The 135,848-nt window shown below is 36.9% G+C and overlaps 4 protein-coding genes and 3 long non-coding RNA genes across 9 annotated transcripts; 2 read left to right on the top strand and 5 right to left on the bottom strand.

The window, feature by feature from the left end:
• Positions 1–27,074: 27,074 nt before the first annotated feature.
• Positions 27,075–44,068, bottom strand: LOC137027949 (carcinoembryonic antigen-related cell adhesion molecule 6-like). Its single transcript, XM_067396586.1, has 5 exons — positions 43,915–44,068; positions 34,576–34,902; positions 30,402–30,743; positions 29,936–30,069; positions 27,075–29,405 (listed from the first exon to the last, which is right to left on the bottom strand). Exons 1-5 carry the CDS (start codon positions 43,964–43,966, stop codon positions 29,388–29,390), a joined length of 873 nt encoding a protein of 290 aa, XP_067252687.1. The 5' UTR covers positions 43,967–44,068; the 3' UTR covers positions 27,075–29,387.
• A 6,085-nt stretch (positions 44,069–50,153) lies between these two features.
• On the bottom strand, positions 50,154–53,290 carry LOC137027951 (uncharacterized). The gene is made up of 4 exons (XR_010896114.1): positions 53,166–53,290; positions 52,474–52,520; positions 50,700–52,311; positions 50,154–50,409 (listed from the first exon to the last, which is right to left on the bottom strand). It is a non-coding gene; the product is annotated as an uncharacterized lncRNA (long non-coding RNA).
• Positions 53,291–57,341: 4,051 nt separating this feature from the next.
• Positions 57,342–73,989, bottom strand: LOC137027950 (uncharacterized). Of its 3 annotated transcripts, none has more exons than XR_010896112.1 (5): positions 73,899–73,989; positions 63,472–63,596; positions 63,250–63,346; positions 60,331–60,448; positions 57,342–57,491 (listed from the first exon to the last, which is right to left on the bottom strand). It is a non-coding gene; the product is annotated as an uncharacterized lncRNA (long non-coding RNA). The 3 variants fall into 3 exon arrangements; XR_010896111.1 differs by lacking the exon at positions 73,899–73,989 and adding an exon at positions 64,009–64,487; XR_010896113.1 differs by lacking the exon at positions 73,899–73,989 and adding an exon at positions 64,026–64,080.
• Positions 60,348–63,077, top strand: LOC137027952 (uncharacterized). Its single transcript, XR_010896115.1, has 3 exons — positions 60,348–60,480; positions 61,118–61,185; positions 62,190–63,077. It is a non-coding gene; the product is annotated as an uncharacterized lncRNA (long non-coding RNA).
• Positions 73,990–74,922: 933 nt separating the features above from the next.
• Positions 74,923–101,670, bottom strand: LOC137028189 (uncharacterized). The gene is made up of 9 exons (XM_067396960.1): positions 101,654–101,670; positions 98,756–99,039; positions 98,463–98,557; positions 98,143–98,206; positions 81,647–81,706; positions 77,221–77,550; positions 76,424–76,759; positions 75,948–76,087; positions 74,923–74,955 (listed from the first exon to the last, which is right to left on the bottom strand). Exons 1-9 carry the CDS (start codon positions 101,668–101,670, stop codon positions 74,923–74,925), a joined length of 1,359 nt encoding a protein of 452 aa, XP_067253061.1.
• A 2,901-nt stretch (positions 101,671–104,571) lies between these two features.
• Positions 104,572–106,481, top strand: LOC137029261 (CD48 antigen-like). Its single transcript, XM_067398834.1, has 4 exons — positions 104,572–105,138; positions 105,258–105,765; positions 105,921–106,012; positions 106,232–106,481. Exons 1-2 carry the CDS (start codon positions 104,850–104,852, stop codon positions 105,578–105,580), a joined length of 612 nt encoding a protein of 203 aa, XP_067254935.1. The 5' UTR covers positions 104,572–104,849; the 3' UTR covers positions 105,581–105,765; positions 105,921–106,012; positions 106,232–106,481.
• Positions 106,482–107,623: 1,142 nt separating this feature from the next.
• On the bottom strand, positions 107,624–113,780 carry LOC137027948 (uncharacterized). The gene is made up of 5 exons (XM_067396585.1): positions 113,624–113,780; positions 112,492–112,815; positions 111,145–111,477; positions 110,719–110,778; positions 107,624–108,204 (listed from the first exon to the last, which is right to left on the bottom strand). Exons 1-5 carry the CDS (start codon positions 113,664–113,666, stop codon positions 108,149–108,151), a joined length of 816 nt encoding a protein of 271 aa, XP_067252686.1. The 5' UTR covers positions 113,667–113,780; the 3' UTR covers positions 107,624–108,148.
• Between the last annotated feature and the right edge of the window lie 22,068 nt (positions 113,781–135,848).

The raw sequence follows: 135,848 nt of genomic DNA, 5'->3' as shown, positions 1-135,848 counted from the left end.
ATAATACGTCTATTTGCATATAATGACACTGAACGTTGCTGTTTACTCAACTCACACACAAAAAAAATCAGACTGCATTCTTAAACTGCATCAATGCTGAAAATGCAAAAACATAAATGTTTATTTTTAATTCAGTAATAAAAACGATTTCTCCATTTTATGAACATAATCTTACATGCAGCTGCTGCTCAAATCAAAATCTATATAAATGATGACATTTGTTAAACCTGAATGCTCATTAAATAAAAAGAATGTAAAATACTTTTTTAAACATCCCATTTCTGTTTGATTTATGTGTAAATATATGTGTGATTTATGTGCCTCTCTAAATGTAATGCTAAACACTCTTTTAGGAACTTTTTGCATGTGGAAAAAGTAACAGTCCTAATGGCAAATTATATTTGTTGATGTGTTTTTAAAAACTTTGAGTGTTTCTTTGGTGTTAAATTTGAAAGCTCTAATAGTAACACACAGTTAAGATTGAGTTTTGTGGTTTTAATGCATCTATTGCTGTTGAAACAGTTGAGACTCGTGAAGACGAGATCACTTACGCCGAGACAACATTCTACAAGAGAAACACACAGAAAACGGTAAGAAAATTTACTGTTTATTTGTATAATTTCAGCAGAGAGTCATATGTAGATCAAAGTGCACTTCTGATTTTGTCTGTAATATTTAAGTCCATTTCCAGCACTTAAGGAAAAAAATATGCTCTGGTAAATCATAATTATAACAAAAAGTCAAAATTATGACATGCTAAACTGAAATTATAAGGATAAAAACTTATAATTTTAACTGCATACAAAGTTTAAAAAAATGTATTAAAAAAATTCTAATTATAACTTAAAATGTTAAAATTAAGACATTAATTTTGACTTGCGTATATAATAATCTGATTTAAGTACAGTATGTCATAATTTGGAAATTTTAATAACATAATCTGGACTTTGTATGTCACTTTTTTTATGATTTACCATGATTAGATTTTTCTTATGTGATGGTCAGACCTGTCATGATAACTACTTTTGTTGTCCGATATACTGTCCTAGAGAAAATTGCGATAAATTATATTATTGTGATTTTAAGATTTTAAGTTTTTATGCCATTGACTTGTATATTATGATATTTAATGTTAATATAACAGCATAATAATGCATGCACAAGATGCTGCAAAAGACGGTCAAACATCCATCTAAAACCCCAACACAAATGGAATGTAAAAAAATGCATTCTCTCTCTTGTGAAACTCGCTTAAGCACCATTATGTGTTGTTGTTACATTTAAATATGAACCGGTGAATTGCGTCTTTGATTCTATTTAGATTTATTCTTCCAGACTGGAGTTATCAGGAAAACACTATAAGGCCTCAAATGATGCCTTCTTTTCACCTGTCGATGTATGATCTTGATAAGTCAATATATCAATTATTTCAACAGGCAGTAATGAGCTTTCACAGTAAAATGATCTATCACATAAATCTCACACACAACCACACCATGTGTTTATAAAAGAATTGTTACTTGATTATTATTGTATCTTGTGTTATGCATTTTCACAGAAAGTTGAAGAGGAGAGTCATGTGGAATATGCACCAATCGCATTCAGAAGATGACCAAAACTTCAAGGTTTTTCTGAGTACAAAACCCTTATTTGATCATTTTCATTGGGAACCTCCTGCAACGACCTCCGACTCTGAGTCTATGTTTGAGATTTGGGATTGTGAGAATCACCATGTTACATCAGGAGACAGATAAGACATACAGCAGGGATCAGATCATGTAAATCATGTGGCCCGTTAGAGCATTTTCATGTTTGCAGAACATAGTTGCTAAACTAATCATCAAAAGGTGACAAAGTGAACCGTGCCGTGGGCTCATTTATGTATATCTGTACACAACTGTGGTTTGATCCGTTGGGTAGATAAACAGCTTGTGCATGAGAATGAGTCTGCTGCTGGATGTTTGCATTTGATGTCAGAAGGTGTCAATAAAGTAAGCGTGTGTCTGAGGCGTCAATAACCCGTCTGTTCGTGTGTGTGACTGAGGTGTCAACAGTGCATCAGTGCGAGTGTGTCTGAGGTGTCAGTCTGTGTGGACAGAGAGTCGTTGCAAGGATTTTTGCATTTTTACTCACATGAAACTGTTGATTTCTGCTCTACAGGGAAGCCATTTTACTACATAATACTGAACTCATTAGTTTGATGTTTGACAAAAAGGTCTCTCAAGTCAAACAGTGATATTACTTTGAAAGATGTAAATATTATATATGGCATGCTGATCTTATGCAGTGATTCAGCAGTGCTACACTCTCAGGCACACCATTGTACATTATTTACCCCTTATTAGTACCTGAATGTTTGAGAAAGTCCCTTCAGTGACACCTGAGAGTGTAGTTTCAGTAGTTATTTCCAGCTCTAGTGTTCTTTCTAAGCAGAACTATTCTTGATACATGTTTTTTTTTTCTTTCTAATAAAGGTTATATCATGCACTGGCACACTGGGTTATTTTAAGAATAAATTAAATTATTAACAATTTATGATCTGTGTTTGATGGTTGTCAGTAAGTTATTTTGTCCATAGGTAAATCAATGGTTGAAATTTAGTGTAAGATCAAAAACATAATCAGACATAATCAGTAATCTCACCTTAAGTTTCCACTGATAATGGTGAAGATCAGACACTGTCACGACAATGTCTCGAGTCCCTCCTTCAGTGTGGGTCTGAGGGACTTTTCACATAGAAAGTCTGTAACAACAGCATGAGGAATCATTAATGTCTGAAACACGGGACTCAAACCTTATTAGTAAAGTTTACAAGCTGAAGTTCAACAGCTCGTGCGCTAGTTTATGAAAACATTCTTTCAGTCAAATAAAGAGCATTAAATGAGTCTAGTTTCTCAAGCTACATGATAATAAAACATTAATACACGGTGCAGTGACAGTAAATGACCCTCTGTTGTTTATACACACGCAGGACGAATACTAGCACTAGCTAGCGATATATTTGTGTGTGTTGATCTGTTTTCTTTTACGTAAATTACATCCCGCATCAAATGTATGTCTCCACCTAATGCTTCTGTATTGTACACCTAAAAACAGGGCTATTTGTATAGGAACTCACAGAAAATAAACACCCTCAAAAGTGAAACTAATACAGCGTTTGGCCACTAGAGGACAGGAGTCATATTTCCGCTTCTTCTTTTTCTAGGGTTTATTGGCGGTTGGCAAACAATGAGCTGGTGCATTACTAATATAATGTAAATGACATAAAAAAACAAACAAATGGAAAATAAATATTATAAAATATATAATGAAGGTAGTGGTCCCCTGGTGTTGTGTCACTGGTGTTACCTTACAAAAATCTCTTATTTTGAAATAAATTAAAAAAAAAAAAAAAAAATCACACTGATGACATCACTTGACTTTAGGAGGAATCAATTTTCTCCTTAGATGCGATTATGACCTTAAAAGACTCCCTGTTAAATTGTCATTGTTTCATCAACAGGTTTTACTTTATTGGAAATTGATCTACAAGCATAACTTTAGTCCCCATAGTATCCCTTTGTGGAATAATAAATATTGGATTTTTAGAAATAAGTCTTTATTTTACAAAAATTGGTGGGAGAAAGGAATATGGTCTGTGATACATATATTAGATAAAACTGGAATTATTTCTTTTGAGATATTTTGTTCAAGATTTAATTTAACTGCAGGAAACAATATGATTCTATCATCAAAGCAATTCCACAATCCATAATTCAGTTGTCTCTCAATTTATCTCAAAGTAATGTAACCCCTTCTCTTCCTAAGCTTTTGGAGAATGGAGTTTCTCTCACTAATATAAATTTACCTAATACCACAATTAGAAAAGCATTCATTAAGGAATTATATCCCTTTCCTTCAACTAAACTTTCAATTTCTCAAAACTTTTCTAAAGCTGAAGTTAAGGTCTTAAGAACAAAATACCTTAAATACAGTTAGATCAAAAGCAAAGGAAGTCCACTTTAAAATTATTAATGGTATATATCCTTCCAGAGAGTTGTTAACATCCAAGACCAAATGGACATCTTAACAACTCTCTGGAAGGATATATACCATTAATAATTTTAAAGTGGACTTCCTTTGCTTTTGATCTAACTGTATTTAAGGTATTTTGTTCTTAAGACCTTAACTTCTCGATCTTGCAGAGGACCCTTAGTGTGTTCTGTTATGTTTTTTTTAATTTATTTATTTATTTATTTTTTAATATAATCACTTGTTCTTTGTCGGATGCTTGTCTGTTGTCTAAGAAATTTTGTACTTTGCACCAGGCCATTTGTGGTTGTTAAATTCTTTTTGTTCAAAAAAAAAAAAAAAAAAAAAAAATTGACACACTTGACTTCCTTCTTCCTATTTCTTGAAGATCATTAATGAAAGGCCAATGGAAAGTCCACTATCTCTTTTCAGTTATCAGAAATTTTAATTTCATAATTTCATATGAAGCTTTTAGTTGAAGTCACTGGTGTGACCTACTTTATTGCTAGGGGATTATAAAAAAACTAGAATACAAATGGATTAAATTACTTAATTTAGTAAATATATCATGATTGACAACATTGATACCTTGCAGCCGCCATTGTGTAAAATGCATTTTTCATGAAAATTGTCTCTGCTGTCACACGTTTAGATAAACTTTATTCAAAGCTATTCATTCATTTTTTATTTTGCATAAAATAGCACTATTTTCTTTCTTATTGTCAATCCTCCTTCGGGCAGATATGGCTAAATTTAGAGCAGCTGTGAAGCAGCAACTTTAGGCTAGCACCTGCTGGTAGATTTTGTAACTACACATCCTGACTGCAATAAAGTTTTTTTTTTTTTTTTTCTCTTGACAGTGCCATGGTAAAATCATTTTTAAATAAATATAAATGTTACATGTCCTGGTAAATGACAGAGAAGTCAAGATTTTGTTGTTGGTCTGTAGGTTCTGTAGTCAAAGATAAATCATGTAACCCATGAGAGGACTTCAATGACAAACAACTGCTTTATCCCTTGAACTTGTTTCCATAGATAGATTATATTTACTGGGAATGGAGTGCTCAAACAAGAAGTCATCTCGAAGAAGAACAACAGAAATATTATTAAATTATTTAATTCCATTGGATTCTTTTGTATTCTTCAGTTCTCCTCTGGCCAACAAACGAACACTGCATGATGATTCAGGCAGCATCACAAGTCAAAATTCAGACTGTGGATTGATATCATTCAGAATGTTTCATCCGGTTCCTTCTGCTTGAGGATCGGATTCATTACGCCATTATGGAGACTAAAGCTGGTCAGGAGTCTGGTCAGAGGACCTGTCTGGTTCTGATGGTCTTCGCTGAGGATCTGTTCTAATGGCTGATGTGTCGATGAGGTCTTTACATGGGATTGTCTAGTTGAAACCATCTCTGCTGACATTCAGGGCTGTGATGAGGTTGTGTCTAGGTGCAGGTCCACCATCTGATCTGGATACAGGCCGGATCTGATCTGCATACAGTAACTTCGGGGATAAGGAGGAGACAGATATACTAATATTAGCGTATGAAATTCTTCCCATGATGTTACAAGTACATTGGATGTTGTGGGACGTGTTCCTGATTCCAACAGCTGTCATTTTGTCATTTGAACCAGTGTTTGTGAGTTGTTGGAGGTGTGATGCACAAAAGGGGCACTTGCAAGATTGTTTAAAAATATCCTGTAATTATGCTAGATGTGTACAATACCTACTTCATCTTTAAAGGGCACCTATTATGCAAATTACACATTTTTATGGTGTTTGGACAAATGTGTGTTGGTAGTGTGTGTTGTGAACACAATCATCCTACAACCCACTCCTTTTTAAAATCCCCATTAAACCAAAGCAGTCTCATTAGTCATCATAAGTCATAAATGTATATTTTTGTCTTGATATCAGTAAACATTTTACACAGATGTTAAATATTAAGGTGAACTTTTTATGATGTAATTGACTTTGTAGCTTCATACATTGTGCTCTGGATAGAAGACAAAAACTCTTAGAAGCGTTAGTCTGTCAAATGTGTCTGTTCTCCAGGTGTGTTTGGTGAATCAGTGTCAGTGATGGAGGGAGATTCACTCACTTTATACACTGATCGTACTGAAATATGTAAAGGTGATGACATGCTGTGGACATTTGGAGCTGAAAAGTCTCAAATAGCTAAAATGAAGAAAAAGAACCAAATTTTCTTCAGATATAACAGTACTGATATGAGATTCAGAGACAGACTGGAGCTGGATGATCAAACTGGATCTCTGACCATCACAAACATCACAACTGAACATGCTGAAGTTTTTCAACTACTAATAAGTGGAGCGACACTGTCATAAAAAAAATCAATGTTTATGTCTATGATGAGTAGAGATCATCTGTCTTGTGCTTCAAATGTGCTTGTTTTTATTAAATGAATATTCAGTAGCTCAATCAACAGCATTTGTGGCATAATGCTGATTACCAAAAGTAGTTTAGTTTTTTTATGGTGAAGGACTAAAGGCAAATAAGGTGAAAAATATCAAAAATTAGTTAGTTAAAGCTGCAATATGTAAGATTTCTGTCTTCTAGAGGTCGCAAGTTTGACCGGGGAATCGTGGGACATGTTGTCGACATCTCAATGGCCAGTGGAAAATAATCAGGATAAGACTCAGGAAGAAATCATGTTCATGGATGTGATTATTAACATTACGGTAGTATGAAGCAGAGCAGGAGCGAGTGTTATGGAGCTGAACGAGTAGCTGGAGCGATTGAACAAAACACGCCTGACGAGCAGCGGGACTTTTATTATGACACAGTCGCCGGCGCCGCTTCCGCTTTTCCGGTCATGAGTATGAGGAAACACAGCTCTGTTTATCATATTAGATACATTTGAGGGTGTTGAAAATGATGTTATAACGTTACTCTGTGCGTTCACTCGGCGGCGGCTGTGAGACACTGTTACACACTGCAGTAAGATAGATCGATTTTAGAATATCATATTAAATGCTGGATGACTTGTGTTGATAAATGGCATGAAATTCATTTTAAAACGTGTTGTATGATGAAGAAAATTCTGCATTACTGTTACTAAAAATAAAGCTGCATCTGATTATGTTAGCTATTTGACAAAATAGTGTTTTTCTCTGAGGCATGGTAAAGCATGGTACTCGCAAAAAAAATAAAAAATTTAAAAAATCAAGAAAATTTGATTTAAACAATAAGACTAAACATGGTGAGATATATAACAATAATTAGTTTTCTATAATTAGTTGTGTATAATATATCAAAACAGTTGTTCCCTTGTCTTTTAAAACATGTAATATATTAAAGCTTTTTTGGTGTTTCCACGGTTTCTACAAAATAAAGCTGGTAACCGATCGTAATGCGGTGAAGGGGTGGATTCTGGAATCCACTGCCGCTTCTTCAATATATATATTTTAAGTTATTAATCAACATTTATATTTCTGTTAAAATATTTGAATGACTTCTTCAATATGTTAAAGCATCTATTTTCCTCTGTACATCTCACTGAGAGAAAAGAACATGTTATCAGTATGTTTTGGGAAAGTTTCCTGCTCAGAGCAGAGCTCAGATCAACTTCAACCTTGAAGAAGCTGTGAATCATGTGTATCTGTGTATGTGTGCTAAGTGTTTTGTGCAGGTCCCTTTGTACTGGACAACTGGCATTCTGCTCGAGACCAGCAGACGCCACATCATGACCCCAAAAGGACATCCGGTACCTAAATCCAGGGTCCCCCTCATCATCACCGTGATGAAGGGAGATATGCTTCTTACTATCTGTCCACGTGTGGAAAATTTCTAATCTTGTCTATTTTTCTTAGCCAATCAGAATCATTTATCCTGAAGTAATGATCTAGTTAGTTGACTCTGTTAGAGTATAATTGTTCGGGAAATGTGAATGTACACAGAGCGGCTTACAAACTCCTTGTGAGACCTGAAGCTGGCTTCTGCTGATGAAACTGCAAACTATTCTTCATTCAATTTTTCTTTAATTTGTTATTATTATTTTTTTAAACTCTGACTCCGGGTCTTTATTCAACATATCTGGTTTCAAGGGTCCTAAACTGTTTATCCCCAACAGCGGGTATGACGCAACTGACATGCGACTCCTCACACGTCCCGAAGCCTTGGATAAAATAGCAATTTTCTCACGATTTACAAATAGTTGCAAACATTTGGGATGTTGTAAGTACTCAAGTGAACAAAATAAATAACACTGGCCTAGTGGTTTTTGGATATTTTACTGCAAAATTCTTACATATTGCACCTTTAAGCCATCATCAAGCGATGCCAAAGCTCCAAATAGTAATTAAACATCTAAAATGTTCTTTATTTGTACCTTTTCTGAGAGGTATACCTTTTTCACAGCTGACTGTGGATGACTGCACACACAAGTTGTAGGCCTATCATTGCAAAGTGCAGCATTCCAGCTTTGTGAATATTTATTCATAGCAAATTCTCAATGGCATGGGTCTGAACCAGTGAATGTGATTTTAAAACCCATGCTAATGAAAACAAAATGATCACATTTCCGAAGCTCGCGCATTAGAGATCTCTCTCAGAGAGTGTGCAATCCCAATGTACACATACACACAGAATTAGAGTGTTGCAAAATATGTGTCTTGGTGAGTATTCAGTATTCAGTTATCAATGTAAAGCTGCTTTGACACAATCTGCATTGTAAAAAGCGCTTTATAAATAAAGGTGACTTGACTTGACTTGATTTGACAAACATAATCTGTTATGTCTTAAATGTTATGTGTAACATTATATTAGATCCGTGGGGTACAGTAAGTCTTAATATAGGTCTGTCTCAATGTTAATCAATAAATGAAAAGACAGAATAACTCGCTGCTCTTGATTGAACTACATTAGCTTTAATAATCAGTATTCTGTCCCTGCTGCAAGTAGGTTGCACCTCGACAGATAGTTAAACAGGATGAGGGATGAAGAAAAAGTCGAAACCAAAAGAGTTCTCTTTCAGTGTTTTACTTGAAATCTTCAGTTGCCAACATCGTATTTTGTGAAACTAAAATACAAACATAAAGCATATATTAAGTATCAAGTAAGAATAAATCTAACTTTTTAAGAGAGAAACAGAATTTAGCGCTAATATATGAAAGTGAGATATTAACAATCTTCTTTGATGAATGTTCAACAAATTATTTTAAATGCCATGAAATACTTCTTTTTTAACATAAATAAAAATCAATGAACAATTAAACTTACAGACGATGGCCTCTTTGGCATGAAATGACAAGAATATAGCCTTTATCAGAGAGACATCTGCTGCTGCATCACTGCTATAGTGAAGTGAAATCTAAGATGGCTGCCGTGACCTCTAACCTAAGTCACATGATATATCTTAGCCAATGAAATAAATCCAAAATTAAATGACTACTTAAATGGTCAGAACACTCCCCGTCTGGTTTTTTTTTCAAAAGCCACTATTACCAATACAACAGTTCTACAAAATTTTACTCCTTCTGTGCTTCTGGTGACAGAAGAAAGATCACTTGGGACACAGGTCTCAGATAAGTTCTACAGTTTCCATCCTTGGTGACCTTAATTTCAATTTTCCTGACCTTATCATCACTGCTTGGGAATACTTTAGTGACAAGAGCTATTGGCCAGTCATTCCTCTTTACTTGAGTTTCCTTCATTAGGACTACATCTCCTTCCTTGATGTTAGCTCGGTTTGTATGCCATTTGCGACGACTCTGAAGACTGACCAAGTACTCACGTCGCCATCTTTCCCAGAAGGTGTCAGCAAGTTGTTGAACTTGCTTCCATTTTTGGCGGCAAAGATCCTTTTCAAAGTCTCCTGGAGGAGGAGAGAGTACACCAACTTTCTGAGTCAAAAGAGTAGCTGGAGTCAACAGAGCAGGTGAGTCTGGGTCACTTGAGATAGGTGCAAGGGGTCTTGCATTCATAATTGCAGAAACTTCTGCCAAGAATGTCGCCAGCATGTCATGAGTGAGATGAGAGTGACTCTTTTGAAGCAGCATGGAGTCTAATATGCGACGTGCAACTCCGATAAGTCGCTCCCAAGCTCCTCCCATATGGGATGCATGAGGGGGATTGAAGATCCAGCGACATCCTTCCTCATCCAAGTAGTTTTTAAAGCTAAGATCCTCTGCAAGCATTCCCAGCTCCTTACACGCACCCTTGAAATTTGTGCCACAGTCCGATCGGATTTGTTTCACCGGACCCCTTATGGCAAAGAAGCGTCGAAGGGCGTTGATAAAGGTGGAGGCATCAAGAGAATCGATTAACTCAAAGTGCACTGCTCGAATGGTCAAACAGGTAAAAATGAGTACCCATCTTTTGCTGTTTGCCAGACCACCTCGTGTGCGGCGAGAAGCAACCATCCAGGGCCCAAAGACGTCAAGGCCAACATAAGTGAAGGGTGGATCAGTGGCAAGTCGATCTGGAGGAAGATCTGCCATCTTCTGTTCAACAGGTCTTCCTCTAAGTTTCTTACAGATGATGCATTTATGAATCACACTATGAATGCGTTTCTTTGCCCCAATGATCCAGAATCCTGCATTCCTTATAGCGCCTTCTGTAAACAGGCGGCCTTGGTGTCTTACCCGTTCATGAAAATGTCTCGTGATCAGAAGGGCTATGTGACTTTTCCCAGGAATGATAATGGGATGTTTTTCTTTCTGTTCAATTGGAGCATGCTTGAGTCTACCACCTACTCTCAGAAGCCCATCCTGGTCAATGAAAGGGTTCAGAATTTTGAGTCCGCTCTTTTTTGGGATATCCTTCCCTACAGAAAGACAAGCAAACTCAACAGGGTAGCTCTCCCGTTGAACACATTGTACTATCACAACTTCTGCCTGTGAAAGTTCCTCTGTGAGTGTTTTGTCACAAATATGCCATTTTTTACAGGCACTAGCTACCTCAATTTTGGATCTGAATGAATGTATGATGTGGATTAAGTTGGAAATAGCTCGTAAGAGACTTTTCCAAGTTGAAAAGCACTCAAAGCGATGCGATCCAAGTGTAACAGAAAAGTCATGAGGTGTCAGATCTGTACAGTTAGAGCGCACTTCCACATCTGAATCAGGATCAATTAGATTGAATGTCTGATTGTCTTCATTATACTCTGACTCAGGATGAGAAAGAAAGGCAGGTCCAGAAATCCATGTGGAGTCTTTCAAATCTGAGGCAGGCACTGACCGTGTTGCATGATCAGCAGGGTTTTGACTTGTGGAAATGTAATGCCACTGCTCTGGCCTTGTAGATTTCCTAATCCGCTGAACTCTATTACTCACATATACGTAAAACCGCCTGGTTTGGTTATTAATGTACCCCAACACTACTTTACTGTCAGAATAGAATTCTACAGCAGTAGGGGTGATATCCAATTCATTTTGAATGAGTTCTGCCACTTCTACTGCCAGGACTGCTGCTCCTAGCTCCAGACGTGGTATGGTGTGAGCAGACAGCGGAGCCAGCTTAGCCTTACCAAGGACAAACCCTACATCACATGACCCATTGTCATCCATCACCCTTAGGTAGGCAGCTGCAGCAATTGCCTTTGTGGAAGCATCTGAGAAAACATGAATTTCTGTCCTTTGTGCCAAAGACAAAGTAATCTTTGAGTACACTCTGGACATCTCAAACTGAGCCAAATCCTGCAAAGAGTGTTTCCAAGCCTCCCATTCAGCTTCCCTGTCTGTTGGTAGAGGAGCATCCCAATCTTTTGTGTCAACTGTCAAATCACGAAGAAGAAACTTCCCTGGATTGTAACAGGTGCTGCCAGCCCAAGAGGGTCAAAAATACTGTTGACAGTTGCTAAGACACCTCTACGTGTGAAAGGCTTCTCTTCTGTGTCAACACAGAAAGTGAAAGTGTCGGACTTAAGATTCCAGCTCAGACCAAGGCTCCTCTGAATAGGTGGTGTATCCTTTTCTAAATCCAGGTCCTTAAGGTCTTTCACATGATCCTCCACAGGAAAAGCATTCATTAGAGCAGGACTGTTAGATGCTATTTTATGAAGCCTCAGGTTGGAACTTGCTAACATCTCCTGAGTTCTTTTCAACAGATCAACTGCTTCCTCAACCGTGGGCACTGATTTCAGGCCATCATCCACATAAAAGTCACGCTCTACGAAGGCTCTTGCATCCTTCCCAAACTCAAGTTCTCCATGTTGAGCTGCACGATGAAGTCCATAGATTGCTACCGCGGGAGAGGGACTATTCCCAAAAACATGGACCTTCATTCTAAATTCTGTGACATCTTTGGAGGGGTCATTGTCCTCAAACCATAAGAAGCGGAGAAAGTTGCGATGATCTGCTCTCACCACAAAGCTATGGAACATCTGCTCAATGTCAGCAGTAAATGCTACTGCCTCTTTTCGAAAACGCAGTAAAACGCCCAGCAAGGAGTTATTCAGATCAGGTCCAGAGAGAAGCACTTGATTCAGCGAAAGACCTTTGTACTGGGCACTAGAGTCAAAAACGACTCTGATCTGTCCTGGTTTGCGAGGATGATAGACGCCGAATATAGGCAGGTACCACACTTCCTCATATTCCTTCACAGGTGGAGCTGGTTCTGCATGACCTGCATCAAAAATTCTTTGCATGAACGTGACAAAATGTTCCTGCATTTGAGGCTTCCTCTTCAATGTCTGATGGAGTGACAGGAGACGTTTCATACTCTGGTCCCTATTGTTGGGCAGCCGTTGGCGTGGAATACGAAAAGGAAGAGGTGCCACCCAGCTGTTAGAGCTATCAATGAACATTTCCTTGTCCATGAGTTTAATGAATGCTCGATCTTCAATGGAAGGGGCTACCTTTTCATCATCTTGTGTCCGTTTGAAGATATTGTTACCCAACAAATACTCAGGACAAGTGGTTGGGTACAAATGACAGCCTTGTAAAGAGATGGCATGATCTTTGCTGCTAAGCTTCTCTTTCACCTGGATCTGATTAGGACATGGCTCACAAAGGCTTGGGCGTCCATTATGTAGTACGTTTGTGCGAAACACATCAACTGTGCTAGGCTTGTGTGCTGACCCCAAGCAGACATTTCCAACAATCACCCAACCAAAGTCGAGTTTTTGTGCATATGGTGCCTTGTTTGGACCATTGAGTTGTTTCCTTACTTTATGGACTTGGATGATGTCTCTCCCTAAGAGTAGCAATATTTGAGCACATGGATCGATCTCAGGTATTTCATGAGCGATAGACTTCAGGTGGGGCAACCGGTATGCAATGGTGGGAGATGGAATCTCAGAGTGGTCATCAGGCATGTAATTACACTCAATAAGTGTTGGAAGTGAGACATGTACCTTTCCATCCATAGATACGGCTTGAAACCCAGTGGCTCTCCTTCCTGAAGTTTCTGTCACCCCAGCACAAGTTCGAAGAGTGTAAGGATGCTCTGTTCCTTTTACTTTAAATATGTCAAAAAACTCAGATCTTGCTAGAGATCTGTTACTTTGCTCATCGAGCACTGCGTACATCTTCACCATAGCCTCTGGAGAGCCTTCAGGATATACTCTTATCAGACATATTTTAGAGCATGATTTGGGTATTGGATTGTCTCCACAAATCTCTGTGCATTGTGAAGTGACATTAGCAGCAGGGCTTCTATCCTTCTCCCCGCCATTATCTGATGAGGGGTCTTTATTGGCCCATGGAGGAGGACCAGGATGAAGTGCAGACACATGCTTATCACTCTCACATTCATTGCATTTGATTACTGCTTTGCAGTTCTTTGCCAAGTGAACCGTGGAAGCACAGCACCTATAGCACACGCCATTTTCTCTAAGCAGTGTTTGCCTTTCTTCTAGAGTCTTTGCTCTGAACCCACGGCAACGTCTCAGAGGATGAGGTTTGTTTTTATGTATAGGACACTGCTTTTCTACGTCAATAGGTTCATTATTGGAACTTCTTGAGGGAGAAAATCCAGCTGACGATGCCACACCTGTCTTATGGGTAGACACAGCGATCCTTCTTTGTATTTGCTTTGGCTCTGCTTTAATCTGGTTTATACTGGATGCGCCAATACTAAAGCTTGGATCAGTTCGAGCACGTGCTTCCTGACAGACGAAGTCAGTAAAAAAGGAAAATGGAGGGAAAGTAACTTTGTACTTCCTTTTGTACTCAGAACCTTGATAAATCCATTTTTCTTGCAGGTGATAAGGCAACTTCTCCACAATTGGGTTGACTCCTCTGGAGGTGTCAAGGTAAGAAAGTCCTGACAAGTAACCTTCAGCTTTAGCTGACTGAATTTCACATAGTAGATCTCCAAGCTCTTGTAATTTCAGAGGATCTTGTTTACTGATTTTTGGGAAATTCTCAATTTTGTCAAAAAGTGCTTTCTCAACCACCTCAGGGGATCCATACATCTCCTCTAGACGATCCCAAGCCATTTTAAGCCCAACATCAGGATGCTTTATATTCACTGTTCTAATGCGTCTCACAAATTCTGATGACTTACTGCCCAGCCACTTAATCAATAGATCCAACTGTTCGCTGGAATTGAGTTTGAGCCCGCTGGTAGAGTTTAAGAAAGAAGACTTCCAAGCCCAGTAGTTTTCTGGGTGGTCATCGTATTTTGTGAGCCCGGAACTAATAAGCTCACGACGAGCAAGAAATCTTGCTAGATCACTCATTTCAACTTCTCCTTGAAGAGGTGACTGGACAGGAGTGCTGGCATTGTAAGTCTGTGCAAGGGGCCAGTAATAAGTTGGGCTGCATGTGGTAGACTGAGGTCTTTCGATCTTGACAGCGTTAGGTTTCGGGACTGAATCACTGACCATATTAATACAGTCAGGCGGAGCACACCTTGGATAACTTTCTGATAGCTGTCTGTTTTCACATTCGTAGCGGTTTACGAATTTAGCATGTGGTGTAGCGAAACTTGTTTCCTCAGGAGGATCTACAATAGAGTGACTTGAATGTTGCTCCACATAATCACTGGTGCGTTGCACAGGGTCTATTTGAGGAGCGATCTGGGTGTCTGAACGGCAACTGCCTCCTTCCAAGCTCTCTACAGCCTCCTCCAATACTCTCGCTTCAGCCATAGCAGCAGCAGCCTCCTTTTCATGTTCTAATGCTGTAAGACTGCCTTCCATACGAACTTTCTCAACTTTAATTTCAGTTTCTTTCTTGACGTAATATGCACGAGTACGCTCCGCCTCAGCTCTAGCTCGTGCTTTAGCCGCAGCCATGCTAGCTGATGTCCTACTAGACCTTTTAGATGATGTTGTTGAACGTGTAACAACAGATCTTGTTTCCAATATATTCTCAGTCTCCAATTTTCTCTCACTCTCCATGTTGTGTGATGAATAAACAGTACCTTTATGATGTGGACTGGAACAATGCGGAAGAATGAGATATGAGAAGAAACTTTTCGTGAGAGCAGACTCTGTAGCCTTACTGAAAGGATTCCTTCTTTCCACTGAATTGAAGAGGTTACGTCTTTTCACTATTCTGTCCCTGCTGCAAGTAGGTTGCACCTCGACAGATAGTTAAACAGGATGAGGGATGAAGAAAAAGTCGAAACCAAAAGAGTTCTCTTTCAGTGTTTTACTTGAAATCTTCAGTTGCCAACATCGTATTTTGTGAAACTAAAATACAAACATAAAGCATATATTAAGTATCAAGTAAGAATAAATCTAACTTTTTAAGAGAGAAACAGAATTTAGCGCTAATATATGAAAGTGAGATATTAACAATCTTCTTTGATGAATGTTCAACAAATTATTTTAAATGCCATGAAATACTTCTTTTTTAACATAAATAAAAATCAATGAACAATTAAACTTACAGACGATGGCCTCTTTGGCATGAAATGACAAGAATATAGCCTTTATCAGAGAGACATCTGCTGCTGCATCACTGCTATAGTGAAGTGAAATCTAAGATGGCTGCCGTGACCTCTAACCTAAGTCACATAATATATATTAGCCAATGAAATAAATCCAAAATTAAATGACTACTTAAATGGTCAGAACAATCAGTTTATTTGTAATAAACACATTAAAATTTTATTTTTATGTGATGCACTTGAAGTTATAAGCACTATTTATTTAATTTGATTCTTACATTTTCTACTGTTTATTTGTGTCTTTGGTCTTATTTTACTTATACGGTTAATATAAAATACCTATAATGTGATTATTAATATAGTAATTATTGGAGGAATTGGAGGAAAATATGCAATGTTGCTTGATGATTTTGCTTTGGAACCATCAGAAAACTTGATTTTTCTCAAAATTGACGTTGCTGACTCTATCGACTTTAAACGGGTGTATCTCAGTCACTCTTTGTCCGATTCCACTAAATCATCATGTTGAAGATTTTGTACGACTCATTTTGACAGCACATGTATAAAACTTTAATGTTTTTAATCATGATTAATCACAGAAAAATGCTTAGTTTGTTTTTTAAATGACTGACATTTAAAAGCACAATATGTAAGCTTTTTAGATTAAAATATCCAAAAATCACTAGCACAGTGTTATATATTTTGTTGACTTATGTTCATACATTATCCCAAATGTTTCTAAGAATGTTTAAATCCAGAGAAATTGAAGCAGCAGTCACTGCATCATCCCAGTGACAGTTCTTCCAGCATCCCTCCTCCTCCTCCCCATCTCCTCCTCTATTTCTCTTATTCTCCCTCTATGAAGTACTGTTATAGGGGGGTTCAAGCCAAGGCTTGGGTTTGAGCCTCCTTCGAGGACAGCAAGCCAACTTTGTTTTACCATTAACCATTCAGACTGAAGGGGGAGGCAAACTTGTGAAACATTTTAATTTTCAATTGTAAGTCTGTCTCTGTGACACAGTCTCAGAACAAAAAAGGTACAAAAGCTGTCAGTGGGTTGGTGCCTTTTTAAAAGTTTTATCCCTGAAGAGTGCATATTATTACATATTGGTACTAAAAGTGTACTGACTAACTGATACAAATTAGAACCTGTTTAAAAGCATATTGTCCAAGAATAATTCTATAACTATTGCTCACCAACCATCAACACACTCAACACATTTAACTGAAAACAAGAGTGCTGCTTAGATTTATCCATATTCCTTTTTATTCTCTGTTTTTCAGCTCACTACCACTGGTATTAACATGCATTTCAAATGTGATTTCACATAACCCATAGAGAGATCGCAGTGTCATCGAGTTATTCACACATAATTTATACACATAAAATCATGGTATTAGAGTTTTAAAATCAAACATTTTAAAAGAGATCAATACATCACGGTTGTTTAAACCAATAAGCTTTAAGCTGTGTCGTCAGCAAGCAAGTATAGGTCTCTGCGGAACAAAAGAGGGGCGTCTCCCAATTTTGGGGTGTTTTCTAACTGAGAGAGGTGTTTATAACGATCCAACCAAAAAAGTACGGAAGCCGGGATATGCGTTTTTTTTAAAGTACGGAAGCTTGAAAGGCCATTCATTATTATTTTATTTAATTTTTTCTTGTTTTCTTATGAACACAACTACTTTTTTAATGTTTAGATCCCGAGAAACAATTATGTCGAGATAATGAAAAATAAATAAAATATTGCTGCATGCTTGACTTCCGTAACAGGGAAACTATGCGTTTTTCCCGAGTGCCTGCCTAGATATATGGAAACATTTTACATTCATTTATTTTGAAGAGTATGAACTATTTTACAGGACCTGTAGCTTATAGCTCGAGAGGGCGAAATGTATGATTTATGCAAGTTTTATTAGCCTACTCCGTTTTTTTAGTGCTAGTTATTTATTTATTTTATTATTATTATTTTGCATAAACTAGCCTACGAATTATAATGACACGGGATGTAATTTTGTCACAATGGCTATATATTTTACATAGACAAGTAGTGTCATTTGGTTGGACATGCATGGGGTGTAAAAATACTATAGTAATTGATAGTATATAGTGTTTTTGAAACAGTAAATTGTAGTATAGCCTACTGTATATTATAGTATTTACAACACTTTATTGTTAATGAATGCTACAGCAGCATAGGCTGTAGTACTTTAGTTTTTACTACAGTAAACTGCGTGTATTGTAATATATAGTTTAAAGAAAACTTAGCACAGTATTGGGTAACGTAATTTGTTTATATTACTATAGTTGTTATATTACCACAGCAATAGCCTATATAATTACCACAACAAATTAATTCAAGTATGGTTCAAAACACTATAGTATTTACTATAAATTACTACGGTATTTTTTCACCTCAAATAGTTTCTTAAGGCTAGATCGCCTTCTTGTGCTACTAGTCTTGTTTAATGATTGATGCTCTTCAATATGAATATAACGCAGAAGAACACAAACAGTTGCACGCGATCAACAGCCTATTTTATTTAATCTCTCGCATGCCAAATTTCACGTGCATAGTGTAAACCTTCGTCATAAAAGCTATAGTATTATATATTTAATATTATAATGATATAACCACTGCACTAACAGACAAGCAGAGAGAATACATAGGCTAGACAGTGCTTGTGATATAATTAACTTTAATTTTAAGTGTAGCCTAATTGTTTCTTATAGGCTATCAACCACACAGAAACACATGACTGTCTCAGCGTATATTGTATGAGTATAAGCTTTATATGCATTCATAAGACTACTTACTGACCTTGTGTAAACTTAAAAAAAAAAAAAAAAATGTGTTAACCTGAAATGATGACTCTGAAGACTTTAAACTTTATAATCATTTTATTGACCACAGACACTGTAGCCACAACCTCGCAAAACTAAAACAAATCAAGTGACTAACAGATACATCAAATAGAATAGCGAATGTTAGCTAATAATAGTTATCGCTAGAAGTGAGTGGAAGATTGCTTGGAGCTTTTTACAACGAGCTAGCAAACATATTCACACAAAAGAAACGTTAAACAACTTAAATAATACACTTACATTCATATACAATACATATCTCTTAGGCCGCATTTACACTGCAAGTCTTTAATGCACAGATCCGATCTTTTGACCATATCCGATTTTTTTGGACGACGTGCTTACATTTCTTTTAAAAGTGACCTGTATCGGATATCTCCTTTTTACACTGCACTTGGCGAAACGTACCAAAAATAGCCTATATGACATCACAAATCAATTTCAGTGGTACATTGAGTTTAATTTATTGACATGAATTCATACAGAAACCCTTTTAATGCAATAGTTCCCTATATAAAAATAATACAAATTCTTCACGACATATGCAGCTCCGCTGGAAGCGTGCGAATTGAATAATACGGGTAGCCTATATTCACAGCTTCATGGGCTCGAATCCGCCATCCTATACTAGTTTTTTTTTTTTTTTTTTTGTCATTAAAACCAATGCGTTCATCAGTGATTTTATATCAAGGGCAGTTGCAAGTTTGTGTGCTTTTTATTTTGTGGTTTCAATGGAACGAATAGAGTCTCCACAACGGGACTGAAGCGCGCGTCCGTGCACGAGCCGTCGTCACTGACAACAGCGGCAACGAGCGCTCAGTGCGTTTTCAAGAGCAACACATTTCAACGTCAGATCACCTTTTATTTAACACAAACAAATGAAATTAATAATCTACCAGTCAACTAGAGATGCTCCCCCTGCAAACACGTCCAGTTGGGGCCCACATGGGCCTCGCTTGGGCTAGTTGGGCTTCGGCTGGGCATGGGCTCAGGGTGGGCTGTTGTTGTTGGGCCCCACATGGGCAGTAGATAGGCTAAAGGGCTCCATTCAAAATTGACTGTCAGACATGGATGCTATTTTTAACAATATAGACTCTGGGCTAGGTCCACTTTTTATACAAATTTTATTAGATTAGCTGCTGTCTGTAACATTTTTGTGTGTTTTAAGATTTACAAAAATTTTATAATGAAAATGTACAACATTCATTTTCAATCCATCCATCTAACAATCAATTTTCCTAACCGTGTTTTTGTCTTACCCCGAATCATTATACATTTATAATAAGTGTTTATATTAGGACTATTTCAGGCCGGTCAAGTAGGAATCGCTGCGGAGGAGCAAAGTCCCTGCGTGACTCGTCATAGACGTATCTCCGGCTGCAGTGTTCTTCCGCAAGAATAATTCTGTTTATTAATCGCTAGAGCGCCAAATTGGAGACTGCAGCTAAACAGTTGTCTTAAGACCGTTGTACGAGTTTCAAAAGACAAGTTTGTACGGTTTCCCCACAAAATGTTCAAACCGTAAGCAGTGCGCACTCTGTGCAGCGCACATCTGGAAAGCTCCACCCCCATCGCCGAGCGAAAGAATCTGCCCAGCAACAACTTTGCCGCCTTTCAGTAGTCTGCTGTCCGTTAAGGATCCTCGAGTTCACCGGTGTCGTCGTGTGGACAAAAGGCAGGTAAGAGTATAATAAACTTGGGGATGATTTTACCACATGATGTTAACCTAAAGCTTTTTTGTAAAGTATTAGTTTCGAGGAAAGCTTTTAGCAAATGTTTGTGCATTAGCAGATGTAGCTTAAACTTGGTTAAAGCGTTGAACAGACGACTTTAAGTTGTCAGTAACGTTGTGTTTTGAGTGGTTGACTTAAATATATTGTTTAGAACTATTTGGTTACAGTAAACTTCTTAGCAAGGCAGTCGAACAAGTATTGGCAAGCTGTTAAAAAGTCTGTAAATTTCAGCCGCTTTTACCAGCTCGTGGAATTTTAATATTTGTACTTGTTGCATTTACAGTTAAAGCAAAAACACTGATGAAAGTCCATGTGAATGTCAGCAAAGTTTTATCGGCCAGGGTGTCGTGCCAATTAAGGCACATATCCCCGCCAGGATTTGCATCCCCTGGCCGCGGGAGCGCGGGAGCGCGCGAGCACTCTGCTGCACTTCGAGACACGGCAGGTGAAAACATCGGTTTTTTCATGCAGTGATCAATTTTTAGATTTTGGGCCAGTTTGCTCCCTTAACATTTAAGCTTTAATGTCAAAAATAAAAAAAAATGTCAACATTACATATTAAGGTGGTTATTTCATTATATTTTGTCAACTTGTGCCTTTAGATTTCTACCGTAAATCACCAAACAGGGTTTTCCTGCGTTTATTTTTTTAGCGGCCGACAAAACAAATTTTTGTCCCGCCAAAGCCTGGTTTTGATCAGTTATTGTGATCTATGACTGATGTAGATGACTGCTGCGCTTGTGATAGAGCGCATGTTAACTGAGTGTCAGAGAACGAGCAGAGAGCCCCTCCCCCGCCCCTCTCCCTGTCTTCAAAATAAGCACTGTCTTAACTCTCTCATATTTCACATATTAATCAAAATCAAAAGGTCAGAAGACCCAATCCATTTTGCACATGGCGCATTCGGACACTTTTGTGGGTGTGCACTCAAAAAATGTTGACTCTTCTCTAACAAGAGAAGTAGTTATCTTCTATTGCTATTAAAATTTTATTCATTTATTTCAATGTGTTTTAAATATTATACACTTACTGATAATAATTAATTTAATATATTTTGTTTGTAGGTTGTGGGTGTCATTAGAAATGTAAAATTTGCTCTGAATGAAACTAATTGCCACTATGTCTCCCACAGCAACGTATGAAATTGCCTGCACAAAATTAGTCGAATATGAACACAGATGTACGAACCGAGTCCGATTCTACAGAGAATATGGGAAGGGGGAAGCGCAGAAAGAGGTGAGGCTATTTGAATTACTACTACTAAATGGATGGTGAAAAATTTCCCAATGATACAGGAAGGACATGTTTTGTGGGAGTTTTGTTAAGTGTATTTGGCTCAAAGCTGTCAAAACGAGGGAGGTAGACAACAGATATATGATTAAGAAATAAATAATATTAAATGTAATGTAATGTCAGTTAATAAAAATAACGATCACATGTTTTGGGGGGATAAGAGATGTATACAAATGGATGTGTGCATGCCTGAAGGGAGCATAGGGTGTTGGAACAGATGTTAAGGATCAATGTGAGGGTCTCTCTGGTATCTAGAGTGTAGATACCAGAGATGTATATATTTTTTAACCAACTGTTTTTAAAACACTTAAACTCATTGATTGTGCTTGTATATTATAGATTTCTAGGCGAGTGACTTTGTCCAGTGAGGATGAGCCCCATCAGGCCTACACCTCCATCCACCCTCAGGTCATCACCTCCACTATAAAAAAAAGAAAATGTAAGTCAACTTGACATTATTTGTTTTCTGGAGAAAACTATTCTGTACCAAATCTTTTGTAGTTGAGCCAATTCAACATTTAATGTCTATTGGATACAGAAGTACTTAAGAATTTAAATTATATATATATATATAAGATTTTTTTGTTGTACAAGATTTTTACAGTGTGGATTTTTGCTGAACCAACACAACAAAATTATTCTTTTTTTTTTTTTTTTTATACAGCGCACCGGCTGCATCCACCCTCTGATCTGTGCCGGCTCCATCCACCAGCTCCATCCACCCTCAGATCTCTGCTGACACCTCCACGGCCTCCATCCAACTGGCAGTACAACTTTGTGGGCCGAAACAGGAAGAGAGAGTTCAAGGCCTTAAAACTGTATGAAGTAATGGTAGGTGTGCATGTAGATAATGTTTTAAGTTGTACTGATACTAGAAAGCTGTCACAAGACAACAAAGTTATAAACATTATTTACTGCCTATGTTTACTTGCACCCAAATAATACATTTGTAATCGGATTGACGGCTCAATCAAATTGAAAGACGTTCATGTAAACACCTTAATCGATCCGACTGAGCTTGATCCGAATGAAATTTAGATCAGATTGAAAGGGGTGGTTTATTCCTTTTCTAATCCAATCCAACAGCAAAAAATGACCATGTAAACGCTTGAATCCGACTACTATCTCATTCGTTCTCAGAAGATCTGGGGCACATGCGCAGTGCAATGTTGACACACATTACGCAGTGCACAAAGTCACGTTCACGTTTTGAGTTGAAAAGATGCCAACAGGCAGTGACGTAGTTGTATCCCTTCATCATAATATTGGAAATATTTCCGTTTAAAAACAAGAAGGGGAGCCAATGGATATCATAAAAGAAGCAAGGTGCAAACTTTGCGCAAGAGTTATTGCTGGTGAAAAAGTCACAGAAAGTGAAAGTAAAAAGTGACGGAGCTGTCTGACGCTGCATTAACGGAGCATATTCTCTCAGAGATGAATTTCAATATAATATGCTGGTAACGGTATATAAAAAAATAATTTATTCCATTATTTATCTGGTGGCTGTACATATAGGCAAGTGGAACAAGTGAGAATAATAGAGAATACGAATCTGACGTCACGCCACATTGAGTTCTGGGTAACTTCTTTGTTTATTCGCCAGTTTATTTGTCTATTATTATTTTGTGTTAAACAGTTTTTTTTTAGTTTTTTTTTTAGTCGGTGCTTGAAGTAACGCTGCACTTAATTTTCATTGATGACTGCAGTGTTAGGAAATAGTATTATAGCCTACACTCTAAATAATTTTAATTATAGGCTATAATTCATTGTAATAATAGACCTAAAAAAAAAATTAAATCATTTTTAAAGATAGCTAAAAGCCTAATCTTTTATTATCCTCACAGCACATATAATATTAATTTAATAATAAAAGAAGCTGAACCTAATAGTTCTAATAAGACTAGAAGAATGTAACACGCCTACATTAATTGGAAATACTAAATCCTCTTAATATTGCCAAGATTTGAAGCTGTTGACAATATCTCCCGCTATCGTCGATACATGATAATCGTCTGTTGACGCAACCTGGGTTACCGCATGTGTGACTGATATGACGTCACGCACGCACAGTGCGTGCGCAAACGTTTTAATCATAATGTATATAAAACACATATAAATGGATAGTTGAATCAGATTACAATGTTTAGAGTACATGTAAACAGATCTGCAATCAGATTCAATTCATTCGGATTGGTGAAAATTGGTGCATGTAAACGTAGCCACTGTGTATGGAGTTGCAAGTAAGTTGCCTAACTTGTGTGTTTAAGAGTATGTGTGTAGTTCTAATAATAATCTTATTGATTTATATAGCACTTTTCTTTACATAGGCTACGTTCACACTGCAGGCTGAAACGACCCAATTCCGATTTTTTTGCCCCTATGCGACCTGTATCTGATCTTTTCATGACAGTCTGAACGACACAGATCCGATCTTTTCAAATGTGACCCAGGCCACTTGGGTATGTGGTCCTGAATCCGATACGTATCCAATCTTTTGAAATGCGACCTCCGTCTGAACGGCCAGACCACATGTATCCGACCCGTACGTCATTGATATGCTACAAATGTCATAATTGTGCGTTGAAGTAGGCGGGAACGAGAAGATAAACAACAACCATGGCGGACGATGCTGCTGAGACCAGTCAATGGAAGGGAAGCGAGGTCACAGATTTAATTAATATTTGGGGTGACAGCTCTATTCAGGCCAAACTCGAGGGCTCTTATCGGAACCGGGCGGTTTACGAAAACATTTCCAGCAAAATGGCCGAGCGTGGTTACAGACGATCCTGGCTCCAATGCCAGCGAAAAATAAAAAGCCTCCGAGCCAAATACAAGGAGGTTAAAGCCTGGAACAAACGAGGTGGCCGTCTACTTCCGCAAACAACGAGTGACGTCGTTGACCGTTGCGTACTCTTCTGCGCATGCGGGTCACTTTTGGGTCATTTCACGTTCACACAGGAGATCACAAAAAGTCGCATTTAATTGAAAATGTGAACGGCCTTGCAAAAAAATCGAATTTTTTCAAAAAATCGGAATTGAGCATTAAGCCCTTCAGTGTGAACGTAGCCATAGTTGTCTTTACAGTCCTGGCTGAGAGTTGTGGTGGCACATATAAAGTAAGTGACTGTTATATTTGTTTCTTGCAGGAGGCTTAAAGAAAAGCACCATGACCAGCCAAATCATCTGTAAAGATGTAGAGAAGGCAGTCTCCAAGTGGCTCATTGGTGCTAGGGACTGGGGGGGGGTAATAGACAGGCCCGACAGGCAACCCCTCAAGGACTTCAGGCTTCGGGTTCATTTGAGGTGGAAAGTAGCTAATCCTGTCTCGAACAGTGAGGGAACACTGAGCAAAAGTTTTCTTAATGAGAGTTTTCTTAATGTTTTTGTTAATTTTACTTAAATAAAAAGGTAATTAATTGTATTACTGGTCTTGTTATTATTGTAGCTCATTTAACCCAAGATGTTTGGGTCTTAAGGACCCGTTTTAAAGGTTGCTAAAAGAAAAAATATGCTATTTATTATTTTTTTCTAACACAAACTCATTGGCCGTCTGTGTGCAGGAGTGTTGTCTTTCTGCACCTGCTATTCCCACACAAAGTTACAAAATTGTTACATTTCAAGCATTTTCACCTATTCTGATTAAGTTCTAAGAAATAATCTCTAATAATGATATAATCTTTTCTATGTTTTTTTTATTTTTTTATTGAATTTCCTTGGTTTCTCACAAAAAACAAACAATCATAAATGCGATCTCACAGGGGTAAATGGCTAAAGTAAACATCTGTCAAGTATTTTTTACATGAGTTGTTATGGCTGTATTGATTTAAAAGCCTAATAATATGGTGGGTCCACCAGACCCAGTAAAATTAGCTGTGTAAAAAAAAATATGAACATGGGTTACAGAACTGTATGGGCTGACTGTAAAATAAGATGAATTTGTTAGCCCATAATAATGGTTATTACCCTTATGGGTAGAATAGCAGGGGCCCATGTGCAGCCCACATGGGGCCCAGGTAAGTGTGGGCCCCAGATGGGAGAAACCTGGGTTGCCCGTGTGGGTTTTAGCTAGGGCCCATGTGAAGCCCAACTTCAGCCCATCTGGGCTTGCCCACATGGGGCCACCATGGAACCCCCGGACAAAACTAACTGGGCCCCATCTGGGCAGCCCAGATGGGGCCCACTCACCAGCCCATATCCAACCCTTATGGGCCCCACATGGGTGTGTTGGCAGGGCCGTTTGTTATACCGCGAAATGTTAAAAAAAACCTCACTTTTCAATGACGCAGGAGTCGCATTTACAGGGGAATATCCGATCTGTCCGCTTACACTGCAGGCGCAAACGCCCGTATCCGATACATATCTGATTTATAACCACATATGAATGAGGCCTGAAACCGATCTGTGAAAATCGGAATCCATGCGCTTTTTTCCTGCTTACACGGTCGTGACTCATATCCGATCTGTGCCACATGGGAGGAAAAAATCGGAATTGGGTCACTTGAACCGTGTAGTGTAAATGGGGCCTTATTGTTTTTCCGGAAATATCCCACTCGATTTGAGCAAATCAGGTAAAGAGGTTGAAAAACACCTATTCCCGTGTGACAACACCCCAAAGTTGGGAACCGCCCCTTTCTGTTCCGCAGAGACCTCCTTCTCTCAGCAAGTCGTTTCCCATCAAGCTTTTGGTCAGCGCAGTCGGTGGAGAGGAACTGCGCTCGACTGCAGAATCCGATGAGGCCGCCTCGCCCTCGCGAGAGGTTTTTGACACACGTCAGCATGACATCAGAGCAAGGCGGACCACCCTCGGACACATTTCTAACCGGCATGCATCTCGCGGTGATCACCGGTGATCGGTTCTGCACAGAATTTGCTCATCTCAAACAAGCCTAATGTTTGCTACACTACTCTGAGCTGCCACAAGATGGCACATTGATTGGCACCATCTTGTTTTGAATAACAGCAGCTAAAACAACATAATAGCACAATACAACAGGTGATTGTAAGGGTCATGTGACAATATGTCATGTGAAAATTGTGAAAGACAGATCATATTCATTATATTTTAATCCTGAGTCAAAGCTCACTTTTAGATTTACTGGATTCATTTATAATATTCAACTGTATTTTCATTTTTTTTTTTTTTTACATTACTGAAAGGAAAATGCAGTGAATGACTGAAATAATCTCACCAATGACAGAAACACTGAAGCTCATAAAGCAGATGGTGCTTGAAATTAACAGCCAAAAACCATCTTTTGTAATAGTGGAAAAAATACACTGCTCAAAAAAAAATGAAGATTCACACATTAAATCTCAATGAATGAAATATAACACATGAAAATCTTTATTTATATTCATTCTACAATTTGTTAAGAACAAAATTATGTGACAGCAGTCAATGAAAACCAGAATTATCAACACATTGAAGGCTGGATTCACTGTTCAGAGCCCCTGAGAATTTAATCATTGGCAAAACATTGGCCCCTTAGCCCTGCGCGGTCAGCCCTCACTTAGCCTCCAGGAAGCCTTAGCACCGTTTTATTGAAAATAATAATGTTTAAAGTCACTGTTATGGAGGTAAGCGCTTACTTTAGGAGGCTCTTGACTTCTGAACGTTAATGTTTCTCTGGTTGCTGTAACTGTGTTTCTGAAGCACATTTGTTACAGCAAAAGTTGCGAGAAGAAAACTGATCAGATTTAGTCAACATGTAGTGTCCTGATTCACTGATCTCTGAGGATTAATAATTTTACATCATATGAGCTCTAGAATACCACTCCATGAAATGTTGTCCTGCTTTAATATTTTGAATGTTTTTAAGTCATTAAGCAGAAATTATTTGGACAGAATCATGTAGACTCACACAGACATCAAGAGTCAGCGTATGAACCTCGACAATGGTGACAATCAATCAACAAAAAGCTTTTTTTTGTGACTTTAGTTGCTGAATCAGGACACTACATGACTGAATCATCAGATCAGTTTTTCTTCAACCCCGACCCCGATTACTTCAGCTTGTTTCTCAAATTATGAGGTTTATATTTTTATATATTTTCAGATGGCTGTCTAGTTGCGTTTCCTCTTATTCAACACACACTAACTTTGGCCCCAGTGTCACATCACATTAATAAAGATCTTTGAAGTTCCTTGTTTTAGAAAAGAAAATAGAGTTGTGGGTTTTACTTCAAGACACGAAGTTAACAGCACCAGATGAAAGAAGAACTCAAAAATGGGAACAAAGAAACAAGAATGCTGAGCAGTTTTGGTTAAGGCAATCATCGCCATCAAACAGCAAAAAATATACTACAAGACAAACATATTAGCAAAATACAAAAATAAAAAAATTATTAATTTATCTTTATGTTTTGTTCAGTGTTCATGTTTGAATCTCCCAAATGTATAAAGATTTAAAACATTCTCTCTGTTAAAGCAAGTACACTCTATATAAGTACATTCTATAACACATTTTAATAGCCCTTTTAAAGTGTTTATTACAAATAAATTACTATATGCTGAAAATGAATAAATGTAAATGAACAAAAATTTACAATATTCTGGAAACAGTGGGTGCTGCTGCAGCACCCCCAGCACACCCACTTCCCACGCCCCTGTCTGGCCCACATCTGGCCCGCGTGGAAGATGTAGGCAGGAACTAGGCCTACACTATATTGCTGTCTGGGCCAGCATGTTTGACTGTGTACACATATGTAGCAATTCTGCTGTAACATTCCTCCAGACTAACAACACGTTTTTCTCAGGTTTAATGCCAGAGTAACATTATTTAACACAGCCTGTATCATGTACCCATTTAAAGGCATATTAAAGACCCTCAGCAAAGTGGTTCAATAAATTAAATATAAATCAATGAATTTCCAAGCTTCTACCCTTGTGTAACCTTAAAGTCTTTTGCACCTTGTTTTTGACTAGTCTGTTAACTGTGACTGCATACATTTTTTATTGGAATTTCACCCTCATTTCCTTTAATTTATGTATTTATAGTGTAAAATAGATTTATTAATTACAAATAAGGGCCTAAGAACAAGAATATTTCCATTGAAAATCATTAAAACTGCGTTTTTAATCCCAGGGCCAGGTCCTCGGACTGAGAATTATGCATATGGCACCAATGCCTAGATGAATCTGCAGTGGTCAGGTGTTACAGCGCCCACGTGGTACAAAATTAAATGAGTTTATGTTTAAAACAACACAAAATGTCTGCCAAAATTTATTTTATTTTATTCTATTCTATTTATTTTTTTATGTAAAGAAAAACAAAACAAATACTGGAAAAAAATGTTTTTCTTAGTGTAATGCCCATCTTAGTGAAGTTTGACATTTCCACAAATACCTATCTTATCAGTGAGGATATAATCAGGCTGGACATAATAACTGATATGTCAAACCAGATCAGCGCATTAATAAAACACATAATGTCTCACTGTTTGGACCCTATTATACACCAGGCACCAAGGTGTGTTCTGGCACATTGTTGGCGCAATGCTATTTCGAAGCAGCTTAAAACGACTGTGCCACTGACCAACAAAAACCTGGTTTGAGTGAAGAGAGTTTCAGCTGATGCTCTTCTCAACATCATGTGCTAATTCTCATCAGTGTCCATTTCAGTGACTGGCAGCCTCAGCCTGAGTCTGATTTCCTCCCAAAAAATGTTCAGGTGGCGAGTTATCACAACTTATCATTCTCCTGTAAGAAAATACAGATTCACAAAAGGTAAAAGTAATGAGGATTGATATTTGTTAAACAAACACAAATAAATAAATAAATACAAATAAATAAATTAAATAAAAATTAAATAAAAGCCACAAAAAAAAGTCCCTTTTTCAGGATACTGCATTTTAAAGACAATTTTGTAAAATCCAAATCAGTTTTACAGATCTTGTATAAAAAAAAAAAAAAAAAAAAATATATATATATATATATATATATATATATTTAAAAAAAATTAACAATGTTTTTCATGCTTGTTCAATTTGCCATAAACATTTTAACTAATGCGCCTGCAGGAACTGGTACTTAAAGCAGCTGTTGGACCCACAAGATACTGACTGCTACTTCTAATATTTATTTATGATTATTTTATATAATTAGAATAATATATTAATTAGAATAATAAATTAATCATAATAAAATAATGTATCCATATAACTTTTCTTTTAAAAGTTTTTATGCACAGTAAATCTCATATATCTTGTTAAATGATCTGTAACACTTACATTCTGTGGAACTGCTGTATGGACCCCGCGGCGACAGTAAATCACACCAACAGCAACAGCAACAGCAAAGACCAGCAGAACAGCAACAACACCAATCGCTATTCCTGTTGCAACACCTGAAGACAGACCTGAATCTGGAACAGATAAAGGCAGAAAGGCATTATTAGACAATGAAATGATAATACATCCAATATTTACTAATATTTCTGACTGATATTTACATCTTACAGTTTTGATCATCAGTTGTATGATATTGATGGAACTGATAACAGCTAAAACATCAGTGCTGTGAGCTCAGCAAGAGACATCAGGAAAACAAACATTATTCATTCTTCATATTAATTACATCAGTCAAACTTCAGTTCACTTCTTTAACATTCCACAACCAAACACTCATTGAGTTTATTTTTAACTGCTTTTAAAAATGAAAAGGAAAATGCATTGAATGGCTGAATTATATACTCACCAGTGACAGTAACACTGAAGCTCTTGATCCTCCTAAAACTGAAGCTGCTGCTTTTGCTGTTGATCTGCAGTGTATATTCTCCAGAGTCTGTGTTTCTGGTGTTTGTGATGGTCAGAGATCCAGTCTGATGATCCAGCTTCAGTCTGTCTCTGAATTTCTCATCACACTGAACATCTGTACAGATCTTACTCTGATCTCCAGTGATTTCAGAGATGAGAATGTCATTAAAATACCATGTCATCACATCATTTGGGTTGTTTATTACACCGGGATCTAAATTAACAGATTCTCCCTCCTTCACTGATTTTCTCTTCACTTCATTGCGATCAGCAGCAGAAACACCTGAAACACAAACCAACAGCTGCTGGAGGAACTTTTTCTGGTAACAGTAACACAGACACACACACAAACACACACAAACAACTATACAACATGAAAGAACTGTGATCATGACTGTGATTGCAAAAGCCCTTTCTTGATTTCTGATATGAAAAGAAACATTTAATGCATAGTTTGTGCACAACTGTTGAAACAGTCTGCCAATATAAAGGATTTAGTTTTAAATCAAAATTAACTGTTTAACCCCTTAAGACCTGAAGGCTTTTTAGAGTTTTTTTCTGAGCGACACACACAAAAGTAAAGACTCATAACTCCAAAACTCTAGCAAAAAAAGTCAAAAGGTAGGTATCATTTGATAGAAAACATTTTAAATTTTAAGAAAATATAAATTACATTAGGACATTTTCTTGCTGAGAAACAGCTGATAAAAGACAAAAAAAACAAATTATATATATATTATATATATATTATATATATATTATATATATATATATATATATATATTATATATATATTATATATATATTATATATATATATATATATATATATATATATATATATATATATATATATATATATATATATATAAAAAATTTTTTTTTTTTTTTTGACATGGAATAACTCCGGAACACCATAAGATCACTAAAAAATTCTTTTTTGGTGATGCTCTCCTATATGTGAACTGCATCTGCTTCAAATTTCGTGGTGATAGCATAAAGAATAGTTTGAAATTTTTTTCATTTTTTCCGCAGCCAAGTGGCGCCAACGGGCGGTAAACTCCGGTTTAGAGGTGCTTCTCAGCACTTGTTAGGAGTTTTTCAAAATGGTTAGATTCATTAAAAAGATGAGATTCTAAGCTTTAAAATGAACATTGGATACACACTGCATCCCGGAGAGATGAGACATGTTTTTAGCTAAGTATGTTCCGTGAGTAATATCTTGTGGTCAACGCAATATATTATATTGATTTTGGATTCATTTTAATCTTGAGAATCTGCTTTAAATATTGATGTGCAATTTTCTATGATCTGTGCATTTTTCATGAAGTTATGAGCACGTGAAATAGGGCTGGGCGATGTATCGAATGCTTTTGTCACGCGCATTTCTTCAGTAAAGCCGGTTCCCTGATTACCGCTAAATCGCCATCACCTGCTTTCAAATGGAGCGGCATTTAATAGACAGAACCGTAGACCACTGATAAGACATGCAATATCGCGTTCAATATCGATATGTATCGCCGTCGATATTGAATGCGATATTGCGTGTCTTACTTGTATTCAGTTAGCGGCTGTGCTATTTTTGTTGTAAACACATATTACTCAGACTCATTAGAGGGTGAAAACAACGCAACAGAAGCATGATGGAGGCTTGATATGAAAGTTTAAAGTCTCTGGTTTTGTATGCAAAAAGAATTTTTGTGCTACCTATATGGATTAAATTTTTATTGGCTTTTAAAGAGAGACACGCAAATGGGAGCGCCGACGCTCCGTCCGGTCTTAAGGGGTTAATGAGGTAAAGTAACACGATTCTACAAACTACACAGTAAAGAGGCCATCTTTACTATAAGAAAATTACAGGTGGTCTTCACCTCAACAGCTGCAGAGCAGGAGTGAGTGTCGTGGAGCTGAACGAGGAGCTGGAGCCAGTGCCGCGTTAAGCCTTCGCGGGGCCCTGGGCTAACGAACGCAAATGGGGCCCCCCCTCCCCCTCGACATCCATAATCGAGCGTCTTATTCGAATGAAGATTTTAATATGAATAAGATATCAATTTAAAACATGCGGACAAAAATGGTAAAAACATTTCTAGGATGGATTGACAAAAACAACAGGCTCATATGCGCTCCTCCATCATTATGACTTTGCATTGCTGATCTAAAAATGTAAAAAATAAAATTTAAATTTAAAAACGGCTTTTTACCAAGTCCAAGTTTAAATTCGACCGATTCGACTCTGGCTTTGGAATTTCAGAATGGTCATAGCATCATTTCAGATGCGATGTGTCCGAAGATTATTCTAGTTAATTATTCTGTCACAGACTTTTTTAATGCACGTTTTATACCTAATAAATGTACTATTAGTTTTTTCTCTAAATATGTTTTCATCACGTTTTATGTGCATTTTATTTCGTTGAATAAAAAGTATCCACCCCAACGAGTGTACGAGTTACATTTATTCACTTGTGCAATATCTTAAAATGTGCAGATGTGGCCGTTTTTTTGTTTTTGTTTTTTTCAGAAAACCAATACGACTCGTTTAAAATTCTGTACCAACATTACTGCATGCATAAGTTTCAGAAACCCACCTTAAAAATGACGGTCAAATGCAATAGATCATCGTTAAGACATTGTATGGACCCTTTTTTTGTCCATTTACTAATGATTTTAGTAGTAACAACATAGATAAGCTTTAGCAAGTTATTGACAACATTATTTCTATTATGCTTCATTTTTATGAACATGCACACGGCTTCTGTCTCGCGCACAGACGCGCGTGCTAAAAGTATTTGGCTGCGGAAAGATGCGTTCGGCGTGTGCACTGCGCACTATCTAGTGGACTTTTGTTTTCAAGCACTCAATTCACTTTCGCATGGGCTGTTGTACAGTACACACACGGTCCGTGCCATCACAAAAATTGGGCTGCACGCGGACGGGGAGCGCGGACGTCTGCGAACCCTCCTGCTGACGAAAATTACGCGATGCGAACGCCCGAAGTATACCTTGGTGTTAAGCATGTAATAGCGGGCCACCAATCCACCCATATGCACGTGCATACCCAGACGCTATGCACACTGTCCTGGTTGTATTCCTGCGTGCGTGTCCGCTGCGCGCCTGTGACTCTTGATTCGGGTGTGACAACGATGCGTTTTAAAACGCAAAAGAGGATTGTCTCGCGGGCCCCCCCAAGTGTTCGGGGCCCTGGGCTGCAGCCCATGTTGCCCATTAGGATAACGCGGCCCTGGCTGGAGCGATTGCGCAACACACGCCTCACAAGCAGAGGAACCTTTATTATGACACAGTCGCCGGCGCCGCTTCCGCTTTTCCGGTCATGAGTATGAGGAAACGCAGCTCTGTTTATCATATTAGATACATTTGAGTGTGTTGAAAATGATGTTATAACGTTACTCTGTGCGTTCGCTCGGCGGCGGCTGTGAGACACTGTTACACACTGCAGTAAGATTGATGCATTTTACAATATCATATTAAATGCTGGATGACTTGTGTTGATAAATGGCATGCAATTCATTTTAAAACGTGTTGTATGATGAAGAAAATTCTGCATTACTGTTACTAAAATAAAAAAAATAAAAATAAAGCTGCATCTGATTATGCTATGTTAACTACTTCACAAAATAGTGTTTTTCTCTGAAGCATGGTAAAGCATGTTACTCTCAAAAAAAAAATAAAAAAAAAATAAAGAAAATTAGATTTAAACAAACAAACAAATGAAAGGTGTTGAGCTATATAACAATTAGTTTTCTGTCTATAAATATATCAAAACAGCTGTTCCCGTGTCTATTAAAACATGTAAATATTAAAGTGTCTTTGGTGTTTCTATTGTTTCTACAAAATAAAACCGGAAACCGAGGGTAACGTGGGTATGACGCAATTGACAGGCGACTCCTCACACGTCCTGAAGCCTTGGTTAAAATTGCAGTTTTCTCACGATGTACAAATGGTTGGACACATTTGGGATATTGCTAGTACTCAAGAGAACAAAATATATAACACTGGCCTAGTGGTTTTGGATATTTTACTGCAAAAAATTTAATATACAGGTAAAGAGGTAACTGAATATCATTGTAAAAAATCTAAAACATTTTTTACATGACTTACTTTGGACAGTAACATTAAAGATCTTTTCACTGTCTCTGCTGCTGAAGATCTGTAGTTCATAAAGTCCAGCATCTGTGGTTCTGGTGTTCATGATGGTCAGAGATCCAGTCTGATGATCCAGCTTCAATCTGTCTCTGAATCTCTCAGTGCCATTATTACACTGAACATCTGTACAGATCTTACTCTTATCTCCACTTATGTGAGCGAGGAGAAAGCCACCGAAATACCATTTAATATCTTCTTGTTGGTTTGTTTGAACACCAGTGTTTAGAGTGACTGAATCTCCCTCATTCACAGACACTTCATCTGAATCAACATCAGACACACCTGAAGAAGAAATAAATAAATCAAACAAAAATAAACATTAGCACTGTGAAAATAGTCTTTTGAGTAAATGATTTTGAGTAAAGAAACATGTCTGTAGTCATGACTCAATTGGGTACTTTATCCCCAATTACATATTTCGTAGATAAGGCAGTCTAGATTTTATTTTAAAATGCAATTTCACCACTTCTAAATTACTGATTCTCTTTTCATCAACAATCTTTACTTGCTTGGAAACTATGTGCACAATTTTTCTACCCACAAATACATTTTTTGGAATAATTCAAATATTTTAATCCATGGATAATCCCTTTTTATTGACAAGTGGTATGATAGAAGTATTGTTTTTGTTTTGAATTTTAAAATAATGGTACTATTCTAGTGCATGGAATATTTATGACTTTTCAATTATATCATCATAAGCTTTGTCTTCAAGTTATGTGCACTTATTTAAAAGTTTGCTTTAATGAGAGAAAAACAATTATGCCCAAACTTTTATTGGATGGAGTTTGTTTTCTTGATTAAAATGTAACAGTAAACACACAAGTAAGACTTAACATTATGCAGTATACATCCCCTATATTATTATTTTTTTTATTATTATTATTTTGTGTGTGTGTGTGTGTGTGGTTACTCCTTGAAAAAATGTGTATTTCTAACAAAATAAGAGAGGTACACTTTAAGATTCTACATAATGTCTATTCAACTAACTCATGTTTTCTGAAAAGTTGAGGAAGAAACTTTGCTTCATTTATTCTACCATTGCAATCAGGTTAAATATTTTTGGGAGGACTTAATTTGTTATTTATCTTCTTTGTAAAATATTTAACATTTTCTTTGACAGATAAGCGTTTTATTTTTCTGGCAGTGACCATGCTACTGATCTTGTCAATTTCTTTGTGTTGCACTGTAAAAAAAAAAAAAAAAAAAAAAAAAAAAAAAACTATTTGGCAATTTTGCCTATTTGATGTTTTTCTGCTAATTTCGTTTACTGTTAAATCTCTTAAACTCATTGATAAGAATAATAAGAATAATTAGAATTACGATGATATTTTCATACTGAGTGTGGTGGTGTTGTTGACTCTTTCCTTTTATGATTATTTTTCAATGCAATGCTGTTTCTTTTCTTGCAATAAAAAATATGTATTGTTTTGTTATAAAATGTTATGGGTAAAAATGATGTGTGAATGTTTATAAACTCTCAGACAGTGCAATCTCTCTGAGTTAAGGGATTGTTTTCATAATTCTAAAAAGTAAAACAAGTCTGTATTAAAGTAAAAATGATTTTTAATCACGTCTTTTGAATGGAATTAAATAAGTACTTTGAGTGTCTTAGTCATTAAAATAGTTTTCAATAAAAAAGCAACAGAACTTTAATTTTATTATGCTGCCTTCACATGCTATCGGAAATTTGATACTTCCCACTTCTGAAGTCGTGATTGTGAGCTGATCACATTCACATATACAGTTTACTCACCCTCATGTCGTTTTAAATATGACTTTCTTCTGTTGAACATAAAAGAAGATATTTTAAGAAATTAGGATTGTTTGTTGTTTGTTTCATCCATACAATGGAAGTCAATGGGCAACGATGTTCAAAAAAAACTTATACAAGTTTTGAACAACATGAGGGTGTGTATATGATAAAAGAGTTTTAACTTTAACCCTTTAATATTTTCAGGATTATTAAAGTATTTTTTTTCTGAGTCATGTATCACCCTAATTTAAAATTCATACAGAGTTCAATCTCAACTTCATGTCTTGTTACATGGACCTAAAACAACATTTACATTTATATATTTATGTAATTTGTAATTCAGGGTAAATGTTACTGTATTAAATTCAAGCCTGTTAATAAATTCATTTAAAATGTTTTCCATCTAAATTCCAAAGGGTGTGTGTTGTCGCTGGCTCAAAAAAAGGGTGAAAAAAAGTTTAAGAACTATAGCAGAAAACACTTTAACAAAAAAAAAACAATGTTATTATCCAATTAAATGATCACCTATGGTTGCCCATACAATTTTTTTCAGCATAAAAAAATCATGGCTATCATAAACTGCGCCAAGACCCAGAATCTGCAAAGACCAAATCTAAATCTAAATTTACAGCCAGGAGCCGCTACTGCTTTAGCCTGGGTGCCAGCCCGAACCCCGCCCACAACATTTTTTGGACGGGAAGTTCGGTCTGGACTCGATCCATTGTGGAGTAATTATGCTCGGCTCCCAGAAGGCCGAGCCAATCAAATTGCTAGGGCGGGCTTTAATCGATGATGGACAGGCTATCTGCTGTTACGTAACCACTCTAAGAGCGCTTGGGTTGAATTTTTTTTTTTTTTTTTTTTTGCGCTTGGGTTGAATTGGTTTTCACCAACGATGACTGCAGCTGGAGAAGTAAGATGTTTAGATTCCGCTATCACGTCTGTAATAAAAGAAATCGACAGCGCATTCATTTTAAAAGAAGAACAAAGAACCGCAATCAAGGCATTTGTCGATGGGAAAGATGTGTTTGCCGTCCTTCCAACGGGATTCGGCAAAAGTTTAAGTACAAGTTCAACATACGTCACTTACTGCGTTGCTCTGATTGGTTGTAGGTCTATCCAATTGAGTGCAGAGTTTTTTTTTTACTGGTTCGGTTAAGACACGCCCCATAATTCAAGTGCAATGGAGGAAGAAAGGGAAGTTCGTCCTCTGAGGCGTCCCGGGATCAGAGACGTTTTCGGCCCGGAACGATCGCGGACAGAGGCTGGATGGCGGAAGGGAGAATGTCGTGGGGAGATGAGTCGGATGGCAACAATGAGCAAGATATGGAGTATCAGGAAGTAAGATTTAAAAAAAGGAAAAAAAAAGGAAGCATGGGTGATGGATCTGATTCGGAGCAAATAATGAACAAATTAAGCGGTTCGAGAAATGAAGCTGATAAGGAGGCGGAAGAAAGAGAAATCAAAGTGATAATTACGTTTGCTAAACAGTCAGAACAACAAATGCATCCAGTTAAACTATCAAAAGCAATTGAGAAAGAGATAGGAATAGTGAAAGCCGTATCCTTTCTTAGTAATGGCAGAATAATGATTAAATGTAAGGACGGGAAACAGAAACAAAAGATTCTGAAAATGAAAACACTAGTTGGAGGAAAGATAACATGTTCAGAAATAGGCGATAAAACTAGAGGGGTCATTTCAGGAGTACCCCTCAATGTAAGCATGGAAGACATTAAAGGAAGTCTGCAGATGTGGAAAGATGATAAAAGATGTGATAGCACAAGTGTGATGATCCAGTTCGAAGGGAGCACTTTACCGATAAGGGTAAAGCTCGGATTTATAAGCTTTTCGGTTCGAGAGTACATGCCTCCACCTTTGAGATGTTTTAAATGTCAGAGAATGGGACATACGGCAAATCTGTGCAAAGGAAAAATGCGATGTGCGAAGTGTGGAGGAGAACATGAATATGGCAAGTGTGAGGAGGGAGCAGAGATCAAATGCTGTAACTGTGGTGGAGGACATAGTGCAGCATACGCAGGGTGCCCTGTACAACAAGAAGCTCGGGAAATACAAAAAGTTAAAACAATGCAAAAGCTAACGTATGCAGAAGCTACTCGTAAGATAAAAGGCATAGATGGGACAAAGAGAAATAATGAGCAAGGAAACAGGGTGGATTCTAATGTCCAAAAAAATGTAAATCATGATCCAAGGAATGAATCAGATCTGCACTTCATGGTAAATAAAATTGATTTTGTGGCATTCATTTGTGCTGTAATAAATGGTACAACACAAGTAGAGAGGAAGTCGGATAAACTAAAGATTATTGTAGAATGTGCTAATAAATTCCTAAAGGTAACAGGAGTTTCAGCTGAGGAAGTCCATGGGATTTTAAAAACAAAAGAAGGAAATGCTGCTTTGGATATGACTCAGAGTAATGAAAATTAGTTGTATAATGTCCTTCCTACTACTACATTGGAATGCTAGGAGCTTAATAGCAAATGGGCAAGAATTTAAAAAATATATAACAGAGATGGGAAAAACACCTGACATCATGTGTATTCAAGAGACATGGTTAAATAGCTCCTTGGATTTTAAGATCAATGGATATGTAATAGAGAGGAAGGATAGAGGAAATGGAAGAGGTGGAGGGTGTGCAACATTTATTAAAGAAGGAATAGCATATAAAAGAATATATGGAAATAGTAATGCAGAGTATGTAAATATAACAATAATGGGAATACAAGAGGTAATCAGAATTACAAATTTTTATAATCCATGTAAAGAATTAAGTAATAATACATTAGAAGAAGTAATGGGGGATACACAGGGTAAGATTATTATATGTGGGGATTTTAATGCTCACAATGGATTATGGGGAAGCAAAAAGACAGATAATAATGGGGAAATAGTAGATAGTTTTATAGAAGAACATTCACTGGTGTGTTTGAATGATGGTAAACCAACAAGGGTGGATATAATGACAGGTGGCACATCTTGTTTAGATCTAACTATAGTGTCAGCAGCTTTAGCTGGAAAGTGCACTTGGACAGTATGTAAAGATAATATGGGTAGTGATCATTGGCCAGTAGTATGTGAAATTCAAAAATCAGTACAAAAGCAAAATATTAGTCAATGTGTATGGGGATTTAAACAGGCAAGATGGAAAGAATTCCATACGAAGTGTGAAGAAAACTTCAAAAAAATAAAATTAGAAGGAACTGTTGAGGAGAAATATAGTAAGATAGTAGGAGAAATTATTTATGCAGCAAAACAATATATACCTTTAATAAGAAGCAATGGAAAGAAAAAGAAAAATGTACCGTGGTGGACTGAAGAGTGCACAGTGGCAATAAGAGAGAGGAATAAGGCATTTCGATGTTTAAAAAGGTTAATAACTCAAGATACAATTGTAGATTATCAGAAGAAAAGGGCAGTTGCAAGAAGGGTAATTAAAAATGCAAAAAGAAAGGCCTGGCAGGAGTTTTGCAATACAATTGGGAGAGAGACTGGTATGCAGGTGGTGTGGAGAATGATTAGGAAAATGAATGGTATTAATAGTTATAAGGAGATCCCAGTAATTGAAGAAGAAGGGGAAATGAATGTTACAAATAAGGAAAAGACAGAAGTCTTAGCTAAAACCTTTGCTAAAATTCACAGTATTGAAAATTTGGATGAGAAGTTTTTAAAAAGAAGACAAGAAATAAGTAAAGTATATAAGAATGTTCATACAAAAAAACAAGGAGTTGATAACATTATGGATGAATTTTTTTAATAGTTTTGAGTTAAAAATAGCCATTAATAATTCAAAGAATACAACACCAGGGAGAGACATGATCAGTTATAGTATGTTAAAAAATTTACCAGAAGTGGCCTTTAAAGCAATATTGGATCTTTATAACCATATATGGAGTGAAGGCATATTACCCAAAGATTGGAAAAGTGCAATAGTGATACCAATAGTGAAACCAGGGAAAGATGCAACAAAAGCTAATAGTTATAGACCAATTGCCCTTACGTCGACATTGTGTAAAGTAATGGAGAAAATGATAGTAAGAAGGTTGAGTTATTTTTTAGAGAAAAAAGAGATATTAACATCAGATCAGAGTGGTTTTAGGAAAAAGAGGTCTACAATGGATGCTCTAATTTTATTTGAAAATGATGTTAAAAAAGCTCTTTTAATGAAAGAATATTTGATTGCTGTTTTCTTTGACATTGAAAAAGCATATGATACTCTATGGAGGGAAGGATTGTTAATTAAGCTAAATAAAATTGGAGTAGGGGGGAGAATGTATAATTGGATACTAGATTTCCTGTTTGAACGCACTTTTCAAGTAAGAATAGGGGAAGAAATGTCTACATCTTATGATATTTTGAATGGGACCCCACAAGGAAGTGTAATCAGTCCAATTTTGTTTAATTTAATGATTAATGATATATTTGGAAAAATAAATCCTAACATTGGAAAGGCATTGTATGCAGATGATGGAGCAGTATGGAAAAGAGGTAGGAATCTAAGGAGTATAGTAAAAGGAATACAGGAAGCAATACATGAAGTTGAAAGATGGTCAGTAGATTGGGGATTAAAGTTTTCAGTATCAAAGACTCAATATATGATTTTTACAAAGAAGAAGAAGATAGAACAAATTACACTGAAATTATATGATCAACCATTAGAAAGAGTTTCAGAATTCAAATATCTTGGACTAATCTTTGATGAAAAATTAACATGGAAGAGACATATTAAGAAAATTGAAAATAAATGTAAAGGTATAATAAATTGCATGGTAGCAATATCCAAGTATGAATGGGGAGCAAGCAAGAGATCATTATTGCATGTATATCAAGCATTAATTCGCTCTAGTATAGATTATGGATGTATAGTGTATGGGGCTGGATCTAAATTAGAGATGAAGAAATTGGAAAATATTCAATCTAAAGCACTTAGAATCTGTTGTGGGGCAATAAGATCAACCCCTTTAGATGCCATCAGGGTCGAAATGGGGGAGATGCCATTAGATTTGAGAAGAGAGAAAATTTCTTTGATGTATTGGGTTAATCTACAGGGAAGTGAAAGAAATCACCATACACGAACAGTTTTAAAAGATTGCTGGGAATATAAAAAAAATGGAGGAAATAGTTTTGGATGGAAATATGAGCAATGGGTCAAGGAGTGTGACCTGAAGGATGAAGTTATCTGTCCTAATATACCACTACATGGTGTATCAGTATGGAATATTACTGAACCTGTTGTTGAAATGAGATTATTAGATGCCCGGGAAAAAGAAGAAGGGTATAGTAATAGTTTTGAAATCAGTGGTTTTATGAGAGAAACATTTTATTCTTTTATACAGATTTATACAGATGGATCTAAGGACCCAGTGAGTCAGAAAGTGGTTATAGGAGTGTATATTCCCAGATTTAAGTCACAAATAATCTTAAGATTAAGTGATAAATTATCTGTATATTCCACAGAATTAAGTGCTATAATAGTAGGATTGCAGTGGGTTGAACAGGTTAAGCCAAATAGGGTTGTAATTTGCTCAGACTCTTCATCAGCTCTCAAAAGTATAATGTCAACAAGAACTGATAGAGAAGACCTGTTGGTGGAAATTTATACATTATTATACAGACTGAAAGCAGAGGGTATAGTAGTATATTTCTGTTGGGTACCAGCACACATAGGGATAGTAGGGAATGAAAAGGCTTATCAATTAGCAAAAGAAGCATTAAAGAAAAACTTGGTGGATATTAAGGTACCCCTGGGAAGAAGTGAGGTAAAATCAGTGATAAATAAGGAAATAATAAAACTGTGGCAACAAAGGTGGGAAAATAGTAGTACAGGCAGATGGTATTATAATATTGAAAAATCAGTAAGGAAAAATGGACAGTTTTATGGAAGACATAGAAAGGAAGAAGTTATGATATCAAGATTAAGGTTTGGACATACAGGATTAAAGTCAACACTTGCAATAATGGGGAAGCATGAAAATGGTATGTGTGATGCGTGTGATGTATTAGAAACAATAGAGCATGTGTTTTTTAAGTGTAATAAATATCATGATGAGCGTAATAGTCTTTTCAGCAACATAAAGAATAAACCAGTGAGTGTAGCTGACCTATTGGGAAAGGGTTTGAGAGATAATCAGGTATATATGGCGGTTGTAATATTTTTAAAGTGTACAGGATTAGAGCATAGGATATAGATGTAGTAATGCTCTCATCCATCTCAGAGAGTGAGGAGCATACTGTGGAAGCTGGAGGAGCTGAACACGCAGCGCCAGTTAAAGCATGGGATCTGATCCTTTGGGGGTAGGTGGGGCAATTAAATAAAAATTATACAGATACATCACCCATGCAAGTAAATAAGTTATACAGTAGGTGGCGGTAATACTCCAAAGGAGTGAATGGCCATATAACAAGAAGAAGAAGAAGAAGAAGAAGTGCAATGGAGCAGTATCAGACTCACATTCTGCCTAGAATATGAGTATGACGAAGTCAGGCTACTACTGCTTAGGAGGCTTTGCGAAATTTTTGATTTCAGTAGGTCTAACACGTATTGTGCTATTGTTTCCTGAATTAAACCAAATTTAAATAGTTCTTCTAGGAACCAGTAAGGACACGGCATTTAAAGTTAGATTAGAACACTTATTTATTTTCAATGAGATTATGTATTTCTTTGAATATCAATAGCATGCCTTGTGCTACAGTTCTGTGAATAAAACCAACCTTAAAATGTTTATTCTATGAGCCAGCAACAACACACAGCCTCTATATTCGAGAAATAAGTCTATATGCATTTTATAGCCATTTATCACATCTGAAACTCAATAGCATTGTTTTTGCATCAAAACAAATGAAAGCAGTTCTTTTAGGACATAGTAACAGAGCACACTATTTGAATTTGGGATTGAATATTATGGTTTTTACTCAAAATGTAAAACTTTTTCTTTATAACATTACTATTACCACTATATTTATTCTTTTCAATATGTAAAATTCATGGTGTTTGTATGTTTCAAGGCTTTATGTGCACAGTTTGAAGGCCTTTTTTTTTTCCAAGAGTAGGCTAAAGCAACTTCGGTAAAGTTGGTTTTATATTCGCACATTCGGACATCCGTATTCAATAGTCTTGTTAATCACACTACATTGGACATTCAGTGGACATTCACAAGTAAATATGCCATTAAAACAATACTTGCCTATTTTGATCGACTGTGAAAAATGTTGTAAGTTGACAATCGTTGGTTGTCAATATCATGTCGCTGCTTAAAATTCGCAAACATTAATTTATTGCACATTTATTGGAAAGTCTGAATTTATAAGAAGTCCGAATGTGCGAATATAAAACCAACTTTACCCAAGTGGTTACTTGTGGAGTAACCACCTGTTTAATCGATCTTGTAGGTGTGTGATTCATCACTAACCGCAAGTGTAGGCCTACACATTTTTTCTCCCTCACCGCAGCCTATGCTTAAACCGTGGCTACTCGGTCAACAATGCAGGAAAGAGGCTGTAGCAAATAACGTTAAATGTCTTACCGTGGTCCCATAAAAAACAAATCGTGAGTAAATTAAAGTAGTGGCGCTTCATTTTCACCACACCAGCCCGTGTGGAAGATTGCAAGCGATTGTTTTCGCTTTCAAGACCGGGCAAACTGAATTGTAGCTTCAACTTTTTGTAACACGTTCACGTTGGGTTCCGTTTTTTCCCCCCCGCCTATTGCGGAAGTTAAAGTTACAAACCAGGCCCCAGTCCCTAAGGAATTGAGATGATGACGATGATAGGCGTGTAGGCCTATTCTACAAATCATCTTTTTGTCATTTTGTAAAATACTGTATAAATATTCTTTTATGGCATTAATAGACTATGAAACATCACTTATTTCTAACCCAAGTGTGGAATTTATTGTTTTAAAGAATTTTAATATGTATAGGCCTATATATATATATATATAACAAGGTAAAAATAAGAAAGAAAGAAAAAAATATTTAGGCTATCATGTTACACTAGTAGTGAGCAGTCTTGTGGAAATAAATATTTAAAGTAAGACTTAAAGTTAGCTTTCACTAACACAGACATGTCACAGAATAAGGTAGACTGCTGTAACTTTTCAGATGAGCTCAATCAGTAATGCTGCCTGTCAAACAAATTCATTCACTTTACTCTAAAGTGTAATTCAGCCTATTGACCGCATTAAAAATCTTTTCTTATGCTATTAGCATTTACCAATAGAAAGTAGCTATACATTCTGACTGCAATAAAGCATCTTTCTTTTTTGCCAGTGCTAATATCTCCTTAAATAAATAAATATAAATGTCATGGTAAATGACAAGAGTTTTTGTTGTTGGTCCTGTTAGTCAGAGATAAAAGTCGAAAAAAAACATGTGACCCATGAGACGGCTCCAATGAGAAGCATTACACCTACTTTACCCCTTGAATTTAATTCTATAGACAAATTTTCACAGGGAGAAGAGTAATCCCTACTGGCTGTAGTTGACCACTTTACCAGTATTTTCAAACATATGCAACCAAGAACTGCCGCAGAAACAATAATCAATGATTTAATTTCATAAGGGACCATGACTGGCACCTTACATATGAGAAAAATCATCCAGCTTTGGGACCAGAAGTGTGTTCTGTGTGCAGTCTCTTTGGAAGCTGTATTTTGATTTGTATAAGTTTGTGTGTGACACCTTGTGGTGAAAGCACGTAAGACAGTAGAAGAAAAGACTCGTTTTTTAGTGATAGCGTTTTGGATGCACGTCATTGTTTGCTGTCTAATCCTTAGAGTAGATACAACCAGTGGCGTAGCGTCTGGGCATGCAAGATATGCACGTGCATATGGGCCCGGGCGGATTAGGGGCCCGCTATTGCGGGCTTAACCCCAAAGTATACTTAGGGCGTCTGCGCACCGTTCGCATCGCAAAATTTTCGTCATCAGGAGGGTTTGCGGTCGTCCGCACTCCCCGTCCGCGTGCAGACCAATTTTTGTGATGTCACGGACAGTGTGTGTACTGAAAACAGCCCATGCAAGAGTGAATTGAGTGCTTGAAAACAAAAGTCCACTAGATCGCCGAATGCGTCTTTCTGCAGCCAAATACTATCTGTGAGCGAGACAGAACCCGTGTACATACAGTATGTTCAGAAAAATGAAGTAGGCTATAGTATAAATAATTTTGTCAATAACTTGCTATAGGCTATCTATGGTAAATGTACTGAAAAGCATTAAGAATCTGAATAAATGGACCATAAAAATGGGCCATGCCATGTCGATGATCTATTGTATTTGACCGGTATTCGCATTTCTGTCATTTTTTAAGTGGGTTTCTGAAACTTACGCATGCAGTAATGTCAGTAGTACAGAATTTTAAATGAGTCTCATTGGTTTTCTGAAAAAAAAAAAACGACTATGTCTGCACATTTTAAGATACTGCACAAGTTGTGAATAAATGTAACTCGTAGCTACTCTTGCTGGGGTGGATAGGCCTACTTTATATTCAACGAAATAAAATGCACATAAAACGTGATGGAAACAAATTTAAAGAAGCAACTTCTAAATTTATTAGGAATAAAACATTCATTAAAAAAGTCTGTGACAAAATAATTCATTCATAACTGGAATAATCTTCGGACTCATTGCATCTGAAATGATGCTATGATCATTCTGAAATTCCAAAGTCGAATCGGTCGATTTCAAGCGTAGACTGTTGAAAAGCCGTTTTTTTTTTTACATTTTTGAAATAGATCCGCAAAGTCAAAATGATGGAGGAGCGCATAGTAGGCCTACTGTAGCTACTGTTGTTTTATATTTTTTTTTTTTTTTTTTTTTTTTTACATTTTTGTCTGCATGTTAGAGTCCGCGAAGCCAAGGGGGGCCCGTAAATGTTTTTTTTTTTTTTTTTGCATATGGGCACAGGGCTGACTTGCTACGCCACTGGATACAACCGTATAAATTTCATGAAAATAATGAAAAATATTGTGTTAGTTTAATTAAAAGCTGGTCGTTATTAAGATGTTTATAATTCGATGTTTGATTCTGAAATATAGCGCGATCTGCATTCTGTTGGTTAACGCTTCTCATTCACTTTGAAGTTCTTGCAAAAAAAAAAAAAAAAACTTTGAATGGGTGACGTCCTGTCATGCGTTGCAAGCGGCAGAAGTTTAAGATTTAAAAAAAAAAGAAAAAAAAAAAAAGAACAAGTTCAACTTTTCAAGCGCCAATGCAGGCGTCAGTCAATCAGATCGCTTTATGCAAACACCCAAGGCTGCGTTCCACTCCAGTTTTAAGGTGCGTAGCCTATCATTCGACCGTAAGTGGACTGCGAAGTGGACTTTACAGGGTATTTCGCCATCTTAAGTGAGATTCCATTCCGAAGGGAGCGAACATGTTTAGTTCGAAGGGCACTGCGAACGGCATAGGGAAAAAGGGAACATCGATACATCACTTCACAGGAAGTAGAGAGGTAAAATCACCCAACTGTCATTGCGCACCGCGTCACCAGTCAGAGCTACGATGGAGCAGAGCCATTGAAAGTTTTTTAACGGCTCTCCGATGGAAGAATTTACATTTGAATTTTGAGTATTCATAAATTTTGTTATTATTATACGAACGAAAGTATGAGGTTATGGCGATGAGTGTATTTGCATATTTTATTGTATGAATAGGCATGACAAAGTAAAAGTGTTGAAAACAGCTGAGGCTCTGTCATTTTTTATTTTACTTTATTTACCTCAGAAGTGTTTACTATGTGGCTGCACGTGGAAAAGAAAGCGCACAAGATGAGACCCAGACGGTGGATTAAGAATACATACAGTTAACCAAAATGAGAATTTATTTTCATATGGCATGAGAGGCTACAGCTTCAAATCTGTTAAGAGTCCATTTTAAATTTGAAAGTAAATTATAATATCTATTTATTTGTTATATCATAATCTGCGCGACACCGTCGTTGACTTTCTTTGATGACGTTTGTAGTGTGTTCCAAATGAGTGATTATATTGTCAGCGAAGTACACTTCAACGGATATACCGTGCTCAGGAAGTAGGGAGCAGTGAACACTGCGTAGGGACCCTGTCGAATGGAACGCAGCTTTAGACACGCACACGCACTTCCCTAAACACTTCCCCTCGGGGGAATCCCTGCCGCCATTTTGAAGTGTGTTCCACTTCATGAAGTGGACGAGGGAATTCACATGGACAGACCCTCGCTGCCTCGATTTTGACCGAGGGAGCGAGTCTACTTCATATGTACACTTCAGGCAGCTCCCACAATGCAACACAATTATGACGTCACCGCATATCGCGTTTAATTTACCCCACCACAAACAACTATATGCTATATTAATTATTTTTTAAACATTTAAAACACACATATATATGTATAGAACGCTGTATTAAACAATTTTGTAAGAGGGAAAATAAACACTAAATCAACTCCATAGCGGATTCCAGGTGATCAAGGGCTTAGGACCAGGACGTTTCAGTTCAGCCCATTGCAAAGGTTCCGCCAGTGCCGCTCGTGCAATGTAAGCAATGACGTACATCCGAGTCAACGAGACTGAGGGAAGTTAGCGAGGGAAGGGCATTTAAACAGACATTTTCAGTGGAAAAAACGCAATTCATCTGTTTTTCTAAGAAAAGGGTAAAACCCACAATAGATCTTAAGATATATGGACAATCTCTCAAACAGGCCAATGACTTTAGATATATTGGTGTGTGGTTTGATAGTAAACTTACTTTTAAAAATCATGTTCAGAGAATGGTGGACAAGTGTCTTACAGGGTACAGTTGGGGGGCGTCAGGCTCTTCTTTGAAAATAATTTACATTGCAATAATCCGATCAGTGTTTGACTATGGATGTATAGTATACAAAACAGCAGCAAAAACTACATTAGCAGAACTAGACAGGGTGCAGGCCAAAGCCCTCCGGCTGTGTAGCGGAGCCTTCCGAACATCACCTATCTCAGCGATGCAAGTAGATAGAGGAGATGCCTCTAAATCTTAGAAGGTTAAAACTTTCTCTAGCATATTGGGTAAATCCAATATTTAATCCAATAAAAGGGCATGAAAATACACATCCTACAAAATTGGTGTTAGAAGAATGCTGGGAATATGGTCGCAATGTGAATAGTTTTGGATGGAATAGCAATAAAGAGGCAGATCACATGGGAATAAATAATATATCTTGTAGCAAAACTGTTAACTTGAGCACAATTCCTCCCTGGTTTTTCTGCTACCCTGTAGTTAATCTAGAAGCAAAAAATATAATCAATACAGGAATGTATCAAAGTGTACAGCAGTATCTAGAAGTAACGTGTGATGACACAGTACAAATATTTACAGATGCATCCAAAGAATCAACTAAAACAGGGGTGGCTGTGTACATTCCTAAATATAATGTCAAAATACAAAAAAGAACTTGTAGCGTTACAGTAGAAGAAGTGAAGCCATATAAATTGGTTATTTGTTCATCCTCCTTAACTAGTTTCCAGAATGGGAAATCTGCATGCAGACAGGATCTTTTAGTTGAAGTTCATCAGATGATTTTCAGGATAATTCAACAGAAGATAATATTACAGTTCACTTGGGTCCCAGCACACACAGGTATTGAGGGCAATGAGAAAGCAGATGAATTGGCAAAAGAAGCAATTAAAGCAGAACAAGTTGAAGTACAGATTCCTCTCAGCAAATCAGAATTTAAAACAATAATTAAAGATGGTATTCATAAACTCTGGCAAGATAAATGGGATAAGGAGGGAAAAGATAGGCATTTATATAGTATTCAGCAGAATGTAACAGTTAAAAAGATCAGTTCACTCTCAAGACAGGAGGAAATCTGGTTAACATGGCTAAGGTTGGGACATACAGGACTGAATAGCAGCCTACGTATAATAGGGAAACATGAGACAGGAATGTGCCCATATTGTACAGAAACAGAAACCGTGAAGCATGTACTTCTGACCTGTAGACAGTATTCTGAAGAGAGAGAAATATTTAAGAGGGTAACGAGGAATTCCGTTACTTTAAGCAAACTGTTGAGTCTACCTGAAACACAGGCAGTTACCAAAGCAGTGATAGAGTTCCTAAAAGAAACACATTTAGCAAGAAGAATTTAGCCTATTATATTTATTTATTTATCGAGTTATATTTTATTATTGATTTATTTATTAGTCTTCTTCTGGAGGCTTTTTTTTTTCCCTCACGACCCAATGTGACCTCAGTCCAGTAGATGGCGTTAATGCTCAAAGATTGCAAACTGCCAATAAAATTCACTGAAGAAGAAGAAGAAGAAGAAGAAGTTTCAAGGGCTGCGTTCCAGTAAGTTTTTTAAATGCCCTTCCCTCGCTAACTTCACTCGGTCTCCTTGACTCGGATGTACGTCATTGCTTACGTTGCACGAGTGCCCACTTCTGGCGGAACCTTTGTCTGGGCTGAACTGGAACGTCCTAAGCCCTTGATCACTTGGAATCTGCAATCCGATTTATTATTTATTTTTTCCCCTTACAAAATTGTTTAATACAGTATTCTATATGTTTAAATGTCTAAATGTTTAAAAAATAATTAATGTATCATAGAGTTGTTTGTGGTGGGGGAAATTAAACGCGATATGCGGTGACGTCACAATCGTGTTGCATTGTGGGTTATGGAGCTGCCTGAAGTGTACATATGAAGTAGACTCGCTCCCTCGGTCAAAATCGAGGGAGCGAGGGTCTGTCCATATAAACTTCCCTCGTCCACTTCACGAAGTGGAACGCACTTCAAAATGGCGGCAGGGATTCCCCCGAAGAGAAGTGTTTAGGAAAGTTCGCGAGTGCGTAGGCGTTTCTCAATGTCAAGGATACTTCCTTGGCAGGACTGGTCCTTCCAAGTCACTTCCTTCAGAGTCTAGGAGAGGCTCCTTTATCTTTAGCATTCAGAGAACACGTAAATGGAACAGACTAGCAAGTGCACGTCATTGCGTCATTACCCCCCGGTAAACAGCTGCTTGTTTTCTACACGGACACGTATGAACGCCTCCGTTTGTTCCTTGGTCCCTGTTAAAAAATACGAGAAAGCTATGAATAACGCTGTGAATGGTATAATGGTATAATATTAACGTTAAATTCCTTTAGACAACGTAACTAGTTATTTATAAAGGATGCCGTGATGGCAAACAAGCTAACAACGGTCCGGTTCAGTTAGCCATCAGTAACGTAATTTGTATTTGTATAATTTATAATATCAGTACGGTAGTAATTTGTACTGGCATTTAAACGTTAAACCTTATTTATCTGACATATTTACTACTGTTATAACAAATGTTTGGTAACGTAAATATACTTACATTTGAAAGCATATTGCCCGATAACGTCCATCATGTTTTAAAAACATTTTTGAACAAGATTGCAAAGCTGCACGCATAGGATTGTGGGTGATTTGAGAGCGCGAAGGATACACATATGCATCCTTTCCTGTGTATGGGATATTTTTCGAAAGAAGGACTCAGTCCTTGTTTGAAATTCCGAGGATCCTCGACATTGGAACAGTCCTTTGACGAATGTCGATGACGTAGCATTCTTGAAATTCTGGCTTCCGAGGATCCTTCCTTGACATTGAGAAACGCCTCGTGTCTAAAACCGAACTGGAACGCAGCCTCAGACACGCCCTACGTCAAACGTTGACGCTGGAGCCCAGTGTGAATGCAGCGTGATCGCGGCTAATATGCTAATGATGCTTTACTGTCTATGTTCGCAGTTCCTTTTTTTTTTTCAAACAAATGCTGTTTACATAAATCGGTTGTTTATTTAGTTGTTTGATTCTGTAAATTGGTGTTTGTGAATGTGAAAATATCCATGATATTTTGTAAATAACTTTGTAATTTGTATATTTTGTGTTTGCTTTCAGTTTTACAGTAAAGTGTGCATCACATAAGCACAATGAAGAACGTATGATGGAGCTTTATTTCTGTTGGCTATCTGTCAACGCTTGGTTCAGAACACCATTGCCAGCCCAGGACAACATAAGTGCAAGACAAAATTCACTACATTTAGACCTTCGGAGATTATGTGTTATGCACCCAACTGTGAGGCTTACCTTGATGATGCGGTCTGTTATTCGGATTCTTGGGATGAGCATTAGAGGGTAGGCCTACTTAAATTAGTATTTTTTTATTTTGGCCTGGTCCACTCCTGAATTTAATCCCTTTGTTTATGGTTTCCACTATATTTTGTTAATAAATTTACCTTTGTTGAAAAATTTCTATCTTTGTGAGTGAGCACACATTCATTTATGTTGTGGCTGGCCCTAGATGGTTGTAACAACATGTCAAAGCAAATCTCTTACAAATTGTACAATCTACAATACAGTCTCTCCAAATTGTTTAATTGCTCAAACAATAGTTGGTTGGGTTATCTTTAATTTTTTCTTCCCACTTTTAGAGCAGAGGAAATTAACAGATGCTTAATCTTTCTTGCATGAACACTCCTACACTTACATTTCTCGACATCAAAAGCATCTCCTCATCAGTTTTGCATTCAGTACCCAGAGCTACGGAGGGGAGACAAACAGTGCACTCTGAAGCCTTTTCTGAGGCCTTCTGTTTTTTACATTGTCTGAGAAATGAAACATTTCCTATATGTTTAATAAATACACTTTAATAAATATACTTAACAGTCAGTTCAGTGTTGATTCAGTTCTGTTGTAAAGACCATCAAATATTACTTCAGAGCATTTAATCAACGAAGCTGCTTTGGACAAAACAGTGTTGTCATCTTCCAAGCTTCAGTTCTTATACACTCATGTCAATGCAATCAGATCAAAAATATTGTTAGATATGAAGTGTCCCCAACTAAGCAAGCAAGAGGCAATGATGGCAAGGACTCCAAACTCCATCAGGTGACGAAATGGAGAAAAAAACCTTGGCAGAAACCAGGCTCAGTCGGGTGACCAGTCCTCCTCTAGACAACAAATGAACACTGTAAGATTAAGATGCAGGAAGCATCACAAGTGTCAAGTCATGTGGCACAGCCACTAGTGTTGCAGAAACTACAATACTTCATCTTTAAAATCAAATCATTCTTGCTGCATGAATTGATTGCTACACCTTGTAATTGACTTACTGTCAATATGCCTGCAGCAGGAATGACGAAGACCACAAAGATAGGATCTAAAACAGAGAGAGTACTTCAGTGAACAACAGAAGAAATGACAGCCAAGAAAAGCCAAGAGACAGAGCCTAACATCAGATCAAACCACATCTCTTAAGAAAAACAACCACAGCAGGGTTTCAGTTATGAGTAACAATGTGAGTGTATCAACAGTTTACTGATTGACTGCAGAAGGAGGCAGCGGTGTATGCAAACACCCCCCCCCCCCCCCCAAATGAATCACATCTCTCTATGAATAATGCTACATTTACACGATATATGCACCATGATGCTGCTGTTCTTACAGAGGAAGAGCTAAAAAACAATATAATAAACTAAATAAGACATGGACCCAACTAAACACTGCCTGTTTATAATAAAAAAATATAACAACAAAAACTCAATGAAACAGATTACTTGGTTTATTAGAATAAAATGTCTTTATTCTGTTATTGCTTTTTTAGTGGCGCCATCTGGTGGATTTTGAATAAAAGCAGCCAAAACAACATTACAGCACTATTGTTACATCTGTCAGCTGCGGTACCCTTACATACCAGCAGATGGCAGCATCGTCCTTCATTGTTTCCATAGACTATTCCCGGACTTCATTTTCCAGTATCCACTGCTCATTATTAATTAACCTGTTTCATCTGTGACTTGTTTACCTGTGGCATTTTGAGCAGTTCTGGTGTTCTTTTTGTTATTCCTGAATCGTGGATTCCTTGTTCCTTCTGCCCTTCAGGCGGCAGATCCTTTTCCTATTTAGCACCTAAACTCTGGAACAATCTTCCTAGCATTGTTCGGGAAGCAGACACACTCTGTTAGTTTAAATCTAGACTAAAAACACATCTCTTTGCTCTTGCATACACATAACACATTATCAATACATTAACATTTTTCAAATCCGTTAAAGGATTGTTACTCTGCAATATTTAGGTCGGCCGGAACCGAGAACATTTCCTATAACACTAGATATACCTGTACATCAGAATAAGAATGGCATCTACGCTAATATCTGTCTCTCTGCTTATCCTGAGGTTTGCCGGGTGCTGGATTCAGGCCGTATCCAGATCAGATGGAGAACCTGTGTCTGGACCTGACTACAACGTAGCCCAGGAGACAATGGGCCTACAGATCCAGTTCTGGCTGCATCTATAATTCAGATTTTTAATCCCCGTATCCGCTTACATATATTTATATATAATCTATTTTTAATCTCTATAATAAAAATGTATAATTTAGATTTTGATCTCCATATCCATTTGCATATATTATATATATCTTCCAAGGGGTTTTTTCCCTCCTAGGACTTTTTTCCCAGTGCTAGCACGCTGGGTTTTTCTCCTAGGGGTTTTTTTCCACCCCTGGAAGTCAGCCGACATTGGCTTAATGTAGCACCATCTTGTATATGTTACATATTACCACGCTTGCTTGTACAGCTTATTTTTAACCACTTCCCTTTTTCTGTGCTTCTAATATGTAAAGCTGCTTTGAACAATTACAAATTGTAAAAGCGCTATATAAATAAATTTGACTTGACTTGACTTCATGGAATGTATGTACGGACTGATTATATGTGCTTGACTCTCTGCCTGGTATGGACTAAGACCTTGGATTATAACTAATATTAAACTACATTTGGATTCTCACTCTTTCTGTTGTATGCCTTCATTCCACCTCCACCAAAACATTACAACTATGCAACAGACATCTGTAAAAGTCACGTGACATATATGTAATGTGAAAATTGTGTTAACCTGATGTGCATGTGAAGGTGATAGAGATGATTTTCATTATCTTTTAATACTGAGTCAAAGCTCACATCTTCATTGATAGGTTTATAAATATTCAGCTATTTTTTACGTTCCTCAAAGGAAAATGCAGTGAATGATTAAATTATATCAAGTCATCTTCTGCTGGTGTCCAGGACAGAGACTTGTGCTTGTTCTTGAGCAGACTGGTGAATGGATGAGATATCCAGCTACAGGCCCCGCAACAGATTATATTTAACAAAAGAAAATTGCATGCAACTATGACTGATTAAGCCCCACCCCTCATTTCCAGTTCTGTGGCTGCTGCAAATCCCAAAAAGCATTGGAGTTCTTTGATAGTGGTAGATATGGGCCAGTTCTTTAAAGCTTCAATCTTCAATCACATTTGCTGATAGAAAAACCAAGGAACTGCACTGAGGACTGTTTGAAGGAGCATTTTTCAGCTTTCTGAAACATATGAAACTCTCTGAGGCATTTCAGGATCTCTGCAATGTGATGGTGATGTTTGGCCATGCTCTGGGAGAAGACAAGGATGTCATCAATACAGATGAGCACAAACCAATGGCAGAACTTCCAGAGCACCTCATTCAAGAAATCCTGGAATATGGACAGTGTGCTGACCAAGCTATAAGGCATGATGGGATATACATAGTGGCCAGAAGGGGTCACAAAAACTGTCTTACACTTGTCCCCCTCATGTATCCAGATGAGGTTATAGGCACCATGAAGGTCCAACTTGCTGATGACGGTGGCCCGCAGAGGTGTTCTAATGCAGCTGGGATGAAGAGAAGTTGATATCTAAACTTCACATTTATTTTGTTGGGGACATGGTAATCGATAAAAGGCTGCAAGCCTCTGTCCTTTTTTGTCACAAAGACAAATCTCAAGACAAAGCAGCAGGGGACGTTGAAGGGGGGATGTAGCCTTGTTGTAAAGCCTCTTCTATGTACTCCTCTATGGTCTTCTGTTCAGGAAGTGTAAGGGGGTAAATCTTCTACCAGGGGGCACTGCCTCAACCAGTATCAGATTGATGGCACAGTCCCATGGCAGATGTGAAGGCAACTGTGAAGCCTTCTTTGGGCAAAATCTGGAGCGGATGAGAGATGGGAAATCATCCATGGAAGCAATTATTAACTCCAGAACTTCACCAGTTTTCCAGGAGATTACATGGTTGTGTTACACTAACCACAGGCACCCTAAAATCACATCAGTGGTGGAATAATCCAAAACCAGGAAATGGATGGGTTTGGTGTGCAGTAGGCCAATGCGTAGATGGACAGTTCCTAAACAGAAATATGCACGGCTTTTGCTGTCACAGACTGGACTCTGTATAATATATGGTGCTAAACTGACTGTAGGACTGTGAACAAAAACTCTCACCATGGGTCGTGGAGGACAAAGGGATTACATGCCCACCAGTCCCGCAGTACAAACAAAGCCCCTGGGTCAGCTTCCTCTGCCATTCATCTGGTTTTAACTGAGTGTTATCTATATGCATTAGATCATACCCTGGTTCTGGAGCACTGGTGAACTCTGGTTGACAGTGGTATAGGGAGGATTGCTGGGCCTGGTAATCGTCCAAACATGACTGCATACAATTGGCGACACTGATGGAGAGCTAAATGAACCATTTGAGACCGCTGGAATCATTGTATGCACTGAGATGCAGCCACAACCTAGATTCAAGTCTCTGGCGGAAGGCGGTTTGGAGCCAGAGCGCTTTTACTACCCACTGAGAGCAGCAAGAGCTCTGAACTTGAACATAATCATTAATAGATATTCTTCCTTGGCAAGATTGCTCTCCAACAGAAGTGTCTCTTATGGGCTTGCAAAAGACATGACAAAATTAAATGATTGTCAAAATTATCCAGAGACAAAATTATTCAGATGGTTCCCCCCCATTGGAGTGCTCAACCCGTCAGCAGGGAGATGATGAACGCTATCTTGGCTTGCTCGGTGGTGAAGTGATGCAGCTGCATTGCCAGGGCCAAGAACTGGAGAAAGAATCCATTGCAATCCTCTGCCAAGCCAGGGTGCCAGACAAACCATGTGACTGGCGACAACTATTGGTGAAGGAGTTGTGGTGGTAATGATGGACGTGGAAGTGGAAGATGAGGACATGATGATTCACTGAACAGAATCCATGGTATCCTGGAAGCAATCAGGTATGTTCATAATGCTGTCTGTTTGGGTTTTGGCTTCTGTTACGGAATGCAGACTAAGACAGAGAAATTACGTTAATTACATTTATTTACAGCAATGAGCAGAATGCCAAAAATTGGTGAGTATTTAGTTTAAAGGGATAGTTCACCCAAAAATGAAAATTTGATGTTTATCTGCTTACCCCCAGGGCATCCAAGATGTAGAGGACTTTTTTTCTTCAGTCGAACGCAAATTATGATTTTTAACTGCAACCGCTGCCGTCTGTCAGTCAAATAATAGCAGTGATTGGGAACTTGAACAATAAGAGTCGAAAAAACTTCCATAGACAAATCCAAATTAAACCCTGCGGCTCGTGACGACACATTAATGTCCTAAGACACGAAACGATCGGTTTGTGCGAGAAACCAAACAGTATTTATATAATTTTTTACCTCTAATACACCACTATGTCCAACTTCGTTCAACTTCCGGCTAGTGAGGTCTGATCGCGCTCTGACAACGGCAGTGATGTCTCGCGCTCATTGAAGTATATGGGCGAGACATCACTTCCGTCATCAGAATGCATTTTTTGACCTCACTAACAGGAAGCTGAACGAAGTTGGACATAGTGGTGTATTAGAGGTAAAAATTATATAAATAATGTTCGTTTTCTCGCACAAACCGATCGTTTCGTGTCTTAGGACATTAATGTGTCGTCACGAGCCACAGGTTTTAATTTTGATTTGTCTAAGCAAGTTTTATTTACTGTTATAGTAGAAGTTCCCATCTACTGCTATTATTTGACTGACAGACGGCAGCGGTTGCAGTTAAAAATCATAATTTGCGTTCGACTGAAGAAAAAAAGTCACCTACATCTTGGATGCACTGGGGGTAAGCAGATAAACATCAAATTTTCATTTTTGGGTGAACTATCCCTTTAAATAGGCAGTTAAATGATTATGGCTTTGTAACAGAACTTTCCTTTTGCAAGTGCAGGGGACTCTGGATGGCAAAGTGGATGGATGGATGGAAGGATGCACCTCATCCTTCCGTGGTGAGCTTGAAGGTAATCCTTTCCTATAGGTTTGCAGAAAAACGTGCCATTTTAGTGTGTGTCCCTTTAAATGCAAATGAGCTGATGCTCCCGGCCTAAGAGGGTGGAGCTTCAAGAGCTCTTTCTCCATCAGGATGCAGTAGTAATGTCAGAAACTGTCAGTAACAGTTATAATGCCTACAGAGCCAGAGAATATATGCTGCATGTAGATAGAACAGGTATAGTTTAGTTGAATTAGTTATAAATTATGTTGTCATCTTGCTTTTATCCACTATTAGTACAAGCCTGTTGTACCAGACCCTGTCTGAATGATGGCCAAAACTTTACTAATTAGTTTTATTGTACTTAACACAAAAGATGAAGCATCCATTTTCACTCTAGAAAATTACTGTAAGAGCTTAATGAAAGAAGTGTGCATTAAAATATTATCCATAAACTTTCTCTCCATTGCATTATCATCATCATACAGAGCGAAGTACACAAAAAACACTTGTAACAATTGACAGTAAACAAATATAGACAGACCGTATGCCTTTTCAGTGGTGGTGCTTAATAAACTGGTAAGCTTTATATCCGTAAATCAACTCCGATGAATTGTAATAAAGTGCTCTCCCCTTCATTACTGCCGCGACCAGTATCACTCTAGAGACTGTAAGCTGCATCACGAACAGTTGGTAGTACACACATTGCCAATGCACATTTATGTTCAAACACCATCTAAAAGTAATTTTGAATAGGTGCCCTTTAAGGCACTAATATGAACTCTTAACATTTTGATAGAAATATTTTTCATCCATTAAGAACAGTTAAAATCTTAAGGCCTAGATGAACTATAACATTATATAATATGCAAATGCAATATGTGAACTAGGAGGATCAAACTCTGTTGTGGGAGGATTCACACAACACTTTAACGGTTCTGCTGTTTGATCAGATGCTAAACCGCTGAAGAAAATGCTTCACATGTTTCTTTTGCTCTGTTTGTGCTACTGGAGTCTGACTGGTATGTTATAAAAGCATTTTTATCTATTTTTTTTTTCTCAGAGTAAATCAGAATTAGATTATTTTCTGCTATTATTTACCAAACTAATTATGAATACTGTATGAATATAATACAAGATCTACTAACTAACTGAATTCATGTCTTTGTTGGGATTAGGGTTAGAAAGTTTACATTGACTTTTCCAGGTCTGGAAAAGGTGGTGAAGAATAAATCCCTATAGTGAACGTAAATGTTCGGAAAGTGTGAACTTTCCATTGAGCTGCTTTCAAAAATCAGGCCATGTTTGTCCTTTTAAAAATGTAATGCATTTCACGTATTCATTGTCAATAAATTATGAAACATTTGCCCTCTATATTTTAAAACTAATTAAAGATTAAGGATACAGCACCAAAAAGAATTAAGCTTAACTCTTAACTTTGTTCCTTTAAATTAAACTCCATAAGGATGTCGCATGAATGGAAAAGCTGTTGCCGTTTTTTGGAAACCTGTTTGCTTTGAGTTTATATTCGGGGTTAATGTATTTATATATTTAATCCATTAAATAGCCTAGAATATTTAGTGTGAACTTCCAGTGTATTATTGTGTGTTGGGTTTAAAATTGCTATTTTTGAAATCGATAATAATAATAATAATTCCTGTGATAGAAAACACAGTGGTATTAAGCTCCTATGAAGCATTGTTACAATTTGTTATGTATGGTTTTCAGTCCTTTTTTTTCATAAAATATGCTGCCATATTACTCCACTCATTGTCATCTTAAATATATCTCCACGCAATCCATAAGCACTGCTTCTGTGATTTTTCCATCTGCTTGATCCTAACAGTTGCTCTGTAACAGTAGATGGTAGCAGCTTACAGTAGCATTTTAAAAAGACATTTTACATTTATATTTTACATTTTGTTTTTGCTGCTGTTCTCAACTTCACATGTAAATGAAGCTTATTTCAGTCTTTGTAAACAATCAGAAGCTTTAATCTGTCTGTTCTCCAGGTGTGTTTGGTGATTCAGTGTCAGTGATGGAGGGAGATTCTGTCACTTTATACACTGATCTTACTGAAATATATGAAAATGACTACATACAGTGGACATTTGAAGCTGAAAAGTCTCAAATAGCTAAAATGAAGAAAAAGAACCAAACGTTACACACATATAATGTTACTGATGGGAGATTCAGAGACAGACTGAAGCTGGACGATCAAACTGGATCTCTGACCATCACAAACATCACAACTGAACATGCTGGAGTTTATCAACTAGAGATAAAGGGAGTAAAAAAATCATCAAAAATATTCAGTGTTTTTGTCCATGGTGAGTAGAGACATAATTTGTCCAAAAGTTTAAATATGCTATTTATTTATTCAAATGTTTATTAACTTTATAGTTTGAGATGACGGACACATTCAGTAACCATCAACACACTAATCACAACTATTTATTATACACATTCACTACAATTCACGTCATAGAAAACAAGCATATTGTTTTTTTTTAAATTTCTCTCTATTCTCTGATGTTTTTCAGCTCATCTGCCTGTTCCTGTCATCAGCAGTAACTCTTCACAATGTTCTTCATCATCATCATCATCAAATTGTTCATTGGTGTGTTCAGCTGTGAATGTGAGTCATGTGACTCTCTCCTGGTACAAAGGAAACAGTTTATTGTCCAGCATCAGTGTGTCTGATCTCAGCATCAGTCTCTCTCTACCTCTGGAGGTGGAATATCAGGATAAAAACACCTACAGCTGTGTGCTGAACAATCCCATCAGCAACCAGACTCAACATCTGGACATCACTCACCTCTGTCACACATGTGCAGGTACGACAGAGCTGATATATGTGATTATTTACACATTCACTTACATTAATGACTGTCTCTCTTTCATTCTCCTTCAGTTCCTCCAGTCTCTCTGATAGTGTTGATCTCTACTGCTACTGTTGGATCTCTGCTGATTGTTGTTGCGGTCGGGATCTTCTTCATCTGCAGGAAATGTAGAAAAATTGATAATGAAGGCAAGTGTTATCTAATACTTTTAAAAATAATAAAATAAAGAATAATAATAAAAAAAGCTGATAGCCCTATTTTACATTTAATTTAAATGATTCTCATAATTTAGTAGTTAACATTACACTCATCATAATACATCTATTTGCATATAATTACACTGAACGTTGCTGTTCACTCGTCTCACTCGCAAAAATCAGACTGCATTTCTCAAACTACATCAACACTGAAAATGCAAAAAAACGTAAATGTTTATTTTTAATTCAGAAATAAAAAGTATTTCTCCATTTTATGAACATAATCTTACATGCAGCTGCTGCTCAAATCAAAATGATGACATTTGTTAAACCTGAATGCTCATTAAATAAAAAGAATGTAAAATACTTTTTTAAACATCCCATTTCTGTTTGATTTATGTGTAAATATATGTGTGATTTATGTGTCTCTCTAAATTTAAGGCTAAACACTCTTTTAGGAACTTTTTGCGTGTAGAAAAAGTAACAGGCCTAATGGCAAATTAAATTTGGTAATGTGTTTTTTAAAAGCTTTGAGTGTTTCTTTGGTGTTAAATTTGAAAGCCCTAAAAGTAACACACAGTTAAGATTGAGTTTTGTGGTTTTAATGCATCTATTGCTGTTGAAACAGTTGAGACTCGTGAAGACGAGATCACTTACGCTGAGACGACATTCTACAAGAGAAACACACAGAAAACGGTGAGACAATTTACTGTTTATTTGTATAATTTCAGCAGAGAGTCATATGTAGATCAGTGTGCACTTCAGATTTTGTTTATATTATTAATTCTAATTAATTAATTTTATTAATATATATTAATTATATTATTAATATTATGTCCATTTCCAGCACTTAAGGAAAAAAATGCTCTGGTAAATCAAAATTATGACATAATAAACTGAAATTATAAGGTTAAAAACTTATAATTTTAACTTAAAACGTTTAAAATATTGCATACAAAGTTTAAAAAATGAGATTAAAAAAATAAAATTATAACTTAAAATGTTGAAATTAAGACATTTGTAATTTTGACTTGTGTATATCATAGTCTGATTTAAGTACAGTCATAATTTGCCATTTTTAATCTCATAATCTGGACTTTGTATGTCACTTTTTTATAATTTACCATGATTAGCTGTATTTTCTTATGTGGTGGTCAGACCTGTCATGATAGCTACTTTTAATGGCCGATAAATTCCCCCCCCAAAAAATGTGATAAACGATATTTATTTACTGAGGATTTTAAGACCACTTAATTATATATTATGATATTTAATATTAATATAACAGCATAATAATGCATGCACAAGATGCTGCTAAAGACAGTCAAACATCCATCTAATGCACTTTACATTGAAAGTAAAATGCTTAACTCTAGCTGTGAGAGAGCACCATTTTGCGTTGTTACATTTATATATGCATCAGTGAATTGCGGCTTTGAGTCTATTTGGATTTATTCTTCCATACTGGAGTTATCAGGAAAACACTATAAGGCCTCAAACGATGCCTTCTTTTCACCTGACGATGTCCGATCTTTCCTTATATTGTGTGATAAGTCAATATATTGATTATTGCAACAGGCAGTAATGAGCTTTCACAGTAAAATGATCTATCACATAAATCTCACACACAACCACACCATGTGTTTATAAAAGACTTGTTTCTTTATTATTATTATATATTGTGTTATGCATTTTCACAGAAAGTTAAAGAGGAGAGTCATGTGGAATATGCACCAATCGCATTCAGAAGATGACCAAAACTTCAAGGTTTTTCTGAGTACAAAACCCTTATTTGATCATTTTCATTGGGAACCTCCTGCAACGACCTCCGACTCTGAGTCTATGTTTGAGATTTGGGATTGTGAGAATCACCATGTTACATCAGGAGATAGATAAGACATACAGCAGGGATCCTAAAGGGATAAATCATGTAAATGATGTGGTCTGCTGCAGCATTTTCATGTTTGCAAAACATAGTTGCTAAACTAATCATCAAAAGGTGACAAAGTGAACCGTGCCGTGGGCTCATTTATATCTGTTCACAACTGTGGTTTGATCCGTTGGGTAGATAAACAGCTTGTGCATGAGAATGAGTCTGCTGCTGGATGTTTGCATTTGATGTCAGAAGGTGTCAATAAAGTAAGCGTGTGTCTGAGGCGTCAATAACCCGTCTGTTCGAGTATGTGTCTGAGGTGTCAAAGGTGCGTCAGTGCGAGTGTGTCTGAGGTGTCAGTCTGTGTGGACAGAGAGTCGTTGCAAGGATTTTTGCATTTTTACTCACATGAAAGTGATTGAAAGTGAAAGTGCCATTTTACTACATAATACTGAACTCATTAGTTTGATGTTTGACAAAAAGGTCTCTCAAGTCAAACATGAATGCTGATCTTATGCAGTGATCCAGCAGTGCTACACTCTCAGGCACACCAGTGTACCTTATTTACCCCCTTATTAGTACCTGAATGTTTGAGAAAGTCCCTTCAGTGACACCTGAGAGTGTAGTTTCAGTAGATATTTCCAGCTCAAGTGTTATTTCTGCAGAACTATTCTTGATACCTGTTTTTTCTTTGTAATAAAGGTTATATCATGCACTGGCACACTGGGTTATTTTAAGAATAAATGCAATTATTTACAATTTATGATTTGTGTTTGATGGTTGTCAATAAGTTATTTTGTTTTATAATAACAGGCTCCTGTCCATAGGTAAAACAATGGTTGAAATTTAGTGTAAGATCAATAACATAATCAGACAGAAAATCTCACCTTAAGTTTCCACTGATAATGGTGAAGATCAGACACAAATACATGAGGACTGATCAAGATATCCGTTCCTGCTCCATTTCCACTTCTGTAAAGCCACCTGAGGATCAGGGAACAAAACATGAGGAACGGGGTCAAAGAGTGTCATTCAACAAACTTGTTTTTTAAGAAGAAAAAGCATTATCAAATAAGTGGTTAATGAAGTGTTTACGTAGATTGTAGTACCTATGCTAGTGTGCTCAGAGTGGGTGTTTACTGGTCAGAAGAGCCTCATCTCTGACATATGTGATGATAAAGTCTCGAGTCCCTCCTTCAGTGTGGGTCTGAGGGACTTTTCACATAGGTCTGATCTGTAATAACAGCACACATCCTCAGTAACACAGAATGAGGAATCAGTCATGTCTGAAACACAGGACTCAAACATTATTGGTAAAGTTTACACGCTGATAGATTAATTCAACAGCTTAATCAGCTCGTGGTCTAGTTTATGAAAACATTCTTTCAATCAAATAAAGTGCATCAAATGAGAATCTCAAGATACATGATAATAAAACTTTAATACATTTGTGCAGTGACAGTAAATGACCCTCTGTTGTTTATAATACACCCGCAGCAGGAATACTAGCACTAGCTAGCGATATATTTGTGTGTTTTTTTATCTGTTTTCTTTCAGGTAAATTACATCCTGCATCAAATGTATGTCTCCACTTAATACTTCTGTATTGTACACCTAAAAACAGGACTACATGTATAGGAACTCACAGAAAGTAGATACACACCCTCAAAAGTGAAACTACGTTTGACCGCTAGAGTACACTTCTTCTAGGATTTATTGGCGGTTGGCAAACAACGACCTGGTGCATTACCGCCACCAACTGGTATGGAGTGAGAACAAGCCTACTTAAAGCTGCTGTCCGTGATTTTTGGCCCTCTGGCGGTTAATAAACAGAACTGCACGCGTCTTGCGGAGGAACATTCTAGCCGGAGCTACTTTTCTCCATGTATGTTTCTTTTTTTACAGTCTATGGTATGTCTATGGCGAGTCACACAGTTACTGTGATACTCTGCGGCGAGTCCTACCAGTCCGGTCTGAAATAGTCCGAATATAAACACTTATTATAAGTGCACCATAATGATTCAGGGTAAGACAAAAACACGGTTTGGAAAATGGATTCATGTTGTATATTGTCATTATATCATTTTTGTAAATCTTTAACACAAAAAAAGTTGCGGACTGCAGCTTTAAATTAGTCTCTGTAAGGTATTGCAACAATAAATTATAACATCTATCTTTTGACTTCTTTCATAAAAATATTTTAAATCACAGCGTTTTCAGCTTTCATAGGTTTGTAAATATGTTGCATCATTTTAACTATTCTGCATTAAAATACTAGATACTGTCATTCATCTAATTATGGCTGTTTTTTTTTTACTGTTATTAAGAAGACTGCTGTTCATATTGCTGTCAGAGCTTTGGTGAATACATAAATTATTGCAGTTTGTGTTGATTTAGCCTATCCTTTAATAAAGGATCATGTACGTCAATCTTTCATGTGTACATGCATCACTTCACTGGATCAATATGTATTGTACTGGACATTTATGAAAAATGGTAGGAGACCACAATGCTTTTTTTGCTGTCATCACTTGAAAAGTAACAATGATTAATACATTGTGTTACAGTCATGGTTCAGTATGAATAAGGGCTTTTTAAAATGCTAAAATCAGTACAGACAATAAAATATATCAGCAGACAATATTCACCTAATTTGTACATTTTTTTTCACCAACCAAGCCACTTACCAGCCTGCAAAATGTTCTTGACATGTCTGTTCTTTAAGAAGGATAGATAGACAAGAGAGATAAAATAGATCTTTATGATACATTTCCGGAGTAACAAGCATGTCCACTGGTCACATTGAAGGCAAAGTGTACAACTGTTAATTAGTGGAAATGACAAGTAACTTGTTGAATTGTAATGATGATGGTTTCAGTGGAGCTCTGGTTATTTGGAGCATGTTATTATCTGGTAGGCCTACCTATAATTGTTATTCAGTTAGGTACTGAATTGACTTTTTTTTTTTTTTTTTTTTTTTTGAAAAACAGAAAAGGTACTGGAAATTTTCTGCCAGGACATTACCTGCAATGCATAATTTAAAACACAGGTTAAAAACCTGTGAAAAATTAATATGAATAATTCCTTCATATTGTGCCCTATTTTTACAGAGTATTTTTTTACAGAGTATTTTTAGAGTATAGCACAGGACTAACCAATACACTGCTTAAAACTAGAATTGCTCAATCTGTAGTTTAGTAAAATTAATAAGTTAATAAGAAAACACATAAAATGTAATTGTTAAAAAATGTGTAACTGTTCAATAATTCAACTGAATTTCAAATAAAAATATCTGATCATAAACATGTTTGTTACTTTTGCAAATAATTTTTTTGTGAACAAATCTAAATGAACTATTATTTTTTTATGTGTATACTACGCAGAAACAGTTTTGCGTCATGGATACACGATGACGTCTCACGCAATTACATCACAACGTCATTTAGTAACTTTTAGCAACAAATCGACCCGCCTTTAGCAACTTCCTCTGAAAATTAGTTAGCAACACTGATTATATATTTCCATTAGAACATGCACTTATCCCAACTATCTAAACCTGGCTTGACATAGCTGCACGTACTCAACCTGGCTCAGCAAACATGCAATGCAACCCATCAAACTGATGCAAATACATCAAACTAAAGTGTGCGCGCCATCTAGTGTCATAAGTCAACATTCAAAGAATCCAGTTACTATGAATCAGATTTTTTTAATGCTATTAATGATTTATCACATGAACATACACACATTTAAGTTATTTTAGCTTGTTTCAGAAAGAAAATTATGTGTATAAAGGCTGATGCAAAGTTACAGGTGAAAAACAGATGTGTTACTGCATACACAACTGTTTTTTAATGCTGTGTAACAGCTGAATCAAAAAGGTACAGATTGATTCAATAAAACTTTCAAAAATTATGGCTCAATCCAGACAGACTCCATACAATTGGGAGAATCCCCCCAACAACAAGAGCACAACAGTTCCTGACAAAGGTGACACGATCCATTACATAATTTTTCTGTAATATGATTGGTTCTCCAAGTGTGTAATTCAGCAAACACTCTGTTACTAAGTAAAAGCAAATCTGGAATTCTTGATTACTTCAGCTTTTTACTCAAATCATGAGGTTTATATATTTATATGTTTTCAGAAGTCCGTCTAGTTTTCTTTCCTCTTATTCAACACATTTTCACTTTTACCCCAGTGTCACATAAATACATAGGGCCCTATTTTAACAATCTAAACGCAAAGTGTAAAGCGCACGGCGCACTCAGGGTGTGTCCAAATCCACTTTTGCGATTTTAACGATGGAAAAACGGTCCGTGCGCCGGGGCGCATTTTTTAAATGGGTTATCCCTATTATCTTAATGAGTAATGGGCGTAACGTTCAATAAACCTATCAGAGTGTCATCTCCCATGGCAGGCCCGTCGCCAAGGGGGGGCATTAGGGGGCAGTGCCCCCCCAGATGACACAACGTGCCCCCCTAATAGTCATCCAGCAAACTTCCGATTGAGAGCAAAAACCTTATTTGTGGATCTGGCTATTTACATATTCCAGAACGAAATGTCTTCAGCAGCATTTAGCTCAGAGGAAAACTCTCTCTACAACGATGACTTTAAATAACACATTGTCTTCAGAAATATGAAATAGAAATTAGGCGGAGTGTGTGTGGTTCGGCGATGGACTTGAGACTATTTTCTCACTCAAACCACTGCCTACCTGCTGCTGCTTCTGATTGCTTGTAGAGGGAAAAACTGCACATAACTACTGGTCTAGGATCAGTTAATATTAGCATATTGGCGAAACATATTTGGCAAATGATCCAGTGCGCCTCTGTGTTTGCGTTCTGAAGAACGACAATACTTTAGAACGTTGGAGTGTTCAGCACTGTAGCTAATCACGAACAAATCTGTTGATTTCTAGAACGAATTATAATGAGGGAATATTTGCCAGCGTCTACAACTCAAAATCCACTCGCCGCTCAAAACGAGTTTTTGTTCAGTGCTAACTTAAACACCTCTGACTTGTCATTGCGTTCCAGAAATCTACAGATTTTGGTTAACAAAAAATTATGTAAATTGTTATGTAATTATGCAGTCAGTTTAATTCATTGTTACAGAACTTCTTGAGATCGCAATAAACTAGGATGAGCGAGATTTTTTACTGATTATAAAGACAGCGCCTTTTGCGCACTCTCTGCCAAATTCCGTGTGCGTAATCTGTTAAAATTAACAGTGGTTTGTGAACGTAAACACTTTATTAACAAATAATAATTTATCAGCAGTGTTTATGTTGGGATATGTAGGTTGTGCTGTGACAAGTAAGTTAAAGCTATTTCGAGGAAATCTGTTTAAATATGTTTTTAAATGGAAATCGCATCTCCTTACCCTGGAGTTGGTTCACCCTCCGCCTGAGCATAAAATTCATATTTAACGCATTATTACACAAAACGGAACTCGAAAAATAATTAGGCCGTATTTATTAATGACTATCACTCGGAGACCTGCCGCCTTCAACTATTTTAATTGTGAGTGCACTCAAAAGTCTTAGTTACACTTAAATATGCTATAGATGTAGGCTAGCCTATTTATTGCTGTTTTGGTATGTATCATTTTTATTATTGTGCTGTTCGAGGAATTGAAAAGCTTTTGTGTCTCGTGTTTGCAAATTATATTGCCATAATGCAAAGGGGTTTCGTTTTTGGTGTAGTTTAATTAGGATCGAGTATCTTGTGTTTTTGTGGTAATATAGAAATTTATTTCATTATAGAAGTCTATTTCATTAATAATAAATACGGGACATTATTATTTTGGCGAACGTCTGTTTATCAGATTATAAAAATGTGTGCCCCCCTATGGAAACCGAATGCCCCCCCATTCTATATGTTCTGCCGACGGCCCTGTTTTAAGAGCGAGATGCGCTCGCGCCATGGTGGATTGCTATTTACATGGCGATTCAACAACCGATTCAACTGAGGAGTTCAACGAGTGATGTTTTGCTGAAATTACCTGTTAAGTGGCCAGTCAATCTTTCAGTCGTCTGCGTTGGATGCAGGCTTTCAAATAGCTCAGCGCGATGAGTCAGTTAATATATATGTGTGTGTATTGGCACGATTGTTCAATTAATTAGCCAATTTCGTTCATCATTATAAGTAGTAATAAGCTGAACTGAAAATAGGTAGCCTAATTCTAATACACGCAATGACTATTCATCATTACATTTTTATATTTATATAGCCTACACAATAATATTCTTTTACACTGTAATCCTTTTGTTTTTAATATTTGGCATGTTTGTGTGATGCGCATCCCTGTGTGTAATAAGCAAAGTCAACGCGCACCGTGGACGCGCCCAGAGGCGCAGTTTCTACCAACGCGCTCTAACAAAAAAATATTGCGCCATTGACTTTAGACTTTAGACCAGGTTTGAGTTGGTCTATGGCGCAGTCTATTTTCAGCTCCTTAAAATAGCAATGCTCCGGCAATGCGCCTGAACACACCTCTTTTTTAGACCAGCACGCCCATGGGCGCACTAACTGGCGCAAATGCATTTACTAATTTAAGGACGTGGTGCTGAACGGGAAAACGCGAACGGCGCCGGACGCAAACTAGCAAACACACTTGCGCTGCGCCTTGCGTCGCATTGCGCCGGGTGTATTATAGGGCCCATAAAGTTTCTTGTTTCAGAAAAGAAAATAGTGTTTCGGGCTTTACTTCTAGACACTTGAAGCTAACAGAAAATAAAAGAAAATGAGCACCAGATGAAAGAAAAATATAAAAATGGGAACAACAAAACAATAATGCTGTCAAAAGCAGAGTTCCTTAGTAAAGGCAATCGCCATCAAACAGTGATGATATTCAAACACAATCAAGAAAATACAATAATTAAAAACAATACACAACAATCACAGCTGAATACAACAGAGAAAGAGACGTGAGATGAAGACAGGTGACACAACAGTCTTCATCTCCTCACATACCAACAAATAATATGAAAAAAAACTAATCAGCACATCATAAAATGTCACAGATGTTTTGTTCAATGAAGATGAATATCTAATGTATGAAGACTTAAAACAGTCTCACTATTATAGTAAATACACTCAAAAAATGCTGGGTTGTTTCAACCGAGATTTGGGTCAAACATGGACAGACCCAAGAGTTGGGTTAAAAATGTAACCCAACTGTTGAAACAACCCAGTATTTTTGAGAGTTTATACATGTGTAAAAATACTGCTGTAACATTCCTGCAGACACACAATACATTAACTATTTCTCAGGTTTAATGACAAAGTTGTGCATCCTTAAAGTCTTTTGCACTTTTTTGACCATTCTGCCTGTGTTAACACTCTAGAAAAATGCTGGGTTAAAAACAACCCAAGTTGGGTTGAAAATGGACAAATCCAGTGGTTGGGTTAAATGTTTGCCCAACATGCTGGGCAGTTTTTGTTTAAAAATATATGACTGGCTTTAAATGAACCCAAATTAGGTTGGAAATTAGGAATCAGTCACATAATTACTAGAGGCAACAATACTGATCAAAATGTGAACATTTATTAATAAACAATTTAATAAATGTTTAATTATTATTCATTAAACTTAATGTTCATTTATTAAACATTAATATGTTCGTTTTCCAACATGGGTTCATTTTAACCAATCAATACAGCGATTTTTAAACAACAGCTGATTTAAATAAAACTACCCAGCAGGTTGGGCAAACATGTCCATTTTCAACCCAACGTGAGTTGTTTTTAACCCAGCATTTTTAAAGTGAACTGTGACTACATACATTTTGGCAGTGTGTATTTTTATTGAAATTTGACCATTTCACCACTTTTTCCTTTAATAACTATTTAAACTATATACACAAAAATAGTTACACATAGAGCATTAAAAACAAAAATGTCCCTATTGAAACCCAATAAAACACTTTTAATCTCAGGGCCATTTAACTACAAAATGATGCAGTCTTTGTTAACAGACTTTCATTCTGTTGGTAAGGCTTCAAAATAGAAATTATTTCCCACAAAATTCTCAAATTTATTTATTGAGATATCTACCTATTATCATTTGGAACACAACTTTAGAAATTAATTTCATAAACTAAAACTGAGTTCACTCCAATCCCAATCAAACAGCAAGTTGGAGCTGAATTCAGCAGGAAAATGGCCCTCCAGGAGAAGTTTTGACATCCTGGCTCTATAACTTTTCTGTTGCATTTTAAAAACTTTTTCCTCTTCATCAGGGATCTGCCAAGGGTCTTCTTTAAGATAAGATTAAACTTGCATCTCTCAGAATATCGTTTTGACAGTGTCTTCTGTTTTTAGTACATCATTCTCATGTAAACATATCCTAAATTGCAGGTATTGGCTGTGAATGGTCTTTTCCCTCTATGATGTGGTTACATGCTTGCTAAAGAGAAAATAATATTTTTTACGCATTGCTATGAAGGCCTTAAAGCACTGCTTGCAGCTATAATTTAAATTAATGCACAAGGGTTTTAGTAGTGGTGTACATATAAAAAGTAATGCTATTCAAAGTTGGTCATCCAGTGTTTTCTGTTGAAGATGGATGACCGAGGGTTTGTGTTAGTGGTTGATTCATAAACATTAGCAACATAATCGAGTGTAGTGTTAGTTCTGGCAGGTCATGTCAGTCAAGCTGATCTGATTTTCAGCTGATCCTTGTCTAATGTAGGAATACGACGCCTATCACAGCATTAGTGCAGACTTAAAGAGCACTTGTGGTCATACACTGAAAAAAAATTATTTTCTTTCTTTCAGGGTTCCTACACATTTTCCATTTCAAAATTCCATACTTTTCCATACTCAAATTTCCAGACCTCCTTCCAAACGATTTATGCCATTGGTGAGCCTCGGTCTCCTTTTCTATGTTTTTTGGCGCACCAAAAATATTCTCGCCACTTTATAATATTAATATTGAACAACTGTACTCACATGAACTGATTAATGGATCTTGAGAGAGGAAATGTCACTGCTTCATGTTTGTAGTCCAGGTCCTACAGTCTTTTAGTGATTTTTAAATTAGTGTTTGATTGTTGAAATAAAGTTTTGTATTTAGTATTCATGTCCTAGGCCCTTCTCTTCTTAAAAACCACGTACCTGTGTAACTTTTGTTGGGGATAAAATCTACAAGTACTAATATATTCCATTTAACAAGTTGTCATGACTTAGTTTGTTTGCCTTTCCGGCCATACCACTCGCTACATAGGCGTGAATATTTAATTTGTCTATTAATTCGATACATTTCCTTTATAGAGATCCTTCTGTGATTTATCCATCTGCTCTGTTCTCGACATTATATGTATCATATCTTATCATATATCATATATACATATAATATATGAAACATTATATGTTTCATATATTATATGTATCAAAGTATTTTTATAGAGTAGCCTACGAGTATGAGTAGCACAAGCAGTTTCCGTAATATTTTAGAAATTCGTAACTCTATAAACATATTTGCAAAGTGAAGAGAGGTGAAAAAGGTGACATGTAGAAAGTAGATAGTTGTAGGGGGTCTGGGGGCATCCTCCCCCAGGAGAAGATTTTTGTGATTTTAACATGTAAAGGAAGCATTCTGGTGCACTCTAAAAGGACATAAATGGAAAAAACAACATTTGCTTCAAGTAAAAAATAAAAAATAAAACATTTTGGCACCAGGGCTGAGCATTGACAAATTTCACAATCGAATGCGATTTTGATTCAGAAGCTTGCGATTTGATTTTGATTTGATTACCTTTGATTCAGTATTGATTAATTTGGGCCTATCAGGTACAGTACATGGCAAATTTCCTCAAAGAAAAAAATCTCTCAACTAATGCTGTAAACAATACAGGGAACCACAGCTGGTACGTCATTATAATATTAGGTTAAATTGATCGTAAGTTACTTACATATAGGCTAACTTACACATAAGGAAGTTTTTATAATAACGTTATAATAAAAGTGACAATTATTTTTCTACTCTTTATGTAGGCCTAAACATTTAAATGGTGACTGTCATAAAACAGATTTATGTATTCAATATAGAAGCACATGTTAAGTACAAATACAATGAATATGTAATAGCCTATAGAGCATATATTTATCAAAATGCTCCTCTCAAAGTTCATTTTTGTAGCTAAATGATGAGTTATTGGACATTGTAAGGCTTTTCTGAGGTAGGCTAAATGTGACATTTTTACAAGCTGTTTTATTGACGCCTTTCTGCGGTTGAAACGCTGATTAATCGATTGCATGTGACATGACAGATTTTGGTAAGTTGTACTGTATCTTTCAACATACCTTCAGATTCTCAATCATTTTGTGTTGTAACTAGTAAAGCCAAAGAGATGGCTGGTTCACGAGCGCTATAGCGATCTGTCACGCCACAGAGCGCCAAGAAAGATCGTGACTAACTCCAGTCTATGGGAAAGTAGTAGCCCATTTGCAATTCTTATGAGAATCTTGTGTCACACAGTCACTCACCCCAAAAAAATAACTCTTCGGATGTAAACGATTCACATAAATGATGTATTTTGATTCAAAACTGCTAATTTCGCCACAAAGTGACTAGTTTGCAGGTATAATAAATTAGAAAACTGAATAGAGGCAATAGTCTGGAAACACAAATATTTTTCCAAACTCTGATTTCTTTTTTCCATACTTTTCCAGACCTGGAAAAAACTCAAATCAAATTCCATACTTTTCCAAACCGCGTAGGAACCCTGTTCTTTGTATTTCTGTCTTGTTTTCCACTACAAAAATCTAAAACATTCTGTATGTTTCCTGTTTTTGAGTATATGAAGATGTGTGTAGAATTAAGAAGCTGCGCTTAAATCCTGCCTTTTGATTTTCTGTATTTGCAACCCTATCGTGACATTCTTAAATCAAGATATGTTCATTAAAAATGAATCAAAATTAAATGATTTTATGCTTAAAATAAGGGTAAATGTCTGACAAATGGGTTAATAAATTTGTTTTTCTTTTTGAATTCAGTTTTTCTGACGCCAGTGGCAGAACTATTTATTTATTTTTTTATGTAATGAAAAACAAGACCAACATTTTTCCCAGTGTAATGCCCATCTTGGTGCAGTATTAGTGTAAATGCAGTCAGTTCTATATGAGGATATAAGCAGGTGGATATAATGATTGATATTTCAAGCCAGATCAGTGCATTAAGTTTATATAGTGCAAAATAAATGAAACAGAGATGATGATGTGTCACTGTTTCTGTCTGAGTCACTTTAGCAGCTTTAAAATACATCAAGCACTCGCTGATATATTGCTGGTACCATGTTGCTTAGTATTTCTCATATTCTGTTTAAGGCTAAATGCCAAAATCAGTTTTTGATATAGGCTATATAACAGGTGTGACAGTTTTACTGGTATTGGTATTGGTGACTACTGAAATCTTAGGATCACTCTGTGAGTGAAGAGTATTTCTTCTTCTCTCCATCACTTCCTAATACTGTTTAGTGTGCCTTTCGGTCAAAGTATCAAAATTATAAATGATGTTAGATTGTTTTACTAGCAGTTTCGGCCTGAGGCTGATTTAAGGATGCGTCCTCCTTCAAAGGAATACCATTTGGATCAGGTGGTGAGTTACCATCATCATCCTCCTGTAAGAAAACACAAAAATGAGTTCAGTGATTCAGATCAAATAAAGAATTTGAAAAAACATAACCAACACCACCTGCTTATCTTTTCTCTTTGTTTGTCTGGCTGTTAAACTCAGTTAAAACTGGCCAAACAAAATCTAATATTAAAAGTCAAGGATCAAGAGCTCAACTAAAGCAAACCCCGATGATGGTAACTTAAAATTGTGATTTTCTCCTTTGGTGATTCTGCTTGTTAACAGATCACCTTCCTGACACATTTACTGTGTTAAAATCATTACACAATGAATGTGTCAAAATGAAAGTGTTGTCCCTAAACTCACACACTGATGTGTAAGAATTTATTCAATTTGAGTTGTTTTTTAACAAAAATGCTTTTTGAAACATTCTGAATGTCTGTGTTTGACACAAGACATTCTAACATATTAACACAAGTGTTGTCCCAAAACACAAGCACTGATGTCTAAGTGATGTTTTTTGACTGGACCTGATAAAGAGACCAGTGCAAATTTGAAAAAAATTATATTATTCTGCTTTATTCTGAAAAAATCAGAAGTAGCACAGGTGTTTTATTTTGTTGTTGTTTTCCTCTTTCCTTCAATGATTCTGTCTGTTAACAGCAGGTGTTCATCACTAGTGCTTAATTATCTCATTAACTTCCCTTTTGAATGGTCTTGATCTCGGTCTTGGAGGGTCAGGTCTTGACTACACCTCTGGTTAACCTTCCTGACCCATTTATGCCAAGTTTACGAGTTAACGAGTTCGCCGACAGGTTGGGCTGTGAACGGGGGAAAATCAGCGAGTGATCGGTGCTCACAAATCTTTATGTGTGAACTACTGAATGACGCATCAAAGAGGCTCGCTGGCGCATCGCTGACACCTTGCAGACACCAGACAAATATCTAGCATGCTAAATATCTGGAGCTGTCGGCCGACTCAATATCCTGTGGTGTCACGTATCACTGATGTCTATGGAAGCAGAAATAACAATACATTCAAATATAATTTGCTGATGTTTATTCATATCATATACACATTGTGTAAGAAACTAAAGCTCACTCACTCTATTGTTCTCCCAGTTCACCGGCCACATGTATTTCAGGACAAATGAATGAATTCACGTTATATATTAACACCAAGGTCATTAAATAGGTTTTTAAATGACAAAACACTCACTTGCACATATTTGAGAATCTGAATATCAGATAGTTGATGAAACGGTGAGAAAAGCAATAAATCTGCCATACAGTGTGGGCAGCTGGCCGCGGTGTGTCACGTGACGACCATGACGTGTTGTCATGGAAACAATAAAGGAAACGTTTTAAAACAGCCGCCTTAACTATGGGATGTCAGCCAGAATGTTTTAAAATTACGTGTAAATGGGTTATTTTAATTTTAATTGAATTTAATTCAAAATTTAATGTAATTTCCTCCCAACATCCATTTTCAATTAAAGTTGTTGGGTGACAGAGTTGTCGTCAGCTCGTGTAATGTGTAAACTCCTGTTGCAGATCATTTACGTAGTGTCACATAATGTGAACACCACAACGACTTCAAGACTCCACAGCAAGTCACATAGTCTGAACAGCACAGCGATCTGCCGACATTTAAAGTCCTGTAGTGTGAACTTGGCTTTACTGTGTTAAAATCATTAAAACAGTGAATGTGTCAGAATTAGCACAAGCGTTGTCCCTAAACTCACACATTGATGTGTAAGAGTTTAACACATTTTGAGTCAGTTTTAACACATCCTTTCTAAGAGTGTGTAGTGTTAAAAATAAAGGACAAAAAATGACTATTCACAGTTTGCATTTTTGTTTCAGCCAATGATAAAAAAAGAATTAGACTTATATAATAATAATAATAATAAAATACAAAATGACTTCATACCACTGTTCTTTTAAAGGTTTTGCGTGAACAGTAAATCTCATATATCTTGTTAAATGATCTGTAATACTTACATCCTGTTGAACTGCTGTATGGATCCTGCGGCGACAGTAAATCACACCAACAGCGGCAGCTGCAAACACCAGCAGAACAACAACAACACCAATCGCTATTCCTGCTGCAGCACCTGAAGACAGATCTGAATCTGGAACACCTGAAGACAGACAGACATCACTAGAGAGTGATTAATGATGATACAGCCAGTATTTCACAGTATCTTTGTCTGATTATTACACATTTATACTTTGGTCATCAGGCGAATGACATTGATTCAACTGATAACAACAGAAGCCGCCATTTGTTAAAACAGCATCAGCACTTTGAGCTCAACTGGAATCAGTGGTGCTATCAGGACAAACTGGCTGATATTATGTATTTTTCATGTTAATAACATTAGTCAAAGTGTTATTTTCCACAACCCAACACTTATTGAAATGTTTTGCAAATTCCTCAAAGGAAAATCCATTGAATGACTGAATTATTTACATACCAGTGACAGTGACACTGAATCTCTTCACTCTGGTGATGCTGAAGCTGCTGTTGTTGATGATAATCTCTAGTTTATAATCTCCAGAGTCTGTGTTTCTGGTGTTCATGATGGTCAGAGATCCAGTCTGATGATCCAGCTTCAGTCTGTCTCTGAATCTCTCTTTACACTGAACATCTGTACAGATCTTACTCTGATCTCCAGTGATTTCAGCCATGAGAGTCTCATTAAAATACCACGTCATCTCATCATTTGGGCTTTTTATTACACCAGGATCTAAAGTAACAGATTCTCCCTCCTTGACTGTCTTCACTTCATCTCGTTCAGCAGCAGAAACACCTGAAACACAGATACTGGAGGATGTTTTTGTGGTTTAAATAATAAATAAAAAAACCTTCACAACATGAGAAACTGTGAACACCACTGCCACAGAACAAGCCCTTTGTTGACTTTAGATCTGAAAAGAAACATTTATTTCATACTTTGCTTATATCAAATTCTCATTTAAACATAATAAGAGAAGCTGATCAGAGATGGAGTGATTAGACACTTTCAACTGTCAGAGCTCAACTGCAGCTTCTAAAAATGTAACTTAAAGTTTGCCAATATAATTGATTAAGATTTAAATCAAAACAGACCGTGATGTAAACTACACAGTAAAGAGAGTATCTATACTGTAAGTGAACTAATATTCAGGAAAACTCTGAATATCATTGTAAAAAATAAACACCAACAATGTGCTTTAAACATAACTAAATAAAACTAAATAAACAAAATTTAAACATTAATTAATGACTCACCACTGACAGAAACACTGAAGATCTTTTCACTGTCGCTGCTGCTGAAGATGATCTTTAGTTTATATCCTCCAGAGTCTGTGTCTATGATGTTCATGATGGTCAGAGATCCAGTCTGATGATCCAGCTTCAGTCTGTGTCTGAATCTCTCAGTACCTTCATTACACTGAACATCTGTACAGATATCACTGAAATCTCCACTGATTTGTGCGATGCGAATACTGCTGAAATACCATTTAATATCTTCTTGATGTTTTGTTTGAACACCAGTGTGTAGAGTGACTGAATCTCCCTCCATCACTGACACTCCATTTGAACCAACATCAGAAGCACCTAAGCAAAATACACAATAGTGCATGTTTTTCTACAGGTCATTATGGAGCCCATTATGGACATGACATGTATGAAAAAATAGTAGGCTAAATCGTGCGCACAATTTACTATTTGGTTCCCTCGATTTACTAAAACGTGCGCACAATTTAGCCTACTATTTCGTTCCCTCGATATATAAATCATGCGCATGATTTATAAATCGAGGGAACGAATTAGTAATAGTGCACTCGATTTATTTATTTATTTTTTCTTGCGTGTCATGTGCGGGGCTCCGTAGATCATAAAGATTGTGGGCAGAGAAATATGTCTGTATATATATTGTAACACATATAAACAAACAGCAGAAGAGATTTACACATTAACTCATCTATGCATCAGACAAACAGACACGAGTCTCATGAATGTGGCCTAAACACAAAATCGAGCCTGATATACATTTTTGACCCCCTTTCTTTCTACATATACGCATTTATATAATCAACATTTTGATAAACTCATAATAAACATCACATAGGTGAATAGTAACCAAAATGGCCTACTTCTACCGCATTGACTCGAGTAGATCTATAATACAGTGCCTTGTTTTCTCATATATTTTAGTTCTAAACAACTCACCTAAATAACGTCTTCAGGCAACGTTTGGGACTATATTTTATGAATCAAGCAGAAGCTTTTAATCAAGCTACATTGGATCAGCTTATGCACTGATATGAAGCGTCAACTTTTAAGTTAGCCTACTTGTTTACACCTATACGTGACCTTTACAAAAGGCCCATTTTATTTCGTTTCAATTGCATTAGCGTCGTTCTTCTGTGATGAAAATCCATTTCTGTGACACTAACCCACCCAGCCAGCGGCAAAAATGCGCAGGAGGCCTATGCCACAGAAATCCACTTAACACTGTAAAAGAGATCTTACACACAGAAAAGATCTTACCGTGGCCAAGTAAAAACAAAACCACTACAAGAACATTAAAGAAAAGCGTCATTCTTTTGCTCTAATGTGAGCACAGCTCAAATTACTAAAGTGAAAGTAAAACTAGGACTGGGAGCCTCCATATGGAAAGAGAGCGATGACGTAGTAAACGACGTTGCTTCTATGGCAAGCCGTTTAGCTTAAATTGTTCCCAGTGAGGCTACTCGCAGTAATCGCATTTTTACTATAAGAATTAAATTAGAGCTCAATAATTGAATTCTTACTAGTAGCTATAATGATTAGAGAGCTCTCTAATTCAATTGTTACTAGTAATAATGCAATTGCAGAGCTCTCTAATTCAGTTAACAATTGAATTAAAGAGCTCTCTAATTTAGTTCTTACTACTAACAAATATTATTAAAGTGCTCTCTAATTCAATTGTTAACTAGTAGAACTGAATTAGAGAGCTCTGCAATTGGAATTCTTACTAGTAAAAACATAATTGTAGAGCTCTAAATATAGAGTATAGAGTAGAGCTCTGACCATTACGGAGCCACTAAAGGGACATAGTGGTAGAAAAAAAAATGGGAAGGAAGAAAAATTTAACTTGGTGGTGGAAAAAAATTTGGGATGGGAGGATTTTTTTTTTTTTTTTTCAAATCTTTTGCGTTCCCACGCAAAACTTTTGCGTTCCCTCGCAAAGTTATAATCGTTCCCTTGCTGTGAGCTCGGACAAACACTTCCTCTTTAATGTCCCGCTGGCTGGCAGTAGTGTTTCAGTTAGTAACATACGTTAATAATGCACACAAATAATGCGCGGCTCATAGAGTTTGAACTTGTTGGACTCAAAAATGAAGAAATGCAGTCAGTGCTTATGTCAAGCAGTTCAGTTGGCAATATATTCACAGATTCGAGCTTCCCGGATAATAACTCGTGAGCTAAACGTTGTTAAAAACAGAAATTCAGCTACTTCCAATAGTAACCTAGACAACAAGCTACAACAACCCAATTTTCCTCAAATGTGTTTTATAATAAATTGGTCTCTATGAGCAGGTGGCGGAGATACACGCCTGAAGGGACCGTCTGAAAAGTGCAAAACCCAACACTTAGTTTGATAAAAAAATATATATATATGATTATTTTGTTTATGATTATTAATTATTAAATAAAATAATATAATAATAACTTCACTGTTTTTAGTAAAAATATGAAATAAATTGTAATGCCATCAAATCCAGTAAGCCATTATCATGCAAAAGCTGTTGAATGTAAGCTGTGTACCAACATCATTTGTGTAAAGAAGGCCTTTATGTGCTACTTGCCAAACTAAGTATTGTAGTACCTATAACCAGCAGGAGAGCAGTGATGTATGAACTGAATTTGGTGACAGTACAGTGTGTTACAGTGAAGTTATTGTAATATAAAATGAGCAAAAGGGTTTCGGGTTTTGCACTTTTCAGACGGTCCCTTCAGGCGTGTATCTCCGCCGCCTGCTCATAGAGACCAATTTATTATAAAACACATTTGAGGAAAATTGGGTTGTTGTAGCTTGTTGTCTAGGTTACTATGATTAGAAGTAGCTGCATTTGTGTTTTAACAACGTTTAGCTCACGAGTTATTAATCCGGGAAGCTCGAATCTGTGAATATATTGCCAACTTAACTGCTTGACATAAGCACTGACTGCATTCATTTTTGAGTCCAACAAGTTCAAACTCTATTAATTATGTGCATTATTAACGTATGTTACTAACTGAAACACTACTGCCAGCCAGCGGGACACTAAAGAGGAAGTGTTTGTCCGAGCTCACAGCAAGGGAACGATTATAACTTTGCGAGGGAACGCAAAAGTTTTGCGTGGGAACGCAATCTTTGCAAGGGAACGCAAAACATCTTTGCGAGGGAACGCAATCTTTGCAAGGGAACGCAAAACATCTTTGCGAGGGAACGCAATCTTTGCAAGAGAACGCAAAACATCTTTGCGAGGGAACGCAAAAGATTTGAAAAAAAAAAAATTTCCACCACCAAGTAAAATTTCCTTCCTTCCCATTTTTTTTTCTACCACCATGTCCCTTTAGGGGCTCTGTAGGCCTTTAACCCAGTGACTCAGGAAGGCAAAGTTCAGGTGAAGAAGAGAAAAGGAAATCCACTTGCTGGTAGATTTTGTAACTACACATTCTGACCGCAATAAAGGTTTGTATTTTACCCCCTCTCGCCAGGGCTATGGTAAAATATCTTCTAACTAAATAAACATGAATGTTACAGGTCAAGAGTTTGTTGTTGGTCTGTTGGTCTTTTAAGTCAAAGATAAAAGCATGTACCCCATGAGAAGGCTTCAATGAGAAGCATAACTGCTTTATCCCTTCAATCATTGAATATTGTTTTTGTTGCTGTTCTTCTTGATGACTTCTTGGTTGGATACGTCTGAGCATACCTGGTAAACTGGTCAACTACAACCTACAAAGACACATTTACTCCATTCCAAGTGGTAAATGTGTCTTTGAGTACATATAGGTTGTAGTTGACAATTTACCAGATATGCTCAAACGTATCCAACCAAGAAGTAATCTAGAAGATGTATGTTTTGTATTCTTAAGTTGTCCTCTGGCCAACCAAATGAACACTGCATGATTCATGCAGCAGCACAAGTCAGAAGTCAGATTGGTAGCATTCAGAATATTCTAAAGATCTTATATTTGAAGATCGGATCATTACGCCATTATGGAGATAAAGCTGGTCATAGGAGTCTGGGCAGAGGACTTGTCTGGTTCTCGTGGTCTTTGATGAGGATCTATTCTAATGGCTGACGTGTCAATGAGGTCTTCACAGGGGATCATCAAGTTGAAACCATTTCTGCTGACATTCAGGGCTGTGATGAGGTTGTGTCTAGGTGCAGGTCCACCATCTGATCTGGATACAGTAATTTCAGGGATAAGGAGGAGACAGACAAATATTAGCATAGATCCCATTCTTCCCATGATGTAACAGTACACTGGATGTTTTGTGACGTGTTCCTGATTCCAAAAGCTGTCATACTGTCATTTGAACCAGTGTCTGTGAGTTAGGGGAGGTGTGATGCACAAAAGGGGCACTTGCAAGACTGTTTTTAAAGTATCCTATATCTAGAAACTAGAAGAATTGATACTCTGCAGAGAAATCTGCTACACCTTGCAAATAACTTACCATCACTGTTATCTGAGATGCCAACTGCAGCAGGAAAGATAAAGACCACAAACACAGGATCTAAAACAGAAAAAGGTACTTTAGTGAACATCGAAACACAATTTTTAATACATACAGTATTTTATTTGACTGTAAAGCTGTTTTGAGGTTCATAAGACAAGAACAAACTTCTTCACCTATGAGATGTTTGTCCAGATCAAACCACATATCTGAAGAAAACCACAGCAGCTTTCATTCTGACTCAGATGAGCTGCGGGATTAACAATGCGAGACGGAAGAAAAAAAATGATAGGGTCTACTGACAGTTTCGAAGCTCACACATCAGAGATCTCTCTCAGAGAGTGTGCAATCCCGATGTACACATATACACAGAATTAGAGTGCTGCAAAGTATCTGTCTTGGTGAGTGTTCAGACAAACATAATCTGTTATGTCTTAAATGAACATTTGGTTAACAGTTGGGGAAAAACATCTGATGTGTAACTTTATTTTAGATCCGTGCATTTCAGCAGGTCTTAATATAGATCTGTGTCAATGTTAATCAAACTTGATTGAACTACATTAGCTTTAATAATCAGTTCATTTGTAATTAACACACTAAAGTGATTTTTATGTGATGCACTTGAATTTATATATACTATTTAATATGATTTTGCCCATTTTGCCAGCACAAGTCACATGTACAAAACTATAATGTTTTTAATTTTGATTAATCACAAAAAAATGCTTCATTTTTTTTAAAATTACTGACATTTAAAAGGCACAATATGCAAGATATTTGGATGAAAATATCCAAAAACCACTAGAACACTGTTATATATTTTGTTGACTTGTGTACTTACATTATCCCAAATGTTTACAAGAATTTAGATCCAGACAAATAAACAATTTTAACCCAGACACAGACCATGTCCGTGCATCCCCTATCAATGACATCATACCCACATATCTTGTTTCTTGATTTACAGCGAGTACATGCCTAATATCGATCTATCTTACTGCAGCATGCAACACGTGTCTCATAGCCGCTGAGCGAACGCATAACTTTATAACAATTTTCAACACACTCAAATGTATCTATCAGCCTCATTTCTGTTCCCACAACACTCACCCTGCTCTGCTTCATAAAGTAACATTAATAATCTCATCCATGAACATGATTTCTGCCCGAGTCCCATCCCGATTCTTTTCCACTGGCTGTGAGGTGAAAACAATGTGCTGAACAATCCCATCAGCAACATCTGGACATCACTTCCCTCTGTCACACATACGGCAGAGCTGATATATGTGATTATTTACTGAGCTGATCTCGGTCTTCAGTTGTAGATCAAACAGATTCACTTACATTAATGACTGTCTCTCTTTTACTCTCCTTCAGTTCCTCCAAACTCAGTTTCTCTGAGAGTGTTCATCTCTGCTGCTGTTGCTGCTGGTGGTTTTCTGTTGATTGTAACTGCTATCAGTATCTTCTGCATCAACAGGAAATGCAAAAAAGTAGGTCAGGAGATCAAAAAATGCATGCAAACCAGGAGAAAATGCAGACCCAGGAGAAAAACAAAACTGATTTAGCATTGTCGAAAAATGGTAATATCATTTTGACTGTTTCAAGAAGTTGTTGCTGTTAGTTAGCGTGATTAAAGTTTTGTGTGGAATTGCATCAGATGTTCAGTGAACGGATGTGGATAGTCAGCCCTGTTCATAACCTACCTTCAGATATATTAAATGATTAGATCAATTTCCCTATGTGCTGAAATCCACATAAATCTAATTCTTATTCCTATATGATTTAGTTTGTACAGAGTTTCATATATTTCATACACAACATCAGGTCTATTTTGAGATGATAAAAACTGTAAAGAAACCAATGCTGATAAATTATCAGAGTACATTACTGCCATTTTAAGCTTATTATGTTCTAACCATTGTACTGCATTTAACTGCAAATACTGTTAAATGGTCAGGTGTTCTTTCCCTAATATTTATCTTTAACTCTGGAATAACAAAGTCAGTATTTCCACTCTTTGGTTCTTTTGACTTATCAGTAAAATATCACAATAAAAGCCTTGTGCATTGTTCTCAGTCTTTTATAAACTATATCTGCCCAATTTCTAAACATCCAAGGTGGTGTCATTGGATAAGGTACTGTGTGACTATACTTTTTTTCTTTTAATCCCATTTCTTTAGCCATATTATTTGATGACCAAACAAAATATTCTCCCTTTGCTTTCATAATTTCCCTACATGGGCTAAGGGCCTTTACTGTAGGGTGTTTTTCTTAATTACAACCTTTTAAATTTGCCCAATAATTCATCATCAGCTGATTGTATCTTAAATTCAGAGGTAATTCACCCATCTCCACTTGAATCGCACAAGCTGGAGATGATTTTGTAGCCCCACGGCAGATTCTCAAAGCTTGATTTTGTATTATTTCCAATTTCTTTAGCAGTATCTTTGCAGCGGATTAATACACTACACTTCCATACTCTATCACTGGTCTTATTAAACATATACATCTCTCACGGCTCTTCTACTAGCACCCCAATCCGAACCTGTTAAACATCTCATTATATTTAAAATCATCTTGCATTTTCTTTATATGATCACTCCAAGTCTATATCAATATATCAATATCAGAAAAGAGGAATGGGCTGATTACACTACCCTGTGGAGCAGCAGTGATGTCTCGCTCTCATTGAAGTATATGCGCGAGACATCACTGCTGTTGTCAGAGCGCAATCAGACCTCACGAATCGAGTGATGAATGCCGTTGGACATAGTGGTGTATTAGAGGTAAAAAATGATATAAATACTGTTCGGTTTATCACACAAACCGATCGTTTCGTGTCTTAGGACATTAATGTGTCGTCATGAGCCGCAGGGTTTAATTTGGATTTGTCTATGCAAGTTTTATTTACTCTTATAGTAGAAGTTCCCATCCACTAGCATTATTTGACTGACAGACCGCAACGGTTGGAGTTGAAAATCATCGTTTGTGTTCTACTGAAGAAACAAAGTCACCTACATCTTGGATGCGCTGGGGGTAAGCAGATAAACATCACATTCATTTTTGGGTGAACTATCCCTTTAACACACACCTATACATGGACGGTAGCCGACAATAATGAACAGAAACAAGGGCACTTAAATACAAGTGCAAATGAGGTGATGATGACATACAGCTGACAGTGATGACTAAAATAAAAAAAACATGACAACGACCTAGTGGTGGGAAACGGTGCAGGCAGGAAAACAAAAGCCTTGTCCAAATTTCCACACTTGCGGCCTTTGCACTTGACCACTTGTCTACTTAAATGATGTATTTCCTGCATTTGGCTCAAGCAGGCGTGAAGACCGCAAGTGTGTGTAGAACTTTTGATTACCTGATGGGACACACTTATAGTCTTGTAAACAAATGCAAGCGTTTACAGCTTTTAATTATTATTTTCAGTACTCTGCATTTTAAAATACACTTCTAAATGTCTGTTCAGTGGTCGATATGTAACTAACAGAAGATATATTAAAATTGTGGTGCTTCTTTAAGTGATAAAAAATGTTTTTGCATCAATAAAATGCGCAACACTTTATATTTTACTACCAAATTATATGTAATATATAATTAATTTAACTTACAGTCATATATTTTCCCTGTCATCTCACGATTTTGGGGCATGTGAGTTCCCAAAAATAACGCATGATGGGATACGCTTATCCTCGAATACCGCTCAGAAGCGGTATTCAAGGTAGTGTGTGTGTAGTGTGCATTAAGGGCACTGCACTTCGGCATTTTTAAGACATGAGACAGTCTTGCGCACTTACTTATGAGAGCAACAATTCTTTTTTTCAGATCCTCAGAGAGTTCTTTGCCATGAGGTGCCATGTTGAACTTCCAGTGACCAGTATGAGAGAGAGAGCGTACCACTAACAAGTCACATGACACCAGGGAGAGAAAATGGCTAATTGGGCCCAATTTGGACATTTTCACTTAGGGTTGCACTCACTTTTGTAGCCAGCAGTTTAGACATTAATGAGTGATGAGTTATTTTTGAGGGGACAGCAAAATTACACTGTTATTCAAGCTGTACACTCACTACTTAACATTGTAGCTAAGTGTCATTTCTTGTTTTGACACATGAAAAGATATAATAAAATATTTACAAAAATGTGAGGGGTGTATTTACTTTTGTGAGATACTGTATTTCATATCAAAATATTTTAATCCAATTAAAAGTTCTTCCCTTTATTCCAATTTTGTCGAGCATAATCAACAGTCCCTCTTTCCATATCACATCATATGATTTTTCTCTGTCTAAAAATATTGCCATTATTGATTCCTTGTTAATTTGGGCTTCTTTTTTTCCCTTTCTGTTTCCAAACAAACTACTGGATACATAGTTCCTCAAGTTAAAGCCCACTTTCTTTCCAGTCACATGAATGCTTTAATTTGCGTGTCAGAATGTTTGAATCTAAAACATTGCTCTACACTACTCTTACCACAAGATGGCACTTTCCTTGCAGAAAATCAGAGAAGGAGCCTGTGTATGCAAATTTCACCATAACAAGATGATCAAAACAGAATGAGCTGATACAGGCCCTGACTCACATCTTTTAGTCCATATTTATTCTCTGCTACTACACAAGCAGTAGATCTACTCAAAATATAGGACATCCAGATTCATGTTTTTAGCTCAACGTGCATGGAGATTGACTAACTTTATTAATATTGTTTTGCCTCAGTGTCAAACAGTTTGTTGTGTTTTTTTCCCCCCAGTAGACTGAATAATCTCAAAAAGCTGTAAATAGTAACAGGACAGGAAGAAACTCTTCACCTACAAACTAAACACATGCTCTGAATTTCCCAGTGTCACCAACATATGTTTATCCACCCAATGGATCAAACCAAGTTTAGAAAACAAACCACAGCAGGTTTCAGTTTGACTCCTCAGCCGCCTTACGATCACATGTGCCATCAAAGTGCAAAACAAGACCAGCCGCCTAGGTCTGGCAGTTGCTCAAAATGGGCTGTGAAAGCCTTGATGACGACACACTTTATTCTCAAAGGTCAGATTCTGTGATGACAAGGACGATGTGTGTTGCATGTTTTTTCTTAGACAAGTTCCTGTATTTAATCAATCTTGATATCGAATATCTGATATTCAAAGACAACACACAAAACATTAACACAAATTAAGATTATGCTATCTAGTAAATATATATTCTTAATTCAATCGCATCCACTTCTTCAGCTACAGTCAATGCAAAAATTGTGTGGTCTTCCATGAATGACGTTGGTTCAGCACACTACAGAAAGCAGGAAGTGTCTGACCTGACGCCCGTCTCTGTCCTCCCCCGCCTGCAACCAGATGATTTCACCAGCCGGTGGCAGGCTAGTGTAGAATCTCGAAAAAGCCTATAGTCCCTACAATAACAGACCTGTGCATCTAATAAATTATTCATTCAAGAATGTTATGCAAGTTTACTGCAACAGTGGAGCCTTGAACTTCACATACTTTTGAAAATCCAGTTGATCTTGGAAAGCGCTCATTGTCACACCTGAAAACATGACGACGTTCTTCTTCCACGAGGGGGTTTCGCGTCACAGCATTTGTTTTCAGTCGGACCATTAAAGAACATGACACACACATCTCCCGGACATCCTGTAAAATTCAACCAACCAGATGACAACTTTGAAAATCCTGAAGTGACAAACACACACACACACACACACACACACATGTTTGTTTTTGTGAATTGTGGGGACTTTCCATAGACTTCAATGCATTTTACACTGAACAAACTGTACATTCTATCCCCCTACCCTGCCCCTACCCCTAAACCTAACCCTCACAGGAAACTGTGCAAACTTTTACTTTTTCACAAAAACTCATTCTATATGATTTATAAACCCATTTACATTGTGGGGACCGCTGGCTGGTCCCCACGATGTAGGTGAACTCAGGTTTATATTACATCATGGGGACATTTGGTCCCCACAATGTAATATAAACAAAAGCACACACACACACACACACACACACACACACACACACACACACACAAACACACACAAACACTTTTGCATGCACACACACAAACACACACACACACAACTTCCGTTAATTTCTGCTTATTGCTATTGGATTTATTTACATTTTTTTATCATTTGTTATTCTAAAGTCAATAATGTTTTACATTTGGTTTATTGAAATAAATATTTTGTAAATACAAACAAAATCTTAAATGATTAGTTCACTTTCAAATGAAAATTTCCTGATAATTTGCTCACCCCCATGTCATCCCAAGATGTTCATGTCCTTCTTTCTTCAGTTGAAAAGAAATTAAGGTTTCTGATGAAAACATTCCAGGATTTTTCTCCTTATAGTGGACTTCAATGGACTCCAAACGGCTGAAGGTAAAAATTACAGTTTCAGTGCAGCTTCAAAGAGCTCTACACGATCCCAGATGAAGATTAAGGGTCTTATCTAGCGAAACGATCTGTCATTTTCTAAAAAAAAAGTGTATTACTGCCCTACACAGGTCAAAGTTTGAACTAAATTCTCATATACAATATGCTTGTGCAAGTATATAACAATTAGTTCAAACTTTAACCTGTGGAGGGCAGCAATACACTTCTGTCTACACTGCCGGAATTCTAATCTCTAAGAAGAAGAGAGCTAGTTCAAGACAAGCATTTGTGGTTAAAACATATATAATTTTAATTTTTATTTTTTATTTTTTAGAAAGTGACAGATCGTTTCGCTAGATAAGACCCTTATTCTTCATCTGGGATCGAGTAGAGCTCTTTGAAGCTGCACTGAAACTGTAATTTTGATCTTCAACTGTCTGGAGGCCATTGAAGTCCACTATAAGGAGAAAAATCCTGGAATGTTTTCATCAAAAACCTTAATTTCTTTTCAACTGAATAAAGAAAGACAAACATCTTGGATGACATGGGGGTGAGTAAATTATCAGGAAATTTTCATTTGAAAGTGGACTAATCCTTTAAGGATATTTTTTCTTGCATTTTAGTTATATTTTTGCAAATTTATATGGTATTATTGCAAACATAGACACTTCAGAACTCCCTAAACAACCAAAACAACTTTCACAAAAAATATTTATTTTAATGTATTTTGTTTAAATATAATATTTTTTAAAAATGATTTGATGAGTTGGCCACATACAGAAAAAAATGAATGGATCTCTATGGCCCTCTGCTGGATGTATATGGTCAAAACACTTCAGTTCTAAACCTTCAGTGCCAACATTTTTTTCTAACCAGCTTCCTCCAACACCTAGATCAATATCCAGAAACAATTTATATTTAATTTAGATGATCATTAATGTAATTTTTCAGAAAAATGTAATGTTTCATATGCACGCTAATGGTGTAGTTGAGTAATTTTGCAGTAAATAGGTAAAAAAAATACCAGATATCCCCCAAAACACAGCATAAATGTATAGCTGAGAAGTAAATAAAAAATGTATATCATATGTATTTAAAAAAGTACATTTTTACACAATTGCTCTGTAAATGTGTGGGGTCCAAATTGACCCCAAAGAACCTGAATGTATAGGGGAAATGAGGGCCATAAGAAGGTTAACTGTGTACTCACTAAACTTAAGAATAAATAAACAATTTTAATATCACTAGAGTTATGATTAATTTCACCATGAAATGTAGTCCATCCACAATTCACACAATATTCTTCTACTTTTAGCTATTTGAAACAGTAGGGTAACTACAGTCTCAGAACAAAGGCTGTCACTGGTGCGGTACCCTTTTGAAAGGCACTAAAGTGTACTAATACTAATATGAACCCCTAACCTTTTTATAAACATTATGAATATTTTTTTTTTTATCGATTAAGTAATTAAAAACTATAACCTTATATCATATGCAAAAGCAGCATGTGAACTAGGAGTGTCAAACGCTGTCATGGGAGGATTCACACAACACCTTTTGCAGTTCTGCTGTTAATCACACACTGAACCACTGGAGAAAATGTGTCACAAGTTGGTTTTGTTCTGTTTGTGCTGCTGGAGTCTGACTGGTAAGTTAAAAAACATTTTTTATGGCTTGTTTTAAATTTCAGACTAATAAAGCTGCTGCTACTGTTCAAATTAGATTATTTTTATCTGCTGTTATGTACCAATTTAATTATGAATATAATACAAGATCTACTAACTTTGAATTCAGGTCTCTGTTGGGTTTAGGAAGTTTACATCGGAATTTCCAGGTCTGGAAAAAATGTCATGAAAATAATGGAAATCTCAACAGAAAGTGTGAACTTTCCGTTGAGCTGCTTTCAAATATCAGGTCATTTTTTGTCCATATTTCATGTGTGTGTGTGTGTGAGTATATTTAAAAATACTTCTGCAGTGATCATAAACATCTACAAATGTCATGGAAATTCACTGATCAAAATGTGCAGGAACCTTATAGTTCATATGAGACTATCCAGCGATCTAATGATCTAAATCTCTCATTTATTGAAAAAATTTTTTATTTAAAATATCCAGCACAATTAAATGTGTATTTCAATCTGCAATAATTATCATGTATTTATTTTCAATAAATGATGAAACTTTAAACTCTCTACATTTCAAAACAAATTAAGATTAAGGATGTGTCGCACTAGTAAGGATTAAGCTTTAATCTAGATTAAATCAAGGTTTATCTAATAATTCTGTTGTGCCAAAATTTAAAATATGACTTACTTTTCAACCATCATTTTGATCCTAGTGTTGCTTAACATTTAAAATAGATCAACTTTAACCCTGTTACTTTATATTAAATTAAATTAAAAGTTGTTGCTGTTTTAGGAAACCTGTTTGCTTTGAGTTCATATCTGGGGTTAATGCATTTATGTGTTTAATACATTAATATTTAGTGTGAATATCCAGTGTATTACTGTGTGTTGGGTTTAAAGTTGACAGTTGTGAAATGGATTATAATACTTATTGTGGTAGAAAACACTGTGGCATTAAGCTGCGATGAAGGGGGCCTGAAGGTTGTGACATTTTGTTATATGTGGTTATCTGTCTTTTTCATAAATTATGCTGCCATATTACTCCATTCATTTCTACTTTAAATATATTTCCAAGCAATCTGTAAGCGCTGCGGCAATGTTTGCTCTTTCTGTTTAATTCTAACAGTCACTCAGTAGACCACTTTATAAAGACACTGATATTTTACATCACCATATTTTACATTTCTCCAGGTGTGTTTGGTGAATCAGTGTCAGTGATGGAGGGAGATTCTGTCACTTTATACAACAATGTTACTGAAATACATGAAGGCTACGACATACTGTGGAAATTTGGAGCTGAAAACTCTCTGATAGCTAAAATGAAGAAAAAGAATCAAACCTTCTACACATATAATGTTCCTGATGGGAGATTCAGAGACAGACTGAAGCTGGATCATCAAACTGGATCTCTGACCATCACAAAGATCACAACTGAACATGCTGGAGATTATAAATTAGAGATAAGTGGAGCAAAAGAATCAACAAAAATATTCAATGTTTCTGTCTATGGTGAGTAGAGATCATTTGTCCAAACATTTACATATTCTATTTACATATTCAAATGTTTAATCATTTTAGAGTTTGAGATGACAGACAGATTCAGTGCCAGTTGACAAACTAAACACTCACTCAACTTATTGCACAGATTCACTACAATTCACAACATTAAATACAAGCCGATTATCGTGTTCATATTCCTGTTTATTCTCCCATGTTTTTCAGCTCGTCTGCCTGTTCCTGTCATCAGCAGTAACTCTTCACAATGTTCTTCATCATCATCAAATTGTTCATTGGTGTGTTCAGCTGTGAATGTGAGTCATGTGACTCTCTCCTGGTACAAAGGAAACAGTTTATTGTCCAGCATCAGTGTGTCTGATCTCAGCATCAGTCTCTCTCTACCTCTGGAGGTGGAATATCAGGATAAAAACACCTACAGCTGTGTGCTGAACAATCCCATCAGCAACCAGACTCAACATCTGGACATCACTCACCTCTGTCACACATGTGCAGGTACAACAGAGATGATATATGTGATTATTTACTGATCTGATCTCTGTCTTCTGTTGATTCGCTTACAATAATGACTGTCTCTCTTTTACTCTCCTTCAGCTCCTCTAGTCTCTCTGATAGTGTTGATCTCTGCTGCTTCTGCTGCTGTTGGATCTCTGTTGATTGTTGCTGCCGTCGGGATCTTTTGCATCTGCAAGAAATATAGAAAAACTGATAAAGAAGGCAAGTGTTATTTTATCATTTTAAACAATAAATGAAATAATTCTTTAAAAAATGTGCTGATAGCCATATTTTATCATTTAATTAAAATTATCCTCATAATTTTGTAGTTAACATTACACTCATCATAATACGTCTATTTGCATATAATGACTGGACGCTGCTGTTTACTTATCTCACTCACAAAATAAAAAACAACAGACTGCATTTCTCAAACTACATCAATGTTGAAAATGCAAAAACATAACTTTTTTTTTTTTAAATTAAGAAATAAAAAAGATTTCTCCATTTTATATACAATCTTACATGCAGCTGCTGCTCAAAGTAAAATCTATATCAGTGATGACTTTTGCCTGTTAAGCCTGAATGCTCATTAAATAAAACGCCCTTTTTAACCATCTAATTTCTGTTTGATTTATGTGTAAATATTCGTGTGATTTATGTGTAACTCTAAATTTAAGGCTAAACACTCTTTTTAGGAACTTTTTGCATGTGGAAAAAGTAACAGGCCTAATGGCAAATTAAATTTGTTAATGCAGTTTGGTGTTAAATTTGAAAGCCCTAATAGTAACACAAAGTTAAGATTGAGTTTTGTGGTTTTAATTCATCTATTATTGCTGTTGAAACAGTTGAGACTTGTGAAGTCGAGATCACTTACGCTGAGACGAAATTCTACAAGAGAAACTCACAGAAAACGGTAAGAAAATGTACTGTTCATTTGTTCAGTATTTGTATAATAAAAGTCATATGTAGATCAGTGTGCACTTTTGATTTTGTCTATAATATTTAAGTCCATTTCCAGCACTTGAGAAGAAAAAATATGCTCTGGTAAATCATAATTAGAACAAAAAGTTAAAATTATGACATACTAAATCAAAATTATACAGTTAAAAATGTAAAATGTCATGTTTAAAACAACTCTAAAAAGTTGAAAATATCACATACAAAGTTCAAAAAATGAGATTAAAAACTTAAAATGTAACTTAAGTACAGTGTGTCATAATTTGGAATTTTTAATCTCATAATCTGGACTTTGTATGTCACTTTTTTATGATTTACCATGATTAGCTTCATTTCTTTTTTCTTATGGTCAGGCCTGTCACTATAACTACTTTTGTTGGCTGATATACTGTTCCAGAGAAAATTGCGATAAACTATATTATTGTGATTTTAAGACATTTGTTTATGCCACTGAATAATGATAATATAACAGCATAATAATGCATGCACAAGATGCTGCAAAAGACGGTCAAACATCCATCTAATGCACTTTACACAGAAAACAATGGGGAAAAAAAGCCCCCAGAAAAAGTGGAATGCAAAAAATGCATTCTCTCCCTTATGAAACCTGCTTAATGCTAGCTGTGAGAGAGCACCATTTTGCGTTTTTACATTTATATACATCAGTGAATTGTGGCTTTGAGTCTATTAAGATTTATGCTTACATACTGGAGTTATCAGGAAAACACTATAATTCTTTTCACCTGTCGATGTCTGATCTTTCCTTATATTGTGTGACAAGTTTATATATCGATTATTGCAACAGGCCCAGTGGCAGTAATGAGCTTTCACAGTAAAATGATCTATCACATAAATCTTACACACAACCAAACCATGTGTTTATAAAAGAATTGTTACTTTATTATTATTATTATATCTTGTGTTATGAATTTTCACAGAAAGTTGAAGTGGAGAGTCATGTGGAATATGCACCAATCGTGTTCAGAAGATGACCAAACTTCAAGGTTTTTCTAAGTATCAGACCCTTATTTGATCATTTTCATTGGGAACCTCCTGCAACGACCTCCGACTCTGAGTCTATGGATGAGTTTTGGGATTGTGAGAATCACCATGTTACATCAGGAGATAGATAAGACATACAGCAGGGATCCTAAAGGGATAAATCATGTAAATGGTGTGGTCTGCTGCAGCATTTTCATGTTTGCAGAACATAGTTGCAAACTAATCATCAAAAGGTGACAAAGTGAACCGTGCCGTGGGCTCATTTATTTATATCTGTACACAACTGTGGTTTGATCCGTTGGGTAGATAAACAGCTTGTGCATGAGAATGAGTCTGCTGCTGGATGTTTGCATTTGATGTCAGTTAGTGTCTGTCTGAGGTGTCAATAAAGCAAGCGTGTGTCTGAGGCGTCAATAACCCGTCTGTTCGAGTGTGTGACTGAGGTGTCAACAGTGCGTCAGTGCGAGTGTGTCTGAGGTGTCAGTCTGTGTGGACAGAGAGTCGTTGCAAGGATTTTTGCATTTTACTCACATGAAACCGTTGATTTCTGCTCTACAGGGAAGCCATTTTACTACATAATACTGAACTCATTAGTTTGATGTTTGACAAAAAGGTCTCTCAAGTCAAACAGTGATATTACTGTGAAAAATGTAAATATTATATATGGCATGCTGATCTTATGCAGTGATCCAGCAGTGCTACACTCTCAGGTACACCACTGTACCTTATTTACCCCTTATTAGTACCTAAATGTTTGAGAAAGTCCCTTCAGTGACACCTGAGAGTGTAGTTTCAGTAGATATTTCCAGCTCAAGTGTTATTTCTGCAGAACTATTCTTGATACTTGTTTTTTCTTTGTAATAAAGGTTATATCATGCACTGGCACACTGGGTTATTTTAAGAATACATGCAATTATTTACAATTCATGATTTGTGTTTGATGGTTGTCAAAAAGTTATTTTGTTTTATAATAACAGGCTCCTGTCTGTAGGTAAAACAATGGTTGAAATTTAGTGTAAGATCAATAACATAATCAGACAGAAAATCTCACCTTAAGTTTCCACTGATAATGGTGAAGATCAGACACAAATACATGAGGACTGCTCAAGATATCCGTTCCTGCTCCATCTCCAGCTCTGTAAAGCCACCTGAGGATCAGGGAACAAAACATGAGGAACGGGGAGAAAGAGTGTCATCCAACAAACTTGTTTTTGTTTTTTAAGAAGAAGAAAAAATCATTATCAAATAAGTGGTTAATGAAGTGTTTAGGTAGATTTCAGTACCTATGCTAGTGTGCTCAGAGTGGGTGTTTACTGGTCAAAAGAACCACATCTCTGACATCTGTGATAATAAAGTCTCGAGTCCCTCCTTCAGTGTGGGTCTGAGGGACTTTTCACATAGAAGGTCTGATCTGTAATAACAGCATGAGGAATCATTCATGTCTGAAACACAGGACTCAAACATTATTGGTAAAGTTTACACGCTTAAGTTCAACAGCTTAAACAGCTCGTGCGCTAGTTTATGAAAACATTCTTTCATTCAAATAAAGTGAGTTTCTCAAGCTACATGATAATAAAACATTAATACACGGTGCAGTGACAGTAAATGACCCTCTGTTGTTTATACACCCGCAGCACGAAAACTAGCACAACCTAGCGATATATTTGTGTGTGTTGATCTGTTTCATTTTACGTAAATTACATCCCGCATCAAATGTATGTCTCCACCTAAAGCTTCTGTATTGTACACCTAAAAACAGGACTACATGTATAGGAACTCACAGAAAGTTGATACACACCCTCAATAGTGAAACTAATACAGCGTTTGACCGCTTGAGGATACTTCTTCTAGGGTTTATTGGCGGTTAGTAAACAACGACCTGGTGCATTACCGCCACCAACTGGTATGGAGTGTGGACCGGTCTACATTGTACATTACTAAAAAAAAACAAACAAAGAAAACAAAAAAACACACTTAAATTAGTTTCTCTAAGGTATTGAAACAATAAATTATTACATATTCTGACTTCTTTCGTAAGAAAATATTTTAAATCAGTGTGTTTTCAGCTTTCCTAAGTTTTGGATCAAATAGGCCTACCTTTTTTATATTTCTGACAATATCATAACATGTTCCTCCTGCCCACAGAAATCATATTTTCCTGTGTTATGTACCTATTGTGAACAGTGTTTAATTTAGCCCAGTGTGTTGTTCAACCTAAGCCTTGAATCATCTCGTCCCTCATTTTCCTTCTGGCATTCCTTATTTTGTCTCCCTTTCCTTTAAATCCTGCAAAACCATTGCTCTTTTCTTGCTTTGAATTTGAATTTTTTAATTGAGTTTGCCATTTTTCCTTCAATCTATTTTTTATAATGCTCTTGACTTCTGCAATGCTGATGCTTAGAAACAAATGTTGCCTTCAATTTAAATCAACTTGGCTTTTTAAGTCATTTAAACTTAAACCGCATTAAACTGATTTAATGAGTTTGGTCTTGTTTAAAAAAAAAAAAAAAAAAATCACTAAAAAAAAGCATCACTACTATTGCTCATAATAGAGATTTTAATAATGTCCACCACTTAAAAAAGAAAATCAAAAGAATTTCTAAACCATAAACATATTTTTTCTTATATTTTTTTTCTTTACATCATTTCTTTTTTAAGACAGTGGTGTCTGATGTCACATTATTACTGTTTTACTATAGTAAATATTATAATAACTTACTGTCTGTAATGTAACTGTATTAGAGCGACATCTATAGTCACAACTAAATTCAACACTCAAAGAAACCAGTTATTATTGAATCAGGTGATTTTAATGACATACATGAACAATCAAATATCCTTCAAGTTATTTTTTGCTTGTTTCAGAAAAATAGGGTGTTTATATAAGCTAATGAAAAGTTAAAGAGAAAACAAAACCAAGAAACAAAAACATATCTAAAATTATTCTGCTTTTTTTAACCACAAAATAAAACTTCTTCATATGCAAAGATCATTTACAATATTTCAACAGCTTATTAAAATGCTGGAAAAGTAGTGTTAATGAAACAAAATCATCTGTCCAGCTCTTATTTCTTTATATTTGGCAAATTTTAACTACATATTCCACCATATCCACCTTTTAAAAAAAATAAGTCAAAGCTGAAGACAGACAGTCTTACCAAATAAAAAAGAAACATCTCTGTCAAATTAAATAAACATTCAAGTGAAGGCAGATCATCTCATAGTGACAGTGTTAATGCTCATAAACAGATGAAGAAAACACATTACATACATCACACTAAACATGCTTCATGAACAGAGATGCAGAGATGGATGTTCATATTTAACACCCCACAGATCTTCATCTTCATCCTCACATTAAACACAAGACCTGGCAGTAATATTATCTAATCAGCACCTCAATATCACTATTTTAAACAGGAAGACATAACTCAATTGTGATTAAAAAAGTATAAATAAAAAACATGTTTTGATTTGATGTAACATTGACAGTCTTTGTCCTTGTCTTTATCAGTAGTGCAGAGTCAGTACCGGAGAACTGATTGATTGACAGCTGCCTTCAAACGCTCAGTTGTGTATTTGTGAAGATGATTTTAAGTGATCAGTCAAATACACTGTTTGGTCATAATGTCTGTCTGTCAAGGTATTCATATAAAAACAGTCAGTTATAAGAGGATGTAAACAGACGGCACAAAGTAACTGGTATTTCAAACCAGATCAGTGCAAATGACAAGAAACAGAGAAATCTCTCACTGTTTCTGTCTGGATCACTTTAGCAGCTTTAATAACCTACACTCTAAAAATTGCTGGGTTAAAAACAATATGGACAAACCCAGCAAATGGGTTAAATGTTTGCCCAACCTGCTGGGTAGTTTTATTTAACTATTGTTTAAAAATTACTGTATTGCTTGTTTAAAATGAACCAAAAATAGGTTGGAAAGTAACATTTACTCATATGTTTAGTAAATTAACATTTATTAATAAAGATTAATGAATAATAATTAAACCATAAACATTTATTAAATTGCTTATTAATAAAAGTTTGCATTTTGATTATTATTGTTGCCTCTATTAAATGTAATTATGTGCCTGATTTTGAATTTCCAACCTATTTTGGGTTCATTTTAAGTCAGCCAAATAGTAATTTTTAAACAATATTTGGGTTGATTAAAACTGCCCAGCACGTTGGTCAGACATTTAACCCAACTGCTGGGTCAAAACAACTCAGTCGCTGTGTTTGTCCATTTTCAAACCAACTTGGGATATTTTTAACCCAGAATTTTTAAGAGTGTACACATACTGCAAAACATCAAGCACTCTGTGATCTATTGCTGGTAATGTGTTACTTTATTCTTATTTTAATGCCGATTTATTGCTTAACCGCCTTTTTTGGAAGCAATATTTAAGCAAATGAAACACTTAAAACGTAATTGACCCTTTCATTGAGTTTGATCCTCTCCCGTTCTCACGTCCTCTTTTCTGCCCCCCTTTTCACTGACTAAAGGAACACTGGACGTTCTTTTATCATCAGTCAGATTAGTAAAGTGGATCTTTTTTTTCTGTAATAAAACACAGATTAACAAAAGGTAAAAGAAATGAACAGGACTGATTATTCAGTTAAACAAACACAAAGATACTATAAAATTAATATTGGAATTGTGTTTGAGGAATTGAGTGTGTTTTTTTTTTCTAAGTATTGGACTACTATCTTAAAGTAGAATGTTTCTCTTAACAAACCTTCAGTCTGATAAACTACTGTCATCTTTTGTACCGCATTAATACAACAGTAATGTGTGAATGCCAAAGACCACTTACGTTTTTGTGACAGTAAATCACAGCAGCAACTGCAACAAGCAGCACCAGAACAGCAGCACTTATTCCTGCTATGGTAAATGAAGACAGAGCCACACCTGTAATAATAAAAGACAGACGCCCCCATCGATTTTACTGATATTTCTGATGAATATTTACACTTTTCTGTTTAGAGCTCAGTTTAATGATATTGTTTTAACTGATTTGTGTTTTATTTTTCAGTTTAAGCAGCATCTCAACACTGTGAGCTTTGGCCACTGTATTTAAAAAGCTCTGAATGACTAAATTACACTCACCAGTGACAGAAACACGGAATCTCTTAATCCTCATATGTCTAAAGATGTTGCTGATCTCTAGTTTATATTCTCCAGAGTGTGTGTTTCTGGTGTTCATGATGGTCAGAGATCCAGTCTGATGATCCAGCTTCAGTCTGTCTCTGAATCTCTCAGTTCCTTCATTACACTGAACATCTGTACAACTCTTAATGAGATCTCCAGTGATTTTAGCGATGCGAGTGTTGTTGAAATACCATTTAATTCTGTCTTGTTGGTTTGTTTTAACACCAGTGTGTAGACTGAATCTCCCTCAATCACAAACACTGACACTTCATCTGTATCAACACCGAGCAAACCTGAGGAACAAATCAACAGATCATTTTAAATCATTTCACAGATAATGGAAACACACAGGAAAGTGCTGTGAAAATGTTTTTCTACAGATCATTAAGATTGCAGGTAAAGAAATTTGTCTTGCACACAAAAACCACTGAAACTCTTTTTAAGTTTAAATACTGAGTATATTAGTTTCTTTGTGTTTAAGGGACTGTTTACACAACACCGTTCAACTTAAACCAGCTTGTTTAAGCTTAAACCTTTTGCCTGTTCATTTCACATGACATCAGCATTTTAAAGGCTTGAAAATGCAAACTTTTGAAAATGAGTTTCAAACACTAGGCACATAGTTTCTTTACAGAGTCACATGGCAGCAGAATACACCATTTTTAGTCCTTTTCTCAGATCAGAGTGAATAGGGATCAAAAGAAAGGAAAAAACTTTCCCATTTTTAGTAAATCATTGTCCTCTAAACGTAGGCCTACCCTGAGTTTGGCTTTCCTGTTTAGGTTAGTTCAACACTTCTGTGACATATACATGCTGGTATGTTTAGTGGCACAGACGGTTTTCATAACAAACCCAGCGGTTGGGTTAAATGTTTGCCGAACCTGCTGGGCAGTTTTATTTAACTCAACTAGGCTATTGTTTAAAAATTAGGCTACTATATGGCTGGCTTCAAATATGTGCCCTTTAGATGTTTTCCAGATTGAGCGCTCTAGTAAATCACAACATTAAATAGGTTAATTTAAGACTACTGGAGCTATACAAAACAAACAAACAAGCAAAAAAAAACAAAAAACAAAAAACAAAAGACATTTACAATTTAACAAATTAATGACTTCCTATTTGTCTTATGTTCCCGTTTAACATTATAATTTAACAATTTAACATCATAATGCGTTTGATTTTCACTGGTGACGCAACACCAGGAAACAGGGCTAATAATAGTAATATAGCAAATGTGGTAGGCTATAAATAAAAATGTCTTACCAAGCAGGAGCAAAAGACACAAGGGAAAAATACTGAACATAATTTCACAACTGCTCCGACAATAAATCCAGATTCTGTCTATAATTTTTTATGTCGATAGTGATGTGAAAGCGAAAGTAGATCATGGTAGGCAAGAAGCCGGTTAAAAGTTAGCAACACACAAAGTTTGTCATTTCGTTCGTGATGTGACGTTCGACGCCGAAGCTCCGAAACGAGTCTCCAAGGCCTGCGCCTTGACCCTGACCACTCGAATCTGACCCTGACCGCTCGAATCCCAATAGTACTAGTATCCAGCTGTAGAACCGCAGCACCAGCGGTAAAGGCAGTGAGGGGCGGGGCTTATACAGTCAAAAGGGTTGAGCTACCTAAGGCTATAATGTTGTTTTATTAAATATGGGCTATTTTCACATGGATTTTTGATCAGATCGATATTTACAATATTTATAGTTTAAATGAATCACTTGATGTGTAAAGTTATCAATACTGCAATAGGATAATGTGTATACAATGAAATTAAAGAATTCACTTAAGGGTTCACCCAAAAATGACATTTCTGTCATTAAAGGGATAGTTCACCCAAAAATGAAAATTATCCCATGATTTTCTTTGGAGAGCCAGGATATTTTAAAATATATCTCTGATTGTGTTCCTCTGAAAGAAGATAGTCATGAACACTATAGTATGGCTTGAGGGTGAGTAAATTATGGGATAATTTTCATTTTTGGGTGAACTATCCCTTTAAGTACTTACCCTCATGTCATTCCAAACCTGTAAGACCTTTGTTTATCTTCAGAACACAAATTAAGATATTTTTGATGAAATCCTAGAGGTTTTTTATCCTCCATAGAGAGTAGGGGTCGACTGATTATCGGCGTGGCCGATTATCGGCGCCGATATTAAGCATTTTTATTGTTATCGGCATCGGCCATTTTCAAAACCGATTTGCCGATAAAACCATTTTATTTTGAAATGCGCGATCTGGCACTGATCCAGCCACCTCAGTCAGAGCGCACCGCTCTGTGGCCTAGACTAAGCCCCGCCCATCGTCCGTCTGATTTGTTGGGAGTCACGAGCCTGGCCAATCAATACGGCTGGCGCGGCTGGAAAATGTTCCGCTCTCACACCGAAAGCACAGGAGCTGCTTCAGTGATCATCATCACACATCAATAAGTTATCTCTCGAAGGTAAGAATGCAGTAAACGTTCCTGAAGTTGCAATAAATCACTACACTGAAGTTGCAAAACACCTAAATATAATCGATTTATGATGACAAGCCCCGTTCAGTTATTATACTGTGAATTCCCGGTCAATGTCCGTCATTGCAGTGATATGCTTTAACGGATCATCACATCAGTGCTGAGATAGTGAAACTAAAACCTACTTCTCTCATCATTCGGCCAACTTAACGTTATATTGTGAATAGATTATCAACACGAATGAATTCACTCACGTCTGCTGCGGTTTTTTTTTTGTGTTGTTCACATAGCTTCACTGAACAGCGTCCGTTCCGTTAGGGCTCTTAGTCAAAAATATTGCGCATATTTGGAGAAATATTGCTTTATTCTAACATGATTGCAAAATAATTTATCATACAGATTCAGAATTACCATTATGCAATTTTGAAGAGCTGAAAGGCCATCAAGCGCGAGCTCTGACGCCCTGACGCGACGCGAGCTCCCTATTCCTGATTTAGTTATCTCCGCGGCCGCGCTCTCTCATTTGACTCAGAGAGATTACATTTATTTTCCATTATTTGTTCATTTGTTGCTGTTTAAATTTGCTTTAAGTTTTACTTTGTTTATAGAATGCTGCTGATGGATGCAAGTTTTACTTAGTTTACAGAATGCTGCTGATGGATGCTCCCAGCACTTTTTATGTTTGTTGTTATTATTAATATTAATGTTGTTATTATGAACAGTTCTCAGAATTAAAGATGTGTTAAAATAATTTAAAGAGTCTTTGTCAGAGGCCTTTTTATTCTTAATTTTGACATTAATTTTAATTTTTACACTAGACACATATCGGTTCAAAATATCGGTTATCGGTCTCCTTGATCTGTAATAATCGGTATCGGCATCGGCCCTGAAAAATGCATATTGGTCAATCCCTAATAGAGAGCAAAGAAATTACCACATTCAGTGTCCAGAAAAGTAGTAAAAACCTTGTTAGAACAGTCAGCGTGACTGCAGTGGTTCAACCTTATGTTATGAAGTGACGAGAATACTTTTTGTGCACAAAAACAAAACAAAAAAAATGACTTTATCCAACAAATTCATCTCTCCCCATTCTTCTAAACATATATGTTGCAGCATTTCTGGAATTTCATTACTATCTATGGAGGATTAAAAAAAAAAAAAAAAAAAAGGATTTCATCAAAAATATATTAATTGATGATGAACGAAGGTCTTATGGTTGTGGAACAACATGAGGGTGAGTAATTAATGACAGAAATTTCATTTTTGGGTGAACTTACCCTTTAAACTTAAAGGTGCCCTAGATTGTTTTTTTACAAGATGTAATATAAGTCCTAGGTGTCCCCTGAATGTGTCTGTGAAGTTTCAGCTCAAAATACCCCATAGATTTTTTTTTAATAAATTTTTTTAACTGCCTATTTTGGGGCATCATTAACTATGCACTGATTTTTTCAGCACGGCCCCTTTAAGAGATGCGCTTCCTCTGCCACACGAGCTCTCGACTATATATACATCGCATAAACACAGTTCACACAGCTAATATAACCCTCAAATGGATCTTTACAAGATGTTCGTCATGCATGCTGCATGCATGCTTCGAATTATGTGAGTAAAGTATTTATTTAGATGGTTACGTTTGATTCTGTGTTAGTTTGAGGCTATGCTCTGTGGCTAACGGGCTAAAGCTAACATTACACACTGTTGGAGAGATTTATAAAGAATGAAGTTGTGTTTATGAATTATACAGACTGCACGTGTTTAAAAATGAAAATAGCAACGACTCTCGTCTCCGTGAATACAGTAAGAAACGATGGTAACTTTAACCACATTTAACAGTACATTAGCAACATGCTAATGAAACATTTAGAAAGACAATTTACAAATATCACTAAAAATATCATGATATCATGGATCATGTCAGTTATTATTGCTCCATCTGCCATTTTTCGCTGTTGTTCTTGCTTGCTTACCTTGTCTGTGCACAGATCCAGCCGTTAATACTGCCTTTCCTTGTCTAATGCGTCGAATGGGCTGGCATTATGCAAATATTGGGGTCATACATATTAATGATCCCGACTGTAACGTAACAGTCGGTGTTATGTTGAGATCCGAGTGTTTTCCGGAAGTCTTTTAAACAAATGAGATTTACATAAGAAGGAGGAAACAATGGAGTTTGAAACTCAATGTATGTCTTTTCCATGTAGCCTACTGAATTCTTGTTATTCAACTATGCCGAGGAAAATTCAAATTCTGATTCTAGGGCACCTTTAAAGGTAAAGCAAGAATAAGTTATATTAGTTCAATGCAAACAGTGAAGTCAGCTTTAAAGGCGCAGACAGACAACTGTGCAAATGAGGCAGTGCAGGAAAAAAAAGGTCACATACACAATATGGAAACTATAAAGACATTTGAAACATATACTAACTTAATACAGACATATACAAGTGCTCTTTTATACAGACAAGTCACGGTCAATGTCTTCTGTGAGGTTTATCAATGATTCAATAGGTAATGCCTTTTAGATGTTTATCTGTGACTCTTTGACCTTTTTTGATGGATTAATTTTGCTTCAAACTGTTAGAGGGCATCAACTGTGAGATTCATGCAGGAAGTTTTCACCTACATGCACAAGCTGTTTGTCCACCTAAGAGATCACACTATCTTTCTGAGGAAATCAGACCACAGCAGGTTTCAGTTTGACTCTGTTGAGATGTTAGTGTCACACTTTAGTAAGACCAGAAACGAGAGATGGGAGATGATTTGACCTGTTTTATCATTTGATTGTAAACCATTTTAAAAGTCAAAATTTTTATTTTACCATGAAATTTATGAAGATTTACACATTGCACTTTTCAATCTTTACATACTTAACTCTGTCCGACAACTACTGTTCAAAAAGTATAAATGTTAAAAATATATAGGCTATATATTTTTTTGATATTAATGTTTAAAGTGTCAATAAGAGTCATAAAGACATTTATATATGTATCACACTGAGCATGTGTGCATTAGGAGGGTCAAATACAGCAGTGGGAGGATTCAAACCAGCTTGAGTGTTTTCAGCGGATATAGGCTTACATCAGACGCTGAATGGAAATGTTTCACATGCTTGTTTTGTTCTGTTTGTGCTGGAGATGTCTGATTGGTAAGTTTTTTATTGCTGCATTTCTTTCTGTTTCAGATCAATACTGCTGCTGTTCAACTGAGGGATTTTTATTTCTTTGCAATCAATCAAATCAAACTGAGATTTACTATATATGCAGGCCTTCTCTCAGCGAACCTGTTTTAATGTCAATAAAACATACTATGAAATGATAAGCAGAATTAAACTTAAATTTATGAATGTGATATGTAACCTCACACATTTATTTTGCTCTACAGGAGATAACCTAAAAACACATTAAAGATAAAGATAAATGCTCATCTGTCTGTTCATGTAACTGATATATAATATTTTGTCTCTGCTGCTGTTCTTCATTTCACATTTAAAGGTTACAAACTGATTTCAGGGTTTTAAACCAATATGAATCAAAACGTTTTCATATACTTCAGGTGTGTTTGCTGCTGAAACAAATGAGATACATTCAGTATCAGTGATGGAGGGAGATTCTGTCACTTTATACACTGGTATTACTGAAATACATGAAGATGAAGATATACTGTGGAGATTTGGAGCTGAAAAGTCTCTCATAGCTAAAATCAATAGAAAGTCTAGAATCTTATATGATGATGCTCTTGATGGGAGATTCAGAGACAGACTGAAGCTGGACGATCAAACTGGATCTCTGACCATCACAAACACCAGAATTGAACATACTGGACACTATGAAATAAAGATGAGTAGAGCAAAAGACTCATCAAAAACATTCAGAGTTTCTGTCTATGGTGAGATCATTTATCCAAATGTTCGCAGTTCACATATTTTTATTTATTTATTTACATGGCAAAATGCAAATATTCACTCAATAAACCAAGCATTATATTTATTCTCTGATGTTTTCCAGCTCGTCTGCCTGTTCCTGTCATCAGCAGTAACTCTTCACAATGTTCTTCATCATCATCAGATTGTTCACTGGTGTGTTCAGCTGTGAATGTGAGTCATGTGACTCTCTCCTGGTACAAAGGAAACAGTTTATTGTCCAGCATCAGTGTGTCTGATCTCAGCATCAGTCTCTCTCTACCTCTGGAGGTGGAATATCAGGATAAAAACACCTACAGCTGTGTGCTGAACAATCCCATCAGCAACCAGACTCAACATCTGGACATCACTCACCTCTGTCACACATGTGCAGGTACAACAGAGCTGATATTAGCTTTTATTTACTGACCTGATCTCTTGTGTTTTGTTGCAAATCAGATGCATGCACTTTTTTATCATTACAGCACCAGACGGACAGTCTCCTTCAAACTCATTCTCTCTGATATTGTTGATCTCTGCTGGATCTCTGTTGATTTTAGTCGCAGTTGGGATCTTCTGCATTTGCAGGAAATATAGAAAAACTGATCAAGAAGGCAAGTGTTACCTACTGGAAATAGCATGCGTAATTTCTGTGGATTACGTTCATATCACAATTAACTCATCTCAATTTACACTTTGAATGTGACAAAGATGTAGTTACATTTAAATTTTGTTTTTAATGCATGGATTTTATTTTTATTTGCTATAGTTGTGGATGTTGATGATGCAACAGTTCAGTCTTATGATGAAGAGATCATTTACGCTGATCCGATATTTTACAAAAGAAATGCACAAAAAATGGTGAGTTATTGTGATGATGATCTGATACAAAATAAACAAGACTTTTAAAATGGAAGAGGAAACATCTTTTGATATCTTTTGTTGTCGTCAATAGTTTGTGTTACAGTCAACATATTTGGGGTGATGTCATTGGAGCAGTTCTTTACTTTATTAATTAATTTTGTGTGCAGTTAGAAAATGTAATTTTCTTTTTGTATCATGTGTGTTGTGTTTTTACAGGTGGCTAAAGAGGAGAATCACACTGAGTATGCGTCTGTCTGCATAGGATGAAGAAACTATCTTTAATCTTTTCCTGCATACAAGTCTCTTTTACTACACATTTGGATTCATTATATGATTTCTGCTCTTTAGAAGTTGTAGAGATTGTTGAAAATCCATACAGACTTAGGCCTGAAATTAGCACCAATTCTGGAACAAAAATCTAACATTAACATATTATATTATGATATAAAAACTTCATAACATTCCACACTGAGAGTACCAGCTCAGTTACCTGCTGTGGTCTTGCTCCCTTAAATACATGCTATTATACATGTGCATAAGACACTATTATTAAACATTTGTGGTTAACATGTATTTGAGAGTTTGGTTGAAGGACCTTTTCCATTCCTGGCTACTATTGTGAAACGGTTTTTTAACCTTTGGTTTGGTTTCCAAGGTGTCAACACAGAAAATCCATCAGAAATCAGTTAAGACTTCTTTTCAAAAGGCAAAATCAATCAAAAGCAATTAGCATTTTTTTTTTTTTTTAAATTTCATTATAATTTTTCAATTCATAGCAATTTCATGAATTTTTTTCCTTCTGGACATGACATCACTGACACATACCAAATTTTGTATATGTCAATGCATAAAATATATAGCATTCTAAATGGCTGATGGCCAAATATGCATAAAATTGGGTTTATTTGACTCCACAAGCTCAATCATGCTGTGTAACACACAAGAATGGTCCTCATTGGTTCTCACTGAATCTTAAACATGCTGCATAACACATGAGAGTGAACATGAGGTTTATTGTCATGTGTTACGCAGCACGTTTGAGCTTCAGCAAGGACCAATGAGGACCATTCTTGGTTATTGAAGCTCAAACGAGAATGAGAATGAAACTCATTAGGTCTCGCACGTCAAGCATTCATGCTTGAGCATCCCATACCTGCTGTGTGCATTGATGAATGTTTATATGTGAACAAAAGCCTAAATGTAAACTTTTCATCAAATAAAGCAAAAGTCTCTTCAGAAAATTTGGACTAAACCGTTCAATTCATATGGATTCTTTTCATAATTACTTTATAAACTTTTTATGTGTCAAAGTGGTAGTTGCATGGACTGTCAATGGATGGACAGAAATCCAACATGGATCTGTATTGCCTGTACTGGTTCAAAATGCATTTACAATGAGAATACACATATTGGACTATACTTCATTTCTATACACAAATTAAGAAACTGCTCTCAAACCAACTTTTACTCCCCATGTTTTTTTCTTCCCCCAGAATGCATTGCTTGAGAGACAAGTGGCCTTTGGAGGGAATAATCTGTGTGTGAACGCTAGGGGGCGCTCAAAGAGTTCTTGTAGAGTAAGGGTAAAAATGAATGGATGAGAAAGAGTACAAGGATTTATTATTTTATAATGTATTGTTAAAAAAATAAAAGAATAATAATATGAACAATATCATAAACAGCAGGGTACAGCTAAATAATTCTGCAAAAATACCATGTAAACATATTAACAGAAAGTAATACTGCAATTTACAAATGTACACAGTGCCATACACACAAACACAAAACACTATACCAATAACACATGACACTAAAATAATGCAATAAACTTATAAATATTTACCAACATAGCATGTTCCACAGAACCATAATGTACATAAGTTGCAACAAAATGTCATGGGATTCTGGGAATGTCACTTAATGATTTTTTCATTGTATATTATAAGATGATTTGTCAATTTTACTGGTACAATTTTACTAGAAAATGAATGTACGGTTAGCTCTATTACATTTTCCACATATATAGTTAACGGTATACCGTTAGTCAATTAACAGGCTTTTCTCGTCTTTCACAGTCAAAATTATATATATTTTTAGATTACTGTAAGTGATAATGTATGTTCCCCTGTGCAATTAAAGGATAGTTGTTTTATTTAGAGAAGTAAACAGGAAAACCTTTGCAGATGCTCCTGTAAGAAGAAAACAGAATGACAGAAGGTAAAAGAAACAAAACACACTCATGTGCAACAGTGAATGGGTGTTGATACTGTTTCTTGTGCAATGATGTTAGCCAATCATAATAGTGGCCATTTACTGATAAGCGTTAAAGTGATAGTTCACCCACAAATGAAAATTATCTCATGATTTACTCACCCTCAAGCCATATAAGAGTAGAGTAAGAGTGTTGCCCAGCACTATTGTTTGAAACGCGAGAGGCATACTCTCACCTAAGCTTACACTACCCTAGTAAAAAAGTAATAATACACTTCAAACATATGTACAGACATATCGCTTTAGACTTAATATAAAAATTTTATTCATTTCATTTCATTCATTTTTCATTTGGGGTACTACTTGTGCACATTTCTTAATATTAAAATAAGTTTTAATAACACTATTAATAAGGATTGATCTTTGTATAATATCAGTCTTTAAATGCAAGGTATTTAAAGTGTACCTGAATTTGAAATAATTCCACTTTAACACAATCAAATATACTTGTATATATCTTTAGTTGGACCTCAACACAACCTCTGCACAATTACAGTACATTAAGTACAAAATTAGTTGTTCCAATTTAGCAGACTTTAGGTATACCAGTTTAGTATACCAAAAGTACAGTTGAAGCATATTTTTATTAAATACATAATATGTACAGTAAATGTATTTGTAGTATACTTAGCATGAAATAAATGTATTTCAAATACATTTTAGTATATTTCTTTTTCACTAGGTTCCTACATCCTACGTCACGTCAGAGGTCGTTTGCATGGAAGTTATTATTATAGTTTAGAAATTTTTAAATATGGATATTGTTCTTGCCAAAAACACATTGCTTTGCTTCAGAAGGCTTTTATTAACCCCCTGGAGCCATGTGGATTACTTTTATGACGGACGGATGCACTTTTTTGGGCTTTACATTCACAAGCCCCATTCAAAGCTTGGAAGAGTGAGAATATTTTTTTTAATATTACTCTGATTGTATTTGGCTGAAAGAAGGTAGTCATATAGGATAGCTTGAGGGTCCTTGGCCCTAAAAAAATAAGCTACAGATCAAATAACAGTAACCACACTTGAGGTGTGGATTAAATTAGTTGAGCAGTATAACCTACAATATCAGATTTTATTGTTGAGATGGGTGGCATTTGATCATAATATTAAACTAGGGCTTCTTGATGTAGGGTTTAGGAGATGGGCAACTAAAGGTTTAACTGCATTAACTGCACCTTTGTTTTACAAAGAAAATGTTAAAGTTTTGCAGAAGTAAAAGTCAATTATAATTTGGATAATAATGATTTCTCTTGTTACTTACAAACACGGGACTATTTTGAAAGAGAGTAATTTAATAAACTCAAATTGATAAATGACTCCTAAAGAATAATCCTAGAATAATCTCTTCTTTCCGGGCCGTGATGGAGAATAGAAAAGACTCATCTAGCTATATCAAGCAGAAATGGGAAAGAGAATTAGATGATGAAATTCCAGATGAAAAATGGGGTATTGCTTATAAGACACAACACGTTCCTGTTCACAGAGGTGGAAAGAGTTTGCATGGAAAAATCTGGTGCGTTTCTTCATTACTCCCAAAATTAAAAGTAAACAATTATCCACAACTATGCTGGAAGATGTGTGGTCAGGTTGATTTTGATCATCTCCATGTATTCTGGAGTTGTACAAAAATATTACCTTTCTGGAGCATAGCTTTGTTGGAGTTTAAAAAGATTTTAGGATATGAAATACCAAGAGATTTGATAACATTGTATCTTGGAAACTTTGCACACATTGTGTTGAAAGGAGATGTGTATCTTGTAAATATTTTAAGTGTTGCATGTAAGAAGAGTTTTACCAGGCATTGTTATAAGCAGGACACCCCCTCATTTTGTGAATGGAGAAATTGTTAAAGAAATATACAATATGGAAGAACGGACTTTTATTTTGAGACTTAAAATGAATTTATCTCTAAAATACTCAAAGATATGGAACGAATACTGTAATGTAAACAATTACTGACTATATATATGTATGTGAATATGTGTGTGTGTGTGTGTGTATATATATATATATTTATCTATATATATATATATATATATATATATATATATATATATATATAACTTCTCAAAAAACAATGGATTGCTTCATGGAATAACTTTTCATTTTTTGGGTGAATGATTCCTTTAAAGGAGACACACCTTAAAACCTGGTTATTTCAGAGGATCAGTTCCACATATATATTTGTTTTCTTTTTTCTTTTTGTGTGTGTGTGCCAAAATCATTCTTAACATAATAAGTGAACCTCAATGAACATATTAAAATAATAAAAAAGTCTTAACCTCATTAAAAAAATCCATTCATTTTCCTTAACCTACACATCTAAATATTTTTTAATGATAACTGATTGAAACCATATCTCTCTCTCTCTCCCTCCCTCTCTCTCTCTCACACACACACACACAGAAAACACAACATGCAGAAATTCTCACCAGTTACAACTGCAATCAGCAGAACACTTCCTACTCCAATAGCAACATACACAATCCAATCTGTAATGAAACAGACGAACAATCATTTTTACTAGAGATCTTGATTTCTTTTTTTATTTTTTTTCTTTAGATATCTTATCTCGATATTTACACCTTTCCATCGGTTATGATATTGTGTGAACAGATAAATGGCGCCATCTGGTGTTTTTTGTTGCTTAAAAACAGCAATACAGGGGTAAACTAACTGATATTATGCATTATGATAACTTACGAACATTGAGCAACACATTTATTGTGCCATGTCACTGTGATAGTGACTGTGAGGCACAGATGTTTCTGACAGGCCACAATGAAAACATAACACTACTGAATTACATTCTAAACCTGCTGAAGGGAAAATGAACTGAAAGACTTAATTATACTCACTAAGGCTCTTTTCACTGATAATTCTGATGCTGTGCTGACGGCGGATGCTGCTGCTGTTGGTGATAATGTCAAGATGATAATCTCCAGAGTCTGTGGTTCTGGTGTTCATGATGGTCAGAGATCCAGTCTGATGATCCAGCTTCAGTCTGTCTCTGAATCTCTCATCACACTGAACATCTGTACAGATCTTACTCTGATCTCCAGTGATTTCAGCTAGAGCAGTGCCATTAAAATACCATCTCATCAAATTATTTGGGTTGTTTATGACACCAGGATCGAAAGTGACAGATTCTCCCTCCTTCACCGTCTTCATTTCTTCTCGCACAGGAACATCTGAAACACCAATAAACATCTGCTTTTTGCCGTTATAAAAAACAGAAACAACATGGAACAAGAAAGAACCAAAAGCATGGATCTGGAAGACTGTAGGTTAAAATTAACGGAGATGTTTGAAATTTAACTATGGAAATATGAAAAAGATTAATGACTACAACATGAATTATAAATATTAAATAAACCTTTCATTTGAAAAAAAAACAATCTAGTCTTGTGCTACCAGGCCTTCAGACTGACCGCAGAAGGTCTGGACTCCACAGTAGCTTTCATTGGCCGCCCAGAGGCCATGTGACTGATACGTAAAGCAACCAATCACAGTTCATTCTGTTCGGCGTCATGTTTAGGGGCATGAAAATGTAAAGTCGATGTCCCTACATTAACAGACCGCCGTGTAAAACTCTTGGATGTGTTTTACTGAGTCTATGCTGTGAACTTTACATACTTCACATCCAACGTATAGTTAATCTTGATAAGCGCTCAGTTTCACAATTGCGAACATGATGGCTTTCTTCTTCCATAAGGGGCTCTGTTCCCAGGTGGACTTTTAAAGACTGCGACGCACGTCTCCTGAAAATCCTGTAGAATTCAATCAATCAGATTACGATAAGTGTTTCTAATTTTGTGTGCCATATGCATCAGACCATTTAGCCAACAGTCCACTGGCATGACAACTGAGGCTGAGACTATCAACAAAATGGAGATGTGAATCTCTTTGCAGCCAAACATGTTATTTACAAAACAAAGACAATGATGAGAACACAGAATAAAGAGCAGAAGAACTTTGAACAACTTACACAATAAGTTACAACAACAAAGACAATAACTCTGAGGAACTGAGGGCAACTATAATGAGAAAAATGAGAAACAAGATACAGAACGGTGACAAAAGACAGAAAAACATGAAGACACAAACTAAAAGTCACTGGAACAGAAACTGAAATCAAACATTAAAACTGAAAGTCACTGCTGTCAAAACAAAACACACTGTGACTAAACATGTAACATACTCACCATAGACAGTGATAATAAAGATCGTTTCACTGATGCTGTTGCTGCCGATGATCTGTAGTTTATACAGTCCGGAGTCTGTGATGTTCATGATGATCAGAGATCCAGTCTGATGATCCAGCTTCAGTCTGTCTCTGAATCTCTCAGTATCTTCATTACACTGAACATCTGTACAGCTCTTACTGAGATAATCACTGATTTGAGCTATACGAGTGTGATTGAAAAACCATTTAATCTTTTCTTGTTGGTTTGTTTGAACATTTGTGTTCAGCGTGACTGAATCTCCCTCCATCACTGAGACTCTGTCTGTATCAACACCAGACACACCTGAAAAAGAAATGAATAGTTAATTAGAAATCACTTAAAAAAGTAGGTCATGTACATAAACAGTGAAAATGTTTGAATTTGATTCCATTTATGCTTGATTATGTGATATTGCTTCATATATTTGTCACAAATCACAAGGTTTCAGTTTCAACGATAAACACAGCGTGACTATGACTAGGCCTACAGTATAAACAACAAAGGGTCATCGACATCCAGAGGGAACTGTAAGTGTAGGAACAAAAGGCATTTTAAAACCATATTTGATATGGTAAAAAAAAAAAAAAAACATGATATGATAAAATAAACAACGAAAACCAACAGTCGCTGCACAAAACTAATGAGAATTTCCATTGTGCAACAGAGATAGTGTGTAAAAAAAAAATTTCTGAATGCAATTTCTTCATCTGTTTGCTTGTATTGTTTTGACCTATGCTGTATAGCTGTGTTTTGGTTAGAGACCCCCTTTTAACTCCGAAAAATTAATTCAGCTTCTTGACTGTGTTTACGTGAGCACCAAGCCCGGAAGTTTGACTTGTTTTGTTACCGTTAGGCGCGCCGCGCGCACCCAAGCTCTCGGGCTTTGTTTATTTTGAAATGTGCGCACAGACAGCCGCTCGAGAAAGAGCTATTTATCTTATTCGCGGTTTAATACACTGTTAATAACTCTTTTTCATATCAAGCGAAGTCATACTCATCTCGAAGTCACGTAACATGATTTGACGATTTGGACGTTACGTTTGTTCTTTATGAAATCTAGTCACATTCGCCATTATCTTTCACCAGAAATAAAACAGGCTACATGACTTACCAAGCTGGAAAACACACACTGGGACGAAAATAAAAAGATTCATCACAGTTTCTCTGAAAAACGAATGCTGTAGAAACAAAAGTCTGTGCCGTTTCAATGTTGACAATCTCAAATGTAAACAAAAAAACGATCGTGCATCGAGGGCGGAGCCTGAAATAGGAAGTGAAAGTCCTGTGAGGGACTGATCAGGGGTGAGTTTCCCGAAAGCATCGTTGGTGAACTATGGTCGTAAGTCCCATTGAACTCTATTGGTAACGACGGAACTTGCGACCATAGTTCGCTTTGGGAAACGCACCCCAGAGCCGTTGACTGATATCACAACATTGATCATCCGAATGCCTTCTCCAGTTGTTTCAATGGTTTGCTAGCAGAAGAGAGTTTGTCTTGCACCTTTAGCAATGTGGTGTTTCCTTAATATGGGTCATGGATCCAACTGCTATCTTTGTAAGGAAACACCCACCATCTATATGCAAGAAAAGCCTTTGGCATGCAACTATCTTGGTGTATACAATTTTGTACTTTGTGGCCATGTCCAGGACATTGAATACCAATATTTGTCAAATTATTTTTGTGTCTTATGGACCAAATTACTACCTGTCGGTGGTAAAGACACAAAACACAAATGCAAGATGTGGTCTATTAGCAGGGATGGGCAGTATTTCAGATACATGTATTTAAAATACGTATTTGAAATACAAAATACTATTTTGTATTTTGTATTTTAAAGCCTTTGGAAAAAATCAAATGTAATTTGTATTTAAATACATTTAAGATGAGTATTTTTGTATTTTCAAAATACTCAAAATACTTTGAGACAGTCAACCTCTTGAACAGGGTGTTGTTTTCATGCATCAACTAGTTCAGACCAGGTTCAGACCAGACACGCCCCCCAAACCCCCCCCCCCCCCCCCAACCCAGCCTTGGATCGGCAACTTTTCTGGAATAAGGTGAGGATGTGCTACTTGTTGATTAAAGTAGCTTGTCAAATGTGTTTGAAGCATTAAAGGGATAGTTCACCCAAAAATGAAATTTTGATGTTTATCTGCTTGCCCCCAGCGCATCCAAGATGTAGGTGACTTTTTTCTTCAGTAAAACACAAATGAGGATTTTTAACTCCAACCGCTGCTGTCTGTCAGCCAAATAATGGGAGTAGATGGGGACTTCGGCTAAAAGAGTAAATAAAGCTGGCTTAGACAAATCCAAATTAAACCCTGTGGCTCGTGACGGCACATTGATGTCCTAAGACACGAAACGATCGGTTTGTGTGAGAAACCGAACAGTATTTATATAATTTTTTACCTCTAATACATGACTATGTCCAACTCCGTTCAGCATCGGTTAGTGATGTCTGATCGCGCTCTGACAACGGCAGTGATGTCTCGCGCATATACTTTAATGAGTGTCAGACATCACTGCCGCTGTCAGAGCGCGATCAGACATCACAAACCGATCGTTTCGTGTCTTAGGACATCAATGTGCCGTCACGAGCCACAGGGTTTAATTTGGATTTGTCTAAGCCAGCTTTATTTACTCTTGTAGCCGAAGTCCCCATCTACTCCCATTATTTGGCTGACAGACAGCAGCGGTTGGAGTTAAAAATCCTCATTTGTGTTTTACTGAAGAAAAAAAGTCACCTACATCTTGGATGCGCTGGGGGCAAGCAGATAAACATCAAAATTTCATTTTTGGGTGAACTATCCCTTTAACGTTACTGCATGTTAAGCCGAGTTCAGACTGCACGATTTTAGCCCCGATTTTGGCTCGCCGACAGGTTTTGAGAAATCGCAGACAAATGCCCGAAATCACAGGCAAATCGCTGCTCGTTCACGTGAGTTCGGGGAGGAGTTATAGACCACAATATCAGCAAGCATGGCTTTGTACACATAAACATTACAATGTTTAGATAGGACTTTCCGCTTTCTCTTTAGCTTTGTGCAGTTGAAGCCTTGTTTATACTTTCGCAATTCGCATGGCTCTACGCCATGAACCTGTTACCTGCTTACTGCGCACGCTCCTCAGTAAACAGCTTTTATGCTTGACGTGCTCTCCATTGTATAATTCTGTGAAAAACGACAGAGGGCGACTCTGAGTAATTGTTCTCCAAACCACCAAAAAGCAGCAATGAGAGGAAGTAGTTTGCCGAATAATTTGTCAAACATCTCTTATACTATGTCAAACACTCGTCTCGTGAGAAGTTTGTGAATAAATGGATTTCTTCACATGTAAACTGATTAGGTTGTAGGTCATTTTGACGACACATGTGAAAAAGTTTTTTAGTACACTTCTTAAACCCTACCCAAATAATCAAGTTAAACCCAGTAAACTTGAAATTGTGACTTGAGACATTAGAACAAAACATATTAATATGATAACATATGTATAACACTAAATTGAACAATACTGTGTTATATATGTTTTTTAATTCATTAATTATTTTATTTCAATTAACGATTGTATTAAACACCGACCATTACTTTATTCATTATTTCTGCTATGCAGGCTCATTTTGTAAATGTAATCATTTTAAATTTTACAAACATGGTGCTTTATGAAAATGTAACTGGACACATTTCCAAATTGTGATTGTGTTTACCCATCTATGCAAATGTTTGTTTATGTAGAGACGAAATAATTAGGTTAATCATTGTCTGTCTCCATCAGTTTAGTGTAGTAATTGTGTGCATTTGTGATGACAATGATGAAAGATACACTACACTTTTAGTTTTATTGTTCACCAAAAAAAGTGCCAAATGATTTCTAATTAAAAAATAATTTATTTTAGATAAACTTTATATTTTCTAATTATGTATATAGAAACAAATAAACTTTACATTAAATAAATATAAAAGTTACTATACTACGTGCGTAAAAAAAAAGCATCAAAAGAGTTTGAAATTCAGTTTTTGCTGTGGTATCAAAACTGATATTGATAATTGTGAAACCATGCCATATATTGTCATATCACCCATCCCTATTCTTTGCTATATAGCAGAAAAGGTTCCCACAGTTTTACAGTTTTTTTTAATAGTGTTCACCATAAGTAATAGACTACATTGTAACCTTGTCAGAAGTAAGTATATAAATGGCTGCTATTTTGCACTACATAAGTTTATTTGTAATTACCAGCAAGGAAGCAAGCACTTAAGAAAGAGAGAGAGAGAGAATGACAGAGAGTGCAGAAATGAGGTAAGGAATTAAAAGTCAGTAGGCCTATGTAGTTTCTTAATTCACTGTGACTATTTATTATTAGCTTAACAAATTACACATTGTCACATTGGCTTTTAATGATGGTGATAAAACATAATAAAAGTTAAAAATTAGTTTTTTGGGGTTTTTTTTTTTTGTAGTTTTTTATTTCCTACAGGGCAGGGGAAGGGAAGAGGTATATACAATTAAAACGAAAGTTTCTAAGTAGTTGCACACATCTAAATGCTTTTTGGCATTCAGAATAGGCCCAGATAGATTTCAGCCTAATAGGGATACCTGCACTGAATCTTCAATTTAACATGTATTTTGTGTATTTTCAAAATACAAAATACTGTATTTGTATTTAAATACATTTTCCCACACAGTATTTTGTATTTGTATTTAAATACATTTTTCCACACAGTATTTTGTATTTGTATTTTAAATACATTTCCATGTATTTATGCCCATCTCTGTCTATTAGCCTATAAACAAGACAATAATAATGAAGTTAGCTGTCCAGCTTAGACTGATGTTTTTCATGATTATGTAGTTTGTCTATGTAACTGAGCTAATAGACCTTATTTCCTTTATGGACTGCATGTGTAATATTGTAAATATTATGTGGTTAGATTTAGGCTACCCAGTGATGAAAGCTCCTACCAAACCTCTGAGGGAGGTTATTCCTTTTTAAATAGGGTCGAAACGTACACAGCTTTCATTTTTGACCTTTTCTGACCCGTTTTATGTTTGCCAGTTTGAATGTGAACTGAATTCAACGGACTGTATTCACATAATAGATCTTGCATTTCCTCAGCACCAGACATTAAAGTAAATTATTCTGAATAACCCACTTCAATGCAATCTAGGATTTTATAAATATTAACTTTATTCACAATAAGTCATATGGGTGAGCATTTGAAATGTAAAAAACAAAAGCAATAATTTAAATTTTGATCATCATTATATATGGATAGAGATGGGCTCTGTCGAGGACCCCATGTTTGGAGGAAGGCCACAAGGGACAAAGGCCCTGTCCCAAACGACACTTTATGTGCTCTTAAATTTTTGTGGATGAGTGTGAGTCCACAGTAGCATAGTGTGTCCTTTTGGTCATTTTAGGTTACAAAAGGAAGCCTGTGAGTGCCCCCTTTGCGACCAATATGCTTCCTTGATGCACACACTTGCAGAGGTCAAATTGAAGAGAGCTATGCAGCAGACCTCTACCTGACAGTCAAAACAGCATTACATCATGAAAGTGTGGACATCGGCTGCGCTTAACTCCACTTAGAAACTTGTGAACTTTCCTAAGCAGTTTTCCTCAGGGGAATCTCTGCCGCCGTTTTGAAGTGTTTGAACCTTGTCAAGTGGATGAGAGAAGGCCATGCATTTACATAACAATGGCATTTCGGAGGCCTAAAAGAGCAAACTAAAAAAGACGGTGACGTGCATGCATATCATGCAGTCATCGCCAACTACTGGCCTGGCAGCATAATGCATTACAATTTTGTGTTACCGTTTCTGTTTTTAGTATATCATCATCATATAAATGTACCCTCCGCCAGTAGTGGGCACTCGCGTAACATAAATGAACAAGATGAAGGGATGTTAGCGAGGGAAGGGCATAAATAAGTGAAATTAAATGCAGACTCTGAGAAGATCGCAGGGGCGTATGGTTTCATTTGGGACTAAGTATTGATTCACACATAAGATGCTAATTTTTCGCCACTTACTGGTGTAACCGTGTAACCTGCAGAAAGGGTAACAATGAATCATTGAGCAAATCTTGCATTATTCATCACATCCTTTTTTACAGCTCTTAAAAGGATCGTTCACCCAAAAATTAAAATTCTGTCATCATTACATCATATATATATATATATATATATATATATATATATATTTAGAATCGTAACTAAATGATAAACACTGTGTTCTGTGAAGGAGATAAGTCAGATGAGTCAAGTTCATGACAGCAGGGCAGGAAGAAGCCCTTCACCTACAAACTAAACATACATCAAACAAATGGCCGTTATCATGCACAAGCTAATTGTCTACCCAACTGTTCGCATCAGGTTTCTGCAGTAAAACGACCGCAGCAGTTTGACCCCAAAATGGAGCTGCTCGCGAGTCGAGTCACACTTCAGTAAGACTGGCAATAATGTGAGACAGCAACATTTGCATTTATGTTATCATTACATTTAGATTGACTAATCCAATTTTCCACTCTTCTACTTCTTCATAGGGTGAATTAAGATTGATTGGGGAAAAAGTGTCCAAATCAACCTGAATTCACCCTATTTGACACAGTCAGAAACTCCCTTTCAGAAACTATAAATGTTATATTTTTAACAAATGTTTTCCAGATTATTTTCCACCATTTAGTTAAAGTCTTAAGAGCCAGATCAATATATAAAATCCATAACACGTGTGTGCGTGTGAACTAAGGGTGGTCAAACTCTCTCGTGGGAGGATTCACACACCAGGTTCAGTGTTATCAGCAGATAGTCTTATTAGATCAGAGTTTTCACTGAACAAGAGAAGAAAATGTTTCACACGCTTGTTTTGTTCTGTTTGTGTTGTCTGGTTGGTAAGTTATAAATGCATTTTTATATCTTCATTTATTTTCATTTTGGAGAAAAAAAGATGCCGCTCCTGTTTTACTTGGTTGTATTTATCTTCTGTGCCACTAGACAAGCAGAAAAAAAACATTAAAGGTTATTGATTCACATAAATCAGTTTTTTCATATACAGTATGTCACCTTTTGTTTGGCGTCTTTGCTGCTGTTAAAAGTTACAAACTGATTTCGAACTTTCTAAACACACAACATTAATCTGTGTAAAATCTGTTCTTCAGGTGTGTTTGGATCTGAAACAAATGAAAAACAGTCAGTGTCAGTGATGGAGGGAGATTCTGTCACTTTACACATTGTGTCACAGACACGCCAGGCTCCACCTCACCACAGTACCCACGCACTCAATCTCCAGCTTATTAATCACCGCCACCTGCACCTCATTCACTCTGCAATCACCAGCACTACAAAGCCACCACTCTCACACACACTCACTGTCCGGTCTCGTTTGCACTACTCCATGTATATGCTTACCTTAAGGACTCCCCATCGACATACTTACCTGCTCCAGCGATCTCCTTCATCTCCTGGTCCCTTCGTGTGCTTACCCTTCTGTGTGTGTGAGTGTCTCCAACGTCTCCCTTCATCTCAGCTCAACTCCTGGATCCACAAACCACACAAGGACAGTATTACTTTATATTCATCTCTCAAGAACCTGATAACAGCCATTATCACTCTGTGTTCCACATATTGTTCAATAAAGCTCACCTGGATTGCTTTTATCTCTGCCTCCGTGTCTATATCATAACAGAAGACCGGACCATAACAACTTAACGGCATGAGCACCGACGATCCATTCCAGGAACTTGTGGACGTGCTGCGTCGAGCACTCACACCACAGCCCTCAACATCGTCATCCCTCAACACGGCTGTCTCCGCACCCACCAGCACCGCTCCTTCACCTGCATTCACCGCCAGTCCCATGGCCAAACCGGCGCCCTACTCTGGATCGGCGGAGGAATGCAGCGGATTCCTTCTCCAATGTGAACTGGTCCTGGAGATGCAGCCGCACCTCTACACCACAGACACGGCTAAAATAGCGTTCATTATTTCACAACTGCAAGGGAAGGCTCTGCAATGGGCAGATGCGCTATGGACCCAGAAAGGGCCCAGTCGTCCAATCCTATTCGGCGTTCGTCTCCCACTTCCGGGAAGTATTTGGGAAGCCTTTGACTGATTCCACGACTGGTGAGAAACTTTACAATCTAAAGCAAAGAAACCTCTCTGTTAACGAATATGCCTTGCAGTTTCGAACGCTAGCCGCCACCAGCGGATGGAACGAGCAAGCCCTCATCACCACGTTCCGTCAGGGGCTGGAACCCTCCGTGCGGCTGCATCTCGCTGCATACGAGGACTCCATGGGATTAGAACGCTTCATCCAACTCGCCATCCGCGTGGGGTCCCGTATGCAGTCGTGTATTCAAGAACACCAGGGCCAGTCATCCATTACCAACCTCCTCCGTCGATCCGAACCCGTCAGCTCCCCAGAACCAGCCACAGAACCCATGCAAATCGATCATTCTCGTCTCACTCCTAATGAAAGACAAAGAAGGCTGGCCCTGAATCTCTGTCTCTATTGCGGGACTATGGGGCACAATCTCTCCACATGCCCAATACGTCCTCCTCGACCCGTGGTGAGTGCAATATTTCCCTCCATTCAGAAAATGAAACCACTCACTACAACTGTAACCCTTACTGCTGCTAACATCTCTGTTCCAGTGGTGGCGCTCCTTGATTCAGGGTCAGCCGGAAACTTCATCTCAGGCACCCTCTGTAGACAACTCAACCTCAAGATCTCTCCTTCACCGACGAGCTATCAAATCCACTCCATCACGGGCAAACCCCTAAGCCGCAGACACATCCGTCACTGCGTGGGTCCACTTCAACTCAGCATCGGAATCTTGCACACTGAACACATCCATTTGCTGGTTCTGGAGGAATCCACCGCTGACGTGGTTCTAGGGCGCCCATGGCTGGAACAACACAACCCCAACATCTCCTGGCGCACGGGCGAAGTCCTGAAGTGGGGCGATCACTGCTTCCCAGATTGCTTCCCAGCGCTTCCTGTTCCGAAATCTCCACTCTCCAAGCCTCTTCTCGTGAACGCCACGTCCATCGAGAGCCCTGTTGAGAAGCGCTCCGTGGATGTCCCCCCGGACTACGCCCCCTTCAGTGACGTTTTCTGCCCGCAACGCGCCTCCAAGCTTCCTCCACACCGGCCATGGGACTGCGCCATCGATCTGCTGCCGGGTGAACCAGTGCCCAGGGGACGCATATACCCCCTGTCCATACCGGAGGAGAAGGCCATGGAGGAATACATCAAGGAGGCACTCGAACAAGGTTACATCCGCCCGTCTACTTCCCCTGCTGCTTCGAGCTTCTTCTTCGTGGCAAAGAAGGACGGAGGCTTGAGGCCCTGCATCGATTACCGTGCCCTCAACAAGATCACCATAAAGTTCCGCTATCCACTTCCCCTCGTCCCAGCGGCCCTGGAACATCTTCGCGGTGCCACTGTGTTCACCAAGTTGGACCTCCGCAGCGCGTACAACCTCATCCGGATACGTGAGGGGGACGAGTGGAAGACCGCCTTTGTCACGCCCACAGGACACTACGAATACCTCGTGATGCCGTATGGCCTGGTCAACGCCCCCTCCGTATTCCAGGATTTCATCCACGAGGTGCTCCGGGAGTTTCTCCATAAGTCCGTTCTGGTTTATATAGATGACATCCTCATCTACTCCCGGAGCTTGGCCGAACATCGCCACCACGTTGCGGAGGTCCTCCAGCGCTTACGGCAGTTTCATCTCTTCCTCAAGGCGGAAAAATGCTCATTTCATCAACCCTCTGTCCAGTTCCTGGGGTACGTGATTGATCACAGTGGCATCCGGATGGACGAGGGGAAGGTCTCCGCTATACAGTCCTTGCCCACTCCTACTACTATCAAAGAGCTCCAAAGATTCCTAGGTTTCTCCAATTTCTATCGCCGGTTTATCAAGAATTACAGCACTATCGTCAGTCCACTCACCAACCTACTCCGTCACCAGCCCAAGTCTCTGTCCTGGTCTCCTCAAGCCACCAATGCCTTTGAGACCCTGAAGAAAGCATTCACCACCGCTCCCCTCCTCGTCCACCCTAACCCGGACCTCCCGTTCATCGTTGAGGTGGACGCATCTACCACCGGAGTGGGAGCGGTCCTTTCACAGCAGCAGGGTACACCAAGTAGACTCCATCCATGCGCCTTCTTCTCCCGCAAGCTCAACCCGGCGGAGGTCTACTACGATATCGGTGACCGCGAACTCTTGGCCGTCAAGCTTGCCCTTGAGGAGTGGAGGCATTGGTTGGAGGGAGCTACTCACCCGTTTCAAGTTCTCACTGATCACAAAAACCTCGAATATCTGAAGGCCGCTAAGAGACTCAACCCTCGCCAAGCTCACTGGGCGATGTTCTTCTCTAGATTCAACTTCTCCATCTCCTACCGTCCTGGTTCTAAGAATACGAAAGCTGACGCCCTATCTCGCCTCTATGCTCCTGAGGAAAAGCCCGAAAAGCCTGATACCATTCTGCCGGAGTCCATCTTCGTGAACCCCATCCAGTGGTCCGAAGAAACTATTCCCTCCACCAATGCCTCCACACGCACTCCGCCGGGTTGCCCACAAGGCTTGCAATACATCACACGGGCACGTCGCACTCCACTCCTGCACAGCATCCACTCTTCACTTGGCACTGGTCACCCGGGGGTCAAGGAGACCCTCTCGTTGCTCAAACAACGCTTCTGGTGGCCCAACATGGCCAACGACGTCAGGAGGTACGTGCAGGGCTGCAGGGAGTGCGCCATCTCCAAGAGCCCACGCCATCTTCCCACCGGCAAGCTCTTTCCTCTGCCCGTTCCTGAGAGACCCTGGTAACACCTGGGAGTGGACTTCGTCACCGATCTCCCCGAGTCTGACGGTCACACATGCATCCTGGTGGTGGTGGACCGCTTCTCAAAGTCCTGCCGTCTGATACCCCTGGAGGGTCTACCTACCGCCATGGCCACCGCAGAACTAATGTTTAATCATGTTTTTCGCTATTATGGATTACCTGAAGACATCGTCTCCGACAGAGGACCCCAGTTTGTCTCACACGTCTGGAAAGCCTTCTTCTCCCTCCTGGGTGTGACCGTCAGCCTATCGTCTGGATACCATCCTCAGTCGAACGGGCAGACGGAACGGAAGATCCAGGAGATCGGCCGCTTCCTGCGTACCTTCTGTCACGGCCACCAGAACTCCTGGAACCAGTACCTGGGTTGGGCCGAGTACGCACAGAACTCTCTCCGCCAAGCATCAACGGGACTAACACCCTTCCAGTGCGTACTCGGCTACCAACCCCCGATGTTCCCCTGGGACGGGGAACCCTCCAACGTTCCGGCAGTCGACTACTGGTTCCGGGAGAGCGAGAGGGTGTGGGACTCAGCCCACCACCAGCTGCAGAGGGCCCTGCGCAGACGCAAGATGGCAGCCGACCTTCGACGCTCCGAGGCTCCTGTCTACCAGCCGGGGCAGAAGGTCTGGCTGTCCACCCGGGACATCAGGATGCGTCTGCCCTGCAAAAAGCTGAGTCCCCGCTTCATTGGCCCGTTCACCATCCTTCGGCAGATCAACCCCGTCACCTATCGTCTCCAACTCCCGGCACAGTATAGTAGAATCCATCCTACATTTCACGTATCTCTACTCAAACCTCACCACCCTTCTGTTGTTCCCTACACAGAGCCTGACGTGGCAGCCGCCGAGCCCCCCCTTCCACTTCTCCTAGAGGACGGCACAGCCTACGTGGTCCACGAGATCTTGGATTCCCGGCGCCGTGGTGGTAAACTCGAGTACCTCGTGGACTGGGAGGACTATGGTCCCGAAGAACGCTCATGGGTTCCCAGGAATGATATCCTTGATCCTCTTCTGTTACAGAACTTCCATACCAACCATCCAGACAGACCTGCCCCGCGACCCAGGGGAAGACCACCACGACGTCGGGGTCCGCGGCCCTCAGGAGCGGGCCGTGGGAGGGGGGGTACTGTCACAGACACGCCAGGCTCCACCTCACCACAGTACCCACGCACTCAATCTCCAGCTTATTAATCACCGCCACCTGCACCTCATTCACTCTGCAATCACCAGCACTACAAAGCCACCACTCTCACACACACTCACTGTCCGGTCTCGTTTGCACTACTCCATGTATATGCTTACCTTAAGGACTCCCCATCGACATACTTACCTGCTCCAGCGATCTCCTTCATCTCCTGGTCCCTTCGTGTGCTTACCCTTCTGTGTGTGTGAGTGTCTCCAACGTCTCCCTTCATCTCAGCTCAACTCCTGGATCCACAAACCACACAAGGACAGTATTACTTTATATTCATCTCTCAAGAACCTGATAACAGCCATTATCACTCTGTGTTCCACATATTGTTCAATAAAGCTCACCTGGATTGCTTTTATCTCTGCCTCCGTGTCTATATCATAACACATTGATGCTACTGAAGTACAGAAAGGAGACAATATATAAAAGCAGATTATAGCTGAAATCAGTAGAATTTATGGATTGATCATTACATACGATGGTCCTGATGGGAGATTCAGAGGCAGACTGAAGCTGGACAATCAAACTGGATCTTTGACCATCACAAACATCACAACTGAACATGATGGAGTTTATCAACTAGAGTTAAGAGGAGTGGATCTGACATCAAAAACATTCAGTGTTTCTGTCTATGGTGAGTAGAGATCATTTGTCCAAATTAAGTTTAATCCACACATATATATATATATATATATATATATATATATATATATATATATGGGGGGGGGGGGGGGTGCCCTTTTTCAGTTTCAGCACATGCCCCTCAAAAGGTCTGTGCACGGCCCTGCATCACCATCAAAATGAGTCTTACTCTGATATGTATTACTCAGTGTATTAGCAGTTTATTGATGTTACACTGTTTTAAATGCACACATGACATTGACAGAAATGACAATGACTCTGAAATGGTTAGGTACATACTAATACAGTGTGTGCCATTGAAATATCTGGATTGAAATCTGGAATGAAATATCACTATATATATATTACACTCAAAGTACAGATACTTGAAAAAATGTACTTAAATACTGTAACACTAATAGAGCTGATCTGATCTCTACACAACAGAACAGTTGTATAGCAGTGTACATAAAATAGAAAAAATGATTACAAAAAATGAAGGTCGTCCAAGTAGTCCTCCATGGTTCCCTATTCCTTCTGGTTTATCTGTGAGACAAAATGACAATGACAAAGTTTGTAACATTAGTTCAATTAGATACAACCATTTTTTTTTTTTTTTTTTACAATTTAAAAAAAAGATCAGTTTTGCAAAGGAAATCTTCAGATTATGCACCTTTGACATCAAGCTCTAAGTAAATTTCAGTTTGAAATGGCCCTGTGAAGATGCAGGTGTACTTCCTGGCATCGTTTTTTTTAAGCCAGTTGAGTTTGATGGTGAAGTTACCCTCCTTTTGAGCATTGGGTAATATTTCAGTTCTGGTCTTGTACTCTGGAGCTTGACCTTGACATGTTCTGTTGCCCCCAATTATGTCACACACAGTCTTGCCTTCAATGTCTCTCACATGTAGGTTGAATTCTTTTATATTGTCCTTAATCTCACTTTCAGGGATAGAACAAGTAAAGACAGCAGAGCCTCCAACAAAACCTTCAACTCTGACCACAGAAGAAGAGCAGGAACCTAAAAAAGAGCAAACACACCGTTTATCATTATGCATGTGACGTGAAGTTTCATTTAAAATGTTTAAAATCTCACCTGTGATATATAGCAGAAACACAGAGATGATGTACAAACTGTAGAAAGAGAAGATAAACATATTTTATCAGTTTGCTAACCTATAATAGCCCTCTAAAATTTAGCCCTCAAATTCTATTCAATATTTACAGTTATTACAATGGACGAGGGTCTACCTCAACACTGTGCTTCATGTTCTTCCTGTCATTCAATAACATTCTTCAATGACATTCTAAACTGTATTTTGATCAAAATTTGAGCACATTATTTTCAATTACAACACTAAATGTTGATCAACAGGACACTTTGAGTTATCTAGCATTAGTTAGTGAATAAAGCATGTGGACCAACATTGAACCCAAAATGGGTTTTATTTATTTTTTAAAGTAAACTATACAGAAATAATCAGAAATTATTTATTGCCATTTTGTTTGTTACATATAACAGTATATACTAGGAAAAAGAGCAAAAGGTAACAATTGTTTTGATCCACACATAATTAGGCCATTCTCTCTCTAACATGATAAAGCTAAACCGAAAAACCAAACTACATTCAAGTCTCATAATCAATAAATTATCTAAAAACTGTTAGACCAATTCATGCCCATGGATATTAATATCATATTTATCTGTAATGAATATAATTCATGCTGTTAGCTTCCATGCGACAGTAATGATGACCACAATTTTCTCAAAATTCACTGAAACATACCTGTGTCCCATAGTAATTCGTTTTTTCAAAGCAACCACAAAACTTAAAATGTGCCAATTTAATTATTTTTTAAAAAATAAAACAGTTTCTTGACAGCAACTAAGTTATCGATATTTGTCCACGTTGCGGAGCGCAGACAAAATGGCATACTCAGGCTCTTACTCATGCGCATGTGTATAGATGACGTTTTTCCGGTGGCTGAAAGACAGAAGTATCTGGATTGGCTAACAAGAATTATAATTATAATATAAGAAATTATAATTTTATATATATATATATATATATATATATATATATATATATATATATATTATGTACTTTTTGAATCCCACAAGGCATGTGATCCAAAAAGGTCACTTAGAAAAAAATGCTTATTTTTTCTTACTACTATCAAATATTTTTGATATATTAATAATTATTCAATATTGTTATAGAATCGACTAATCAAAAGTTCCAGAATGTAATACTTATCAACATCACTTCTCATAGAATCCACCCACCAGGTCTGCCTAGTTAGTTTTTCATGTCTATAGTTATGTGACAGGTAATATATTACTGAATAAGACTGAGCAAATAGAATAAAGCACAACTAAAATATTGCCAAATGGTTTACAAACCTTTGATGAACCTTTGGTGAAGATGAAATAAATCCTTCTTGATTCTTGAATTGAATTTGAAGTGGAAATATTGTTTGTTTTATGGTAACTATAGGCTGAATTTATAATCTGTTTCATGTAGACCTGTTTTCATGTAGACCCATTCCTTTGGTGAAATCTTGTCTTTCAGTTTAAAAAAAAAGCATAACAGGAATGCTGTTTTGTAGATTCTATTTTGGGAGCATCAAGACTTGTTCTTCAAGTTCCTCAAAGTGACCTGCAAATAATAAAGAGAAAATTAAAGATAAATAAAATAAAAATTAAAGAATTAAATTACTTATACACACAGAACTTACATAGTTTTTTTTTTCTTTTCAAAATCAGTTTCAAAATGTTTATTACACAGATATAAACACAGATGGCAGCAACAGAAATACAGAAATAATGTTAAATGACTTGCTGTTTTCTGCCAACAAAAATAGAACCCCAAAAAATAAATAATAAAAAAACTCCAATAACACTGCAAGATATAGCTCACCTTAAGGTAATTAACTTTGTGTGTGTATGTGTCCTGCTTCTTTGTCGTTCACCTTTTATTATTGTGTTTAGTTTGGACAGACAGTGGATGAGGAAACATACAAGTCTTATAGTTGGGAGGAGCATAATCGACGTGTGAAATACCAAGTCATTTCTACATAAGTATCTACAGTACACTTGATTTTAAAAATGCCAATTTATTGGATTTTTTTATGATATGTTATGTTGAAAATATGATCTAAATGTAAGGCAGAAAAAGAAAAAATAATAGCCCTGACTGTTTAAATCAGTTTGTGGAATACAGAAGATCTTCAAAGCAATACGGATACTCAAAGTCTTGCCTAGTCCTGGACAACACAAGTGAGTCAAAGCTTGAAATCTAATTGTAGTTCAGTCCCCAAACATGACAATAAATGTAAAGTTGTAAAATGTGAAAGATATAGAAAAAAGAAAACAGGGAAATGCTAAATAGAGGAATGCAAAACAGTGAAATGCAAAACTGAGAAAGGTGAAACTAAAAAATGTCAGAGAACAATGGCCTGACGCCACGCACTTTGCAATGACCATTCTAGTCATGCATTAAACAGAAAGTTTAAAGTGTCCATCCACACCGAAAGTGAACATTTCTCACAACATAATAATAAACAATCATAACATATTTGATGTTTAATAAGTATTGGAGTGGGATTTTAGACCTACTGGTGGACACATTTGAAACAGTGCAACATAAAATCTACATAATATCATACAGAAAATTGTTTTGCAGGCATTATATATTTTCCTTTGTGGATTCAAACATGAATAACAGCAGCCTTAACTACTGTCACAGTCTCCATCTGTCCCGGCTTCCAAAGACTTAATTTCCCATCATCTTCCCTGGCCCACACCTGCACACACTTCCTCATTACTGCTCCTGATCTGCCAACCACACGTACCTGCTTCCCATCAGCACACAATCACCAGTAAGAACACATCAACGACACCGGACAACTGAGTGAGGTGAGTGGCGTGCTTAAATAGTCTGGTGATTGTGGTTGATGGTTTCTCTAGATAAGACCATTATTCCTCATCTGGGATTGTATAGAACGCTTTGAAGCTGCAATGAAACTGTAATTTTGACCTTCAACTGTCTGAAGGCCACTGAAGTCCACTATATGGAGAATAATCCTGGAATGTTTTCCTCAAAAACCTTAATTTCTTTTCGACTGAAGAAAGAAAGAAATGAACATCTTGAATAACATGGGGGTGAGTAAATTATCAGGAAATTTTAATTTGAAAATGAACTAATCCTTTAAAGGTGCAAACAGACAACTGTGCAAATGAGGCAGTGCAGAAAAAAAAACTGAACAGAAAAACAGATTATACACAATATAGAAACTATAATAACAATTGAAACATATCCTAATTCATACAAACACTCTAACACAAAGACACTTAAAGGGTTAGTTCACGCAAAAATTAAAATTCTGTCGTTTATTACTCACACTCATGTCGTTCGACACCTGTAAGACCTTTGTTCATCTTCGGAACACAAATTAAGATATTTCTGTTGAAATCCGATGGCTCAGTGAGGCCTCCATAGCCAGCAATGTCATTTCCTCTCTCAAGATCCATTAAAGGTACTAAAGACGTTGTTACAAAGTCCATCTCACTAGTGGTTCTACAATCATTTTATGAAGCGACGAGAATAATTTTTGTGTGCAAAAAAAATACTAAATAACGACTTATATAGAGATGGCCGATTTCAAAACACTGCTTCATGAAGCTTCATGAAGCTTCGAAGCGTTATGAATCAGCGTATCGATTCATGAGTCGGATCGCGTGTCAAACCGCCAAACTGCTGAAATCACGTGACTTTGGCGATCCGACTCATGAATCGATACACTGATTCATAACGCTTTGAAGCTTCAGGAAGTAGTGTTTTTTAAATTGGCCATCTCTATATAAGTCATTATTTAGTTTAATTTTAAAAAAAATTATTCTCGTCACTTCATAAAATGATTGTAGAACCACTGTAGTGAGATGGACTTTGTAACGATGTCTTTAGTACCTTTTATGGGTCTTGAGAGAGGAAATGACATTGCTGGCTATGGAGGCCTCACTGAGCCATCGGATTTCAACAGAATTATCTTAATTTGTATTCATACGACATGAGGGTGAGTAATTAATGACAGAATTTTAATTTTTGAGTGAACTAACCCTTTAAAGTGGAAGAGGAAACACTTCTGAAATCTTTTGTTGTTTGTGTGACACTCAAGCTGTATAGTATTTGGGGTGATTTAATTGATTTCAGTGTTTGTTTTAGCCCAAATCATGCTTTTGCTGTTGTGGGATAATTTGTATGCAATTAGAAAATGTAACTGTCTTTTTGTATCTTTTGTGTTGATCTTTACAGATGGCTAAAGAGGAGAATCACACTGTTTATGCGCCTGTCTGCTTATGAAGATGAAACTTTAATCTTAAAGTCCCTTTCACTACACATTTGGATTCAGTATGTGATTTCTGATCTATAGAAGTTGTGGAGAAGTTTTGAGATTGTTGAGATTGTTAACATGCATATTATGATATAAAAACTACACTTTATAACCTACCCACTAAAAGTGCTAGCTCATTTTCAGAGTCTGACTGAAACCTGTTGTGGTCTTGTTACCTTAAATACATGTGATTTGATCTGAAACAAACAGCATGTGCATATGAGTGTCTATTATTGAACATTTGTGGTTGACGTGCATGTTAGAGGTGTGAATAGCGTGTGGTTGAAGGACATTTTTCATTCCTAGCTGCTAATGTGAAACTCACCATTTCACAAGTTCACATATCCATATAATTAAATAGAGTAAAGTTATGCGTATTTGGCACGCTGTCTGGGGGGAATTTTGACCCAAACCCCCTGGTGTGGTAAAAGTAGATAGAACTCAAAGTGAGGAGATGGGGTGGAGGAGGGGTGGAAGTCAGTCTGCTGAATTTATACCTCTTGACATTGGTTGAGTTGATTAACTGAATGCTCTCCACGACCAAATATGAAGCTCAAGAAAATGCTTCCATCCACATCTATCCATCATAAACGTACACCACACGGCTCCGGGGGGTTAATAAAATCCTTCTGAAGTGAAGCAATCTGTTTGTGTAAGAAAAAAAATAAAATCCATATTTAACAAGCTATAGAGTAAAATATCTAGCTTCCGCCAAACCGCCTTCCATATTCAATGTACGAAGAAAGTGTAAATATCTTGTAGTTCAAAAAGGTTACGCTACGTCCTGCGCCATCCCTATTCAAATTATTAAAACCTTAACTGATGCAACAACAGTTTACACTTTCTTCGAAAGTTGAATACAGAAGGCAGTCTGCCATTATAAAACTCGGATGTGTCAGGATATTTATTAATATATCTCTGACAGAAAGAAGAAAGTCATATACACATAGGATGCAGGGGCGGTTTCTTGAATAGGGCAATAGTGCGACGCACCACCAAAGTAAAAAAAGGACGGATTTTTCAATCACATTCAACCACGCTAGCTGTCACTGCTAGGCTGTTTGTTCTGCCTCTGGATATAGTCCAATCAGCGTCGAGTCACGCTCTGTGGAGTACCGCCTCTTTTTGGGCATTTCAGTCTGGCGGAGATTTGCCCCGACTGCTCCCATAGACTTCCATTCAAAGAACTTTTTTTTCAAACTGCAGGCACTGCAATGCATTCTCTATGGGTTCCAGTAGGGCTCGCACTAACGTGCTTTCGTCATCATATGTAACCTTAACTTGTGCAGCGATTGGTGGAAACAAACAGACCTCTATTAATAATTTTTTAAAGCTGAAGTGACATTTAATAATTTCCTCAGTGCATAATTTACATATTCTCCATCTGTAAATGTTAGAAAGTCGAGAAAATATTTCCATTTTGCAGTCAGGCGTGGACGAGCCTTCAGCAAGCACAAACTTCCGTGAACGAGCGCCGCCGCACGCCGAACAGACGGAGTTCAATCTGAGTATACATTTACATTTTACTCAAAATATTTGTTGAAAATTTGTTTTTGTTGCCGAACATAATTATGTCATATGTAGAATTTCGAACCTACAAATAAGTGTATTTGTACGATAGCAGTAACTGTGTAAAGTGACTATTGTAGGGTAATCAAAATAATAATAATTATTAGTCTGTTCTTTTGTTTTTATTTATTTTCATTTTTAGTTTAGTGTATTTAATTTCTGCTTCAAAAAAAATTTCGTTTTTAGATTGTAAAGGTACAATTTTAGCCTAGGCCTAATGTGATTTGACCCCTTTTTTTGCACATAATTTATAGCACTACACAGTTACGTTCATGTTTGTTTTTATAGCCTTCAGTATGAATATTGTTTCTAGGACAATATTGGGCAGTAATAATTTTTTTTTTTAAATTAAATACAGATTATTATATCACTTGTTAAATGGATATTTAACAATTAGCCATTCCTGCATTTCTACATTTTTTTTTTTTTTTTGCCCCCCAAATATTTTTTGTACCAGCTGCCACTGCTAGGATGGCTTGAGGGTGAGTAAAGCTTGGGCTAATTTTCATTTGAAAGTGAACTAATCATTTAAGTATTTGGCCTACTTGTACAGCAATCCATGTTTTCATTCCTTTTGTTTTCAACAAAAGTGGCAGACATGTTACTTGTTCAGATGACATTTCCCATTGAAAATTATTATTTTGGTCAAACTTCCAAGACTACAAGTACAGTATCCACACCGATGTGGTGAAAACATTAGATTCATCTAATCATCATGTTCATTAATCAACATTCATAATCATTTCTCATATCACCTGACCACTATCATTGGTTCTTGCAGAAACTCAGATGTGATGCATTACACAAAATGAGAATGAACCTCGTTGGTTCTTGAGCTCAAACGTAATGCGTATTGCATAACACATGGGAATGAACCTCAGTTCTTGAGGAAGCTCAAATGTGATGTGTAACACACAAGAATAAATCTCATTGCTTCTCACGTCAAGCAAGTATGCTTGAGCTTCCCAGATCTCATTGTTTATATGTTAATAAAAGCCTAAATTCAATATGTTCATCATATAGCTATAAAGTCTCTTCAGAAAATTTGGTCTAAACTGTTCATTCATATGGATTATTTTTTACAGATGCCTCATTAACTTTATGCATCAAAGTGGTAGTTGTGTGGACTGTTAATGGATGGACCGATTTAATTCTTCATTTGTATTTCATAGATGAGGGAATTATGGATTTAGAACAACTTGAGTAAATGATGACAGAATTTTCATTAAAATTTCATTACTATACGGAAAAACCAACATGGACCTGTATTGCCCTTCAAAATGTATGTTCCAAACAAACTTTTACTCCCCAGGGAGTAAAATGTACGGTGACCGGGAGGGGACATGTTGGGTTCACTTAGATTTGTCGTGGCCACGACATATAAACTCGTGGGAACGTCATAATGTCGTGGCAAGATATTAATTAGTCGTGGCCACGAGATCGTTTTGTCGAGGTAACGACATCCTTATGTCGTGGCCTCGAGATCATATGGTGAGGGAACGACATATTTTTCTCGTGGCCACGACTTCATTATGTTGAGAGAAGGACATCTATTTCTCGTGGCCACGACTTACATGTGTAAACAACGCGCGCTACCATAGCAACCTGGAATTAAGAATGATAAAATAAGTGCGGAATTAGGAAATTATTATTATTTGATTGCTGAATATAGTCAACATCGCGCGCAATGTAATAAGCTATAAATAGCCTATTGCGCGCGATGTTGCCACTATAGCAATCAAATTAAGTTTGTTATTATCAATTTGATAACAAACTTCATTTAATGATAATGCATATTTATCCATTCCATCTCACAGCCTTTTAATCTGTTCGTGTCTTTATAATAATAATAATAATAATAATAATAATTATTATTATTATTATTATTAATATGCCTATTAAACCTAATAAAATGAATAAAATGATGAACAAAATTAAGTTTTTGTCTAGGCTATATCAGTGATTGTTTTTTTTTGTTTTGTTTTTTTTAGCTTAAATATTCTTTTAACAACCAATTAATAATAATAATTTATTCGAACTTCATTCAAATGCTGTCACGGGCACGAGGGTCTACAAATGATAACAGACGCTCATTTATCCTATCTTCGCGGCTGCAATACAGTCATAAAGTTACATTTTATTGGCATGATCTGGCATTTAAAGTATTTACAAAATATAGCTAACAACATAATATAGGCCTATAAAAATGACACACGAAATGAAGGGGAAAATAAAGCAAATAGGGCTACATAAAAACATTTAACCAATAACGATAGCCTAATAATAATAATAAATAATGTAAAAATATGAAATAAAAAAAAATAATCAGAGAATGGATTTAAAAGACTGCTGGATGTGATAAAAATATACACGGCATATTCTAATATTTATTGATAAACTTCATTCATATGCTGCTGTAGGCATCGCACATTACGCAACATGTTAATAACCACTTCTTAATTCCGCGCTTTTTCTTAATTAAAAATAAATATTATTATAATCTTATCCATTTTTTATAGTTCCAGGGTGCTATGGTAGCACGCGTTGTTTACACATGTAACTCGTGGCCACGAGAAAAATATCTCGTTCCCTCACCATATGATCTCGATGCCACGACTTTACATCGCGTGGCCACGAGATCGTTTTGTCGAGGTAACAACATCCTTATGTCGTGGCCACGCGATGTAAAGTCGTGGCCTCGAGATCATATGGTGAGGGAACGACTTATTATCACGTTCCCAGAACTTCCCACGAATTAATATCTTGTGGCCACGACATATTATCACGTTCCCACGAGTTTATATGTCGTGGCCACGACAAAACTAAGTGAACCGAACATGTCCCCTCCCGGTCACCGTAAAAATGCATTGATTGAGAGACAGGTGGCGTTTGAAGGGAATAATCTGTGTGCAATCACTAGGGGGCGCTCAAAGAATTCTGTCAGATTTATTAAGGAAATGCATTGTTGTTATTTGATGTTTAAATGAGAATTAAACAGAAATATAAGAACAATTAAGTGTGTTAATATGAACAATATTACAAACAGTAGGCTACAGTGGAATAATTCTTCAAAAAATAGAAGAAAAATGTAAATATTAACAGAACAACCTGCTCCTATTACAAAATAAAACTGTAATTTTTCAAAACAGTTACATTTTAAAACCAATAAATCCAACAGCCCTTCTCTTCTGAATTCGCAAAGACATGCCAAACTAAGCTCTGTTTTGTTTGGTGCAAAAGAGAAATTGCCACATTATGAATCAAAGTTTTCCACAAGAAATACCAATATATGGAAAGTGCATCAGTGCATACATACAAACACAAGACATTATGTTAACAAACATGACTAAAATAATGCAATAAACATGCATTTAACAACATAGGATGTTCCATAAAACCATAATGTGCATAACTGGTAAGAAAAAGTATACAGGGAATTCTGGGAATGTCACTTCATGGTTTTTCACTGTACATTATAAGATTATTTGTTCATTTTACTTTCAAAATGGTAAAAAAAAAATACTGGACAATTAAATTAAATATAAGGTTAGCTTTATTACAGTTTGCACATATAGTAAGGGAACTTACTGTTAGCCAATTAACAGGTTTTCCTGTCTTTCACAAGCAAAATTATAGTACTGTAAATGACGCTGTATGTTCCTCTGAGCAATTAAAAGCCAGGTGATTGATCATTTAGCGAGGGACACTGGACA

This window comes from Chanodichthys erythropterus, chromosome 10 (assembly GCF_024489055.1).
Source record: "Chanodichthys erythropterus isolate Z2021 chromosome 10, ASM2448905v1, whole genome shotgun sequence".
NCBI classification, from domain to species: Eukaryota; Metazoa; Chordata; class Actinopteri; order Cypriniformes; family Xenocyprididae; genus Chanodichthys; species Chanodichthys erythropterus.
The sequence above is the reverse complement of the archived record's forward strand: the minus strand, read 5'-3'. Positions and strand labels throughout refer to the sequence as shown.

Excerpts from the sequence above, each read along its gene's own strand:
- LOC137027949 (XM_067396586.1), bottom strand. The coding sequence starts at position 43,966 with ATGAAGCGCCACTACTTTAATTTACTCACGATTTGTTTTTTATGGGAC. Across the intron at positions 34,903-43,914 it reads TTGTTTTTTATGGGACCACG|GTGTGTCTGATGTTGATTCA; the intron begins GTAAGACATTTA and ends TTTCTTCTTCAG. Across the intron at positions 30,744-34,575 it reads CTTTAATGTTACTGTCCAAA|GTGTTTCTGCTGCTGATCGC; the intron begins GTAAGTCATGTA and ends TTTGTGTTTCAG.
- LOC137028189 (XM_067396960.1), bottom strand. Across the intron at positions 98,558-98,755 it reads ATTCCGTGTTTCTGTCACTG|GTGTGGCTCTGTCTTCATTT; the intron begins GTGAGTGTAATT and ends TTATTATTACAG. Across the intron at positions 77,551-81,646 it reads CATCTCAGATAACAGTGATG|GTGCTTCTGATGTTGGTTCA; the intron begins GTAAGTTATTTG and ends TATTTTGCTTAG.
- LOC137029261 (XM_067398834.1), top strand. The coding sequence starts at position 104,850 with ATGGAGGGAGATTCTGTCACTTTATACACTGGTATTACTGAAATACAT. Across the intron at positions 105,139-105,257 it reads ATTCAGAGTTTCTGTCTATG|CTCGTCTGCCTGTTCCTGTC; the intron begins GTGAGATCATTT and ends GATGTTTTCCAG.
- LOC137027948 (XM_067396585.1), bottom strand. The coding sequence starts at position 113,666 with ATGAATCTTTTTATTTTCGTCCCAGTGTGTGTTTTCCAGCTTG. Across the intron at positions 112,816-113,623 it reads AGTGTGTGTTTTCCAGCTTG|GTGTGTCTGGTGTTGATACA; the intron begins GTAAGTCATGTA and ends TTTCTTTTTCAG. Across the intron at positions 111,478-112,491 it reads CTTTATTATCACTGTCTATG|ATGTTCCTGTGCGAGAAGAA; the intron begins GTGAGTATGTTA and ends TTGGTGTTTCAG.